The sequence below is a fragment of the Arvicanthis niloticus genome, chromosome 20 (assembly GCF_011762505.2).
Source record: "Arvicanthis niloticus isolate mArvNil1 chromosome 20, mArvNil1.pat.X, whole genome shotgun sequence".
Classification (NCBI taxonomy): Eukaryota; Metazoa; Chordata; class Mammalia; order Rodentia; family Muridae; genus Arvicanthis; species Arvicanthis niloticus.
The window spans coordinates 33,000,296-33,128,463 of record NC_047677.1 but is presented as its reverse complement, the minus strand read 5'-3'; the positions used below and the strand labels follow the sequence as shown (position 1 = coordinate 33,128,463).

The following is a 128,168-nucleotide window of genomic DNA, read 5'->3' as shown; positions in this document are numbered from 1 at the left end:
CCCATTCTCCTCTCCTACACTTGCTACTCTATGTTCATATTGGCCTCATCTGTGATCACCAGAAACTGGAAACAATCCAGATGTCCCTCAACCAAAGAATGGATAAAGAAAATGTGGTTCATTTACACAATGGAAATACTACTCAACTATTAAAAACAAGAACATAAGCTGGCCAGTGGTGGCTCACGCCTTTAATTCCAACACTTGGGAGGCACAGGCAGGTGGATTTCTGAGTTCGAGGCCAGCCTCTGGTCTATAGAGTGAGTTCCAGGAGCTATACAGAGCTATACAGAGAAACCCTATCTCAACAAACAAACAAACAAACAAACAAACAAACAAAAAAATCAAGGACTTGCCTGCAAATGATGGCACTAAAAAAAATATCATCCTGAGTGAGGTGACCCAGACCCCAAAGGACATGCATGGTATGTATTCACTTATAAGTGGGTATTAGCCACAAAGTACAGGATAACCACCCTACAATCCACAGACCCAAAGAAGCTAAGTATCAAGGAGGGGCCAAGGGAGGATGTGTGAATCTCACTCGGACAGGGAAATAAATAGACATTTCTTCTTTTCTTAAGGCAGCCTCTCATTCTGTACCCAGACTGGTCTGGAAATTACTAGTTCAGGCTAGCCTTGAACATGCAGCAATCATTCTCCTGTCTTAGTTCCCTGAGTGCTGGGGTTACAGGTACTTCACCACACATAACTCTACTTTCTTGTTTTATTTCTAGACAGGGTCTCACTATAGAACTCTGCCTGTCCTGGAACTCACTGTGTAGACCAGGCTGGATTCAAACTCACACAGACCCACGTGCCTCTGTCTCTGGAGTGCTTGGCCCTGAAGCTTTACTTCACTAAAGTAGGCACTCATTGCTGTTCCGCTTCTAGGAGGCTTCTGTGAAATAGGGAGTGTGTGGACAGCCTCTCATTCACTTGACTCACGTTGAAAACTATACTGAGCTCTCTCAGTGCCTACCCAGCACACAGGAAGTTTGGGGAAGGGGCTTGAGATAAATTGATCAAATAATCTGAGTTACCATAAAATCGGGTAAACGGTGGGCCCAATACTGTGAGAATTGGAATAGTAAAAGGTGCGGTAACAAAGGTCCGTTTCTGCTCCTCAGCAGGAGGCAGTTCCATCCGTCACTCCTCATTAAGTATGCTGTGGAATGAGTATTTCTCCCCCCAAACAGCCTTAATTTTAGCATTCCTGCCCATGTCTGTTGTCAAATGAGATTTCTGTAACCTTTGATTTGTATCAAGATTTACTTGACTTCAGTCTTCAAAGCATTCAATTTAAAGTTCACCCTATCAGTGGGTGGATTAGCTAGCTGAGTATCTGAAATATCACTGTTGAATGCAATGCCATAATGGTTTGTTATAATGTTATAATCTTATTCTCTCTCTCTCTCTCTCTCTCTCTCTCTCTCTCTCTCTCTCTCTCTCTCTCTCTCCATGGCCAAGATACTTAGCAGGGCCATTGGCTAATGAACCACAGAAGAACTGCCCAAATAACACCATAACACCGGAACTTTAAAAAAGAGTCTCTGGTAAACACGGAATAGAAAATCTGCCACACTCTCTAGTCATGCTGTTTCATGAATTCAGCATGGGAAGCCTTGTAGCATTTAAGGTGCTACTTACAGGCCATGCTTAAGAAGTGTCTGGAGGGTTCCTTCCGGTCTGGGCCAGAGCACTGAGCAGATCTTGGGTGGCAGCTCTGCCCCCAACCTCCAAGAACCCAGAGGAAGCAGGGATTCCAGGCACTTGAACTCAGGCAGTATCTTAGGTAAGCAGACAGCAGGGCCTGCCCTAAACAGGGAGTAACTGGGAACCAAAAGGACCCAGGAAGTCACTCCCGGCCCGGAACACTGGTTCCTTCCAGTCTGGGCCAGAGCACTGAGCAGATCTTGGGTGGCAGCTCTGTCCCCAACCTCCAAGAACCCAGAGGAAGCAGGGATCCCAGGTGCTCTAACTTGGACAGTGTCTTAGAAACTAGTTCCCAGATCTGAGGCCTGGATCAGACCTCTGCCAGGTCTGCTGTTGTGTGGACCCCGGATTCCACCTGAGACATACTGGAAGGTCCACTCAATCCAGAGCCACAGAGGAACAAATGAACTCAGAGCTTCAGACAACATATCCTGAGATATTCTAGAGGAGACACTGCACCCAGAACAGCAGACACCTAGCTGGACTACTACCTTGGAGGCACCATATCCTGAGGCATCCTAGAGGTACCACTGTAATCAGTGCAGCTGGAAAAGATCACAGAGATATCTGGACCCCTAGGAGATCAGACACAAGCTAGATAACTAGAAAGACAGGCTTCAGTCAGAGACAGCAAGTACAGGCAACACTAGAGTTAACCAGATGGCAAAAGGCAAGAGCAACAACGTAAGCAACAGAAACCAAAGTTACATGGCATCATCAGAACCCAGCTCCCCCATCAGAGCAAGCCCTGAACACCCCATCACACCAGAAAAGCAGAAATCAGAATTAAAATCACTTCTCATGATGATGATAGAGGGCTTTAAGAAAGACATAAATAACACTCTCAAAGAACTTAAAGAGAGCACTAGTAGACAGATAGAAACCCTTAAAGAGAAAACACAAAAATCCCTTAAGGAATTGCAAGAAAATGCAACCAAACGGGAAAAGGTATTAAACAGAACCATGCAGGATCTAAAAATGGAAGTAGAAACAATAAAGAAATCACAAAGGGACAATACCCTGGAGACAGAAAACCTAAAAAAAGATCAGGAGTCATAGACACAAGTATCACCAACAGAATACAACAGATGGAAGAGAGAATCTCATGTGCAGAAGATACCATGAAAAACATTGACACAACTGTCAAAGAAAATGCAAAATACAAAAAGCTACTAACTCAAAATATACAAGAAATCCAAGACACAATGAGAAGGCCAAACCTAAGGATAATAGGTATAGATGAGGGGGAAGACTCCCAACTAAAAGGACCAGTAAATATCCTCAACAAAATTATAGAGGAAAACTTCCCTAACCTAAAGAAAGAGATGTCCATAAATATACAAGAAGCTTACAGAACTCCAAATAGTTTAGACCAGAAAAGAAATACTTCCTGCCATATAATAGTCAAAACATCAAATGTACAAAACAAAGAAAAAATACTAAAAGCAGTAAGGGAAAAAGGCAAAGTAACATATAAAGGCAGACCTATAAGAATTACACCAAACTTCTCACCACAGACCATAAAAGCCAGAAGATCCTGGACCGATATCATACAGACCCTAAGAGAACACAAATGCCAGCCCAGACTACTATACCCAGCAAAACTGTCAATCATTATTGATGGAGAAACCAAAATATTCCATGACAAATCCAAATTTACACAGTATCTCAACACAAATCCACCACTTCAAAGAATAATTGGTGGAAAACTCCAACACAAGGAGGGAAACTGCAACCTAGAAAAAGCAAGAAAGTAATCTTTCAAAACCCCCAAAAGAAGATAGTTACACAAACATATCTCCACGGATGTTAGCCCAAAAGCTTGGATTAGGGAAGACTCAACCCACAGACCACATGAAGCTCATGAAGAAGGAAGACCAAGAGGGGATGCCTCAGTTTAAGTAGAACTTAAATTAAGTAGAACGAGAAACAAAAATGCTCAAGGGAGCAAATAGGGAAACAAAACATGGAACCGAAACTGAAGGAGGGGCCATCAGGAGACCATTTCACCTGGGTATTCACCCCATGTACAGCCACCTAATCTAAACACTGTTGTGGATGGCTGGAAGTACATAATGTGAGGAACATGATATAGCTGTCTCCTTAGAGGTCAGCCAAAGACTAACACACTCAGAGGACAATGTTCACAATTAACCACTGATATGATCAGGGGTTTCCCAATGGAGAACTTAGTGAGAGGACTGAAGGAGCAGAAAGGGTTATTGACCCCAGGTGGAAAGCAACAATACCAAACAACCAGAGCCCCCCAGGGTCTAAACCACCAGCCTGGGAACACATAGGGAGGGACCCAAGACTCCAGAGGTATATGTAGGGGAGGATGGCCTTGTCGGACATAGGTGGGAGAGGAGTTTCTTGGTCCCATAAAAAAAAATGAACACACAGTGGGGGGGGGGATGTGAGGGCAGGGAGGGGATAGTGAGGGGGAGTAGGTGCGGTCACTTCCTCATAGAAGCATGAGGAGGGGGATGGGATAGGAGGTTTCTGGGTGGTGGGAGGAAGTAGGCTAAGGGGATAAAATCTGAAACATAAATACTACAACCAATTTTAACAAGCGGGGGGAAAAAAAGTCTTCAGAACCAACATCTTTAAAAAAAATGTCAGCCCCCTGGGGGTGGGAAATTTTTTTTTTCTTGATACTAAAACTTGTTCTGAGAATTGTATATTGCAGAATACATAGCCTTGGTGTATCTACTCATCAAGCATACTGAGCAGACCTGCCCAAACCTCTGATGTCCTGGAATTCCATCTGGATTCAGTGAAGACACAGCATCAGAGGCTTATCAACTTACTCTTCCCCCCACCCCTCTTCTAAAATCTCAATGCCCTTAATCAGCTTGAAGAAGTTAAAGAAGAGTCAGCGCCCCTATTCCCTGAGCTTGGGGACTAATGTGGTTAATAATGGTCTGTCTTTCTAGGGACAAGTAGTGGTTTTGTTGGAACAGGGGGGAATAGGTAGGACTTATTGCATAGCCATAACCTATTGGTAGAAATCTGTATAATTATTATCAAGATGAAGTTATAATTTCTTAAATGGTACAAAATTTACTTTGATCTCAAACTTAAGGTTTTCATTGGTACGAGCCTCTTATTAATATAAAAATGAGATGAATATTGATACGCTCATGGGCATTGTGCCTGTATAACACATTTAGGAATACAATGCCTAGACCCAGCCCTCTTTTAACCTTTTTAACTGATTTGGGACGGTTAACCTATGAGTTAAGGGACTATAGCAAATTCATATTTTTGAGTTTATTGTTAGGGTGTTTTCCATATTTTATTTAGAAATAGCTGAGAGGAGTGAACAGACAACAGTCCAGGTTACCTTACATGGATAGTTGGTTTTCAAAACATCAGAAGTCCATAGAACTGATGCTACAAATATTTATATATTAATGTTCATATTGATTAGAGACCTGTCTGCTCCTGACAGCTTCCTGTCGTGGATTCTAAGAAGAAATTGAGCATCCTTGGAGTTACTCCAGTTGTGTGGTAACAGCCACTAGGCAAGAATTGCCTCTCTCCATCTACAGACAAATTACTGTCCAGAAAAGGACACACATGCAGAATAGTCGACTGATTATATCTGCCTAGACAGAGTAATCAGTCCTTAATAATCCTGCATCACCAAGGTCTGTCAGATGATTCTGGGCCAGAAGGCTGAAGATTTGATGCTCCAACGTTTGGTAGTATAGGGGCTTTTCAGGTGTTCAGAGGTCTCTATAAATTGGCTAAGTTTTAGAAGCTATGCTTTGTGCTTCCCACAATTATAGTTAACTCAGTCATTCTGGATTTCTGACGGGGTTGAAAACTTATAGCTATTTACCGTAAGAGAAAAGATTTGAGTGGATGGTCGGCAGCTGACATTCATCCTAAAGCCAGGTTCAGAACTAAATGTTTTAGTTAGGATAGATGACAGAGGTGCTGGTTAGTCAACAAAATGATGGACTGGGTATTTAGACTATCTTGTACCTCACTGGTACAAATTGGCATAATTATGCTCTAATTGTATTTTGAGAGAAAAGTTTTATTTTAACAGGAAGGGTGATGTGTAGGAGGAGCTAAGGTAGGAGGAGTACTGAGAGGAAGAAAAGGAGTAAGAAGAGGAGAAGAAGAAGGAGAGGAGAAGCTAGGTGATGAAAGAGAGAAAGAGGGGGGAGACATGGAGGCAGATATTCATGTATCTCCACCAGTCAAAGATAGTTGTTATATCTAGGTTGGTCAGTGGGTTACACCTCTGATTGAACAATTCCAAACTTATAACGCTTATGATTAACATTATTTTAAAAAAATGTATAAATGCAAAAAGGAAAAGGAGGCATGGGATAGGGGTTTCCTAAGGGGGGGTGGAATGGGGAAAGGGGATGGCATCTGAAGTGTAAATAAAATATCTAATAAAAAAAAAAAGTGTCTGGAGATACCAGTTTCTGGAAATGATGTAGTTTACTACTGTACTGGCTTGTTTTATGTCGTTAGAGTCATCAGAGAGGAGGGAGCCTCAATCAAGAAAATGCTTCCCTTAGATTGGGCTGTAGGCGAGCCTGTAGAGCTAGATCCTGTAAAGACTGTAGCTCATTTGCTCAATTAGTGATTCCTTTGATAGAGTCCAGCCCATTATGGGTGGGATCATCCCTAGGTTCTGTAGGAAAGCAGGCTGAGCAAGCTTTGAGGAGCAAGCCAGTAAGCAGCATCCCTCCATAGCCTCTGCATCAGCTCCTGTCTCCAGGTCCCTGACTTTGATGGATTTGTGAGTGAATAAACCTTCCCTTCCCCTCCCTGCCAAGTTGCTTTTGGTCATGCCGTCTCATCGCAGCCATAGTAACCCTAACTAAGACAACTGCGGTTATGAAAACATTGCCTGTAGACTCATAAAGATGAGGGGAAGCCCAGGAATCCAGCCTGTCAAGAGAAACAAAGGCTGTCAGTGGCAAGTGCTGCTGCCTTCAAGAAAACAAATTCTAGATAGGCAAGGAAACCTCTTAGAACTGAAACTTACAAGAAATGGGGCTGAAATTTCTATAAAAATAAAATCTTAAATAAATCAAAGATGGCTCAGTTGGTAAACTCCCTACCATGGAAGCATGGGGACCAGAATTTGAATCACGGAAGCCACATAAAAGCTGCCCGTGACTGTCGGCACCTGTAATCCTAGCCTAGTGCTTACCTGTGGAGACAGGAGGATTCCTGGAGCCTGCTTGTCAGCCGGGCTACCTGAATTGGTGAGCTCCCAGTTTTATGAGAAAGCATGTTTTTCAGAAAACTAAGGTGGAGAGTAACAGTGGAGGACCCTTGACATCAACCTCTGGCCACACTCATGCACACACATGTGCACACACATAAACATGTGCACATACACACCACACATAAAACCTGAACAAGGAACATGTCCATCAGAGGCTAGCTAATCTTGGGCTAGGATGTGACTTTCGCCTGTGAGAGAAATTGGATTACTTTCGAGGTCCATTGTTTGCCCGAGGAGCCCCTAAAGACTACAATTAAGGACTTACATTTTCTCCACGGAAAGACGGCTCAATAACCAAGTGGACCAAGATGCTAATATTCTGCTCAGATTTTATGATTATTTTACAATGATCTCAAACAAGAGCCGAGTTAGGAGAGCAAAGCAAGCCTTTGGATGACTGAAGAGAAAAAGTCTTGCTTTCTGGAGATGTTCTTCTGGCTAATGCTCTTTTAGGAAGTTGATCACTCAAGGGGCTGAAAAGAGATGGCTTGCTTCGCAATTAAAAGCATTTGCTGCTCCTGCAGAAGTCCCAAACTCGGTTCCCAGCTTGCACGAGATGACTGAAGCCCTGTGAGCACTGCACACATGCACGCATGCATTTAAGCACACAGTGCACATGCGCGCGCGTGCGCGCATACACACACACACACACACACACACACACACACATCATAAAAAGTAACCTCAGCACTCTCAGGTAGAATATGTTTCCAACTTAACAGGTTTCCAATGGTTAGCTGCTAGGCAGTCACCCCTCCACCAATCCCATGAAACACTGTTAAAATCTCACCCACTGTCTGCCTTCCCATCCATCTGACACGTTTATCATGTCACTTCTGGGTACCAGCGACTTTCGCCTTACCTTCCGATAGTTAACACATGTTTCTCTGCAATGTTTCAAAGACATTGTCAAAGATAGTGAGATTCACTTCCAAGTTGGCCTTTTTGGTACCATATGATCCAGGTCTTAACAGACTTAAGTTGACCAGCTGATAGCCATCGGGTGGAGGATGCTTGACACTTACTGTATGCTCGCTCGCTCACCTATAAGATGTGCTGAGCATGAGAAAGCCCAGGGCTGTCAGTCAGCCTTCTGAACCCTGCCCTCACAGCTCGCTCTCTCTCTCCCAATCTTAACACATATACTGTAATCTTTTATTGCTTTGTGTTTGTGAATTTTCTACAATCCATTCCAAGATTTCACTGAATGTGGCCAGTTGTAGAGCAAGGAGTTGAAAGACAGGCGCCTTTCTCCATAACCCAAGTAACGGTCGTTATAGTAACTGCACATTTACAGTTCCTGCTTGCTCTCTGTCTTATGGGTAGGTAAGACAAAGAATCGGCACTGAGACTGGTAAAGGAAACTCTTGATCTTTGGAAGGAATGACTGTGGAGGGCAACAGAAAGCAACTCTGCCTTCTACAGAGAAGTGGAGGGGGTGGGGAAATGGGACCGAAGGAATCGTTACAGCCATGGCTCGCAGTCCCATGTGTCACTGGGGCTGATTTGTGGGGAATGAAACCATCTGGTTACTCCTAACACTCTAGATTTTGGTGCCTTCCCTTGTAAGCCCTTCATAACTAAAAGCAACACAAGCTCTTTCAGAGGATCCAAGTTCAACTCCCAGCACCCTCATGGTGGCTCACAACCATTTATAACTCCAGTTCCTGGGAATTGGACGCCCTCGGCTGGTATTGCATGCACACAGATAGATGTGTATACACCTTCCCTGGTGCTGAAGTAAAATAGCTTTAAGGGTTTTTTTAAATAATATTTTGTGTGTGTGGTGTGTGTGTGTGTGTACTGCACACATGTGTGTATATGTGTATGTGTGCATATGTGTGCATACACATGTGTGTGGTATACATGTATGTGGGTTTAGGTGTGTGAGCACACACGTGGAAGACTGAGCACAAGACTGGGCTAGGCTGGTGGTGGTGCCTACCTTTATAGTACTCTTGAGGGTGAGGTAACAAGTTGGTAAATCTCAGGCTAGCCCGGGCTACATGAGATTCTGTTTTACTGAATCAAGCATTGTTTAAGGTTTCCAACTCAATAGTTCAGTACTAAGTTGTCAAGATATAGGGTTCTAGAAAGTTCTCTGGAACCTGAAGGGTGGGGTTAGTCACTGTAAAACCCTCCAGTGTCTATACTGAACTGCTAGTGAAAGAATTCAGAGAGACTCATCAAGCAACACTGAACCAATAATCTTCAAACTATTCTGGGAGATGTAAAAGGCCCCCCATCCCCGGAAGAAACCGCTGGAAGTCGGGAGACTAAGGTGGGCGAAGCGTCATGGTGGACAGACACATGCTCCTCACTCACTTCCTCTTCTGATGCAGATCTTATTTTATCTAGTGAAGATCTAAGTAATATTTTATTTGAGAACACAGTTCTGGGGTGGGGATGGGGTAAAAGCACATCATAAAACAATGATTTTATTGCCAGTTGTTGATCATGAAAAGGTTGGGGTTTTTTTTGACACCGAAACTGAACTCCATGATTAATCAATCCAACTAATTTGCAATTCTATGAAGTTAGACACTGGCTTCCATCTCCAGATGCCCAGGCAGCTAGCAGGGGTGCGGTGCTGAATGACTTTCAGAAAATCCATGGCGGAAAACTTAAAGTCGGTCCATTAATGTTGGGAAGGCTTATGATAAATCTGCTCTAACTCCCTATGGCTCCTAAGTGGCTGCTTGGAGCTGGTATCAGTCTAAAGTGGGGTGGGAAATCCCGTCTTTATGGTTTATAGAATGTTAATTCTTGGGCTGCTGCTTTCTGTGTGATGATGGCCCAGCACAGTTGAAGGCTAGCCCAGGACTTCTACTTCTCCCAAAGAAGTGTGGGCTAAGCTTGCTTTCTCATAATAGACTACTTAAGAAAGACTTTGGTATGGGGGTATGAGAATAGCAGAGAGGGAAGGATGGAGGGAGGGGAAGAGAGAAAGAGAGAGAGAGAGAGAGAGAGAGAGAGAGAGAGAGAGAGAGAGAGAGAGAGAGAGAGAGAGGTGTATCTGAGGTCTTTCCTAGGTCCCCACCCTTTGGTCTCTTCAATCAGCTTCTTCCCTTTTACAAACCTTCAGGCCTTTCCTAGAAAGTAATCACTTCAGCAGTCTTGCTGAGGTATCTGATATGGGTACAACTTAATGCTTCAGTCTCATTTGTAAAAAAAAAAAAAAAAAATAAAATAAAAAAAAATGCAGGCACAGGGCTGGTGAGACCACTCAGAAAGCAAAGACACTTGCCACCAAGTCTGATGATCTCATTTTAATCCACTGGACCCACGTGGCAAAAGAAAGGTATTGTAGCAGGATACTAACTTTGCTACATTGTATTCTCAGTGGAGCTCAGTGATTAGGCAGTAGAAGAGGAGATGGAGCTGGGAGAGAAAGGGGAGGGGAGAAAAAGAGGAAGGGGAGGAGGAGAAGGAGGCTATCAGCCATGGAGAACCACTGATGGGTCGAAAGCTGTCCTGGGTAGCAACTTCTAACAGAAGGTTAGATATTGAGTAACAACTCTAATTGTATGAACAACTTGTTGATTGAACATTTCTAAATATATAACTCCTTTAGATAATCATTAAGCTTTAAGAGTCTCATTTCTACCGGGTACTGCGAGGATGGCAGATATTGTTTGGGGTTCATTTTCTAAATTTCACCCTACAAGGTATGACATGTTGGACTACATGAAGAACCTGGATGTTGGTTCTAGAAAATAAGCCAAGCTATAGAAAAAGCTGGCATCACCACCCTCATGGCAGAGTCCGTGGAAAGAGCCATCCATGTCTGACTGGAGGAAACCAGACTGTAGATCCACATGGCCTCAGACAAGCTACTTCTTTACTTTCTCAGCTTCCTAATAGGTAAGACACCAGGAATGGATGCTGATATCTCTCTCTGATCTGGAGAACCCACAGCACCCAGCTTGATGTTCTTGGGGCAGGGCTCAGCAAGTGGGCAGAGCTCTGATAGTCCCCAACACAGCAGAATGACCCAGGTTCATTATTGTACCTTACTTCCATGAGGTGGTGGACAGCCACCCTCGCCTTTACAGAGGACGCCCTTGAGGCATAGGACAGCTGCAACTAGGGCAGGATTTGAACAGCACCAGTGACTTTCCTTCTCCCCAACACACCAACACCCACAGCATATGTGGCAGCAACATAAACTTCCTCAGCAAGCCCTCCGGACACACCTCTAAACTCCTTCTCACAGTAATGTGGCCATCTAAAGCCTGGACTCAAAAATCCAGGCACAGGAAGCTCTGCCCAGTGCTGTCACAGGGAGGATTCGGGTAGAACTGACTTGACCACAAGACTCCTGAAAATATCACCTAGCAATTGTGAACAGGAGGTCTACTCTCTCCAGCAGCATCTGGGAGGATAGACAGGAAGAAGCCAGAACCCTACAGTGTTTAAACCGAACCCTACAGTGTGACATAGCTTTTCATTTACTTTGGATAGAAACCAACAGAAGAAGCCAGAGAGGAAAACTGAATGGCTAATTTACTGAGAACCTGTTGGATCCACTCACAGGATTGAAGGATACCTTTAATGAGCTCAGACCAGGCAACTCCTATTGAAAGTCTTAAATGTCCTTTCCTAGTTTGCAAGAACATACTGTTGAAGGAGAGAACTGGAAAGCTAAGAGCATGCGCTGCCTCTGCAGGGGACATGACCATGAGTTCAGCTTCCGGAAACCACACAGTAGCTCTCAACCACCTGCGACTCCATCCCCCAGGAGATCCCATGGCCTCTTATGGCTTTGAGTGTATTCATTCATGTATGTGCTCAGACACTGTCTTAGGGCTTTACTGCTGTGAACAGATACCATGACCAAGGCAACTCTTAGAAGGACAACATTTAATTGGGGCTGGCTCACAGGTTCAGAGGTTCAGTTCATTATCATCAAGGCAGGAGCATGGCAGCATCCAGGCAGGCATGGTGCAGGAGAAGCTGAGAGTTCTAAATCTTCATCTGAAGGCAGCTAGCAGAATATTGGCTTCCAGGCAGCTAGGGTGAGGGTCTTATAGCCCATGCCCACAGTGACACACCCACTCCAACAAGGCCACGCCCTCTAAAAGTGCCACTCCCTGGGATGAGCATATACAAACCATCATAGACACATTCATATACAGAATTAAAAAAAAATGATGACTGACGGACATAAAATCAATCACAGAATGTAACTGTCCAATCCTAGGGTTCTTACCTATACAGGTCTGCATTCCACAAAGACAATTCATTGGTTTTAATACTTGAGTTTAGACTGATCATTCTCAAGACTTTTTCTTCTTTTGAGGTAAACTTCCTAAGTTAAAAATATGTTTTTATTCAGATAACCAAGCTCTCTATAAGATGTATTCATTCACAAACACCGAAGGGAAACTTGTTCTCTCTCTCTCTCTCTCTCTCTCTCTCTCTCTCTCTCTCTCTCTCTCTCTCTCGTGTGTGTGTGTGTGTGTGTGTGTGTGTGTGTGACATCTGCTCACTAGGAGGCTAGAGCATGATGTCCTGTCTTCTTCTACTGCTCTCTGCCCTACTCCCTTGAGACTGGGTCTCTACTGAGCCGGAAGCTTAGGGTTTGGACCAGTGAGTTCTGAGGATCATCTTGTCTCTGGTCCCAAATGTGTGGACAGGCACACATGGCTGGCTATGTTCAGCAGTTTATGTGAGTTCCAAGGACTGAACTCAGGTCTTCATGCCCACTGAGCCAGCTCCTCAGCCCTGTTTTTCCGGAGCCCTGTTTGTTTTCTGTTCTGTAGATATTTTGATACAAAGACGACTCTTCCACTTTTTAAAGGAATATATTTTGGTATTCTGAAACATGTTTGTGGCCTGGCATAATTACAGATACACTCTGTCTTTTCAAGTGACCTCTCCTTTAGTAGTCTAGGTAAGAGATGACCATGTTTCCCCAAAGCAAATTGCTACCCATTGAAAACATAATTTTCTGCGCGATCTTGCTTAATTGTTAAGCCTGCCAGGATCAGCACCTCCCCCTATACTCACAGAAGAAGAAAAATACTTTCAAACATTTCTGTAACAATTTTCTTTTCCTTAATTCACTCAACTTTAAGGTGTTTTACTTTATCTACACCACTGATTGGTTATCCTCTCTCCTGAGAGAAATGGAAAATTTTCTTTCGGAAAGAAATGTAAAATACTTACAACACCCTTAGAAATAAAATCAGGACTTGAGAGACTCAAGGAAGGGTTGCCCACTTCTCTCCCTCTCTCTCCCTGACTCCAAGAGAATAAATTAAGTCTGAGGGAGGAGAATTAATGCAGGGTGTGTCCTTGTGGCCAGTGACTCACAGGCAGGGGAAAGCCTGGCTTGATAACCTAAAATCAGAGACTTTTTGGGGTACACAGACTGCCTAGAATTTCATGCAAATACTCAACCATTAAGGACTCCAAGGTGCCCGGATGTTGAGTTTCCTAGCATCTAATGATTTTCCCTCTGAAGCTAACTGCCCATCCATCTCTGCAAGATCATCCCAGAAGGAGAACCCCAGGGAACATGCTAGAGACTGTCTTCACGAACCAAGTCCTTTAATTACTACATAGGTTTTACTTAGATTTCCTTCAGTACCTTTGATCATACATAAAAAAGTCTGATAGAATTAATATTTTTGAATCCAGACATTTGATCCACATGTAGTTAAAGGAACACTGCTAATTATGTCAACCTGTTAGAAAAGACTGCAATCTACTTTCAAATGCAATTCTGCCGTTTAAGAAGTCTAAGGTGGGGGCTAGCTAGATGGCTCCGTGGATAAAGGTGCTTGCCACTAAATACCTATATACATATATATATGTATATATATGTATACACACACACATATATACACACACACACACATATATATACATATATACATATATATGTATATATATATATATATATGCTGCATAGATGGTGCAGTGGTTAAGAGCACTTGCTGCTCCTGCAGAATTCTTTTGCATCGATACTGAGAGAGGCTTACCTGTGATTCAGTTCAACGAGGTCCAAGGACCTCTTCTGGCCTCCACGGGCGCACATATTTGCAAGGGTGTGTATATATGCACGTGCGCGTGTACACACACACACACACACACACACACACACACACACACACGAGTCAATGCTTTTTTTTTTTAGCGGGGGGGGGGTGTTCTTCAAGACAGGGTTTATTGGTGTAGCTGTCCTGGAACCCACTCCATAGAGCATTCTGGCCTCGAACTCAGAGATCTGCCTGCCTCTGTCTCCCCGGTACTGAGATCAAAGGGAAGCACCCTCTGTCTGTCTAGAAAGGCTGTTGAAACATAACAGACAGAGAAGACAACTGCCAGACTGTGAATGGTCATTAATATCACCTTAACTGCTACCCACCAACCCACTCTTGAACGTACCAATGAGTTCCGGAAAGTTCTGGCCAGGAGATACAACTCCCTGCAAGAAGCCTCTTTCTTCCTCCTTGCTCCCCGCATCTGCTGCATCTTTAACATGGCTGTCCCTGCTGAGTTGCACAGGCGATTGCGTTTAAATGGCATTGAACACAAACTACACCAAAAGCCCCTATAATTTCATTTTGGACTGAATTAATTAACTTCACAGTAGGTGGCCAAGGTACCTTAAGGGAAGACTTGCCAGCATCACCTACCCACCTTGCAGTATTGATTTTTAATGAACAGTGCTAAGTGAGGGACATTTGCTCCTAAAAGGCAGAGACAAATATTGATAAGGAATGTGTAGTTTTCCACACACAGCTATATCTGAAAGTTGTGTATGGAGCAGTGCAGAGTTAAGAATCCGTGCAATCGGCATTCGTGGCCATGCTTGGTGTTTTAGATGGATTTTAACTTGAGAGATGTGCATTTACCTTTAAAAGGGTGTTCTTTCTCGTCGAAAGATGTCAAAATAAGGAAATTGCTGTTTGTTGTTTACAGCGCAGACTGTGAGGTGTAGATGCAACTGCCGGAGACGTTATCTTTCCGTCATCGCAAGCGCTACAATATGAAATATCTGGGATTTTTTTTTCTATTAAGTTTCTCCAATTATAATGCTATCAAGATCCGATAGCAAAGAGATGAATCGGAAGGACTCTGGAGGACCAGCTCACACAAAGCTGCTGCACCTTTCCTATCACGTGACGCATCCCTCCTCCAGCTTTCTAGTTCAGCAAATAAAGGGAAAACGTCTTAAAAATTCCATGGCAGCTTTTAAGCCAGTATCTCCGGATATTTTTAAGTTGTAAAAGAATGAGAGAAGAGAAGGAAGGAAGGTAGAAAGAGTTAGGAAGAAGGAGTAGGAGAGAGAAGGACAAGTCTGTCCTAACTTTTCTTTTGTTGTGTAGGGTGGGAGTGGCCTAGCATTTAATGAGGAGCAGAGTGGCACAGACAGGACTGCTAAAAATTGGTGGGGGTTGGGCAGAGCTTCACCCACCATGAGGCTCTGGGAGGGAGGCTGGTTTCAGACCTGGTTCAAAGCTGCCCTCTGAGAACTCCACTCCTCCAGAATACCTCCAGGAAAACACACAAAGCCTAAATTCCTCCAGCTGTAACTTGTACAAGAAATCAGAGGATGACCGGTGTATTTAAATCCCTGCTTGTAATAGAGGAATGCAGTAAGAAGGGGGGGGGGGGGCACTTCGGCGCCAGGGATCAGAAGCAGCATCTTCTAACAAAAACAAGAAGAAAAAAAAAAAAAAAACAAAAAACAACAACAAGAAAAAGAGGTTGCATCAACAGTCCATGGGAATTGTTGAAGATGTTGGCGAGGGCTGACAGAGACATTTTCAAGCAATAATATAACGTATGATGTATAGTGTATTGAAATGGCCATTACTGGGGCTGTAGAGATGGCTCAGTGGCTAAGAGCACTGTCTACTCTGCCAGAGGTGTTGAGTTCAATTCCCAGCAACCACATGGTGGCTCACAACCATCTGTAATGGGATCCGATGCCCTCTATATACATAAAATAAGTAAGTATTTTTAAAAAGAGAAAGAAATGGAAATTACCACCAAAACTTCTGAGGCCCTTTCAGTTAGATTAAAACAAAAACAAAACCACGCCCACCTATTCTTTAGGTTTCCAGGGGTGTAGGAGTCTACATAGCTTCTACCTTCACCGAGGGCTGTGTGTTACTGCTCCCGGGTTCCCCATTTTACTGGGGTTTCCTGGGCAAGCAATAGTGTATTTATTACCTGGCAGTTATAGCAGCACTGTGTAGAAATGAAAGACAAAACCAAGACAAAACGGACAAACTATCCCCCTCTGCTATCTAAAAAAAAAAAAAACAAAAACAAAAACAAAAAAAAAAGATGAACGGTTGCTTCTATGAATGCCTTTGTTGGCCATGTTACATGGATGTAGTTCCCACCCGGATCGACACAGCTCAAGAATCTGGAGTCTACTTCCCTAATTATGAAGGTTTATGGTGCCCGTTAGGGCTTGGGAGGCCCTAGACTTTTCAGGACTGGCGTTAACACCCTCTGGGAAGTTTTGCTTGGAAATTCTGATGACATTTTAAAACCGTTCCGCTGTTCTTGTTTACAAAAGGGGTTATTATAAAAAGTGGATTTTTCTTTTTGTCCATTTAAGATATTCATCCTCTTGCTAGTTATCCTCCCATTCAATTTTATAATCCTGTTTGGGTCACTGTGATTAGTTGCTATGGAAATTACCTCCCATGGAAATGGCGCCAATGTGATTACTGAATGAATATGACTTTTAATGGGTAATATCAATAACAGACATCAACCCTTACTCAAAAAAAGAAAGAAAGAAAGAAAGAAAGAAAGAAAGAAAGAAAGAAAGAAAGAAAAAAATCTAATTAAAAAATTGAAAAAGGATTAATTCTGAAAATTACTGTGGTCAACCTTCCTGATAATTTTTGAATCTGCCATCTGCTTTTAAAACAAGCATTAAGTAAAAATTTAAGGCATTAATCAGCTACTTGTCTCCCTGAATTCCAGAGGCCACAATGGAGATTAACATCATACAGCAAGCCAGGCGATGGGGGGCATTTCATATCCACTTCACTCACTAATAATTGTGGGCCTCGCTGATGAGCGGCAAAGTCAACAGGATTTCAGGGCTCATCAAGGAAATGACTTTGAATAGCAGATTACAAATTCCCTTTAAAGACAATGAGGTTAATATTCGAAAATTTATCCCAGGAATTTAAAAGGTCAACCCTATAGACTATCCAACAGAGAGGAGTCAGAGGACCGTTAGATTCGAATTCCAGAAGGCTGAAGGGAAACATTTCCTTGGGTGGATTCTGTAATTTGTGGTTTGAACAAAACCTTTGAAACATTCCATTAAGTATTAAAATTTTCACAATGAGAATACAGCTTGTATTGAACACATTCTATGTTACCAGACTCTCTCCAAAAAAAAAAAAAAAAAAAAAATTAATGCTTTCTTCTGCTTGCTGCCTGTTCACTGCCTGCTACTAAATTAGGAATAAATTAATCCTTCCAAAAAATAGGATAATGTCTAGAAACTGCCTCTTTTGCTCTGTGGGGGAAAATCATTTATATTCTGGAAAGAAGTAAAGGAGAAATCTAATTCTCTATTTAAAGGTGCTTTTCTGTACCTAATAGCTTATTAATGGCTTCTGCAAACTGCTCTGGTCTTTACCTACACAGTTACAGAACATTACACATATAATACCTCTGACCGTAGCCTTACAGCTGGATTTATACAGTACAGGGTTTCTATACTTGTGCTTGGAGCCATGATCTAGGGTCCAGAATGCCTCTGATCAATTTCTGCCTTGGAGCTGGCACTGGCTTCGCGTCAAAACTGGTTTTAGTGTCTGGGTGTCCACCGTCCGCTGAACTATTTTGCCTGGCAGGGAGAAGTTTTCGAGGGGCAGCTACCGGTTTCTGGAGATGATGCATAGGCGGTGATAGTCTGGGATCCGAAGGTGAGGCTCCAGAAACACTGACCTGGGCCCCGTTGCCCTCCCACTGATCCGAGCTGCCCTGTGTCTTTATGCTGAAGGGAAGCTGATCTGTAGGAGGGAGTGGAGCCCGCCTCTTTTTCCTTTTCCCATCGGGGGCCGGTTTGCCTGTTGGGGACAACACTTTCTTCTGGATGACCATTTCATGATTGCCATCAAAGACTGCCGCCCATGGGGGTGCAGTGGATTGGTCATCCCGACCCATGAGGAACTGTCCGTTGGTCTCTCCGATTTTTTTTTGTATTATGTCCATTACACTTTCAAGTTTCACGGGTGAGTCGATGCCTGTAATAATTTCAAGAAGAAATTTCATGGGGGGGGGGGGGAATCTAACAGTCATATGTACTTTATCCAAATAAGTTCTTATTTTCCAAATCAATATTCTACCTATAATGAGCATTAAAAACTTGGGAGGAGGATGCGTAATAAAAACATTGATTTATGCAAGTAAGTTTATCAAAGAGCCCCCCCCACCCCCAAGCAAGGATCTCATGTATCATAGCTATACATTACACATCATATATACAATGTACACAGTACTGGGAAAATGCTTAGAATTCACACTGGCAGACACATCCTATCGCTTCTTGAACTCTGTAGCGTAACTAGCTATCATACAGTAACTTTTTCTAGACTCAAACCCTTATTTTGTTTACTAGGAAGCTCTCTTTATAAAGGGCATGGGAGTCATGAGTCAGCAGGTTTTCCTACAGCCTCTTGAAGTCCCTGCTGTGGGTAAAAGCCAAAGGGAAAGCAAACAGACAAAATCTTCCCAAAACCAATGCCCCAGGGCACGCACGAGTCCCAAACCCTCACACTAACTTCCGTGATTAGGATGCTGGGTAAAATTTCCCTTGGGAAAAGTCAGAAAACTGAGATCAGTGTTTACTGATTTGTGTCTCTGACATTTCAAAGGCACCACTTGGGATCTAAGATTGTAAATATGTATATTTATACACATACATACACACATCCTTGCAAGTGTACTGGCAAACACTGTCCAGCACAACCTGTCCCGATAGTCGCAGCTTCATCTGGGAGGCCACCCCGCAGGAGTGACACCTTTCAAGGTGTGGGAAAGTGAAATGGAAACTCAAGAAAGATTAGTGTTTGAATTAGACTTAACTAATTAAGTTTTTGACTGGAGGTGGGTGCTTCTATTCATTAATATTTCCCTATTGGTCATACAAGCCAACAACAACAAAACCCACTGGATAAAACAGAGAAAACAATAAACATGATTACATCTTAGAGTCTGTATGTTCCTATTCTCTGAATCCTTATTCTTTCAAGCCTGGAGTTTTTTGTTTGATCAGGAGCATCCAAACTATGAAAAATACGCACTCATTAATTTTAATCAATTCATCTATTAAACATGAGCTTCTCAGTCTATAATCATAGTCTTTTTAAATTGATTCAATTTGACTGTGCCCCGAGAACTTTAGCATTTTAATGTCAACAGAATAAGCGGCTGGGGTGTGGACAATGTTGCTTTTCTGTCGCTCTATGGCTCGGAAGAGGCAGGCAAGCCCCACACACTTACTCATATCATGATACACTGAGGTCGCATCCTTTGCCAGGAACAAAGGTGGTTTCCGTGGTGACATAATCTCAATTCTCATAAGTTCTTCACAACAATGCTTCCACTGGCCTAAGAGAGCAAGGAAGGAGAAGGCTACTTTGAAAGATAAATAGGAAGATATGTTTTTCATTTTCTACCAATATCGGTACTTTGTGTGTGTATGCACCTGTGTTGGAAAAGAACAGTTTATCAATAAAGCCTAGCTTTCAAGAAACTTGTATAAAAACCCAGTACAAACCAGTTTCTGAAGCTGATTCTTCATGAGTGACTCATTAAACAACAACAACAACAAAACAAACAAAAAACCAGTTCTGGGTAGATACTGAGATCCCTAGGTCAGTTAGTACAGCATCACACAAAACTATCAACAATCACATTAAATGTCATATTCACTCTGAAAGAAAGTGTGCACGGCTTCTCTTCTCTGCTGTAGATAAAGACATCCACAATTCCAGACACTTGAAAGACAGATCCCCACTGAAATCCAGCTGTCAGACGGAGGAAGAAATATAGAATTCAAGTCTTCAGACATATCTCTAATTTGAGTTAAATTTCTAATTAAGAAATGAGAACTGTTAAACCTTAAGGTTTGGGGACTTACTTCTCCTCTATGGCTAAAAAAGGATTGGTATTGGCTGAGTTGCTTCCCTGTTTACCATGTGTCTACCCAATGACATCACAGAAATTACGTAGGGCTCATGGCCCCGCATCTCACATCACGAGAAAAGTGGGGACGACAGACCAGACGCCTTCTAAGGTTAACACTTCTTTCCTTTTTTTTTTTTTTCAGTAGTCTGTGCATATTCAATCTGTCCAACATGGTAGTTTAAAATTTTTAAGACGTTTTGTGTTTATTACATATTCGTTTTGTTGTCGTGTCACATGGTGACAAATGCCTGCACTTTGAATCCATTACCATAACTAGTTAAGACACATCAAAAGCCTTTCAGGGTATTTTATTATGATGCTGATTACCACACAGCAAACCAACAGGAAATAAACCCTCAGGCCCAGCTGCACAGGTTCCTCCCTAGGGTCTGAATCCAGAAGCTGGAGCTGGCATCTTACTCCTCCCCCTTTTTGATTTTAGATAAATATGTAAAAGCCTTTTTTTTTTTTTTTTTTGGCCTTCTTTGTTGCAGTGGGGAAAACATAGTCTTTAATGAAAAATAACGACTCGTTCTAAATGGGCCAGTACCTTCTCTTTCAGGTTCCAGGACGGACCATGCAGTGAAGAGATAATGATTTCTGCATGGAGGATCTTAAGATAAAGTGGTTCGTGGCTGCACTACAAACAGCATATTAACCAAGCTCAGGTTGGGAACATAAGCCTGTATCGTCCATGTGTTCCTGATGTCAGAGGTGATTTACAACGGAAGCATTCTGCGGTGACTAGGTCTGTTTACACAGAAATACACGATAGCGGATATGCTAACGCAAGGTTAATATCAAGTAGGATATACTGTGTTCACATGACCTGCTCTCTATTAAAGATGTTTCCCATAATGCTGCTACTCTTAGACTGTGTGTGTGTGCATGTAATCACGTGTGCACTCTGGCACTACTGTGGGGGACAGGGGCGCAGCCTGCAGAAGTTGGTTGGTTGTCCTTCCTCCACAGGGCCCCTCAGAATGGAACTGAGGTTTTCAGGCATGTGAGTGTTGCTACCTGCTGTCATCTTACTGACTCCATCACAATGTTTATTGTCTGTGTCCCCTAGCATGATCTATTATGCTAAACTGGTCATGTAACTCCATATTTGTGGTAAATATTTGGGAACAAAAAACTTATAATGATCCAAGTTTGTTTAAACATTCTCTCTTTGCTCTACCACTCCTAGCCACTGACTATAGGACAGGGGTCACACCTCCTTTATAGACTCTCACATACTAAGACAGCAATCCCCTTTGCCCCTAGCCTCCAGACCATGCTATTCTGGCTAAGCATACCTGTGTTTATTAACACTTCCTCATTAACTCTGACGAGCTTACTCTCCTAGTCTTCCCTTCTTAAGTTGCGGTGAAGAACTGAAATCTGACCCAGATATTAAATTATTCTTATATTATTCCATTCTTGATCATCTTCTTCTACTTTGTTCTATACTCCGTACTTCAACCAAGATGAGGAAGGCACGCTTGCCAATAAGAAAAGTAGACTGAGATAGCTTAGTGGCAAGGGGCTCAATGCTAAACCCACACAGGGGAAGAAGAGGGATGACTCCCACAGGCTGTGCTCTGACCTGCACACATGTGCTGTGCCCTACACACACACACACACACACACACACACACACACAAACATACCAGACAGACACACTTACACATATACCCATACACACAGACACAGTTGGGCAGACACACATACACAGACACACACAGATCAGACAGACACACTATATATATACCCATACACACAGACACAGATGGATAGACACACACATATACAGATCAGACAGACACACTACCCATACACACACAGATAGACATACTCACACATATACCCATGCACACAGACACAGACAGACAGATGGACATACATACACAGATACACACACACATACAGATCAGAGAAACACACTTACATATATACCCATATACACAAACACAGACAGATGGACAGACAGACATACACAAGTACACATATAGATCAGACAGACACATATGCACACATACCCATATGCACACACAGATAGATAGACAGATGGACAGACAGACAGACAGACACACACACACACAGACACATAGAGGCACAAACTGATTGTTAATTAAAAAATGACAAGAACTTAAGAAAATTAGAGTACTATATATAATACAATGTTTTGGGTAGAACACTTCCATTTTTGCTTTATTGAAATACAAAATATAAGATGTAAGGGAAGTTGCACTTTAAAGATGCCAGGTTGGCACAACTTGGTTTAAAAAAGTGTTTAGCTTCAAAGTGACACACATGAGAAGTTACCTAGAGAGTGGGCTATCCTCTGGTCCCACTGTTAGCCAGACTACAATGTTCTGGATTAGAACTTTAATTACTCACTTCTGTCATTAGGCCCATACAAAACATATACTGCCAAGAATCACTTCTTAAAATACGTGTCTTTTTGTAAGTCAGACTCTGCGCATCAGGGAGTCTAGGAAAGCAGTCAAAATTCCAACGACAATCAGCACATGAGAGGAGAGTACTGATCAGGCCTAAGCAGTGCCATTTGTAATGCCAGGGGATTTCAAGTGCAAGGATAGCCTGAGCTACATGTGTTCATTACCATCATCATTCCTGCATGCCTACCGAGTCATCACTTGGGAAGCTGAGGCAGGAGCCAGGACGGAGTGAGACCCAGTCTCAGAAAAATGACACAATAGAATGTAGGCTGGTTCTGAAGTCACCCCTGCCTGCACAGTCTGTAGCAACTCAATCTAGAGTGGCTCAGGACAGCCGCAAACCTGGAGAAGAACTTAGACATTCACCACACATCTAAAGCTGGTACTTAGGGAAAACCCCCAAGGCCTCCCTTAGTTCAATGCCGCAAGCCACAGGCTTCTCTGGGGCTCCCTTTCCTCATCTTGGGAGCAGAGTCAAGTAATTTACCTCCTGGGGACCTCATGAGAGGCAAGCAGGGTATAGAGCACCAAGCCATCTTCACACTCGGTGCCTGCCCTTGCCTCCTTCCCAACCTCCACCTTGACATCCACTGTCGTGCACATCAGAGCAGGCCTGAGAACTGCCGGAGAGCAGCAGGTGCCACGTCTTTACAGCGGTCCATAAATCACTCCGTTGCTTGCAAATGACTCTATGGCATGAGCCTGTAGCATTTGGTATATGTGAAATACTGGCTGACTCTAACACAGGAGGCTTAGCCGGATCGGAATCAGCCGCCACCAACAGCTCTACTTTCAAAGTAAAATCACAGATAATGTATAGGTTGGTCACTGTATCACTGAGTCCAAGAATCTACCTGTGAGCAAGGCTTCCAGGAATGGAGAAGGAAACTTGAGATCTTTACGTATTTTATGAGCGGAGCTGGATTGTGTTACTGAGATGGAAACAGATATTCATGGGGCTAAAAACTCATCTCTGCACGAAGCACAAGATGGTATCACAACAGGTCCGCGGTTAGCAGAACGTTACTTAAAATGAGACTCCTCTGAACGTTACAATCTTGAGATGATCATTATCTGGAGAAGGTTTGTGGTAGGCAGCCACGGTTTTCAGGAAATTTAAAAAAGAAAAATCCCCGCTACAAGTTCTTTATTCTAATATTTGGATGGCTGTTGTCCAGCCTTGCAAGTCACATGAACACACTGCTAGAGAACACAAATATCTACTTACTGAGATCAAAGAAATGCTTCCGGAAGGCACCCATCCACTCCTGAAAGTCAGCTAGGCTGTCAGCCGCAAAGACGTGACTCACTGCCCGCCCAGCAGCCGGGTTGAGGACAGAGAAACAGCACATCTTCTTTGAATCCTTTTCCATGGCCTGAATTCTGGTTTCCTAAAAATTAGGATAGAATTGATGGTTTCTAAGAAAATAGCTCTGAAACGATCAAATGTTTCATTGCTTAGCGACCACATCTATGCCAACTGTATAATCTTAACCATTGATGGTTTGAAATTTAAAATATGTCATTTGAAGAATTTTTAGCATTCAAAATCAAATCTATAATGTCTTCAAGAAACAGGTTTTTTTTCTCCACTAAAAGAGTTTTGGGTATACTGTACACATATACATGATATGTTCAAAATTATATGTTCATGGGACATAACTGCTATTAGGATCTTGGCTTCCTGCTTCTTAAATACATCTTAAAACTGTGGTAAAGCAAGCACAGTATGCCATGGCTTTCGTGTGGTTATATACCAACTGCTTTTCCAACAGTCGTAAAATTAAATCAGTCAAGTCTGTTTCTTCTTTATCCCAATAGTCATAGATATTACAGTGTTACTGGATAAAATGGTAAAAATGTTACAGTTTTTTTATTTAAACAAACAGACAGGTTTTCATCAATAACGTTCATTCCATATGTCACATTCACTTGTAGTGTTCACAGGTCAAGCTCTGTGTGATTTAGAGATGTCCCAGTGTTCAAGCTATTCCTTCGAGAATGAGTCTAACATAACACTCTACCCCACAAGCAACGGTCTCAGTCCTGTTGGAAACCTCAACCCCTTTCTGAGTGGTACCAGGGAGGACAACGCCATGACATTCATGGTGTTGGAAGGCGGAGGCCAGTCCCCAAGTCCCATACAGCTAAGTAGCAACAGCAAGGACAGGTGGCTTAGACTGAAGAACGTTGGAGGAATGACGTCTGGGACAGAAGGTTCATTTTCCAACATCCCAAGGCAGCCCTGCCCAGTGGGAACACAATGGGAGCCACCGGGGCCATTTAGACGTTTTCAGAAACATTTTTTAAAAAGTAAAACTTTGATTTTTCCAATTGGGAAATAAAAACTTTTAAAAAGGTAAATTTTAACGGTGTATTTTATTGTATTTGATCTAAAAGTAGTGAAAGTGAAAGGACTCTTCAAAAGGGCACAACTCGACTCTAGCCTGTCTCAATTAGAAACCCAGCAGCTCCCGAAGGCTCCTGTGAATACAGTCCAGTTTAGAGGGAGGCGGTTAACTTTTCTGTGGTGTGTGCAGAACGCACGGGCCTGCAGCTGATTGGGAGTGGGGAGAAAGTGACAGTCCACACTTATACACACCTGCAACAATTGGCTTGTGAGTTTCGGTGAAGTCGTGGGGTCGGAAGGAAAACTTGACCCTGAAGAATGGGTAAATCTTGGAAGCTGAACACTATCTGTACCATATCGGGAATTATTTTCTACAGGACTTAATTCTTCCAGAATCCCATAGGAATATGTCTGCTGCAGAAAGCAGCTATGTATCTTTGAACTTCCAGACTATTACAAAACATAAGAACTGGCAGCCATCTTGGGATGGGTCTGACCGCTGGTCACTGGGAAGTCAGGGAGTGTACACATTCTCTAGACTGCAATGGGACATAAGGTCAACACAATGAGTTTATAGTGACAAGGTCTTTGTACGTTCCTACCTGTAGGTAACAAACTGTGCAAACCATCTCAGTTAAGTAATCATATATATGACATTAAAAAAGTTAAAACACTGCCTGCTAAATGACATCCTTTAAAGCTGCTACCAACCAATCAGCCAACCACTAACCACCAACCAATCAGCCACCAACTAATCAACTACCCAACCAATCAACCAACAACCAATCATAAAACCAACCAATCAACTACCCAACCAATCAACCAACAACCAATCATAAAACCAACCAATCAACTACCCAACCAATCAACCACTAACTAACAACAAATCATACAACCAACCAATCAACTACCCAACCAATCAACCAACAACCAAACACCAATGACCAACCAATCTCTTTTAAAACACTGTTTTATTGTCAATAGCAGAGGGTGATACAGCTCTAGGAAAATCTCTAGGATGCTGCTTTTATCCTAACTAAAGGTTGAATTCAAGTTGGGGAGGGGGGTTAAGGAAATATTCTGAGCCTTTGACTATTTCCACTTAATTTTACTTCAACATAAATTTCCAATTACTCTTGTAGATGGAATTACATACATTCAACTGTAAATGAAGAAAATGGGATGCTTTGCACATAAGTGTTTATGCATTCAACAAAGTATTGTTTCTAGTGAAGAGACTTGACACAGAGAATGAGGAAGCAGACCATTTATATCCCAAGTCAACAATATAGATTAATATTACACCCTTTATTAACTACAGTGCCCATAGGCATTTGTTATAGATTTTAAATATCCCAAGGTAGGGCTTTTGTTTGTTTCAAGAGAGGGTCTCACTATGTAGATCTGGCTGGCCTAAACTCACTATGTCATCCAGCTTGGGTATGAACTCAGAGATCTTCCTGTCTCTGCCTCACAAGTAATGGCATATGTCAGATGCTTTTATTTGTTTGTTTGCTTTTTTTTTTAAACAAGTGAAAATGAAATGCAGAGTTTATATTAAGTTATATTTTATCACCCAGATCATTTAACTAATGGGAGATATTTGTAATTAAACACTGTCTGTCAAAGAAAGAGATTAGCACAAGTGTTGCTTGTCAGGTGTTGAAGTCTACCCAAGCTGATTGTTGCATTGGTGACATTAAACCAGGTTCATCTCCATCTTCCTCCAAAGATGAAATTATGACAAAAGAGCAGGATAAATTTCACAACCTATATCCTAAACTCACAGCAAGATGTCTCTCCTCACAGGACACAAAGCAAACAGTTTGGAAATGACCAAGTCACAGCATTTGTCCCATCTCAAGGACCACTTAGTATCTATCTAACACACAGGAAGTGGCTGCACCAGTTCTGAAGAAAAGAATGAGACAGGGTAAGGTTGGGGGTTTAAGAACCACAGGTGAAGTGCATCACCAGTGCAGAGCCCAGGACCAGCTTCTAACCCAAGCACACCGCTCATAGACACTATAAGAGAGATGCAGATGATAGGACCTGGATTCTCCTGCTTTACCTTTTCTACCATCCAAAGAGTTGGTTTGGTTTGAGAGCACTAAGCATTCGTGGTCCTTCCATTCTCTGAGGATGCTTTCAACTCAGCTCTTCCAGTTTGTGATGGTCCTAGGATTATAGTGACGGGCAGCTTGCTCTGACAGGACTCCCTCAGAATGTCCCTGTGCACTGCTGCAGAGTAGGATGGGAGGGTTCCCTGGGAAGGCCACAAGAGCTCACCTCTTCAGCAAAGACACACTCTGAGGTCACGAAGACGTTTCCTTTTGGCCTCTATCACCTTGAATTAAAATGTGTTCCACCCTCTCCAGACAAGCCTACTGCTGCACCCAGATTATGGTCATCTTTGAGCACCTTTCCTTAAAACAACAACAACAACAACAACAAAAAAAAACCACTCAGGAAAACGCTTGGGTCACCATGGGAGAAAATGATTCTCAAATCTCCTGTCCCACCAGGAATTGAAGATTGCAGATTTCTGTCAAGAACACCATCTGAGGGACTCTGTTAGTCTCTGGGACAACAGAAGCATCAGTAAGAAAAATATAAAGGAGAGGGTTAGATTGAATTCTAACCCTTGAATTCTAAACGTGTAACAATTACAACCTATCTCAAATGGCCACTTTTGAAGGATGTTAGTTGTTTTGGTCACATATACTCAAATACACAGATGCACGCACATACATGCGTGCATGCACACACACATACACACACACACACACAGAGCTCATCCTGTTACCTCCCAGAAGTACCTTAGAGATAACCTAGCAGTAAACACAGGATGCTAAGATGTTGACAGCTTGCAGTTGGCAGTAAAAGACCTTAAGCCAGCACCACAGATGGGTACCGTTAAGAGCCACAGGCTGAGATGTATTTTATACCTCTGTATACAGACATGTGTTTTCAAAATATACTTGTTCTCCATACCAACCTCAGTCACCATTCCAAAAGCTCAGAGATGCAAACAGAGGAATGCAGATTACAGAAAACTCTGTAGGATGAACGACTGCTTCTCTAATAAATAAACTATGTTGGCGGTGTGTTGGGGAGGGGAGGGAGGATGGAAACAGTGACAAAGACCATTCAAAACTCCAACTCTAATAAGGTCCTCGATCTGGAATCAGACCCAAATGGTTACAAAATCCCTTCTTTTGGGAAACAGGAGCACTGTCTACATCATCATCATCTATTAACTATATATGACTACGTGTATATAAAATATATTTTGTCGTTATACAACTGGGAGATACACAAGTAAAATCCGTAGGATTGTATGGGAGAACAGAATGCTCAATTACACTGTTCTGCATTGACTATCTTGAAAATTTAAAAATAAAATAGGTTGTAAAAAGTCTCTTTCTTGCCTCTGAGTTGTCTGTGATACAGGCGACGTTTCCGTCTTTCCTCACAATACGTCATAAAGACAAGTCTCAAGTCCAGTGGGGTCAGAAGGAAAATGGCGGCGCTTAAAACCAATTTCACTGCTGACACGGGTCTGGCGACAGAGCATGCGCACATCTACAGGCCACCGAGGGGGGATGTCTGAACTGTGTGTGTCGCCGTCATCTATCAAGCCAAGCGTCAGGCATGGCCAATATCAGTTTGAAATACTTACCTTCAATTTCTGTCGATAGCGTCCGTCAGATGTAAACGCCCAGAGGAAAGCGCTACTAAATAACAGTTGTTGCAGCTATATTTAATAAGGGACAGCTGTGTAGCTGACAGGCTTTCGATATCAAAATGACTACCATGAATGGGGAAACATGCCATGTGATCTGTGGTTACTGGGCTTTCTAAATGACCTTGATAAATATAATAGTTAAAAGCATGTTCGAGGCAATTCAATAAAACCTATCACACCGAGTAGAGTTATTGATTGGTTCGGCCCAGATCCATTATTGAAATAACTGATGTCTAGTATGTAAATCAAAACGGATTGCTTATCTCGAAGACTCTAGCTTCTTTCCCACCCCACCAGCCACGGATAAAGCTTCAGCTAATAAAGTACTTTCTAGGGTGCACGGAGACTGTTGTTAAGTGCCCGCCATTGAGTGTCTTACCCACAACAAACATTCAGAATGAAGTTTTTTGAAGTTGAAGCAATCACTTTGAAGTAAATCACCCTCTCAAATTTAGATTGAAAGTACATGGGGAAATAGCTTTTAGGTTTTTCTTAATGTGACCATTTCCACAGATGGCTCCCTATGAAAATTAATGAACCGACTTGGTCTTACAGGAAATGCCATTTAGCAGGACAAGAATTACAGTCAGAGCAGACCCCATCTCCCTGCAATCCAAGCGGAGAACTGTATCGGACATGTCATAGCTTAGAGGTTAACAAACTTAGCTGCTCACATGGCCTTTGGGGTGGCAAAACAAAAAACCAAAAACAAAACCCCCCAAACCCACCAACTATTAATTGAACATCAAGAGAAGAGGCCATCAAGAAAATCTACTATGTATTTTAAAGCCAAATAATTAGGCAGATACAAAAATGTATGAGTTTATTACACAGTAACAGAGAATGGGAAGGAGGCAGAGAAATGGCTGGTCTATGGGGCACCACAGTGCAGTTGGGGAACCACAGTGCAGTCCCTGGGCCAGCATGGCACCAGCAAGACACTCACACCTTGCTTGGGGAAGGAAAGCTAATTGGGATAGTCCTGTATTAAAAACTCAAGTCAAAGTAGACATTTTGGGCAACGCAGGGGTAATTTAAAGATGGATTGACTATATGTATGTTGGGACCTCACTGTTACATTTCTCAGCTGTTACCACACAGGCGTGAAAGAGCTGTTTCACAAGTTGTGTTCCTCAGGGAGGTACGTTAGCCTCGTGTTCAAACACATCAGCAAAGAAATGACACCAGGAGAGAGGCAGAGAAACACTGCGGGCCTGTCTAGGAGCTGGCCGCGAGGCCCATTGCTGTGTTTCTTCCGACTTTTCTGCACACCTGACTCACTTTTGGAACTGAGGAAAACGGAATAAGCAATGATGTAACCATAACCATAATGTTTTAGGGAGTGACAATATGCCTGGGACAGTGTGGCAGATCGGAATACCTAGATTGATGATGCTTACTGTGAATGGGAAATTGTGAGGTGCATGGGAGGGCTCAGCAGAGGGAGGGGGAGGGCTCAGCAGAGGGAGGGGGAGGGCTCAGCAGAGGGAGGGGGAGGGCTCAGCAGAGGGGGGGGAGGGCTCAGCAGAGGGAGGGGGAGGGCTTAACTGAGGAAAGGGGAGGGCTGCAAAGGAGAGCGCCTTCAGAGCATCAAGTCCCAGTATGAATGTACTGAAGTGGCCGATGGATGTCTAGTATTTAAATCGCAACACTGTAAAATCCCACTTGGGATGGGTAAAGAGACAGGAAAAGTTTAGTTCTGCCTTCCAAACCTGTTCATCAGCATATCTATCAAGAACTAAAATTAATAATAAAGGAAAAAACCAGCTCAATGATTTTATCTCTTCCTACCTTCTTGGACAAGGGCGAGTCACCCCCTATTCCTGGCTAGTTTGACAAGTTTGACCCACTGGCAATGTCCACTTCTTTGCTTGTCAAACAGAAACCACACACCTGAAATGAGAGAATGCCAGCCCTACCATATTGCTGAGATGAGGTGAGCTGGCCAGTATATCTTTTCTAGAATAAAGCGAATGATTTTGAAAGTGTCACTTCTGGGGCTAGGAGGATGGTTCAGCATTAGGAGAATGCTTAGCACACAGTCACGAGGACAGGAGTCCAGTCATGTTTCACAGCTGTGTGTCCTGTAGATGCCCGGAACTCCAGCCCCAAGGGATCTGGATGATACCTTTTTAGCCACCACATTTGCTAGAGCCTACTGTGTCAGCGACGTGTTTGCATGTTTCGGGGGATTAACCTGATCAAACATGGGTGCACATGTTCAAGTGTGTATGTGTGTGTGTGGGGGGCTACTCATATACTGCTCCTCCCCAACACATACACACTAAAGTTTTAAAGCCTACCATTTGTTTAGGCTACATTTTATCTTAGTTTATGCCACCACATTCTGTGGTACAAAATGAAAGGAAACTTTGGCAGGTTTCCAGTTTTACCACCCAACTATTGAATACAAACCGACCTAGGCAGGTAATCATACCCAGTCCATCTCTAGTGATCTGAATATGACGAACCAATCAGTCACCTACACTTCCCCCTCAGACATGACCTGAACTTAAGAAAACATATTAGTGTCACCAAAGGAAAACAAAGGCAGGCTGGGGCATGATTAGGTAATGGTAGCAAAAAACTTGGGTGCCTAGGGGGTCTTGAAGCAAAGCAATCAATCAATGAAAGTTATCGGTGTTAGGGTCACTGGGGCAATCCCTCTCTATGCAGTAACACTGCCTCAGCAATAGACTTCCTGTAGATGATAATGTTACAGTTATGTACAAAGTATCCTTCCTGTTAGTAGAAACATGCTGTTTGCAACTGATTTTTCCAATGACCCAGAAAGAGAAATAACCAGGAGAGAGAAAGCCATTAACAACAGCAGAAGGCCGGATGGGCAGACTCGGGGGAAGTCCTGTTTGCTCATGGGTGACTGGCCTTGTATTTCACCCTTTTTGTACACTTGAATTTTTCAAAGTAGTAAGAGACTAAAGAGATTTCAACCCGAACAAAACAAAATACAAAGTTGGCAAACGATGAGAAAGTATATGGATTTTTTTCATTAATAAAATTACATACTCCATGAACCTATTTTTCTAAACCAAGATAAATTTGTTATATTTTAATATGGAGGTATTATTTATTTATATGTTTAAAGAATAACTCTAAACTTTTTTAATTAAAACCTTATCATGATGAACTTGAAAAATAAAAACATTAAGTTAAGTGGACTTAAACTATGAGATTAAAAAGTCTTGCTACAGAATTTCCTTTGGGTAAGGACCAAAAAAAAAAAAAAAATTCTAAAAATGAGATGGATAAAAGTATTGCTGGAAAAGATGGCAGAACTAAATTCAAGTCTAGACAGATCAGAAAAAAAACATGGGTCCCATGTTTTCTGGAGTACGAGTTTTACGTAAAATCCCACGTGACTTTACGTCACTCTTCAGAGTAGAAGGGTAGACAGCATACAGCTAAAAGGATGCACTGCTTCCTATCCAATCACGTGGTCTAGATAGACCTCTCCACAGGAAATAGCTAACAAACAACTAGGATTTGGCTCCAGAAACATCACTGAAAGTATTTTGCGAAGGATTTTGTCAGCAGCGGGTGGGATGCAATACACATTACACTTAGCAAGAGAGGCAAAATCAAGACTGTCCTGAAAGAAACTCAGTCTGTCCTGGGCAGACGCACTCACTTCCCTACAGAATTTTACGTGAAAAGTTTGTTAACTAGATGGCGATTCTGCTTTCTTGTGTCAAATCTGGATAAAGACCCTCGGCGGACTCTCGGGTGGGACGATCTAGATGCAGCCTGTGCCCTCGCGTGTTCTAAGTGCAGGGCCAGGCTTTCCTGTGCTAGCAGAGGTTTGGCCAAGGGCCAGTTCATCCCATGAGGAAGGAGATCTTTTAAAGATCTCCTTTGAATATTAACAAGAAAGAACATCTCCAGGGCTGACGATTTATGTTCATACCATCCCTTAAACTCATGAAAAGATATAAGTAGCTTTTTAAAAAGACTTTTACAGCTGTTTTTTTTTTTTTTTTTTTGAATTAATGCATTTGTCTCTGTGAGTGTGTATGTTATGTGCATGCACGTGTTCTCAGAGGCCAGAAGAGGGTATCGGATCCCCTGGAGTTGGAGTTAAATCACTTTAGTCGCATGATGTGGGTGCTGGGAACCGAATTCGGGTCCTCTGCAAGAGCGGGAAACCATCTTAACCAGTGCACCAAGTCTCCAGCTCCCACAAATATGCCATCAAGGTGGGGGGTCATACTCTGGGTTTTAAGACCTGTCTGTTAGCACCCACTTTCATCCATTATTATGTGTTCTTAGGGACTAGATGATGCCTCCTCCCGTCAATAGCAGATGTTAAGGACATACATGAACATAAACTTCGGGAACCACAATGTCCTTGTTAATACAGCGTCTCAAAGGGCTACGGTTCAGTGGCTCAGTGCTCACCCCGGAACTGCATGTCGCTCACCTTGTCAATAGGAACTACCAAAGCCGGCTCCACCTTAGCTTCGATTTCTTCTGGACCGTAAAAACAGCGGAGTTTACCCCCTCTCAGGGCACAGTAGAGCCTTCTCCAGCCAACCAGCCCTTTTCCTGTTTGCTGGACGCAAAAAGTCAAACAACTATCAATTATCAGTTTAAGTCCCTACTACCTGAACTCTAAACCCAGTTCGGTATTTACGTAATCAGTTAAGGTTTTAGAACTTTTAAAAATGGGATGGAATTAGCTATGCGTCGGCTGTACAGTTGAGTCTGAGCACCTCAAACCCAAGAGCGGAGAAGGCGCCTGGAATTCTCAGAAGCATTAAGTAAAATGAAGGTAATTATTACCATACAATTTTACACACAGAAAATCATAAATCAACACAGATTTGGGAAAGGTAGTCTATTAGACTCTAGTGCTTAGAATTCCACGGCAATTCATCAAAAGACTCGGGGAAATTATAAAAATAACTCTCTCCACACTGAAAATAATTTCCCTTCATTTTTTCCCCCCCAGAACGCTAGAAGATGTTGACTACCTGGTAAGAATGCAGATTTTCTTTCCTTCTAATGGAATCTTTTAGGGAAAAAAAAAGTGCTATTGATTCATTGAAGTCCACAATTAATTATTTACTGAATATAAATGACCATGGCTATGAATAAGTCAGGAGGAGGGGGCACAGAGGCAGCCTTGGCCCAGAGGCTCAAACTGGGCCAAACGCTGTCTGCCAGAGGAGCCTTTCTGTGAAAGGCGCTGGACAGCCAGGGTCAGTTTCCATAAGAGAACCGTGGCCAGGGTCCTGTGCTTGTGGGATGAGGAACCAGAGAACTGGAGAGGCAACCCCACAGTCACCCAGACCCTCCCCCAACTCCCGCCATAGCCACGCCCCCTTCACGTCCCACAATATTAAAAAAAAAAAAAAAAAAAAAAAAAAAACCCAAAAACCTAACACTTCCTGGAGCCAATGCCTGCAGTGAGAGGATTGGCACTCCACGGCCGAGGGACATGCAACATGTTCTACCTGTTCGTTGAGGAATCCAGCAAACGCATCTTCAGCCATGCAAGCTGGCTGGGCTGCCAGCCTGCAGCACAGGTTGCCATACAAGGGAAGCCAAAAGGAACACTCTTCTGTTTAAAGAAGAAAGGGTGGAAGTTATAAATATATGTTTAAGGTTGTTACATGTTCCAGAATTTTTTGTTCGTTCGTTCTTTCTTTCTTTGCTTTATTTGTGTGGTTTTTTTTTTTTTTCTTTTGGTTTTTCGAGACTGGGTTTCTTTGTATAGTCCTGGTGTCCTGGAACTCACTCTGTAGACCAGGCTGGCCTCGAACTCAGAAATCCACCTGCCTCCGCCTCCCAAGTGCTGGGATTAAAGGCATGCACCACCGCTGCCCAGCTTGTGAACATATCTTAACATTCATCTTACATACAGATTCATCTACCTGAATGCTAACAGCGTACACAAGCATTCGAGGGAGGTCAGGACGGGTCCAGACCAACACTGTGGTCAGCTGGAAGAGGGGCAGCCTTTAGACTCTTGACTTCAGAAGTAATTATTCAAGGGGATTGTTCAGTGTTTCATATAAAGTAGTCTACTAAAGTGATTTGTGGTCACCAGATTTCCCTCCTTGTTCTAGTTTTCATTAGAATAATTAGTAAGGTGAGACTCTAAGTGGAACATTATTTTACTCGTGTTAAGACACTTGAATACCTTTGCCCTACTCCTTCCCCTTCTGTTGAACAAGTACTCAGGAGCTATGAGGGGCAGCCTTGAGAGTGAGCCAGTGAGAGACTAGGGAAAAAACTGAGGATTGCACTGGGTGATGACATCAAGCAAGATAGGAGGAGGGGAGGGAGGATGGGGAGTGGGGAGAGGAAGAGAGAGTGTGGGGAGAGGAGAGGAGGGAGAGGAAGAGGAGGCAGAAGAGGAGGAGGAAGGAGAGTGGGGAGAAGAGAAAGGGAAGAAGGAGGGAGAGTGGAAAGAGGAGGGGGAGAGGAGAGAGGGGGAGTGGGGAGAGGAAGGAGAGGAGGAAGGAGGGTGGGGAGAGGAGAAGGGAGAGGAAGGAGAGGAGGAGGGAGAGGACTACCAGCATAAGGCGTCAGAGCTTCAGTGAGCCAGCCAAGGGGTGTTCATACCAAGGCAGAGCTTACACAGAAGCTGTATAGCCTAGAAAGATTAGGACGAGCAGGGTGTGCAGGCCTGGAGTGAAGGCATGAAGGGCAGCCTACTGTGAGGAGTCACAACCAAGCAGAGGAAAAGAAAAAAGAGTGGCCATATTGGTTGGGCGGCCCCAGAGGCAACCCCCCCCCCACCAGCCCAACAATGAGAAGACACCATGACATGGTGATTCACCAGTGCACTAAGAAAAAGGAGCAGAAACTAGGGTCCCCCTCCCCCCATCAGAAATGAGCACAATGGGCTGGACCATCTTAGTATTCCAGGGAGCTTAAGAAGTGCTCCAGAGGGGCCTTGAAAGGGCTCAAGCCTCTTGAATGTCTCCCCGCTGCCACCTCTACAACATACGCAACTTCAAAGTGAACAAGGACACTGGCAGGCTGTGGTGCTCCAACCACAGAAGGCGCGTGCATAAGGAGGGAATCGGAAGACAACCCTAACAGTCTGAAACTTGGCAGTGGCCACCTTAACCCCCAATAGGCAGAGAGCAATGGCCGTGGAGATATATTCAAGTCACACAACGGGCCAACGTCCAGCAACCACAAAGGAGGGCCTCCTACCAAATCACCAGAAATTCTCTCTATAAGATGCCAAGTGTGTGGGAGTCAAGAGGGAGACTTAGGAATGGACGTGGGGGCCTGTGTCCTTTCAATGGAGCTGGACCAGGACGGGAGGCATGGCATCTACATTAGAATGGGCCTTGCTTGCTGAGGCAGGAGGTGGGGCTCAACGGTACTTAATAGATGTTAGGTTTCCTAAGGTTTGTGAAGCATGCTGTAAGCAACTTAGAATTGTGTGTGTGTGTGTGTGTGTGTGTGTGTGTGTGTGTGTGTGTGTGTGTGTGTAGGGAAGACCTTGGCAATAAACTTGTAAGTCTTTTGTAAACTGGAGATTATTTTGAAATGTTCTCTCAAAAAACCCCACAAACCCCCAAAACACTCAAAAAACAAACAAAAAACACACCCAGCATGTTGGCATTCCTCTGAGGCAGAAAAGCAGTAAGTATAGATCCCTCCTACCCATATAGAAGGAAAGCACCAGAAAATGTAATCTGTGTAGAGGGCACACAAATTTCCAGTACATGCCCTCACCTCAGGCTGTCCCACGTAGAAAGGATTCTTTGAATGTTCACTGCATCCAGATAGCTAGCTGTTGGCTGTAATTATTATTTACTTAAAGCCTTAGGGATACTAAAAAAAAAAATACTGGTTTGGGGTTAAAAAAAAAAAAAAAAATACAGTTTCTTTGCAGATCTAGTTTGCTTTCTGTTGCTGTGATGAACACCGTGACCAAAAGCAATTCAAGAGAGAAGAGGTTTGGTTCAGCTTACACTTCCAGATAATAGTCCATCATTGAGGGAAACCAGGGGAGGGAACTCAAGGCAGGAACCTGGAGGAATGCTAATTACCAGCTTGTTCTCTGGCTTCTGCTCAGCTAGGCTTCTTATACAGCCCAGACCCACCTGCCTAGGGATGGTACCGCCCACAGTGGGCCAGGCCTTCCTCTATCAGTTAGCAAGCAAGAAAATACTCCACAGACATGCCCACAGGCCAACTGGATGAAGGAAATTCTTTGAAGGGGTGGGTTCTTCCTAGGCCTGTCAGGATGGTATCAGAAACTAACCAGGATACTGCCTGTACACTCAGACATGCAGTAGTATATAAATAACCAAAGCTTAGTTATCAGTCAAGGAGGGAGCCAGCCTAAATAAGAGAGATAAGATAAAACTGAAGAGATTTAACAACTTCCCCCATGCATCAGCCTACTCCAGGCTACCACATCACCATACCTTCTGGGACTAATGGAATGTGTTTTTTATCCAGGGCTTGGTAAAGGTGACCTGGTAGGATCCACGCATCTACACAAAACACACAGTGATTCCAAAGTACAGACACAAAGCAGTAAGTGGGAGTCACCTTTTCTACAACGAGCATTAAACAAAATAAAAACTCCCCACAGCCCAGCATCTGAGTGACACATAAATTTCTTTTATACAGGAATCTCCAAATTTATGAATGGCTAAGCGTTGTAAATATCTGTGAGTTGCTTATTTTTTAAGTTAGAATGTAATTCCCCAAGACGTAGAATCATAAATGATTAGATTCTCAGGCAAGTCCATAAAGTTTGCGCAATCAATAATGTATTTGAACCTAACACACCACATCTAATAATGTGCATCTCATAAAATGAGCTCAGATTTCATGTAAGGAAGGGGGAAAAAATCTTCCTTCCTGCAGCATCCTTGAATGGAGATACTGGATGCAGAATCCCCTCCTACAGCATCCTTGAGAGGGGATGCTGGATGCAGAATCCCCTCCTGCAGCATCCTTGAATGGATATACTGGATGCAGAATCCCCTCCTGCAGCATCCTTGAGAGGGGATGCTGGATGCAGAATCCCCTCCTGCAGCATCCCTGAATGAGGATGTTGGGTCCCTTCCTGCATTACCCTTGAGAAGGGGATGCAGGTGTAGAATCCCTTCCTGTCATATTCTTGAGGGCAAGTATAGCAGCATCCTTGAGAGATGCTGGGTCCTTAGCTGCACAGAGCAGTTGTCATATACTCTGCCTCCACCTGCCGCCTCTCACCTGGGCTTTCCTGCAGCCTCAGACTATTGAGGAATAAAACAGCCACAGTTTGTTCTGTGCTTCTCTTAAGAAGGACGGCCTCTAGGACACACTTAACCTGAGTATCAACCACAACACTTATAAAACACCACCTGTCTTAGGCAGGATTCCTATGTACACAGTCTGTGTATGGCATCGTCCATGCTCCTGGCACCTGCCAGCTCCCTCTCTGGTCACATCCCCAGGGCAGCCTCACTGCCCCAGTCACTCTGTCCGTGTCTCATGGCCATTCTCAATCCTTGTACCCAACACATCTCAAAATACTTAATCATTCCTTCTGAACAAAGAGACACACAAGGACAAGAATGACAGAAAATGGAAGCACCAAGTATATCCCATGAAAATGCCTTTCAAAGTCCCAGGACACTCCCCCCCCCCACACACCCCAAAAAACCCTTCCTAACAGAAACTCTAAGGATTGTTTTCAGAAAAAAAATGGAATCGCAAGTTCAAGATATAGAAATCAAGTTGTCCCTATGAACACTTAAAACATGGGGCAAGGCTAGGTCAAGCTCAAAGCACCCTGTGAAATCTAAAAACAAAAATAATTATATTCTATAGCAAGAATGCACAGATTAGGGAAATGCAGTCTAACCAGTCTAAAGTTTTCATGATGTCTTAGAAAAGGTGAAACCAATCTCTTACTGTTTATTTTAGCAATTACAATTTAAGAGTAATTTCAGCCGGGTGGTGGTGGCGCACGCCTTTAATCCCAGCACTTAGGAGGCAGAGGCAGGTGGATTTCTGAGTTCAAGGCCAGCCTGGTCTACAGAGTGAGTTCCAGGACAGCCAGAGCTACACAGAGAAACCCTGTCTCGAAAAACCACACACACACACAAAAAAAGAGTAATTTCTAAGGTATTACAACATAATGCATAGTTTTACCAACAGAGGAAAATTCAAATGATAAAAGTGATTACCCTCTGTTAGAAGAGAGAGGTCTATTTTGTATATGTATATGTGTGTGTGCACGCACACGTGTGTGTATGCAATATATATGTAAATATAACATATATAAATGTGAATATATATATACATATATTAAACCAACAATAAAAACACTATTTAGAAATTATGTGCACTAAATAACAGGCTTAAATTATACAAAGCAAAACACAACAACCCTGAAAACCAGAACACAAAACTAGATTTGTTCATACTTCCTGCCACAGAAACTATGCAAATCCGCCATTATTTCTAACAAATAGTTCACATGCTAGTGGGCAAGGCTGCTGAGCCTGTTTTGGGGATAAGCATTAAAACCAAGAGCAAAAGAAGTCTGTGGGAGAAACAGACTGGGGGCAGACAATACTGCAGGAGCAGTGTGACATAAGGCAGTGAGGAGGGATTCCGAGGTTATAAAGCTCACACTCAGCCTGAGTCCACGCAGACCTATGAAGATGCTTTCTGGACCAGACTCAAGACACAGGAAAGCAGAGAGAGAAAAAACAATGCAGTGTAGCAGTGCAGCAGGAAGAGCAAATGCTCGCCACTAAAGATGGTTTAACACCTCCATCCCCAACACAGTTCAAACCATGGCATGTTGGGAAGGACAAATGGAGGGCCGAGCCATGAGAGACCGACAGGGAATCGAATGTCACGAAAGTTGGAACATCTACATCCAGAATCCCAAGAGGGCCTGGTATCAGTGAGTAGTAGCTTTACAGCCCACCACCCTCCCTCTGTTCTTAGTAAAATTTCTTATATGCAGTGGAAACTTAAGGGTTCTTCGGAGAGTCAGTTATGTCGGATGGTGTTTTCCTGGGGCAAACACGTGAAGGAGTGTTTTCCTGAAGCAGACACAGGTGAAAGGATGTTCTGCTAAAGCAAGCACGTGAAAGGACATGTGATGAACGATTCTTCGATAACAACACACACACACAGACATATTGGTCTACCTTACATTGTGTTGTTGAGCTCCATTCATTGGAACACCACAGAGAGAAACACACCAAAAAACTTCTGGTGTGTTCTTGACAAGCTTCTTGACAAGTCCTTGGACTTGGGTTGATCGGCAGAGTGATGTCAGGTGATACAGACTCACATAGAATTTTGCTAAGACAGACCCATGTACTGAGGCAAGACCCATGGATGACACACAATGTTTGGAGGGAGTCTAAATAGGACTCAACAGACTATGAGAAGGGACTGCTTATGGGGCTAGCTTTATGACAGTTCTCTGTCTGATGCCTTTGTTGGTCTTTGCTTCATTGAGAGAGGCACAGCAAAGAACTTCTCTGCTGCTGGTTCTAGTCCCTCCCATTGACTCATGGCGATTCAGCTGAGGTCTGGCTATTCCTGCTAGGTCAGGCCACCACTGCTGCTAGCCCAATATTACTAAACTGGACTGCTGGTCGATCCATAAAATGTCTGCCAGTGGATCGAGCTACCACTGCTGACCCGTGAACTGAACTGCTGACTTCCTGTCAAGGGAGATGGGATTTGCTCCAAAGAGCCATTTCTAAACAGGTCCACTCCCCCCCCATATCCTAAGAGCCTTTCTTTTCCACTACCTCTGGTGGGTGGTGCGTTAGAAGGGAGTTTAAAGCATTTAAGGACCATCATTAAAAATAGGGTTTGAGAAATTAAAGACCACACGGAAAAGTCACCAGGAAATCACCCATCCCTTTAGCACTGGGGCCTCCGAGCTTTACAGCAGGAAGCAGGAAGCAGGAAGCAGGAAGCAGGAAGCAGGAAGCAGGAAGCAGGAAGCAGTGGCTATCAGCCTGAACGCATTCCATACATTTCCCCCTGGAAACCACTTTGTGTGTGTAACTCAGTTCCCAAGGCTGAGCTTCTAGCCCCACATTACCTTCCATTCACCTAAGCTTCTTAGACACATTGCCATAGACTTCTTTTAGGGGAGGGGGAGGCGGAAAAAGAGAAACTACTACTATCAGTAGTGATATTATTCAGAAAGAAAGTGATTAAAATTAATATAACCCTACTTCCTTCATACCCTCTGCTTTCTATCAGAAAGGGGTGGTTGCCTTGACCATTAACTTTAAAACCAGACACATCTAACGTTCCAGCTATCGGTGTAGGGAAACGTCGTTTCAGAGCAGCAGATAAGGACACAGAAGACTTCAGTTCTTTCTACTGTAAGTCAGAGAAGCATGCTGGGAAAAAACCAGACTCATCCATGAATACAGTTTTCAAGCCAGTATCTGCTTCCCCCTCCAGGGGAAGGAACATGCTAAGATTAGGAGTTCCCGTCACTACCTGTGCTTACTTAATACACACAATAAATGGTACACAGAGCACTTACCGTCTCCGTGGATGGACAGGTTATGGGTCTTGAAGCAGTCTCCGGCATTTTCCAAGGTCAGGGTGGTATGAGCCAGCAAATGGTACTTTGCACCCCTGAGAAGGAGAGATGAGGCATCTTTAGATACCCTTACGTGTAGTTATCTATGTGGTCAACTATTCAAATGGTCAACAAAATAAAAACAATTCAGCAAGCGTGCGGTGGTGCACGGCTTTGGTGCCCGCCACCAGTGGGCGGACGTGCCCTACTTTCCAAGTTCGAATCCCACCCCGGTCTTCTCCCTGTGTGACTCTCAGTGAGTCTCATGGGAAAAAAATAAATAAATAAACAAAACAAACAACAACTTGATCTTAAAAAAATAGTGCAAATGGCCCAAACTTGACATTTCTCCAAAAAACATTCAAGAGGCCCAAAAAGGTGACCAAGTTCATAGAACATGTCCAGTGTAAATCGACCACAAAGCACCCTCTAATTAAAATCTACTACTAGGAAAAATGGCCACCACTAAAAACAAATCCAGGCTTGGGGTACAGAACATAAGGAATGCTAGCTGGGGTGTGGAGAATCGGGGTGTGGACAATCAGGAGCCTTGGGCAACTGCCGGCCGGAGCCATGAGGCAGCCGCTGTGAACAGTGCAATGAGTCCTCCAAAAACTAAAAAAAAAAAAGGGAAAAATCACAGGGTGATCCAGCAGTTCTGCTTCTGAACACACCCCCACAAGAACATAAAACAAGGATGGAAATAAGTAAGTGTGTGTGTGTGTGTGTGCTGTTTACAGAGGTGTTATTTACAAGACCCATAGAGCTGAAAAACTCAAGTGTCCATCAGGCATGAATGGATAAATCATGATACATATTAACCTATCAATTTACCAATCACTATCTATCTATCCATCCATCCACTGTAAAGAATTATCTAACTTCAAAAGGAAGAGAATTCTGATACATTCTACATACAATATGATGACTTGAAAGGTGTTATGCTAAATAAAAAAATATTCTGCCACAAAAGAACAAATCCCATATGATCTCACCGGTGACAAGCATCTACAAGAGTCCAACCCTTAGGATGTAGGACAACGGTTGTGGAAGGCTGAGTGGGGGAGGGGAGGAGAGGGATCAGTTCTGATCCTGGACTCCAAAGTGAGACCCTATCTCGATGTTTCCCATCCCCAAGTTTATACAAGGATGACAGATTCATGGTCAATACAAGTTATTAACCAATTTAGCAACAATTTCTAGTGGCCATCAAACTTTTTCTATGAAAGAAACAAAGTGGTTGAGAAGTATCATGGCTGAGAAAGTCGGTTGGAGAGGGTGTCCCTGAGGAGTGGCACTTGTGCAGTTACAAAGAGATCTCGGGACTGGCAAGATGGCTCAGTAGGTAAACGACTTGGCTCGCCATCATGGGGACCCGAGTCCAGAAGCCACGTAAATGCCAATCAGCACACATCTGGACTCTCAGCAACGGATGGTAGAGATGGGTGGATCTCTGGAGGTCACTGGCCAGCCACACTAACTAAATGGATGAGCTCCAGGTTGAGAGGCGAAGAGTGACCAAGCGAGACACGCACTGTTGACCTTTGACTTCCACGGGCATGCCTAGCACACACAAACATTCCAGATCCGGCCGAGGAAATGATTTCAAGAAATTCTGGGGGAGACACGGCCTATGCAGGGAGAGCTGGGTAAACAACTCCAAAGCAAAAAATGGAAGCAGACGCGCGGCTGGTACACACGGGCAGCCCGAGACTGAAAGCACGAGCGATCAGCTAACGCTGGGCTCTGTGAGCCCTAGAAGAGGGGTGGGATGGAATTTCTGTGGGAGGGGAAATCGCGGCAAGGTGAGAGGAGGGTAGTGAGACCCAGAGCTACACAGACATCCCTGGGCAAGATCTGATGAAGACCCACCCACCTTGACCAAACTCTTGCCAGGCGTCTCTGAGCCCTCTACGGTGCTGGGCCTCAACCTTGCAGAATGCAGTTTCAGTGTTTGAAGATCTCAAGGTCTGAGGCTGAGAAAACTCACGGCTGCACGAAGAACTCCACATGATTCCAGCCTAGTTCTGAAGACGCGGCCCTGTCTACCAGTCTGTTTGGATGGATTAACTCACTGCTGCTGGTAAGACCAGGTAAGCTGCACCCACACCCACTCAGGTCTCTCTTGTGGCCCTTCAACGTTTCTACTTCCTTTTTCTTCCTAGTCTTCCTTTAAAATACCTCAACATCACTCTGACCGGCTTTAGCTCCCTATGAGAGAGCACACTGTTAGCATCTGTCTTCGCCATGTTCACTCCCGTCTAGCTGTCTGACAAATGCAATCTCCTTCCGGTTATGGACTTAAAGGTCTGGAGTTTTTACCGGCACTATTGGTGAGGGAGGCCGTTGAGCCGTCTCACTGTGGTCCTGTTTGGTGTTCATGTTAACACGGCACTCTTGCCGGAATTCTGGAGGCATTCTGGAGATGAAATGTGTACCCTGGTAGTGAATGGTTAGAAAAACTGCATTTGGGGCTGGGCTCAGTGGTAAAAGGTTTGCCTAGTATGGGCGAGGCCCTAAATTCAATTCCCAGAACAGGACAAAAAGATGATTTTCTGTTCATAAATACCAACTATATTTTCCATGCCAGTAATCTTAACTTTATGAGTCTTCATGGTTTTATTGTTTTCCCGAACAGTAGAATCTTAAACCATCCCGGAGCATGTTAAAGGAACCATGTGTGCACACACAGACACAGACCAACTCTGGGGAAGAGACAGGTCTGAGAGGAATGTTTTTCACTGTGCCAGGTGTTATTTTACAAACTTACCTTCCATTAAATCTTTAATGAGATCTCCATAATAAAACCATGTACACAGTTAGCAAGCACACAGGCATTCTTCCATGGGATCGCTACAGTAAAAAACTCTGCAGAGCAAGCATTCAGGGACACGTACATCTTCTCTAAAGTAAAAGGATGCAACGTCTCTTTTTTAGAAATTAAGTTTTATAAGTTTCTTGTGTATGAGCATTCTGTCTGTGTGTATGTCCAAGTACCATGTGTGTATTTTATGCCCATGAAGATCAGAAGAGGGCATCAGATCTCCTGGAGATGAAATAACAAATAGTGGGTTGCCATGGGAGTGCTAGGCATTGAACCCAGGTCCACTGGAAGGGTAGCCAGTGATCAGAACCACTGGGCCCTTGCTCCACCACACTCTTTTGGTTTTTAATTGTGTAATCCTTACTGACCGGAATAGTTTTCAATACACAGTGCTTCTGGTTAAAGTTTACGAATGCCTCATGCTCCATGTGGGCTACCCTCTGCTAGCACTGCCTGCTCCACGTGGGCTAACCTCGGCTAGCACACACACCCCGTTTCCACAGAGCCTTTTGCAATTAAGCTTTTATTTTTCCCCTAACATCTATGTGCATCCCCACACCCCCGCAAAACTGAGGAAGCGTTGGAGAAAATGGCATTCTACGAGTACAAGGAGCGTCTGAACAGGACACAGAGCTGCCTGTTAACACGACGCCAGCTGTGTGGTAACAAGGTATAATATAGGAAGCACCCTCCCCAGATGCTTATTTGGCTTATAGAACTACATTTTTGAGAACTATTAAGTGTTTCAAATTGATAAAAGCAATATCGTTTTTCCCTTATGAAAGAAAATGAAACAGACTTCCTATCCGAGACTGGATGCAGAATGTGTTATCTTTTGGAAAAAGATTACTGACAGTGAGTTGCCTGCGTATGTCACTGAGGCTACAAAATAAGCAACGAAGGGTGGAGGAGTGCTCTCTTTCAAGGAAAAAAAATTGAAAAAAAAATGTCTAATTATAATAGGTACGTGAGGCTAGGTAAGGCCCAGAAGGAGAATTAAGGTGGAAAGAGGCTATTTCAGACAGGCAAAGAAAAGGAAGCCCCTCATACACAAATGATACTTGTGTGGAGACCTGAGCAGAGAAGAGACAGCTCAGCTAAAGGAAAATTCACAAAAACCACGGGAGCTCAGGCCTGGTGCGTGGCTCAGCTGCCCATGGGGTGTCTGCTTGGATTGTAGTGAGGGAGAAGGGTGGTGATACTGATATCTAAATGGCTAGCATGGGGCAGGACTCTCGGTGATGCTGGATGTCCAATTGGCCAGCAGGGGGCAGACTCGTGGAAACCACGCACAGTACTAACCGGTGAGAGAAAGATACTGGATCTTTCTCTGAGTGACACCTGGAGCAAGCTCAGTGGGTTGGTGGGTTTTGGGTAGAGGCAGCTGCTAAGGTCTGTGAGCCCTACCAGAAGGAAACGGTTCCTGTGGCTGTTGTGTGTGTGACAGACTTAGGGGAGTTGTCTAAAGTGCAAACAGAAATATCAACTAGGGCAGATGCAGGCCTGGGGCAGTGTGGAAGGAGGTGACATATTAACACCTTCTTTCTCAAAGCTGACTCAGTGTGAACATAGCTTGGGAAGAATCACTTACGGATTCCATGTCGGGGGAGTGAGCGGGTGAAAGAGGATTACATATGGACTCAGGTTTGGAGCAATTCCATTTAATTGTCCATTAGTGGGCAGGAAGGTAGGTGTTGAGCCAGAAGACAATGAATATCCAAATTTGAGAGCTTCAGGTACAGAGGTGAAATTAAACGAAAAAGTCAAGCGTGATACTGAACAGGCTTGGCCCATGGGAAATAACAGTTTGGAGGTGTGGCCTTATTAGAGGAAGTGTGTCACTGTGGAGGCGGGGCTTTGAGGTCTCATACATATGAGACCTTCCAGTCTGGCCAGTGGAATCAGACTCCCCTCATGGCTGCCTGCAGAAGACAGTCCCCTTCTGCTGCCTGCAGATCAAGATGGAGAACTCTGGGCTCCTCCAGTACTGTCTGCCTGCATGCTGCAGTGCTTCCTGCCATGATGATAATGAACTGAACCTCTGAACCTGTAAGCCAACACAATTAAATGTTGTCCTTCTAAGAGTTGCCTTGGTCATGGTGTCTGTTAACAACAGTAAAACCCTAAGACAGGTGAGCACCAGGCTCGGTTAAATACTTTGTTATTGTTGTTGTTTTGTTTTTGTTTTTTATCACTTTGACACCTGCAGTCCTGAAGGGGTAAGAGAAAAGTAACTTGTCCTTTCTCTGAGTCAGATAACCACTGACCGTGACAGCTCTTGGCACAACCGGGCATCGCTTTAGTTTCTGTGGTCTTTGACTTTTCCTGTTAAAAAATTAGGCATGATTTTTTTCTTCCTCAAACCCCAAGGTCTCTCCATCCCTCTCTCATGGCCAATCCTTGTGTTTCGGGTGCTATTGACATCTTGATTGTCAGGGACTTCACAAGCTGGCCTTCCATGAAGTCCACCAGCCCACTTGCCTCTGTGTGTCTAGGCCTCATCTGCTTAAGTACTAGATCCCACTGGACCTGTCTTCTCAGTGATTGAGATGGATTCCCTCCCACTTCCTGCTTCCCTGGGTCATCGGCTTCTCTTCTACTTGATTGTCTCCCAAATACGGCAGCCAACTGAAGGACCCCCATAGCTCTCCGAATCAGGAAATGGTTTCCAGGCCTGCTCACCTTTTTCCCCTCTTGCTGTCTTGGATTGCATTACTTGACCTTCCTCCTGTCTCCCGATTCGCAGCCCACAGGAAGTCCTGTTTGATCGGCGAGGCATCCACACTCTGCCACACTTGGTGTTTGGACACACATTGGTGTCCTTCTTCCGGGTAAACCCAGCTGGTCACTGTCCATGAGCTCTTTGACTTGTCTTCTTGAACGTCACATTCTTGGGTTCCCCCCCCCCCCACCTTAATTACTGTTCCTCACATTCACTTGGGGCTGGCTTACAGTTTCAGAGGTTCAGTCCATTATGATCAAGGTAGGAGCATGGCAGCATCCAGGCAGGCATGGTGCAGGAGGAACTGAGAGTTCTATATCTTCATCTGAAGGCTGCTGGTGAAAGACTCACTTCCAGGCAGCTAGGGTGAGGGTTTTAAGCCCATGTTCACAGCAACACACCTACTCCAACAAGGCCACACCTACAGAAACAAGGCCACGCCTCCTAATAGTGCCACTCCCTGGGCCAAGCATATACAAACCATCACATCACCCAAGGCAAGGGCAGGAGACAGACACTGAGGGGAGGGAAGAGAGGTGATGGAGGGTAAAGAATCTTTGCTCTAAAGATCATTGATGGATGTGGTCCATGGCGATAAGACCTTGGGAACAACCGAAAGGTAGAAGGCCGAAGAGCATGGGAAGACTCTGATGCTGTAGACCAGGCCAAGGTCCGAGGAGCTCAAGAGAGCAGACAAGTCGTCTCTGTGTACATTAACTACAGGAGGGAAAATATCCAGGAGAGGGAGGAAGAAAGAAAGCAAAAACAAAACAAACAAAACCCAAAAATAAACGAATATGCCAGGGGTGTATATAGACACACACACTATATATATACGAAATTATAGTATCTTACATATTTCTTATGTACTTTTCTTAAGATATAATATTATGAATATATATACATATATACACACATATATATATATATTTTACATATTTCTGGAGATACACTGTAATTTATTCTTACCAACCACCGCACACACCACTTGAGATCAGTCATTCCAACACAGCTAAGCTTCATGTGCTTGCTGTGCACAGAAAAAAAGCTATGGGACCCTGTGCATCTGTGTTCTTGGAGCACTGGAGAAAAAGCATGTTATTTGTGTGGCCAATTAGGGTAAAAAAAGTATGCGAAGACCGAATTACAGGTTTGAAGGTTTTTCTTCGGCTTTGTGTTAGGTTGCTTCGCCGTCGTTGTGATGAACGGCCGTGACAAAACGCAACTTGGAGAGGAAAGGGTTTACATCATCCTACAGTTTACTGTCAGTCATGAAAGGAAGTCAAAATAGGAACATGGTGGCAGGAACTGAGGGAGGGGCTTTGGAAGAAAGGCTATGTACTGGTAAATCCAAGAGGCTTGCTCGGCCTTTCTTATATACCCTAGCACCACTTTCCCAGGGGATGGCACCACCCACAGTGGGCTGGGCCCTCTCACATTAATCATGCCCCAACAGCTGAAACTGGATCCGACCAACAACCCCTTACCCAGCGCCTCCCCTGCCTCCCAGCTTCTCATCTCTAGATTCTAGTCCTGAAATTGATGTTGCTTTCCTAGTGACCTGGGTGGTGTGGTTACGCGGTGGTAGCTGAAAACCACCTCTGAAAGTCAGTGGTTGGCAGAGAACCATGACTACTTGCTTTCCTTTCGGGTACTCGAGAGGTGGCATCTCCCGGGTTCAGGTGAGCAGAGGGGCAGGGACTTCCGGCTCACCTTTGCAAAGGAGGAGCATGAAGTTGAGAGAATGCAACTGGGGTAGCGAGGAGAGGCCATCTCATTTAACAACGAGCTTAAACTTAAGGGGCTTTTTTCAAGGAAAACAAACAAAGTAGTAACCACTTTTTTACAAGAATCCTGACTGACTAGCGACCTCTGAAGCTCCAGAAACCTCAGGACTTCCTTGCTGCGGGATCCTTTCCAAGGCTAGTTGTACGGGGGAGCTGAGTGATCCCTTAGTTAAGGACATTAACTTCTGCACCCTCAAACCTTTTGATAGTATTGTTTCAAAGCACAGATGCTTCACTTACTGGAGATGTGTTAGGAGACCTGTTTTATACCTTCATTCTAATTTAAGATGTAACATGGGGGATGCTTGGGAGATTCTTTTTTTTTTTTTTTTTTTTGATGGGTATGTGTTTTGCCTGCATGGACATCTGTGCAACATTCTCATGCAGGATCCTCAGAGGCCAGAAGAGGATCTCAGGTGCCCTGGTACAGCGTTCACAGACAGAAGACCAATGCTCTTAACTGCTCAGCTGGCTCTCCACCCAGTAGCCTGTTTGTTGTGCTTTTAAATTTAGTTTGTCTTTTAGTCAACTAAAATATTACAAATGATACTACAGGTTTTGACATAATTTTTTTTTTTAAAGTATGTTTGAACAATTGGAGAACACTGTCCTAGTCACCAAAATGTACAAAAGCAGTTGATTCAGCTGTTAAGGGGTGGGGTGGGGTGGGGGAACTGGCAAGATCTAGCTGGAGAGATTTTGGTAAACCTACATTCCACAGATAAGAGGGGGAAATGAGTCATGTCAGGGAACATACTGAAAAAATCGCCAAAAATGTTCACTGTCTTCTTTAAGCCCAACAATACCTTTATGATGGTATTTGAAGTCGCTCATTTTTAGCCCGTGACTAATTACATGGGCATCTTCCAAACCAACAATGACTTCACTTGAGAAACATTCTGGTCAGGATTAACAACTTGTCTCTAAAACGTTACACTCACTCCTTTACCGAGTTCCCCAATGTTTAATGAGCTACATTTTTTTTTTTTTCTATCAAGTAGACTGATTGCTATAATATTGAGGGTGGGAGAGGAATCAAGGGGTATGAAAAAAAAAAGACTATTTAGCTGGTAGTCAGAAAAAAAATGCATTCTTGTCAAGAAAAAAAAAAAAGCTATATTTGGGGCCAGATACCGTCTCCTAGTTACATACTATTTTAATAGGCACTCATTTTGGTTAAAGCTAAATAAGACCTGCAGTGGAAGTCTCAACATTGAACTTGATCTGTATTTTAAAAAGGAAAAAATGTATCCTCTGACGCTCTCTGAATACCAGTGCTACGCACAAGCCCCTACCAAGTACTGAAGTGAATGTTTAGAGAGGCTATGGGCTGTGTGTGAGCCAACACACTCTACACTCAGACCTGAAAGTGCTGGTCCTCAGAGGACAGGACTGGGTAAAATGTGATTCGCTGTATTATCACACCTTTTGACAGACTTTCATGGCATAAAATAGTCAAAGGCGACAAACAAAATAAAACAACAACAACAACAACTTGGCATTGGAATTCATGGGCAAATAGTGGAGGCCAATTGTAAACAGAAGAATCAAGACTGGGATGCTCCTTCCTGAGAGCAGTAATGGAACAAACAACAAGAGGCTCCCAAGAAAACTACTAGGCTTTGTAGAGAAATGCAGGCCAAACAAAGGGTCTAGCCTCATCTACATCATCATCTATGGGTCTAGCCTCATCCACGTCATCATCTACGAAATTACAAAGGGGGCCTGAATGTGAGACCACATCTACATTGTATGTCCCATGTTAAGGTTCTGCCTGGAGTGCTTCTACAAGAATTCAGAAAGGAGAAGTCTAGGGAGAAGAGTAACGATATCGTTAAGGTGCAGTTATTAAGTGCCTACTGTATACAAAGCCCAAGGATTAGCTTATTGAATTTCGTAATGATGGTCCTATGGGGTCAGATAGCCCTGAATCTCTGTCGTTACTCTCTTTGGGTTGGCGCAGGGCAGGGAGTGTAATTATCTACCTTGGGTCACACAAACAGTAAGTGATGTGTGTGTGTGTGTGTGTGTGTGTGTGTGTGTATATATATATATATATATATATATATATATATATATATATTAAGGTACTCGTCAAACAACAAACTTTCACATGTTTAGAACTCTATTTGTTGTTGTCACTCGCTTTCAGGGTGTCTGAAACCCCCCCAAATGCCCTTGAGAGCAAGGGGCTGTGTCTAAGCACCTCTGCCTTCCAGTAGAGATAAAGGACGACGGGAAATGCAGCAGGCAGGTGCAGCTGGAAGAGACCATGGAGGTTCTGGCCTTTCTTAAACAAGGGGTTGCTTTTAAGAAATGCAACCCCTGTACTAAATGGTTACCTCAGAAGTCTCTTTCCAATCTGACTTATTTTGATCTGAAAGCAGAATGATGTCATCTCTATAAAATAAGAACTGCTTCTACTACTTCAATGCCCTGAATGAGACATCCCCCACCCCACCCTCACCCCCACTCCCAGAGTCTCTAGCATTTGAATGACCTGATCCCAGTTAGGGAGGCTTGGGGAGGTGTGGCCTTTTTGGAGGAAGTGTGTTGGGTCACTTGAGGGTGGGCACACTTTCTATGCTTGCTTCTCTGAGACGTGAGCTCTTAGAGTCCTCCCATCCTGCCCCATGTCTTTGCTCTACCATCATGAACACTGACTCCACGGAACTCAGAGCCAAAATAAACTCTTCCTTCTCTAAGCTGGCCCAGTCACGGTGTATTATCCCCGCAATAGAAAAGTAACCGATACAGATGCCTTATGACAGCGTTAAACCCATTCCAGCAAAACCCAACAGGATTCCAATGGAAAATGAATATTTTAAGTCTTAGGTCTCAAGGAAGAAGAACCAAGAACTCCTGCCTTGGTTTTAACATCTGTGTTGGAGAGAATCTTCTAGGGCTGTGGACCAGAAATTGAGATTCATTTATTCATGGATCAGAAAAATCAATTCAGTGACTCATAGATGCTATTTTGGTAAGTCTGAATGAACCATAATGAAAAATATACCTAACAGTATATTACAAATTATCCAGGGCTAACAGTGCTACCTGTTGGGCACTATGTAGTCAGTCATAGCATATAGCATATTTCTTGGTTCAAGCCTCTATCAAAACTATAAAAAAAAAAAAAAAAAAAGCTGAGTGGTGGTGGTGCACACCTTCAATCCCAGTGCTGGGGAGGTGCAAGCAAGCAGATCTCTGACTTAAAGGCCAGCCTGGTCTACAGAGTGAGTTCCAGGACAGCCAGGGCGACATAGAGAAACACTGCCTTGAAAAACAAAAACAACAAAAAAAAAATCAAATCAAAACAAAACAAAAAAATGGAAGAAAGGAAGGAAAGAAGGGAGGGAGGAAAGAAAGAAGGAAGGAAGGAAAGAAGGAAGGAAGGAAGGAAGGAAGGAAGGAAGGAAGGAAGGAAGGAAGGAAAAGATGGAAAGGCACCAGAACCAAAGTATCTGGCATGGGAAGAGGTCTTAGCTAAATCTTCATGACTGAGGTTCTCAGGACCAACACTTAGACTATTTCATGTCTGTGATTACAGAACCTTCAAGATGTGATGAAGAGAAAGCTCTATTACCCAAGCAAAGAAATTTCAGGAATGTGGCCAAGTACACGCTTTCCCAGTGAAACACGGACATAAAACCGTGGAGAAAAACACCGAGTTTAAAAATCAGGGATCTGGTGAGAAATGCTGGCTCTGGGCTCAGCAGAAACAAACAAACAACCCCCACAATGAATAAGGAGCCCTGACTGAAGCACACAGTGAGCACACCTCCAAGGATCAGCTTGGCGAAAGAATGTGTGGGTCACCCTGAAGGATCCCCGTAATCCAGAAGGGAGAATTAGAACCCTAACATGGGAAAACACCAATGTGTAAAAACTTGAGAGCTCAGATAAAAGCCTGTCACTTCTATGCTCGTAATTAAAACTTAGTCAAGTGTAAGTCATTTTCTATTGTTTTTTTTTTTTTTTTTTTCTCTCTCTCTCTCTCCTCTTCATTGACTGACATGGCAGTTTCGGTCAGAGAATTTATGAAGGATATTGTCTTTCTCTTCAAGAGTGCTGGCTTATCGAGAAACGCAGGGCAACTGAACGGAACACCTGTCCTGCACTTGCCCTTCCCAAGGCTCAGGGATCAGGGTAGAAGACAGGGCAAAAAAGGTCCAGGAACCTGAGGCGGTGGATCACTGCATGGAAACTGTGTGTTCTGGACACAGCAAGGCAACTAACTGCTCATAGGAACTCACAACAGCTGCGACAGCATGCACAGGACTGGTGGAAGCCCAAGCTGGACCACATCCCAGCCTGGTGTGAGGGAGGTTGGACACACAGTCTCACCCCTTGCTGTGGAACTATTGGCTACTGTTGGCTGCTGGCTAAAGAAAGAGACAGAGTTCTTTAAGACTGCAGCCCCTGGTCAATCAACCAGGATCCAAGAATATTTTGGGCAGGACAAATTGGTCTGGAAGGAGTGGGGAACAGAACGTGAAGTTGTGTGGGTAGGAGGTAGGGGATGGACCTGAGGAGAGCTGGGGAAGAGGATGAATTATGAGCAAAACCCCTTGCACCAAACCCTCCGAGAAGTGGTTAAAAAGAAGACACGCAGGGCAAATCTAGGGAGCCATCAGAGTCATGTCTCCAGCGAAACACGGAATTATGGGCAATGGCTGCTAAAAGCATCAAATAAAAGACAGGTAGCAAGCTTGATGATGGATGAGGTTATCAGGCTCGAAACACCTGAGCTCAGAAGTGAGACAGGGAGCCCCTAACGGCACACAGAGAAAACACACGGGACTGAGAACCGGAATCCAACCAGTCCCTCAGATCTATCACGAGGGAACGGGAAATACGGGAACCAGGGAGATGTTTTCAAAGCGGCACAGAGATACAATCAGCTAGATTACAAATGCAGGCATCCTGCAAAACCTGGTTTCCTCAATAAATAAGGCCAAGGAAAAACAGTGGATGGAACTGTAACAGACTACAAGCCTAAAAGGCTCTCTCACATGCGGTACTACCGGCCTGATTTGAAAAGACACACCTCAGAGGTATCATTTCGGGACTGTACAGTCTGAAACGTACAGACTACCAGGTCACATACGCCTTATTTAATTTGTTAAATGTGATAATAATATATTGGTTTGTTAAGAACATTTTTTTTTTGAAAAAAAAAAAAAAAGCATGCCACACATATAGAAATCCACTTAGCAGAGAGTCAGGCAGCAGAGACTTGACAAACATATACAGGCTGCTTTTGAGAAAAACATCTCGTCTTCCTGGTTAGCCGTGGAATCCCAAACGACTCAAAAGCGGTTCACCTGACTCCCATCCTTCAAAGGAAGGGGCCAAGCGCATCTCCGCTGGGTGAACACCACACAACCGAGTTCCCCTCTGTTGCAGGCTGTTTTTCCAGTTAAAGTACCAACGTCTATGGAAAGACAAGACTCTGAAGTTCCACACACACACACTGTATTAGAAAGCTTACGCCACGGAGCTGACAAGCGAGCACGCCTCTGGGTTCTCTTCCTGGAGTGCAGCGCTTATCTTCCGGCCTGCAGCTCTGCTGATGGACGTCTTTAGCTTTTTGGCCAGCTTTCTTGGGGTGTTGGCTATGGAAGACTCCTCTGCACTGCAGCTGTAGACTTCTATCTTTATCTGGAAGTCTGGTCCTGCTTCGTTGCTGAAATCAAGAGCAGTCACAATGGCTCGGAGTCTCATTCAACAGAGAACAAAGCTAAAATCCCTTGTATGTCTTTCCAATATTCAAAATCAGCATTTAAACCATACGTAAGGAGACACCACGTCCAGGTTTATTTACTTTCTAAATGGCCTTAGTGGGTTGCTATAACTTTTTAGAGCTTTTAGCTTCTAAACCAGAGTCTTGGGGAATGCCTTTTTTCTCTTTCTTTCTTTCTTTCTTTCTTTCTTTCTCTCTCTCTCTTTCTTTTTTCTTTTGGTAAAATACTTGGTAAGCAAGCAAGTGTGTGTACATGTACCCAAGTCCATTCCCCATAATTTATTTTTTAAAACAGCCAGGCACAGCAGCATGGGCCTGTAACCTCAGGGCTGGGGAGGTGAAGGCAGGAAGGTCCTTAGTTGTTGTTGGCCAGGAAGCCTAGCCTGATCAGTGAGCTCTAGGCCAGCGAGAGACTATCTTTAAAAACACAGTAGACAGGGCCCAAGGTCGTCCTCTGGCCTCCAGATGCATGTGTACATATATGTATGAACACCCCCCCCCCCCATACACATACAAGAACACTCAACACTCAAAAGAACCTGCGTGTGTGTGTGTGCACACACACACAACACACACACAACACAACACACACAAACAGGCAGGGGCTTTGCTTCAGTTGAGCCAACGTAAGCAGGCAAAGTGCTCTCTCTCTCTCTCTCTCTCTCTCTCTATATATATATATATATATATATATATATATATATGTATATCTATATCTATATCTATATCTATATCTATATATATATAAATACTCTGATAATGCTGCTTCCCCTTTGTGGTCCTTTAATGCCGCCATTTTTAAAAGTGTTTCTATCATATGTGTAATTTCTGGAAATGACTATCTGTCCTGAATGGAATGTAGGAGACCTCAAATTCCCATTTGCCTTCATATCCAGTAAACTCACTGCCTTACCTTCGCCAACCGCGACCAACACTCCACTGGGTTATAGAGAGGGAAAGAACCCCAAAACCAACATAAAGGGGTGTACTTGAAAGTGCAGGCTCCCAGAGGGACGGTTTGTCTTCACAAAGCACTGTGTGCACAAGTAGAGGGGACCGGCTAGGGTTTTACTCAAACCCATTCAGAAATTCTCCCCTTTGCCTAGGGAGATGGTTCTGTAGGCAGGTGCTTGCTTAACAAGCATCAGGACCTTAGCTTGGGTCTCCCAAAGCCATAAATCGGATGTGGTGGCCTGTGTCTGTGAGACCCACAGGCCAGCTTGCCTGGTTATTCCTGTCTTATACTAGGTATAAGGCAAGGGTCTACACCCGAGGTTCTCCTCTGACCGTCACACTGGCTCCATTTCACAAGTGCCCTCGAAGTAACACACACAAACATGTAGACAAGATAGATAGATAGATAGATAGATAGATAGATAGATGATAGATAGATGATAGATAGATAGATAGACAGACAGACAGACAGACAGACAGACAGATACTCTGCGGTTTGGGGAACTCAAAGACTGGCTGTACTCTTTCCTAGTACAGTAAATTACCATCAGCATAGAAAGCCACTGTGTTGTTACTAAAGTGCAAAACACAACACCAAGTGGCAGCACACGCCTTTAATCCTGGCACTCAAGAGGCAGATGCAGAGGCAGGTGGATCTCTGTGAGTCCTAGGCTAGCCTGGTCTACAGTGCCAGAGTTGGCTCTGGTCTTCCAGGACAGCCAGAGCTACAAAGAGAAACCCTGCCTCAAAAAAAAAAAAAAAAAAAAACAAAACCCAACAACCAAAAAAAAAAACCCAACCAACAAACAAAACCCCCAATCCCCCAGCAAACCAAACATCAAAACTACGTGAACAACACACTTAGAACCGAATTCATCTGCAGATGCCACCTGAAGACAGAAGGTGGCCTCAGTCCTGGGGCTTTAAAATTCAAATGGCCAATCTACAGTTTGGATACGTCCAAGGACCAACTTGCAGCTATTTTTATAGTTTCTTACTTGGCAACGTCTAAACATACAATATTCCTGGTAATGAGTAACAAATGTCAATATTTAGAAGAAAACCAGAGATTCATAAATATTGAAGACTTATTAAAAACAAGCCTCGTAACAAAGAACGCATATTTTTTTTTTTTTTTTTTTAACATTTAGAACATTTGTCAGCAGCTATTTTTAGGCCAATTTAAAAATATTTATACCCCCAAAATGCCAATAAATCATATGTTGTCTTCCAAGTCATTTGTATTGTTCTTCCTGTGGGGAGAGGGAGACCCCCCCCCCAAACACACACACAGGAATTTTTGTCTCTGTGGCAAAACATGAACAATGGTGGATTGATGTGAAGACAAGAGACGATTAGTGAGTGGGATCATTTTGGCAGGGGGAGAAAAAGTCATTAGCAACATTGGAAATAAAGATAAAGAGGTAATGCAGGAAACACACACTTCAGCCTAAAGTGTACAAGAATTTGGGATTATTGCCGAGGCGGGATAGAACTGAACTCCGTTGGCTTAAGTGCAACTTGTAAAACAGCCTGTGTTACTGCTAATAGCCCAGGGTAACTCGTTGTTGCGTCCTATACAGTTACTGGGGACACTAGTTGCAGAAGCCACAGAATGCTGTCTGCCGCGGTCCTGTTGGTGTGACGTGAGTCCTCTGAAATCTAAAGTGTCACCGGCCTTGGCCAACGGGGTGCTGCTGATTGCCTGTGGGCAGTTTGGGCAGCTATGACCACTTGATCTAGAAGTGGCATCCCGAGGTCTCCCGAGAAACAAATCCCACAGGGAGGCAGGCCAACATAGACTTTGAGAGGCCAGGGGAAAACTCATGTTGGCTAAAAAAAACCCCATGTCCACGGCTAACCGAGGAAGCTGTTTCCTGCCTCTCTGTAGGATAGCCATAATGAGCCTGCACAGAGCAGGACCAGAAAGGGGCCCTTAAGGAGTTCTACACTGTGTGAGTACACGGGAGAAGCCAGCCATAAGAGAGCGAGCACCCCAAAATTCACCTTAAGAAGCGCTTAAGAGAATGGTTCATAAGTAAGTTTGCTTTACCACTTCATTAGTTTTGTACTGAATTTCCTGTGAAGGAAAAAGAAAAATCAGATTTATGCCCAAATTTGCTGTATGACATCAAGCATCAAATGGAATTCTATCATACTCAGAGGTTGGCTAGTGACAGAAAGATAAATATTTAGCAGAACCATTGAGTCAACTGTTCACTGGCTAGTATTAATTATAAGATTCCTATTTTATTCTGAGTCCAATTGGGGGGGGGGTAACTTTTAAACATTTCTGAAGCTGCTAGCGCTTTGAAAAGAATCCAAGGCCCATCAGGATGTAGGCCATCAGAATTTAAAGGCAGTAATTAGGCTTTCTTCACTGATAAGAAAAAAAAAGAGGCAGAACTTCAGACTTCACTCTCTGAGGATTAAGGATACTTACAATATGGTGACATTTTCAAAACATATATCTGTGATGGTCTGATCCACGATCATCATATCGGTGTCAAACACCTGAGCTCCCATCCGGAATAAGCAAAAGATGGCGAAGCGCTGTGTGCCTAGAGAGACAGCGGTAGGAGCCGTCACTCGCAGGCCAAGAATCATGCCTGTGTGATTCACTCAGCGATCCCTCACTCCCTCACCTCCCTCAAACCCAATCTCAAACCAAGGAGCATCAGAAATAAACATGGGGCCGGGCAGTGATGGTGCACGCCTTTAATCCTAGCACTTGGGAGGCAGAGGCAGAGGCAGAGGCAGGAGGATCTCTGAGTTAGAGCCAGCCTGGTCTACGGAGTAAGTTCCAGGACAGCCAGGGCTACAGAGAGAAACCCTGTCTCAAAGAGCCAAAAAAAAAAAAAAAAAAAAAAAAAAGAAACGTTGGCCCCTTGATGTCCCAAAGAGATCTCCGCAGTCAAATCTGATCACTTAGCAAACTCGATGCCGATTTAGCACCACACATATAAATGATTCCCTGCCATTTGACGTCCAAGTGCTAAGAAAAGGTGACTTTTAAGGGCGGGTGCATTAATAGCGGCAAACGTCTTCCCCCAAACTATAAGCAAGGGAAGAAAGGGCTCGAGAGCCCCAACACCCAAACGGCAGGCATGGATACAAAAACCAGCTGCTAGACTCTCCAATTTGGTGATTTTCTTAAAAATACCAGGTGATTAAAGGGCTAAATCCTCATTACGGAGAAAACGTAGCTCTTTAGGAAAGTTTATTCTCTACAGTAATCGCGAAGATTGACTCAAATCCCACAAGCATTCCTTGGTGAAGTGAATTATACGTCCTAATTGAAAAACAAACACTAAGCTGATTTAGATTCTTCACGTAAAACTAATTATGCCCGAGACCACTCAGCTTTCGGAATATGGACAAAGCCATTGCAGTCGACGAGGCAGATGGAGAGCTGCCGGCCGCCCGGCTTTGGGTCTCCCGGCTTTGGGTCTCCCGGCTTTAGGTCTCCTGGCTAGGGTACATTTGAGGTTAACGTCCGTGATCCAAGTGATACACGGGCTTGTGAAGACTGTGTATTGCCAATGAAATGGTGCAGAAGAAGAGGAAAAAAAAAATCACACCAAGCTAAAAACCTTTCATTGCATCCTCTTAAATGATCTAGCAAAGCAAAGTTCAGACCTCCCGGGTCATAGTAAGAGAGAGAGAGAGAAAAAAAAATTCCATATTTACTGACTCAGCTCATGCCTTTTTGGGGTGTGGCGCAGGGGACCCTACCTTTCTCCCCAAGTTCCCATGGCTGATGTCTCCCCTCATTGGCATGCATATCTTAATCCGAATCAGGGAACTGATACCCAGACCCCCAAATCAGAAGTCAACAGTTCGTTGACAGGATGCTTATTGCCAAGTGGCAACAATATGTCTCAGAACCAAAGAGTTCTGACCTCAGCAATCACAAGTGTGTGTCCTATGCACTCATGGAAACATTTCCAAATCCAAACTAAAGCCATACGTACATTCCTTATTACTGAAGTGATCGGAGTCTTTCCACATTAATGGTATTCGGATATCTATAAAGAAGGCAAAAAAAAAAAAAAAAAAAAAGAAAAAAGAAAAAAAAGAAAGAAACAATTATTTTGATAATTTTTATTTCACTCACGATGTGAACCTCTGAGCTCCATGACAGACTGGGCCCACCAAACACAAAAAGAAATACACACAGCAATTTTCTAACTATTGTTTATAGATGATTTTCAAAAAAAATGTTTTATTTTCATGCAGATGGGTGTTTCGCCTGCATGTATGTCTCTGCACCACTTGCAGGACTGATGCCCATGGAGGCCACAAGAGGGCGCTGTAATCCAATGGCTCTGAGGTACAGGTGGTTGTGAACCACATGGGTGGGTGCTGGGACTGCAACTCAGGTCCTTTGCAAGTTGGTGCACACACTCTGCCACTGAGCCATCTCCCTAGCCCTGGAGGTGGTATTTTTAGAAGTTATTAAGTATATGTGAAATTTGAGAGTATCTGAAGTGAAAATACATTCTTCTAAATATTATTTTACCTTTATATCTATGCCCTTTCCTTGCCACCACCCCCACCACCCCCAGCTTTATGCTGACTTCCTTGTTAGCTGTAACGTTCTGAGCTCATCCAGGCTTGTACCTGGACCAAACACTTGGAACTGAATCAGTTGTCAATGTACACCTTCCAACGCCAACTGCGCTAGGGTTGTTTTCTTTTGGAGGCATCTGACTGTTGCTGGTTCTTTATAAGAATTTTTTTTTCAGTTTTGGTCAAAATTCCCTCTCAAATGTTTTAATATCCAAAATAACTTAGGAACATATAATATTCTCTCTCTCCTCCAACCCCCTCTCTCTGTGTGTGTGTTTGTGTGTGTGTGTATGTGTGTGTGTGTATGTGTGTGTGTGTTGTGTGTGTTGTGTGTGTTGTGTGTGTATAGATCAGAGGCGATTTGTAGAAGTCGTGGGTCCCAGGAGAACTGAGGCCATCAGGGTTGGTAGCAAGCACCTTTATCTGTTGAGCGCCCTCACTGGCCCAGGGAACTAATAACTTTTAATATTTTATCTTCACATGCTATGTTTACTCTCAACATTTGCTCTAACCTTGGCTTTTTGTTTGTTTGAGGGGTAGAGATCAAGCCCAGGGACCGGGAGGAACCGCCCATGGAGCTTTGCCTTCAGCTCCTTCCCTTGCATTTTAATTAAGGTTATTTCTTATATATTTAATGCTGGAGGGCGGGGCGTTGTTGTTTTATTGTAAGTTACATTTTTTCCACTGTAGTCTCTAGCAAGTTATTGCTGGTTTAAAGAAAAACTACCACTTTTTTATTTATTTATCCTAAATCCAGCCGCGTTTTATTGAATGCTTTAATTCCAGTGTCTCAGTCACTTCCCTGAGGTCATATCCATCTGCCATTCATTAGCGTCAAAAGTATCCAATCTGCCTGTTCATTTTCCAATAGCTTTGTTTTGCGGCCATTATGTTAGCTACAATTCCAAACCAGTGCTAATTTATGTGGACATAATAAGACACCACTGTTTTGCCCTTGATTTCAATATAGATGTCTTCATTGTTTTAGAATTATTACCCGGCTGATGGCCTGTCCAAACTCACTTCTTGCTTGACCACTGTGGCCGCCTCCTGCCTCCTTTCATTCGACGCTGGCCAATGGCTCTCACTCGCAGCTGTCCTGGCTGGGGTGGCAAAGCTTCAACTGTTTCCGCTCTCATAGGAGGACACTGACCCAGGCGTCCTTAGCTGCTTCCCCACAGCCTGGGTTCGAGCCTGCTCTTCCCTAATGCCTCCATGGAAGCTGACGGAGTATTTCTCATCTGTGTCCCTGTTGGCTGTGTATTCTTCAGACAGCCAAGGATCCAGCTTCAAATGACAGAAATACCTTCTAGATTCTGGCAAATGGTCAGCTGGGTTTCAGCTTACAGTGGTCCACCTTTGGTTTTTTGTTTGTTTGTTTGTTTGTTTTTCTAATGTCTCTGCTGACATTTTGTGGCAAACAAAGACAGCCCCAACAACACTGTAGCTGACCGGTATGTCAGGTCCCGGGCTACAATTTTGGAAAGAGAAAAACTAGGGACTGGGTCTATGGCTCTTGCTGCATACCCACAGTTTGGATCGCAGAACCCAAATACCTGTTGGGTGGCTGTGGCCGACACCTGTTAATTCCAGCCTCAGGGGGTCCTCAAAGAAAGTTGGCTCTAGAGACTTAGGAGTCACCAGGGACCTGTGGGTTTGATGGACAGGCACCGCCTCAAAATGAGTAACATGGACGTAAGAACTGAGGATGCCACAACCTCGGGACCCCAGCATATGCACATGCACTTACACGTGTCCACTCACATGCAAACATGCATGCACACATATGAAAAGAAAGAGAGAGGGAAAGAAGAAAAAAAGACAGAAAGGAAAAAACCCACAAAAAACGAAACCGCTGAGGTTTGTGGGTAACCAATTTGGCCTAGTCATTGAACTGGGAGGTGAAAACACACATCAGCCACCCCACATCATCTGGTGCAGGAAGAATGGGATGAACCTGTTATTTGTATAGTTAGGAAGTTCCAGTCAGTGGAAACCTCAAAATCCAGTGCTGTCCTGTTTACAGTGCAATCTTAGAAACATTCTGAAACTGGGCTGCAAAAATGTCCAGTCAGCAGAAATCATGCTAATGACACAGGCGTCCCATCTCCTGGGGTTCTCCCTAATTTTGCTTAAAAATGTCTTGAGGGAAAAAAGAGCTGACCTCGGTTTCTGTACAAAGGTATCTGAGATCATGAAATGCTGCCTTTTTAAGTATTGTTTGTTTTAGACCCTCTTCTAAATGCGGTTGCACTAAACAGGCTCTCTCAAAGGGACAACAGACGATATTAGTCACAGAACCCACTGAACAGGTCACCCACCTCATTGGCCTGCAGAGTTACCTTATTAAGTTACCTTATTAAGAGCAAGGGAAGAGGGCACTATTTAAGTGGTGGTGGGAAATCTCTGAAGTTCTACAATATTGAATCTACGCATGTTAAAATGTATTTCAACACGGTAGAGAGGGTTCTGCAAATGTCTTCCGTTCTGCAGCAAAAGGACCCAGGCAAAAGCAGTGGGCCTCAAGTCGGCCACAAGCACAAGAGCAACACCAGGCCACAGGCCACAGGCCACAGGCCACAGGCCACGCAGAGGGCACAAGCAGAAGACTGACCGTGAACGCAAATAACCACAAAACAGGCAAAAGGTTTCTACGCAGTTCACCTAATTTTCTGAAGCGTGTCCCCCCGCCCCCCCCAGGGCAATTTCTTCATTTTTTTCCAGTGAAGTCAAATAAAACGCAGTGCCAGGCTGTGAGGGATGTACAGAGAGAACAATCCCTTGATGGGCAGGCCAGGTGACACATGACCAGGTGACACAACAGCAAGTGCTCTACCTCACTCGGGCCAATGGGTTACACCAGCTATTTCTAGCCTGTTTCCAGGGTGTGGCGAAGAGATATCTGCAAGCCAGCCATGCTAATCGTGTGGCATCTCCATGGCACCTCTTGCGGGGGGGGGGGAGTGCGTGGGTGCGTGGGGGGTGAGGTGGGGGTTGGTGCGGGGAATGCTGCGGTTTTGGAGAAACCGAGACTGACAGCCTAAGCGCCATCTAGTGGCAAGGTGCCCCCTCGCTCTGCTGACAACAAACGCCATTCCAGCCGCAGCAACGATGGGAGGGAATGGAAGGAAATGAAACAATTTCACAACCCAATTAGGTGTCTCAATCAAGGCCTCTGTTGACAAGGGAAAAGGAAAAAAAAAATCTGCCTAAACCACGTGGCTCGTGTAATGGAAGACAGAGCCAGGGAAAGAACTGGGCAGAATGGAAACTTGGCGGGGCTGGGGCAGTTTGCTTTTTACCGGCTGAAAGTGGTCAATCATCTATCCGCTATTCACCGAGCAACCACCAAGAGCCAAGCCCAGTGATGGTGGCTTTGGTATAATGTGATAAACAGAGCAAACACGAGCCAAACCCTCACGGAACGTGCAGCTTGGACAATCTTCACAGACAGAAACGGCGGGGAGAGAGAAGCTTGCGGGTTTACAGCCTAGCTCGGTCACTGAACAGCAAGCAGGTGACTTGAACACACCTCCCACACACCCCAGAGCCTGAACGGAAGACAAACCTGCACAATGTGTGTAGCATATGACACAGTTTTCCCCCGTCCACGAAGTTCCACGCAATTGTAAAACATAATGATCAAACAGAATAAATAGTGGGATGCTTGAAATACAGAATGTGCAAGGCCAGCAATAATAGTCAGTCCGTAAACATATTCAGGGACCCACAGTGACACGCCACAGAATACCTGACAGGGCGATCTTTCCTCTGCAGGGTTCTCGTTCTTTACTTTCAGAACTCGCATCCCTGTCGAGAGAAAAACACATCCCGTTGAAAACAGCTGAACTTTAAAATAAATAGGTAGCTATGATTACTAACGACCAACGTGAAGTATTTGTCTCAAAGGATGTTCAGTCGGAAGCTAGCTAGCTTTCAGGGAGATATAGAGACACCCTCTTTTGAGTGCACATAAACTATTATACTCCCTAATAAAGGGTACTGGCTACACTCTGATGCCCAACTTATCACAAAACTTGTACTTCAAGATCATCAGTTATGCTGGCCTGAAAGAGTCAGGTGTTGCCCAGCCAATCTGTGGGCTGCTACTTCTACGGCTGAAAGATTAACCGCCCCCCCCATCACCTTATGTTTTATTTTTATTTGTAGTTGGCATGACATCTCATTTCTTGTAAGCTCCAAAGAACGAATGCACAATACTTTAAGAAGAGAGAATAGAATTTGGGGAGGGAAACAAAAGACCATTTCCAAGGACATTCTAAGACGGAAGCCAACACCAACCCCCACATTGGGATTTCATACCACACAAAACAAACTGAGACACCATTTAAGCCAGAAGATCACACAGTCAAGGCTAGCCTGTGCTACCCAGGGAGACTCTGTCTCACAAACCATGGCAGGGAAGGTGAGATGGGTCAGTGGGTAAAAGTACTTGCAGTCTCACCTGGGGATCTAAGTTTGATCTCTAGGGCCCACCTGATGCAAAGAAAGAACAGTTTCCTGCACTGTTATTCCATAAAAATATTCTCAAACTATAATCAAAATCTAATTGATCATAAAATTGTGAAGAACTAAGTCTGTTTTTGTTTGTTTGTTTGTTTTTAAATGAGAAAAAAAATCAAACTTCAAATTTCTGGAACTTTGGTTCTTTTCAATTCCAGTACTTTCAAAAATGTTATTTCGAGTAAAAAAAAAAAAATGGGATTTTTTCCAGTTCATCCAAATGCACAATAAAACTGCTGAATACGGTCGTTTTACTATGTTAAAGATATACTTGCTGGAAAACCTGCAACCAGAGGACAGGGCAAAATTATGAAACAGTGTATCGTATCCAAACAAGCCCAGTTCACATTACTGTGTAAGACCTGTAGATGCTAGATTTTTTTTTTCCTGAGCTGAAGACCAAATCCAGAGCCTGTTAGTCTATCACTGAGTGAATTCTCTAACCCTTAAAGGACAAACATAATAAAATTAAGGTTAAGAAATTATCTGTAGGTACAGAATATGGCCAACAGAGGGCGCCAGCCTGCCACTCTCTTACTCCAAGATCTGTATGAAAATGTTCTGCGTAAACACAGATTGGCCTGTTTTATATTGTTCCATATGGGGAATTTTAAACAGCCATTTCTGTGCCAAAATTAGTGCACTGTAACAATAAATAGCATAATGGCAACAGTATTTTACTTTTTTTTTCTTAATGAACTAGTAAGAGGATTCTGAATGGTATTCTCTAATTTGAAAGCAGATTATAAAACCCTCCACCTTTTATGGAAAGAAGTAAAAACTAAATCTCAAACACTCATAGTGTAGAATTTAAAACCACCTTAAAACTATGATAGTAATAGCTTCATGATATCCTAGATTACATCCCACGTGTGATACAGACAGCCCCCCCTCCAGACACCAAACCATCGACAATTTAGGAAATAAATTCAGCAACGTCTTTAAATACGCGTTTCATTATAGAACTACTACAAGGATAGAATTTTTGCTTCCCTGCTAGGCTCTTTCTTATTTTAACTTATAGTCCGTAAGCGATAAAGTGTGTGGATGGGCAGTCATATCCAACTTGCAGTGTTATCTCGGCACTATTAAAAACTCAAAACTATGTCGAATGACACATATAATTAAATCCTATAAATGACTGTAATTAACATTATTATTATTATTTTAACAAAGCCAAATAAAACATTTCGAACTTAAGAGTGGAGACGAGATAGACCGGCTGGGGTCGTGGAGGGGGCTGACGGAGGACAACGCTGATATGCAGGCTCCTGAGTGTGGAGAAAGATGCTGTGTGCTGAGCGAGCGCCCCACCCAGTACCACGCCTCGGTGGCCACAGGGCTTCTGGGACTGCGGCTGAGTGGGCAGGAAGCACGCATGCTTGGAATGGTGGTGCATGCAGCAGACTAGACTCAAGCTTTGGGCTTCACCCATCAGTTACAACTTCCCTTGGTGAGTTGCTGTACACCTGACGGCATCCACGGTGCGAGAAGGGACATATCTAGTTAGTTAGCTCACGCAGCTGCAGAATAAAGTGCCCATCCTAACGCATCTGTGGAATTCTTGAGGATGCCCCACAAACGCGGGCACTGTGTTGTGAGCATTGATGTATTGGCTCCAGGGATGAGCCTAGGTTTAGGGAGAAGACACACTTGCTAATGTGATCAGGGTGTAACTCTCGATTCCTGTGATACATTATCTAAGACTTTTTCTACACATCCCACCAAAGCCTTCATTCATATCCAAGCCTTCATTCATAGCAAGGCCCCCTGTAGCCTTCTCCAGCACCCCAACCAGAAAACAGAGAGAGGCTGCCAAAAATGCCACTAATCTTTGGAAGACACGGAAGCCAGCTCCTGGAGACTTCATCCCACAGAGTTCCTCCACAGGTGACAGTTTGCTAATGTTACGTTAGCCTGGGAGAGAAGAGTGTGTGCATAAAGTTTAGGGAAGGCCACAGCACTAGATCCTGGAGCGTTGAAAAATACTTAGGTTCAATAATGGTTAAGACTATGGAGGAGAGAGGCACCCAGTGGAGACGTTTTGCATGAAAATAAAAAGAAGGCAATTAAACTTAAGAACCCCAAGAAATAACGTCACATCCAGAAAACCAACCAATTAATGTCCCCCAAAAGCATCATTATTAGAGGTATGGCCCACTGCTCTAAACACAGACACAATATTGCGTAAGAAACCAAGGACACCCTTCCAGCAACGGCCCACTTATACCACCATGTCTTGGTCCAGGAAAATGTCACTGAATCATTATGAACAATAGTAAGTTCGAAAAAAGAGACCCTCATATCCATACAAAGCCATTCTGGGATAGAGTATCAGCTGATAAAAAATATTCTGGCAGGCAAGCCACCATAAATGAGAAAATAACAAGACTCGAACGCAATACTCGAGCATGAAGCACGTGCCATTAGACGGGTCTTTACACGTGAGACCAGGGATGCAGACGTGACTGCACGGATCTAAAACACAAACCTTCAGATGGAAAGATGAACCACATGCAGATGCCCAGTGAGAAGAAAGGATGAGGAACGGAGCTGGGAAGACTAACTCGGTTCTGAAATGAACCAAGGCAAACCGGGGATGCAGCTGGCAAGAAGAAAAAGAATCAAATGAACCAGACAGACAGGGGGCCGAGAGATCGTACGGGACAACAGTCACAGAAGGCCGGACAGGGGTCGACATCGGTGTATGTGGCAAGAATTCTGAGAGAAGGAAAAAATAATAACTAGATAAAATTAACCATTTGTTTTCTAAAGTGAAAATTTTCTGAAAGTAAAAGAAACGGGTCTTAGCCGGCTGTGAACCCTGGGAGCCACAGTAATGGCTAGTGTAGGGATACAAACCCACGGGGGCCATAGTGGCATGGGTGTTATGGAGAATGAAGATTAGGGGGGTAACCTACTACTTTCTGCTCCATGTAATGACTGCTCCCCAAGAGGAGAGGCATGCCCAGTAGTACTATAAATCATGTCAAGAACCCATTGTTCAGGGGCTCATGGACGCTAGCTGAGAACCTACTATTTCTAGTTTGCTAGTTGGATACAGTGTCAAACGGCCCCTGAATTCTTACCCCTCTGAGCATACATCAGTGCAGCTCTCAAATCTTATGGGAGGGGTTTCTTTTTCTTGGCAGTGGATATTGGTGATTAATGTAGAAGATCCCAAAGTCCAAGTGTGAAGGGTTCACTCCTACAGAGGTAGGGAACGTGTCTACCGTTGGCAAGGCCACAGGTTCAATCCCGTAGAGTTCTACAGCGGACTTCTAGCTACCGTGAGAAACCGAGACTGTGGAGAAGGCTGGAGGCCAGCTCAAGGAAACTACCAAACTGGTGCAGACCATAGAATATTTAAAAGACGTTAAAGGTCTAGACTCTGAATTCAAAGCATTAGTGACATCGGAATTTTAGAAAAGGTTTATTAAAATAAACTAAAGGGACGTAACCAGACCCACTGTGTGAAACTCTATTTATCAAATTCTATTGTTAAGACAAAACAAAACAACAAACAACAAAAACAACAAAACAACTATGACTGGGCAGTGGTGATGCACCCTTTTAATCCTAGTACATGGGAGGTAGAGGCAAGTGAATCTCTGAGTTCCAAGACAGACAGACAGACAGACAGACAGACAGACAGAGATTCAGGATAGCCAGGGCTATACAGAAAAATCTTGTGTGTGTGTGTGTGTGTGTGTGTATATATATGTGTGTGTGTGTGTGTGTGTGCATGTATGTATGTACATATATGTGTGTGTGCATAACATGCACATATGTGTGTACATATGTGTATGTATGTACATGTATATTTATATGTGTATACGTATATATGTATGATGTATGTATGGATATGTATATGTATATATATGTGTGTGTTTGTATATGTGTATATGTACATATATGTGTATGTATATATGCATGTGTGTGTTATGTATATGTGTATATATATGTATGTGTGTATACATATGTATGTATGTGTGTATATGTTATATATATGTGTGTATGTATGTGTGTATAATGCCCACATAGGGATGTTACCTCATCAGCCCACACACAACGCACCTGCAGTACAAGGACTAAGCACCAAGGTTCCAGCATCTACAATAAGGTAAGGCCACTGACAAACCGGCCACTCTGAATCTAGATGTCTGCTGTATTATACACAACCCTATTCCTGTTTTATGTTTACAGAAACCTTCTCCGACATGCCTGTACCTTACTTGTATGGAATTTCATGGAGGGACACAGTGTCCTTACTCAATGACCAATAGAGTACACAGAGAGACTTTTCCCCTTGTACCAGAACTACAAACAAACAAGGCAGACGGAGGCTACACTAAGGCACACTGAAGTCTGGCCTCTGGATCCATTCACCCAAGGTCCAGGTAAGACTTGGCATTGTCTGTGAATGGGATACAATGTGACACACACATGCTACATCTATCCCACAAGGGCGATGTGGAGTGACAGGGACCTCAGGACCAGAAGAAACTAAGCAGCAAGCCCTGACTGGAACTAGTTGGCAACCCTCTTGGGAGCACCACTCCCTTCTCTGGAATTGGCTCACACAGGAAGGGCCGTGCTGGTCTATTTTCAGTTCCTTTCCATTTACATGTTTATCATCCGTGGTCTGCTCAATTCGATCTCCCTAAGCTGCTGTTCTTCTCAGAACACGCAGAGCATCTGTAAGGGATTAAATTTGTCTGTTTCAAAGCAATTAATTTTTTAAAAGAGTTATCCTCATTTTACATGTATAGGTGCTTTGTGTGTGTGTGTGTGTGTGTGTGTGTGTGTGTGTGTGTGTGTGTGTGTGCAGATGCACCATATGCATGCCAGGAAGCCAAACGAAGACAGTAGAGGGTGCAAGATCCCCCAGTACTGGAGTTCTTGATGGAAACTTGAACCTGAGTCCTCTGCTAGAGCAGCCAGGGCCCCTAACCACTGAGCCGCTGCTCTAGCAGAAGCAGTTAATTTCTCAGAGACACTTTTCTATGGACTCCACTCTCACCTTCTACCTTTCTTCTTAAAATGCCCCCCATCCTTTTCTCCTAACTCACTTTCACTGTCAAGCAAAACCAGCGTCCCACCTTAACCAGCTCAATGAAAGCACCTGTTCCGAGAATTCGCCTTGAGCCCTGACGTCCACACATCCACACAACTGTGACGTCGGCTGGCACTCCCATGTTGCCCCTTAAATGGTTTGGTGTCCTGACTTTATTTATTTTTTTTACTTAACACTTAAATCATGTCATGTCTTCTGTTCAAATACCAAAGTACGCTAAAGCGAAGGTAAATTACAGCACTAACCGTCTTCCGGTTTGACTGGCAATCTCTTCTGACTTCTGCAGCTCCGCCGTGTAGGCCTGGATCCGAGCACTGCACACCATGAGGTTCTTCACTGCATGCAAAACCTGGTCTTTTTTTGTACTGAGCGAGAGCAGCTTCCATATTCCTTCTCGCATGCGGATTTCTAAGTCTATTTTCTCTCGGATGCTGCTGCAGTCCTAGAATAGAGAATCCTCTGTAAAAGGTTGCAAGAGTCTAGAAAGCATTTAAGATAGCGACCGGAAACGTAGTAGACATCGTGTGGTTTTTGCACCATTCTGAGAACGAGACCAACTTTCCCAGAATGAAACAAACAGCCATTTTCAAAAGCCACTTGCAAAATTCTTAAGTTTCTCGAGTTATTGGGAGTTCTTTCTAACTTACTGGCTAAGAGGAAAAGAAACAAAGATGACGAAAGCATAATAGTCCCCATTACCTTAACAGAGCTCCCAAAAATCCACGTTTGTCCAGAACCCTTGAATGGGCACTTAGTTGGATACAGAATCTCCCATGTGTTACTAATTACAATGGGGTCACATTGGAGTAAAATGGGTCTCAAATCTTAATAAGGCCATGAAAAGATACAGACACACAGAGAGTAGGCATGTGAAGACACAGACTCGGAGAGGCCACAAAAAGACAAGACACACAGAGGCCACATAAAGATAGCAGAGATACATACAGAGAGGCCATATATGGATGCAGACACAAAGGGGCTACAAGAAGACACACACACACACAGGATTGGTCACATGAAGACACACACACACACACAGGATTGGTCACATGAAGACACACACACGGAGCGAGAGAGAAAGAGAGTGAAAGAGAAGGAGAGAGAGAGAGAAAGAGAGTGCCCTACAATGACAGATACATGAGGAGGCCATGTGAAGACAGAGATGGAACACAGCAGGTTGATCCCAATAGCCAGAACCTGGAAGGGGCAAGAGGGATGTTCCTGAGAGCCTGCAGATGGGTTGGGGGTGGTACTGTCAATACTTCTGACTTCTGGCCTCCAGAACCAGGGAGGTGGGGAGAGGGGAATGTCCTGATCATTTGTTACACAGCATTAACAAAATATATAATAAGTAGCTGGAGAAATGATGGCTCAGCAATTAAGAGCAGAATACTTGATGCTTGTCCAGTGGACCAGAGTTTGGGCCCCAGCGATTACAACCAGTAGTTCAAAATTGCCTGTAATGTCAGTTCCAGGGGACCCAGCACCCAATTCTTCTCCACATGTGCATATAAACTCCCATCCCCCACTGCTGCCACACACATATAAATAAAAATACTTTTAAGCATACAATAATAACTGCAAGCAGCATATTATACACATGTGCAGATTGTGAGAGCTGGGGGAGGCTCCAATATGCCCGAGGGACACAGAATTCACCAAGGGAAAAGTCTTTCTGAAAGAGCAGACAGCTGACTAGTAGTAGAGAGAACTGGGCTGGTCCTCACAGTGAGAAACAGAAACGTAACTCAGGAGCCAAGGCTGGGCTGCGAGCTCCATGCCTGGAAATTGCCAGAGGCCTCGGCTGCTGGGACAGAGACTCATCTCTGGACGTGTTTATTTCAGAGTCACCAAGAAATGTCTTTGTAGCTTAGTTCAGGTTCTTGGTCTTTTGTTTCATTTTAATGACAGCATGATGGCCTCACTCCAAACACCAGTCTCATTCGTAGCATTAAGTCTACAAACAAGATGCAAAGCCCTCCATTCATTCCCAGCAACTTTGTAAATATTAGAAGACACAAAGGCCCTCTTCTTGAACAAGCACAGAACCCACGTGTGTCTGTCTATTTCTAAGTGACGATCCTGGCTTCAGTGGTAAAACAAAAACAAAAAACCCAAAAAACCAAAACCAAAACAAAACCCTATTACTTTCTCATTGTACCAAAATTCAATTTTAAAATGTGGCTAGGATCTAATAATATATAAATATATATTATTAATATAAATAATATAATATAAATGTCAAGGATTAAAAGGACAATCATTTCAAAAGAAAGAGAAGAAGCCAGTTAGGAGAGTCTGTGACGTTACCTCTGAAAGCAAACAGTTAGATGATTTCACTTAGCTCTCCAAACCTAATCAGCTGAGCTATTCACACAAGAGAACAGATCTGTTTAATTGCCTCCTGTTACCACATCATGGGGTAATCACAGGCTAACCTTGTCATGTAGTATGCACTGACTCAAGATCAGGCACCTTATATCATCGCTGTCCCTTGCTGGTTTCTTTTCTTTGACCATGACTGCCTTCCACCAACTCTGACATCATCTATGGATGACTGGTAAGCCCCAAAGTTGTTTCTCCTTTCATGTCATCAGCAATTAATTATAAGAACCATCTACATGACCCATATGTCTTCAGTAATAAATGGTGGCAGGCTGGTTAGCGCTGGTAAGTGCACACCGGGAGTGACTCGAAGCTGGGATGAGCCGCTTTACCCCACAGCGCAAATATAAATAAATGCCATCTGGTGCCTCGGAATTCAGCTTTGTCTTTTAAACACAGCAACGGGACAGCTGATTGAGCTGGCACAGAGGTTCTGAAAAGCTGGCTACAGCCGAGAACCAACTGAGGCACGGAGAAAGAACCTTATTAAAGTTCCTGACCCATCCAATTAGGTCTTTGCAAGCAGGGAAGAACAATTTTTTTTAAAAGGTCCTCTAACGTGGTGTTTCTCAACTTGTGGGTCGCGACCCCTTTGGTGGTTCACATATCAAATATTTTGTATGTCAGATATTTACATTACGATTCACAACGGTAGCCAAATGACAGTTATGAAGTATCAATAAAATTATTTTACAATTTTGGGGGCGGCATCCCAACGTGAGGCACTGTATTCAAGGGTCGCAGCATTAGGAAGGTTGAGAAGCAATGCTCTAGGGGTTTAAAATAGCCGGTAGACTGCAATTGTGGACAGAGACACCCAAGGGTCTTAAAGTTGTAATATCCTGGAGTCACCAGCAGGGGGCCACAGCCACGCTACACATTAGCCTGGGCTTTAGGATTTCCATCTCTCTGGGAAGAGTATTTTCTTCCATCACCAGAGGAAAAAAGACTTAGGAGATTACAGAGGATTGGGAAACAGTAGGAAAAAGAATCCCAAAGTCTTAAAAAAAAAAAAACAACAACAACCCACCATCCATTAAGGAAACAAGGCATAGGCAGTAGTTATTTCTATAATTCCATCCTTTACTGCAAGAATTAGGGAACTATGGTCTGGTTGGTACCCGGTTTTGTAAATAAAGTTGTCCCGAATCACACCAGCTCGTGAAGAAAGTCATATGGAATCACGGCTAGCTCATACTAGCTCTGGCTGCTTTCCAACCACAATGGCAGTGTCGAGAAACTTAAACGATCAGAAAACATTTACCATGTGGCCTCTTACCCACTTCAGGGTGGATGCTCTCTAGACGAGGGCTCTGCCTCCTTAGTCAACGCTAGTAGAGCACGAGGGAGAGAGCTGAGGCAGGAGGATGAACTGCCTGCTAAGCTTATGTCTGCATTGTCTTTGAATACACTGCGTTAACAGGGTCCACTGCTGCTGCAAGCTTACGTTTCCCACACAACCTGTTGGCACGCATCCACTCCGCCTGAACAAGGAAACCTCTGATCGTAACACTAAGCGGCCTTAGCCAAAGAACCAGTTAAAGAGCAAAAGAGTTAGTCTTTACTTAGGTGTGTACGGTACTGCGGGGGGGTGGGGGGAATCGCTGTGTGTCTTGGGCCATCCGGTGTGAGGAAGGATCACGAAAGGAGGGGGGCGTCCACTGAGCATGCAGTCATGATGACTGGCCTCCAAGAGGACCGAAGAGCGAAAATCATTACTGTTACAGCCCCAGCCCACAGAGCACAGCCAGGCAGTGTTGAGGATGACTACTCCGGATGCATCCAGCCGCAGCCCTGGAGAACGAGTCCCCAGAGCGAGTGGGTTAGCAATTCTCTTTCTCAGGGTTCCATCAGGTTAAACAGAAACCTACGTCACTGTCCTGGTAGGGTAAGTAGTTAAAGTTAAGAGCTCAGATGGAATGGACGGAACAAAGCTAAAAACAGAATAGCTCGACCCTTTAAAAGTAGGAGATAGGGGCTCAATGGGAGTACTTGCCGTTCTTCCAGAGGATGTGAGTTCGAATCCCAGACAGAACCCACAGCACATAGCTCACAAAACAACCATGACTCCTGCTCCAGGGGATTCAACACCCTCTCCTGGCCTTCCAGGCACCCCATACTCATGTATACACACCCATATAAATACATACATAAAAATAAATATTTAAGGTAAATAAGAGTAGAAATGGGAAGTTGGGAAGATGGCCCAGTGGAGACACACTGCAAGCATGGGGATGCAAATTCACCCACAGAAACGCCAGCATGGGCTTGGGAGGTAAAGGCAGATAGATCCTGGGGCGCAGATAGATCCTGGGGCTTACTGGTAGTCAGTCTAGCAAAATGGAAAGCTTCAGGTTCAATAAGAAATACACTGTCTGTCTGCCTGTCTGTCTCTCTCTTTCTCTCTCTCTCTCTCTCTCTCTCTCTCTCTCTCTCTCTCTCTCACACACACACACACACACACACACACACACACACATATATCCAGGCACAGTGGCACATACCTTTAATCTAAGCACAGGGGTGGCAGAGGCAGCCAGATTATCTGTGACTCCTCCTCTAGTTCCTGAGTTCCAGGCCAGCCAGGGCCAGCCATGGCAAGACCTTGTCTCAAAAAAAAAAAAAAAAAAAAAAATGTGGAAAACAATAAAGGAATACTCCAAAGTTGACCTCTGACCTCCCTATGTAGGTGCACAGACAAGCATAACTCTGCACAAGTGTGCATCCGCACACAGAAGAGGCATTAGAGCTGGGTATAGGTCAGCAGTGCAAGGCCTTTCTAAAAGGTGTGCGGTCCTGAAGCTGGCCATCTAGGTTATGGAAGAGAGACATCTGAATGGTTTTAAGAGCTGGAACAGCACAAAGGCAGAGAATGGACCTTACCATTGATTCTGAGAAGTGACCTTTAAAATTGCAAGCAGGGATGGGGGCTTGGTAAAACAAGACAGAAACCATGCATAAGTAATTCCAACCAAAACTACTACTCACCTAACAAGTGTAACTATGACACATTGGTAAAGAGACCAAAGGGTAGGTGAAGAAAATGAAAAGCTGTTTATATACAGTATATGTGCTGTATGTATGTGCAAGATGTGTGCACACAAGTAAAGGGGTGTGTGTGTGTAAGGTGTGTGCACACAAGTAAAGGTGTGTGTGTGTGTGTAAGGTGTGTGCACACAGATACTTGCCATACCATGGTGTATCTATATGGTGGTCAGACAACCACTTTGGGGAGTGTTCTCTCTCCAGCTCAGGTCCCCGAGACCAAGTTCAGGTCATGTTTACCTCTGGTTAATTCACCAGGCCTAATCTCCATTTCTTAAACAAAATCTCACTTACTGAAGAACTGTTTATGTACAGAAAAAAAATATTTTTTAACACTAACTATTGTAGGAAACTGAATTGCAGAGAAACATAATTCGTGTTCTGAGAACACTTTACAAGAATGAACTGTTTCTTCTCAAACTATATTTCCACTTGCACTTTTTTTTTTTTTTTTTTGGTAGGAGCATAAACTTTACCAGGAAGGACGGTTAGTTGCTCGGAGGAATAAGACAAAGGGATGTAATAAAAAATAAAACTAGTCATCTATCAAGTCTGTGTTCCGGCCACATAGAGGCTACCAAGCCTGACACCTTCCAAGACAGGGACTTCAGCCATTCTGCAGCTATGGAAACTAAACTCAGAACCACACGTGGGTCACTGAGAATTGCACCGCAGATTGGGATTTGACCCCAACCTTATTCCAAAACCAATATGCAGTACATGAGAAGTCAAAGACACTCCCCCACCCTCACCCCCCTGCGCTCAGGGGGAGGTTGGAGTCGAGTGCAAACAACTAAACCTCTGGTCTCATCCTGTTGGATCACAGATTTCATATGTGTGTGCATGGGGGTGGGGATCACATATCAAATTAAAACGCAGTGTTTGTTAGTCAAGTATAAAATCCTCCTCCTGACTCAGTATTCCTGTGAAGTTGAAACCTATTTTGTTGCTTATCTTCAAGACCCAAACAAAAGCCAATTCTATATTTTAATTATTTTGGTATCATGTTTAGGAATTACTATTTCATCATATTCACATAAACAAGCCTTAATATATTTGTTATATATACTATCTGAGTTCTGTATGCATCATACACACACACACACACACACACACACACACACACACACATTTTCCTTCGATACACCCAGCTTTGTTATCCTCTTTTCTGTACCATTCTTCAATGTCACTGTCACACACACGAATAATCACTTGGACGGCCACATCAGCATTCACACAATCCCTATGAGAAACTCAACAGATCTTCATTCATTTCGGTAGAAATAGAGGCTGTACTAACAATCAACAAAGGAGGGGGTGTGGTTCAGCTGACCCAGGGCTTGCCTAGAATGCACAAGGCACTGGGTTAGACCCCAGCTCCACTCCATGTAAGTTAGGCTTGGTGGGGCACTCCTCCTATAAAATCCACAGTAGGGAAGTGGATGCAAGAGGAGCTTCAGGAGTTCAAGGCTACCCTTGGGAAAGGCAACTAGGACCCCTAGAATATATAACAAAAAGAGAAGAAATACCTCACAAGAGAGTTGAAAGTTTTGTGTATGTTAGTGGAAAACAGGTCCTGTGACTATTAATACGGTTTTCACAATAACTCGGAGCCTGGTTCAACTTTCCAGAGAATTACACAGTACTTCCTAACAATGCTGTATCTACTAAAGAAAGTCTATGAACCTGCAGCCTTCGTCTTGACCCATAAATTTGGCAAGAGTATATGGTTCGAATTACTATATACTTCAGGAGCCGGTAAGAGGTGAAAATGAAAAGAAAATGAAGATGTAGCTAAAAGGGCATGAGAGTCTTCTTTTAATTAAAATGCTAAAATAATGAACAGGAAGTATATTTTAAACACTTGACTGGGGTTCCCAAGAAATATTCTCGACTACACTAAATGTAAAAGATTTTGAACACATTTTAGATGGCTAAAAAACAAAAGCCAAAAAAAAAAAAAAAAAAAAAAAAACAAAAACCAAACACAGGATTTGTTTGCAACTCGGTATCTTCCTTTTTTCTAGTTATTTGTGCAAGGATCCACGTTTAAACTTACACCTTCCCGGAAAGCTAAGTACATGCCGTTTGAGCGTCCACCCCGCGGCTCCCCACAGTCTGATGCTCGCTCACACGGATATAAGCAGCACCTTGCATTAGACGCCTAGCTGCACGGGCCGCGGAGCAACCCGGGCACCGCCTCCCGGGGCATCACCTCCTCTGCAAGCCTGGGAAGACCGGCAGATGGGAAGGACCCCGACGTCCTCCTCAAGCCCCCGGCCTCGCTCTCCTCCTTGGATGCAACCTACAGGCGTGCAAGCCACGGAGCTCGCCCCAGCTCCCAGTCTCGGTCCAGGCTGCAGCTCGCCAGTCTCCGGCTTCGCTCACCTGCTGCGCGGCGAGGCCCCTCAGCAGCTGCCCCTCCATTTCGGTGCAAGGCTGGGACGATTTGAAAAGCGCGCCCCGGGGCTGCAGCTGCAGACCGCACCAACCGCTCGGCCGTACCAAGTCCCGGCTGCAGGGGAACCCGGCCCACGACGCCGCGCAAGCGCACTAGGAACCGCTTGTCTCTAAATCCGCACAGAGACCCGAGGACTCTGAACAGACCCTCCGCTACAGCGAACCTTAAGCGCGGGCGGAGCCTGAGTCTATGGTGGGCGGGGCCTGAGTAAGAGAGCAGGCCTGGGTGGGTGGGGTCTGTGGTGGGCGGGGCCTGGACTAAGAGAATCCGCCTGGACAGATTCTCTTAGGCTGGACTGTAGCGGAGTGGGTGTGTTTGTGTCGGTTAGTGGGCGGGGCCTCAGCCGGTGGGCGGGGTGGAGCCTTAGAGCAGGCTCTCCATAGAAATCTCTGGCAGGTGGTTTTCTTGTCAGGTTTGAAGTGAGCTTTCTCCTAGCATCCTGCCCGAAGTTCTTTAAAGGGATGGACTGACTGGACCCCACAGACGAATCAGGCTTCACCCAAAGATCATGCTTTTGAAGGCTGCGCGGAGACAGACATGTTTCCCTGGATTTGTTCGCTTCTAAAGTGACAGCCAACAGCACTACCCAAAAGCCTGGTCGTTAGCACTGGCTTTTACTAAGAACAAGGAAGGGGAGATGGCAAAATGCTGAATTCGAGACCTTGAGCATGGCAAGCAACTGGTCCACCACTGAACTATTTAGCTTAGACTTTTAATTAGAGGATGTCCACACCCCTGTAAAGGTCTAAAATTATCCCTTGGCATATCTTGTACCGGAAATGTGTAGGGCTTTGAACATTTTCCTTCTGAGGGACGACTCTACAAAATCAGCTCTCCTACCTCACCTCATTAAAGGCCTGGGGCAACGCTCCTTTTATAAACAGTCTGACCCTGTTGATTTTGGGGACATCCCTTCTTGGGTATGTTGTCCCAATGGTAAACCTATCTTGTTGAGAACTGGACTTTAAATATGGTCATCTTGTCCACAGACCTCCTTGTTAAGGCAGTCGATTGAAAGATGTACTTCTTAAAAAGAAATTGCGTGTGCCAGTGAAATAGCTCAGCGCGTAAAGATACCCACCTAATGCCAAACTTCCTGACCTGAGTCCCAATCCCCAGTATCCAAATGGTGGAAGGTGAGAACCAACTCTCAAATGTAATATCCACATGAGCACCGAGACGTGAGCATACCTTCCCTAACACTGAATACACACACACACACACACACACACACACACACACACAGAAAGAGAGAGAAAGAGAGAGAAAGAGAGAGAGAGATTTGTGTATATTTATGTATATATATATACATATACATACATATATACATACATACAAATTCCTTCCTCTCAAGTGGATAATTGCCTGGTTGAGAGCCTCTGGACTAGGTGATTCTAGAAGCTGATGCCCAGTTAGGAGTGATTTTCCTCTTACTTGAGCAGCCACAATTGTAAAGTATGTGGAACTCAAAGTTACCAACACCCAACTCACCCAAGTGCCTCCAAACATGGTCTGAATTCCATTCTCATGAAGTGCCCTTTTGACCTAGCACACAAGTCTCTTGTGCTGCTGTTTTGTGGTGTAATTATCGACTACTAACGTGAGCTGCAGGAACCAGGTATTACACCTGACTCACAAACGAAAACATACACACATAAACGAAACACACACAGAGAGCTGAAACACACACGGTGTTTACCAGGTAACACATACCACGTTCAGACTCAGATCAAAGCACCTTGAGGGGGAGAACCAAAAAACCCACCAGTTTCAAACTGAATACCAATGTGAAATACTGGTGGGCGAGCATTGCAGGCTTAATTATCCTAGGAAGAAATTTAGAAAAGGCTGTGTTTAGTGTTTACCTATAGACTATAGGTAGTTGCTGTTAAAGATCTTTCTTGTCGTAGAAGAAATGACGTGGGCCTATCTCTTTCTAAGTCATCAGGGGATGTGTCCTGGAAGTGCTTAAGCTAGCTATGGCCTAGCTGGTGATTAAAGTACCTCAGAATAGGATTTCTGTTTCCTTATTTATCCTCAGGTCCCTTTTTTGTTATAGCTAATTTCATCAAACATAGTTCTCTTTGATGTCTATAATGCATATAAAAATAGAACCAGCCATCAAAACACCAGAAGCTTAAAAGAGAGGATAATCACCTGCAAAGGTCCTGAGTTCATCTCCCTGCTTGGCATCCGCTGGGTGTGGTGATACATGCCGATAATCCCAGTACTTCAGAGGTAGGGGCAAGACAACCAAAAGTCACAAGTTATCCTTGGCTACAAAGTGAGTTGAGGCTAGTGTGGGCTACAAGAGACACCATCAAACATAAAATAGGTTAAAGAGTTCCCAAGAAGCAGTTGTAGTCATTTGAGAATGTATTTATCTAGCAAGGTAGTTATTTTACAGCTAGAAGAAAATAGGAAGTACCATTTTTAACTGTTCAGGAGCTAAGTTGAGGCATCCTTGAAATATCCTCAGGCTCACCAAGAATATGTTAGATAGCCACCCACCTGCTCCGGTTTGCTTCAGCTGGAGATTGAGTAATGGGGTCATTATTATAATATCATCATATAATACCATTATCATATGGGCATTGTTTATATTAGCTACAACATATTGATGTTAAGTCATAATTAAATAGAAGGTGATAGAAACAAAACAACTAAATAAGACAATAAGTGTCAAAAAGTCTGTTTTCCTATATTATTCCTTTTAATTTTCACTGGCTTGAAGCTCACAGACATCCCCCTGCCTCTGCCTCTGCCTCTGGAGCATTGGGATTCAAGACATGCCCTACTAAGCCCAGAACCTTGACTTTCTTAAAACATAGTTTATTACAGAATAGACAACTCCTGATATTTTTTATGTCACTGAAGAATCTCAAAAAGAAATTTACTATTTGAAAATTATCTTAGAGGGTTGGTGAGATAGCTTAACAGGTAAAGGGGCTTTCTGCCAAGGCTGGAAACCTGAGACCTGTTCCTGACACCCACATGGGAGAAGACCAGAACTGACCTCCATGGGTTGTCCTCTCCTCACACACATGCTGCTGAATACAAATGTCCACCCTACTCCCAATGAATAAGCAAATAAATAAATAAATAAATAAATAAATAAATAAAGTGTTTTTTAATTTAATAGAAATTACCTTGGGGCTTTCTTTACTTAAGTTCATCTTGTGGATTACGGAATTAGAATGAACTCTATAAAGGAATTGTACTTTGTATTATATACAAAAGAGAAAGGTGAAAGGGGAGGGAGAAATAAAGAAATGGAGGAGAAAGAGAGGAAGAGAGGGGTTGGGGAGAGGAGGGAGAGAGGGAGGGAAGGAGGAAAGGAGAGAGAGAGAGAGAGAGAGAGAGAGAGAGAGAGAGAGAGAGAGAGAGAGAGATTCTTTTAATGAATAAGCCATGCTCTACAAAGAGCTGAAGCAGCATATAATCTTACAAAGGATATAGGATGCTGAGTCTGAGGAACCCAGCCCTAAACACCAGGGAGGCTGCTCAGTTTTCTTACCTGTAAAACAAGAATGCTAATAGCTATCCTGTCTTTTTAAAGTTGATACAGAGAGAGTGAGATAAGGTTTTCTAAAGTGCCCTGTAACCTTCTCATCCCACAAACACAATACTATACACAAACACATTACTAACAGGAAGAACATACCAATACCTGAAGTCAACCATTTTAGACCCAAAGACCTTTAAGAATGGATTGGGAAACACGCGTGCACACACACACACGCACACACACACACACACACACACACACACACACACACTATATATATATATATATATATATATATATATATATATATGTAATAAAATAGAAAGAGGCTGGGGACATTAGCTCAGCGGCAAAGTGCCCACCAAGAACAAGACCCTAGATTCAATCCCTGGTGCTAAAAAATCAATAGAGTCATAAAAACTGTCTGGCAGACATAGAGTGTAACATTAAATCTGTACAGCAAATAAAATATAAATATTGTTCATGGATATTATTAGTCTATAAATTGCAGATGAAGACTGAGAGGGTTGAGATTTTATGGTTGGTAAGTTGGTCGATACTAATCCAATAATGCTAAGGTTCGGAAGGTGGGAATCTGATCAATATCACACACTGCCAGAGAAGATGGAAATGTACCTAATCACTTTGGGTGAGAAGTGGAAATATAAGGTTGAAGATGTATGTGTGTATACACATATGTGTGTCTCTATATAAATCCCACTCCTGGGTATAGGTATATATCTTTTGCTTAAAAAAAATACTTGTAAATCTGTACTGGTAACATTGTGCTTGTGACAGAAAAAAAATTACCAAAATAACCCAAGTGTTCATTTCAGGAATGTGAATAAATTATAGCTAGCACTCTCCTCAGACTGCATCCATCTTTAAAAAGGAACACACCCTAACCGTGTGTTATCTGGGTTGTTTGACTGGATGAAGGAAGCTAATTTCAGAAGACTGCACTGGATCTGACTTTTTGTTGTTGAGTTTCAGTCCCAACAGAATTGAAGCCATATTGGTCATTGAAACCCTCGTGATACAAGTTTACATTGAACACAGAGGAGAATGCTTGTGATGGTGTGTGTCTGAAGTGGTTCTCAGAGGATCCATAGCCTCAGATACATGTGTAGCAGACGATTGCCTTATCTGGCATCATGGGAAGGGGGGTCCTTGGTCCTGTGGAGGCTCCGTGGTCCAGCGTAGGGATGCTATGGCTGGTGAGGCAGGAGTGGGTGGGTGGGTGGGAGAGCACCTTCATAGAGGCAGGGGAGAGGGGATGGGTTTGCAGGCGGTGGGGGGAATCTGGAGGGGGGACAACATCTGAAATGTAAATAAATAAAATAACCAATTTTTTAAAAAGGAAAAAAAAAAGAGGCTCAGATATAGAAGGCTGGGTCCCCACTGTAGCAATGTTCAGAGAAAGGGCTTTTAGAAGGCGATTGGACCGCGAATGCTCTAGCGTCATCCCTGCACCCTTCCATTGGTTAATGTAAAAACTTTAGAGGAGGAGGGGAGGAGGAAAGAAGGGGGAGGGGCTCGTTGGAGGACATGGGTCATGGGCCTGTAACCTCGGTGCCCTTGGTTGCTTTTCTGTTGCTGTGATAAAACCACGACGGAGATGACTTACAGAAGCCATTTAGTAAGGAGAGTCCATAATGATGGGGGTATGTATGCACGGCAGCAGGCGGCTAGAGCCGGAAGCTGAGGGGTAATCGCCTCTTCAGCTGCAAACAGGAAGCAGACAGTGGGAACTATGGACTCAAGCTCACCCCCCAATGACAGATTCCTTCCTCAAGGCCTCATCTCCTAAAGGTTCCGGAACTGTTGAGGTTTGTCTGTTGCTATGTACTGTAAGGTGAAACACTGGCCCCCAAGATCTGGAAATCCTCCTGTACACCAAGTGATGCCATGTGACCTAGCTCCTTAATGTAAGGCTATTGGTTGACTAAAGATGCTGACAGCCTATAGCTGGGAAGAAGAGAGTTGAGGGGGGAGGGGGGCTTCAGTTACTGCACTTGGGGTTTGGGGTCAGAGGTAGGACCAGGAGAGGAGAAGAGTAAGAAGGTGGAGAGAGGAGAAGATGCCATGGGGTAGGCGAGTCATGAAAACATGGCCACGCACAAGGACTGGCCAATTAGAGTAAGAGCAGCCCAGGTGGAACGGCAAGTTATAACTCAGGGTTATGGATAGGGAAGAAGACAGTAATAGCTTAGAGGGTAGGTACCTGCCCAGCCCTAGTGCTTTAAAGGCTTAATAGAAATATAAAAGCTATGTGTCTTTTATCTGGGAACTGAATGATCTAAGGCTAGAAACCCCCAATTAGTGCTAAGTATTTACCATAACACAGAACCTTCCCACACAGCATCATGTACGCTAACAAAAAAAGCAACTCTGGGGAGAAAAAGGTTAATTCAGTTTATAGTTCCTAGTTGTTATAACCATTGCTTTGGTTAGGTCAAGTTAAGAGCTCAGGCAGCCAATCACAACGCAGTCTCTGTGAGTTCATATGTGTGTCAGCCCTGTTCTGTCTAGAAGGCCTTTTTTTTTTTTTTTTTTCTCTGATGTCCTCCATCCCCTCTGGCTCTTACAGTCTTTCTGTCTCCTCTTCTGCAAAGCGTCCTGATTCCCCCAAGGGGAGGGACTTGATAGAGACATTCCTTTTAAGGTTAAATGGTCCAAGGTCTCTCTATGCACATTGCCCACTTGTGGCAGGAGGAAGCCTCTCTGAAGTTGGCTGAGTGATGTAATGATCTCTAAGTATAGCAGAATGTCATTAGGGGGTCACTTTATTGCTAGGTTCCTTTCTCCAAGCTCCCTGGCCTATCCAGTCTCAGTTCCCCTGCCACCTGAACAGTGTCATGGATCCTATTTCATGGGTGGGCCTTAATTCCGATCAGATATGGTTGGTTACTGTGTGAAGTTGATTTCTCTCTTTCTACATTCAGTGGGTTCCAGGGATGAAACCTCAGACTTGCCAGAGAAGAGCCTTTTTCTGCTGAATCTTCTCACCAGGCCCTTAGTTACCATCTTTAAGGTGTTGCTGAGACCCTAAATGAGATTACTGACCAAGGGACACCGGGTAAAACAGTGGTTCCCAACCTTCCTAATGCTGTGACCTTAATACGGTTCTTCACATTGTGGTGAACCCCCAACCATAAAATTATTTTTGTTGCTACTTCTTTTTTTTTTTTCTTGAGACAGGGTTTCTCTGTGTATCTCTGGCTGTCCTGGAACTCACTCTGTAGACCAGGCTGGCCTCCAACTCAGAAATCCGCCTGCCTCTGCCTCCCAAGTGCTGGGATTAAAGGCATGCGCCACCACTGCCCGGCTTGTTGCTACTTCTTAATTGCTATTGTTATGAATCGTAATGTAAATATCTGTGTCTTTCCGATGGTCTTAGGTGACCCCTATAAAAGGGTCATTTGACCCTCAGAGGTGTCTTCAACCCATAGGTGAGAACCACCGTGGTGGAAGCACACTGGGTAAAGTAGAAATCTCAACCACAGGATGCAAGAAGGTAGGATGCCTGAACAGTCAGTAAAGTTAAAATTTTGGTCTGAGTTCTGAAGGCTACATTGGGAAAGAATCGAGTTGATTGTTATCCAGGGTCCTACACATTCAAACCTTAAGCCTGGACTATTGTGACTTTAACCTCAAATGTCTATATGTGGACTGAATATTATTTCTACATTTTATCTATTGTTTCTATTAACGATCACCATGGAAGATGTTGATTGCATAGAATCCCTGCCTCTTTGCTGGTCAAGGCTTCACGGACTCTAGAGGAAGGTTCCCTTCCCTTCTTACATCCCAGTCGTTTCCCATCCTGACTCAGGAAACCTCCACGTGGAATTTGGTGATAACATATGGCTTTTGCAAAAGTGTTTACTTGACCCAGTAAAGATAACAGTTTAGGGGGCTACCAAAACTTGACCTGACATTTGGTCTATGTCTAACACTCTTTTCTAATTCAAAAGCCTGGGCACCATGCTGTAATGCTTGGTGCTGAACAGCTGGCTGTGTGGACCGCAGCTGGCTGTGTGGACCGCAGCTTGGGAATACTGGGGGCGTAGCTGTCCAGAGGCGTTCACAAGAGAATGAGTTGTCCCTGAGTGAGGAAAAAGTTAAGAGTGAAGAAGGTGTTGCTGCTAATGTGACCCACCTTTACACACTCTCTGGAGGAAATCAAGGGGCCTCATAACCAAGTTGTTGTTCTTCGTGGAGCTCACGAGTCAGTGAGATGAGTTAGCAGTTTGCCTCTGAGAAGTGCTCGTCCCTGTAAACTCAACTTCCTGAGTTTACATTCCCTATCCCGGAAGTGACTTTCTACTTTCTCGCGTTAATCTTGGGCTTTTGGGATCACCTTTTCCCATCCAACAAAAGGAAGACAGTGCTGCCTTGTTCCAGACCATAAAAAGACATCTGGAACGAAAAGACAATTAAGGTCATCGGTGTTGATGTTGTTCTGAGCAACGAACCAGAAGCTTAATGCTTATGTTTATAAAAAATGAAACCCCAGATGTGGAACGGAGGCGGAGCCCTGTTGCATTGAAGTGTACGCGATATTTACTCAGTGAGACATAATCAGGAGAGAAGGGATTTATCCATTCAGTAAAGTAACAAGGTGTGGAAGATTTCAATTTCCATGAATATGTTGCAAAGAAATACATCAAAGTGAGCAATTAAAAACTTCATGCATAAAGTATTTTACATCAGTGTACGTTTTGAGGGAGTCGGGTAAAACATTTCAGAAGGAAAAAAAATCATGTAAAACATTGGACAAAGAGAATAAAGTTTTTATTCTTTAAATGAATGATATCACCTCTTTCATTAACTACACTTACTTCAAATAATGTTTATGATTTTAATAAGAATTACTGTCACTATACCAGGGATTGTATCCTTTGTTACTATGTAAGTTTATGGGTTTTTTTGTTTATTTGTTTATTTGCCTTGTTTTTTGTTTTTTGAGACAGAGTTTCTCTGTGTAGCCCTGGCTGTCCTGGAACTCACTCTGTAGACCAGGTTGGCCTCGAACTCAGAAATCCTCCTGCCTCTGCCTCCCAAGTACTGGGATTAAAGGCATGTCCCACCACTGCCTTGCTTAAGTTTATGTTTAATACATGGTTGACACCTAAATGTTCACAAGGATAAAAGGGTTTAAAATATTTTATTAATATTTGCATAGAATTTGGGGGAAACTGCTGATTTCGGTACATCACAGCACCCCACTACAGTCGCATCTATTTATGGGTAGCAGAAGGAACCCTGCTATGAAACCAAACCTAACGCCTCAAATTCTTCTTCTACCCTGCTCCTCACAGCAGTCTCCGAGCAGCTTCTAGTTTCTGGGACATCGGTCCACCTTGTCTGGGTACCATTCTCTTAAACCATATTGCTATTGTGAGCCCAGAAAAGGATAAATTCCTCCCTCGCTCATTTGGTTGTAGAAATACTCTCTTTATAGACATACACTACCATTTTCCCTTCTGGAGTGCATCAGCTATTTTGGGTCCTTGGCTCTCTTATGTAAGATTTTGACCCAACTCCTCAGTGTTAGAAGGAGTGAAATAGATACCAACTGGAAAGCCAATGAAACGGCTCAGGAGGCTAGGGAACTTGCCCCCACACCCAAGGGCCAGAGTGTGACCCCAGGGACCCACGTGATGGAAGCAGAGAGCTGACACCCATAGGGTGTTCTCAGACCTCTGTTGAAGCACACATGTCCTCCCCCTGCTCCCTGCCACACACACATGAGTGTAATAAAAAAAGAAACTCATTGGGATTTATGTTAGCATTGTTCTGAATTTAGAGGGAAATGATATGTCTAGGATAGTGAATATTACCTTTTCACTTCATTTCATTCTATTATTATTACTGTGTATGTATGTGCAGGTGAGTGTGTATCCCAGTGTCCTTGTGAGAAAGACAGGAGAGCCTTTCAGGAGTTGTCTGCCTCCAGCTTGTTTTTGAAGCAAGGTCTCTCTTGTCTCTGCTGTGCTCGGTTCTCCAGGCTAGCTGACCAGAAAGCTGATGGGTAATTCTCGTCTCTGCCTCCTATCTCACTGAGGGAGTGCTGGGAGTACAGCTGTGTCCCAAATCAAACCAACATTTTAAGAAATGGTCTCCAAGGATGGATCTCAGGTCACTGGGTTTCCAGAGCAACATCTTTTCTTGCTGAGGTTTCTTGCTGGCCCCATAGTGGTTGTCTTAGTTAGGGTTTTACTGCTGTGAACAGACACCATGACCAAAGCAACTCTTAGAAGGACAACATTTCATTGGGGCTGGCTTACAGGTTCAGAGGTTCAGTCTATTATCATCAAGATGGGAACATGGCATCATCCAGGCAGGCATGGTGCAGGAGGAGCTGAGAGGTCTACATTTTCATCTGAAGGCTGTTAGCAGAATACTGGCTTTTAGGCAGCTAGGATGAGGGTCTTAAAGCCCATGCCCATAGTGACACACCTACTCCAACAAGGCTACACCTTCTAATAGTGCCACTGGCTGGGCCAAGCATACACAAACAAACCATGACAGTGGTTATTTCGGCCTATGAACTGTACGTAGTGGAGGAAACCTTGAGACAGTGATATCCTTAGTGAATTAGTATTTTGACATGATCAAAGAATGTCAAGGGATTCGAAGACAAATTAGCCCATAAGAAATTGGCAAAGCTGTTATCCATATGAGCCAGGCTCAAAAGGAATGGCAAAGCTCTCCTCTGCAGTCTTAGTGTTTATGAAGGACTGATCAAGGTGTTTGAAGACTAGCAACCGAGGCTTTCCTTGTGGATGTTTACAACCAGAGACTGCTACAGACACTAGCCCCTGCTTCTGTTCCTAATAAACATTCTGAGAGTCCAGTTGCAGACAGAAGCTCTAAAGAACCCCATTTGACCCTGCTTTACTGTACATGTGTCTGAGTGTTCATCTATCCCTCATTACCTGGCTGTCCCTAGACAGGATTCCAGGACCCAAGCTACAAGGACATGGCAATGAATGTATATCTACATATACATATCTACATGTGCATACATAAATACATATATACATACATATGTATATATGTATATATGATTTAATTTTTAATATGTTTTGATAAAATGTTCAGGTTTTCCATAGAAGGCTTAAATATATTTTTATCTGGGTCTAATTTTCTCTTAAAACTATTGAGTTTATATCAGTAGTTGCACTTTGCATGTATAGCAAAATAATTTTTGTTGCTTCTTAAAACTTTCCTAGATAGTTTTTAGGAGAGTGGTGAGAAGGCTCTTGTTAATGCAGCCCAGGCTGGAACTCTCCATCCTCCTGTCTCAAACTCCTGAGTGTTGGAATTTCAGACTTGTACCACCAGACCCAGATTTCACTAATCATTTTGAAATCTCTAGACTTGATGACTAATTTCTGACTTTCTTTTCATTTATATATATTGTGTATTTTATTTTATATATTATGTTATTAAATACATATATTTTATTTTTATTTATATAAATCTCTCCATGAATGTTGTGTGTCTGTCATCCTGGTATCTGCAGTTATTAAGGACATACATTATTCTGATGTCACTTCCACTAGTGTTTACGTACAATGATTGTTCCTTTGTTTTTATTTGTTTGCTTGTTGACTATTGACTGTGTTCTGATATAATTTTACTGGGAGCCACAAGGCTCTGTGTGCAGTGGACAGTTGACTAAAATGCATAGTTTGTGGACAGGAGAGACAATTTAGTGTTAAGTGTGTGTGTGCGGTTCTTGCAGAGAATTAGAGTCCTGTTCCCAGCTCTCATGTTAGGTGGCTCATGGGCTGATTAATCTTGGAATCCTTGATATTCTTTGCTCATGTCAAAATACACACTTAAACACTGTTTCTCTCTCTCTCTCTCTCTCTCTCTCTCTCTCTCTCTCTCTCACACACACACACACACACACACACACACACACACACACACTAGGAAGGACACAGACCCATTTTGGGCAAAACAGAAAAGGAAGCATTTTCCAGAGGGTAGAATCGAGAATTATGAAGAACAGCAGACTACAGTACTACAGTGTCCCCTCTCAGGTCAGCTCAAGGAAAATTCCTCCCTCACTGGGAACAGAAGGCTTCTTCAACATTTACTCTATGAGATTTCATAGTTACAACCCGGATTTCTCCTTTCTAGAAGGGAATAGTGCCTAAGCTGGTGAATAAACACGTCCCCAATGAGTCCTGGACTCACGAGCAGATGATTTTTCTTGCTTAGCTCATAGGTTTTGAGTTCAGAACGCTTCCGAACAGGAGGCGCAAATCCTCCAGATGTAGCTCCAGCATGTCACTCAGGATTCTGAATGTGAGCTTCGGATTCTCTCTGTATGGAACTGGGTTTGCTCCTGTAGTTTGCAAATGCCTCTCCCCCCAGAGGAACTAGAATAGTCTGAGTATTCGTGTCTGTTTTATAATTAGCAACATTTAAAAATGATTCCAGTTTGTTCTGCTTCCTCAGGGGGTTGCCTTTTTGGAGGCAGGTGTTCTGTGAGATTTTAGCTGATGAACCATGGACAGAAGAGGCCGAGAAAACAGCTGTTAGAACAGAGAAAGCTGTGTAGCTATTTGTTGCGGTTTCCTTTGTTGTTGTCTCAATCAATGACAGGCAAGTTTCCAGACTTGAATGGTGTGATATCCCAGGTTTCAGAATGGGAGACCTCCAGAGTCATCTTGAGGTGCACAGATGTGAATACATCCTTTGCTTTGAGCTTGTGGGTCTGAGGGCTTTCAATGCAACAGCATAAGCTGCTTCATCTCAAGGGATGCAAGGTTCGTCTCTGTGATCAAATACCTTGACAAAAAACAACTTACAGGAGAAAGGGCTCATTTTAGCATCCAATTTTGGGCTATAGGAGATTATTAAGGGGAAGTCAAGGCAGTTAGTCACATCACATCCCTGGGGAAGAGCAAAGAGAATCAAACCCATGGATACTTACAGCTCAGCTTGCTTCTACTGAAGACTGAGGAGTGGTGCCCTCCACTTTTAAGCAAAGCCCTCCTACATCAATGAAGTAATCAAGACAGTGCCCACCCAAAACCCCCAGACACGCCCATAGGCTATCCTGATCTAGACAATCCCCAGATTCTCTTCCCATGGGACTCTACATTGTATCAAATTAACAATCGAAACTAACCGTCAGAAGTAACCAATGGAGGAGGGAGGATTTCAGTGTGGTGATAACCCAGCTACCTAAGATCCATTTGATGGGTCATTTCACACCTCTGAGCCCCAGGTAATTAACCTATATTGTAGAACTAAAACTTCTCCATTCTGCTCGTCAGACTTGTTGTGGGTGTCCCGTCTGGGTGAAGGTGTTTGAAAAATGCAAAGCCTGCACAAATTCTTGCCTAGAGTGTCTCTTGAAACACAGAGCTGGTGTACTCTTTGTTGACTGCCAGCCTCAAGAAGAAAATACCAGAGAAGCTACAAAACCTCGCGACTTGAGTGAGATAACTGTGGAATGAAAATCTTGAAAAGCCTCAGCATAGAGTGGAGCTGCCACCATCCAAAACATCTCAATGACCGCCAGTGCCCTCTCTTCTGAAGACGCCTAAAGCTTTTAAATTCCTATTATAAGTCAACTGTTGGAGCAATTAAAATAAAACCAAAGGCGATTTAAGAAAATAATTTGTTTTAAGGTTGAAAAGATTAGCTTTTAACGTTTTGCAACAGCCAAGTTGAACGCTGAGCTGGTTTGCCAACCACAGCTGCTACAATCTTGCTAAACCACATTGTTTTCAAGCTCCACGTGCCTTCTTGAGCCTGTCTACCCCTGAGACCACCTCATTAGAAAGAGCAAAGCAGAGTCTTGAAAGGTGCTTTTCCTGTCACTTTCTGGTAAATATAAAAATGGGAGAACATGCCACAACCTTGGATAAGAATTTGGGAAGCCTGTTAGGAGGCTCTGCATCCGTTACAAAGAACATAAACCCACTACTTCAGCTGTCATCGAGAGGGAACACTGGGCCTTGTGACAGTGTTGGTTTTGGCTTCCCATTTGCTGCTGTATGAATGTCCAAACAGGTCAGGCAGGGCCCCATGGTAATGGTAGGAAGTGCTGTGTTGATAAGTAACAGCAAGGCTAACAGTGGGTGATGAATAATTACACACCAGACCCAGCACAACTCCTCTTATTAAACACATGGAATAGATTGCCCATCTCTGTCCTTTTCTAGTCTGCATTCAGAAGTCTAAAAGATTCAAAGTATGTTTTGAGCTCTATGTCAACTTCAGTTGTGTCCAAATGAGCTGGTAAGTAATTTTCTCTCAAACTTAGAAGCTATATTTATTTTTTTAAAGAATTTAAGACTGTACTTAATTTTTCATATAGCAGTACGGTTTGTATATTAAACACCATAATATAATAATTAGTATCGCTTTAAACAGAAAGAAAAAGAAGAGAAGTTTTCCAGGTTGCAAAATCCCTCCCACCAAAACAAATCTCTCTTTGTTAGTGGGTCCAAGTGACAGATGCAATCAGTAGCTAGTGTGAAGCCTATTGTCCCGATGGTCAATGGAATTAAAAAGAAAGTCAACTTTCAAAATCCCTGCCTCAGAGGGATCCGAGATCTTTTGAATTGCAAAATGGTTCTTGCTACTTCAATACCCAGAGGGCTGGATTCACTCACTCTTCTACCATGGGAAGAGATAGGGTGGGGAGTTTGGAACACACAACTGAGAGTAGGGAAAGCTTAACTTTATCTCCTCTCCTGATGGCCAAGTGAGCGTCAAAGTGATGTTTAACTGCTAAATGAGAACCAGCCTTTCAGCACCTCTCTTCTAATTCCTTCCGACCAATTTACTCCCCCCACTCCCCCCCCCCCCCCCACACACACACACGGTGATTTCGTTTCTCCAAGTCTCTCTTGGTTACATACAGAAAGGTGACCATTTGTTTTTTTTTTTTTTTTTTTTTTTTTTTTTTTTTTTTTTTTTTTTTTTTTTTTGTTGTTGTTGTTGTTGTTGTTGTTTTAATAACATGCTCGAAAAGACAATTTCCAGTCAAAATAAGTAGCCCAAGAGTGAAAGAGCATTTAATATCAACATGGAACTTTTTGTCACTTGTGGCCCGACTTCTGACCTTCGGAACACATGTTTCATTAGATATGGTCTTTTATTGTTTCGTGTCCCAACAATGTCTCAGCATCAGAGTTTCATTTGCTGTTGTGGAAATTGGAAGCACTTCCCCAACCCGCAGCAAGCTGTACAGGAAGTTTCCTAATGGGGAAATTCCATGATAATCATACCCTTGATACACATTTGAAAGTACTGAGTCAAAACATGCTTTTACAAAGTAACCATACCCCCAAATGGTAAATAAATGTTATATAAGAAAAGAAAAAGCAAGAGATTATTTTGGTAAAAGATTTTCTTCCCAAATGTCCAGTATCTTTGTTGAAGTGAGCTTCGCTGGTCTTTGTTTAAGAAGAGTCTTGGTCCAAGGCAATTTTTTGAAAGTTAATTTTTTTTCACATTTAGTGCGTGTGTATGTGGAAGTCAAAAAACAATTTATAAGAGTCAGTTCTTGGGCTGGTGAGATGGCTCAGTGGTTAAGAACACTGACTGTTCTTCTGGAGGTCATGAGTTCAAATCCCAGCAACCACATGGTGGCTCACAACCATCTGCAATGAGATCTGATGCCCTCTTATGGGGTATCTGAAGACAGCAACAATGTACTTACTTATAATAAATAAATTAAAAAAAAATAATATGAAGAAGAGTCAGTTCTTTCTGTCACATGGGCTCAGGAGATTCACGGAGCCTCCTAAGACTTAGAGACAAGCGCCTTAATCTACGCAGCCATCTCTCTGGCCACGAATGCATGTGTAGTTTCACATATTTTTGAAATATTCCGCATGTGTAGTTTCACATATTTTTGAAATATTCCGTGCAGTAACCATTCACTTGATTTCCATTTGAAAGTGTTGAACCAGAGCATGCTTACGCGGTACTCTTAGTACGCTACTGGGACACATTAGTTTGTCCTAAAGATCTTCACAAATATGATGAATTGGTAGCTTTGTTGTCTATTGGAAGTACTGATGTAGTATCTTCAAGTGTCATCGCTGTATCTGGAGAGAACATCTCAGGATGTGTGCTGATGTGGCCCTTTGGATAGCAGCATCACCTAGTGGGCAGGAACTGGTCAGTAGTGGCTTCCCTGACACACATCACCTCCCTAGGAGCATTGCCTTGTGTTCTCTCGGGTATAAGGATAATCTGTGGAGGGCAACTTTACTGTGGTATCTCTTTCCAGCTGTTGTTGGAGGCCACAGTTAAATGAGAAGGAACAAGAGAGAAAGGAAAGATGTTCCTTGTGTAGAATCTGCTGTATTGCATGACTTCTGTCTTGCATACCTGTTGGTTTATATGGCATTCTTTGATCAGCTGGATATCACGGGTCAGAATGTGCACAGGAGATGCTGTCTGTAACTATGGTATGGCACGGCATCTCCTATCACAGAACAATGTATTCACTCATCCACTGACACAATATTTTTTTTTTCCCTTCCTGACGGTGGCAACGATTTTCGGAACCCGAGCGAAGCCTTCACTTTCAAGACAGATCTTGAACAATAGTCGCATCTGTTTCTTTAAAGCCCAGGCAGGCTCAGCACTGTTGAATTCATCTTCAGCTTTGAATAGAAAGGGACATTGTTGGAAGAATAACTAGACAGCCTTTCATGTGCTCAATTGCAAGTCTTTAATTTTTCAGATGTAAAGTATAATAAAAAGCCTTTCAACCCCCAACCCCCCCAACCCCATTCTCTTATAAACTTGGTGAAATCCTACATCTTGAATTAAATGATTCTGAGAGCCTCTATTTCGTCCTGGGGCTACACTGCAGACTTTAAGCTAACAAGATTAATACCAAAAGGTTGTATTGCACTCTGAACAACGTCTGATACCAGGGCAATTTGTTTTTAAAAAATGAGATACCCTGTCTGAATCTGTTGTTATGGTCATGATATTTATGCTTGTAAGAATAAAGTTATTCATTTCAGACGGGTAACAAGATGGCTTTCATGTACCATTAAGATAACTTATGTCAAACACTTGGCAAAACTGTCGAAGCCATTTCGGTATTAATAATTTATTGCAAACGTCTGGCTAGCAAAACCGGCAGACATTAATTAATGATCAATTAAGATAGATTATTTCTCTTGCTTCTCATTTAACTTTCTAACAAGCCAGTTGCTTTTTCCTAAAAGTGGGTCAATAGGAAATGAATCCAAGTTGTTTCGTGCTCCCATTTTCTAATAAGCTGAAACTCTTTAAAGAAATTAGCTAGTCTCTTGCAAGTTGTTAATTCTTATGGATGTTATATATCATGTTTTCATCCTGTAGATTTTACATGCTCATTTTCTCTTTAATTACTGCACACTAACCCGATAGTTCTGAGGGGTAATTTTATTAGTGCTAAGACATTTTTAATATGAATGTATTCTAAAATTAATCACATTTGACTTCGTAGTACAAACATCCCTTTGTTGCTGCTCTGTTGGTTAGAGGAAACTAACTTTTGAAATGTCTAACTGAAAGTATAAAGTGGAGGACGTTGTTATCTTTCATTTCTGAGTCATTTTGACCCTTGGTTTCTTTTCTGTTTGTTTGTTGGGAGCCGACTTGTAGCAGAAAGCGGCTATCAGCTTTGCAGCCATCTTGAGCCATATACCCTGACATGAGACTTGTTTTGCAACAGCCTACAACAGCTGAGCACACTCTGATAATCCCACATATCTTGTTTTGCTGTTTAGTGCCCCCCCCCCCAGCTGCAAGGCGCATGTGGCATCCACGCCTGCAAGGCGCATGGTGCACGTGTTGCCCATGCTATACACGCATGTAAGGCTTACATCATATCCACACCTACAAGGCACGTGACAAAGTGTATAAATACCCCAGACTTCCCTTCAGAGAGAGAGAGAGAGAGAGAGAGAGAGAGAGAGAGAGAGAGAGAGAGAATGAGAGAGACAATGGAGAGACAATAAGAGAGACAATAAAAGAGAGAGTTGACTACACACTCTCTCTTGTCTCCATTCTCTTGTCTTGTCTCTTGTCTTGTCTCTTGTCTTGTCTCTTGCTAGGCCCTGACCAGGGACGGGAGCAGCACAGAGAAGGCCGGGACATTTTGGCCCCCAAGCATGAGGCAGAACGGTCTGCAACACAGTGACTGCCAAGCCAGGCAGTAAGGGCAGCAACGTTTGTTTGTTTTGTTTTCTTTTGTTTTGTTTGACTCGATACTTGGCACACAAAGCTCTCATGAATTTAAGCTAGAATCTGGGGGATTAAGAATCTGATTCTTTGATGTTTTTCCTCAGCAGGGGATACAAGAGAGTCTTGTTATCTGGTATGTTACAGCGGGGGACACATTTGAACAAGACTTGGACCTTTGAACGTTCACCATAGTGCAGGATGCTGCGTCTGTGAGGAAGGATTAAGGAGGAGAAGAAAAAAAAAGACACATTTATGCATTTGTATAATTTACCACCTCATTTAGCAATTGCTAAGTTAGAAGTGAACACTAAAACGGGGGATGGGGGAGGGGAGAAGAAAACCAAAAATAACTGCAGAACAAAGATAAGCAGTGTCATTGTCCTGGAGGATACAGTTCATTTTTGAAAAACTCTACCGTGCAGTTACTTACTTAATGTACAGATTATCACTTAATTTAATTAGATTATCATTTAGTTTAATTGAGGCCAGTTCCTCTTTCTCTTTCGCTACCCAAACCCAATGGTTTCAGCTTGGTAGCCTTACTCATTCATGCTTTAGCTGTTCCTCTTGGCCGTTGTACAAATTCACTGGAAGCAAGCCATCTCTCTGAGGGTCTTCCTCACCCTCTCAGTATGCTCTCCACTGAAAACTGGAATTCAGCCCTAGTGTGGTACTGCATGTTTGTAATGCCAGGCCTCTGGACGTGGAAACTGGAGGACCAGTCACTAAGGTTATCCTTAGCTAGGTAGTGAGTTTGAAGCCAGCCTGGACCACATGAGACCTCATCTCAAATAAGACAGAACCAAAATAATAGAATTGAAATCTCAGGGCAGGCTGGAGAGATTGCTCCATGGTTAAGAGCACTGGGTACTCTTTCAGAGGACGGAGATTCAGTTCCCAGCACCCACATAGCGGCTCACAACCACTTATAACTCCAATACCAAGAGATCCAGCATCCTCTCCCCTGGTTTCCACAGTTACTGAACACATGCAGTATGCAGATATACATTCAGGTACACACACATGCACATCTGTAAGAATTTATGAAATAAAGTCTTTTTTGCTTAGGTAATAATCTTTTTCACAGCCATAGGATATGAAGGAAGAAACAGACAGTTGACAGAGAGCACAGCAGCAGATGCACCCAATGCTGGCTTGGGATCAATGTTTTGCTGACACTGTGCTTGGTGTTCTGTGTGTTTCATCTTACTAATTCCCATAATGCAAAGCAGCTAAACACGCAGAGGCAAACATACTCAACTCACACGGCCACACCGTGAACGTCCTGATTGGAGCTGCAAGCAGATGTCTGGGTCTCTATAGCTAACTGCTCCATGTTTTCAAATGCACTAGAACAGGGTGCAATGGAACAGTCTTCTCTTTGTCAACTACCCTGTCTCGTTGTCAGCAAGCTCTGGTTTCCCCAGAACACTGGCACTTGGAACTCAGTCAAGGTCATTGTCACTTTGTAACAAACACAGCCTTTTAAAAAAATTTTTTTTTAATTTTTTATTTCTGAGAGCTCACCATAACAGCGACTATCATCTGTATTTCCAGTTACATTCTGGTGTAATCTCACAGAACAGGGACATATCCTCTGTAACTCCCCCTCCTCCTGAGCCACCAGGGTCCATTTGTGGTTGCGCAGACACTTTTCCCAACATATCTGGGCATATTTGCCTGGCCTCTACCCAATTCCGAAGCAACTTTCACATCTTTTAAGTTCATAGAGAAACATCCCACTCTTGATACCAATTCCAGGTTTAGTTTGTACGTCTGCTATAACCAAACCTTAGGGAATTTAGAAATCATACAATGTTACCTTTTGGAGCTGGCAGCCTGGAGGTCCGAGCCAGTTGTATGATTTGGAATTTATTGAGGATGTTTCTTATAGGCTGTGCTTTGTCTCTGTTTCTGGATGGTGAGAAATGAAAGCAGCTTTTCTTGGTTTATTTTATAAGGGTGTTAATTCTATCTCTGAGGGTGGCTCTCTCATTGCTTAATCACATATCCAAAGGCTTCACCTTAATGCAATCACCACACTGACCTTTTACCTCTTAGCTGGCAGGTGTCTGTCAACATTCAGATTATAGAGGCTCCATGGGATAAAAGTAATGGATACCAAATATTTCTATATTCTGGTTGTAAAGGCAGTCATAAAACACTTGAAACACACTTTTTTGAAACATTAGATATTATTAACAAATTCATACTTATTCAAATTAGAAAAAGAGACTACTATTTTTTTTCAAGTAAACATCTTGCAATGCCAGAATGTTCTTTTCTTTATTTCATTCCACAGTGATTGCAGAGGTAACGTGACTTCTTAATCTTGGGATTTTTAAGCTAGCCTACACATAACGGCAACAGACAGTTCTCCAATTAGGGTTTGTTTGTTTGTTTTGTTTGTTTGTATCTACAGTCCTCTGGTTTCCACCTCCTGAAAGCTGGCCTTGCAGTAATAGGCTGGCACCAAGTTGGGTTTTTAAATGACAATTTCAAAAACACTTGGAAAATATTTAAAAGGTGAAGTTTAAGTGAAATATTTGCGGACACCAGAGTGGATGGGATAACTTTTGCTCTGTCCTCTTAATTGAAGAAGACAGTGGCTTAGTAGTAGCATTGTAAGTCGATTGATAGACCCAACCAATTAATATGGAAATGAGTGCATTTGTGGTGTGTCTGTATAATTAATTAGTAATTAATAACTTAAATCACTGTTTCCGAAAAAGTTAAGCTGTTAACATAGGGACAGCGCCTAGAGCCTAAACCAATTAGAAAGGCACACGTAAGTGTTTTGTAACGTTATTGAGACAACTATAGTGATTTAAAGAGAATACCTTCATGAATTCTCAGACCTGTCACGTGATTTCAGTACTGTCCACTCACAGCCAATCTTCCTTTATCTGAGTTACTCCCCGCCTCCAGCCCAGCGGTATAAGTCAGGCAGCAACTCCTTACTTCTGAAGTGTTTCAGAAGGCTCTCTGATAGTCAAATGTGTGTGCGTGCGTGCATGCATGTGTGCGTGTGTGTTTTAAAGTGTTTAAACCTCAATCCCGTGACTCTAATCATGCCTTGTTATCATCAGTATCTGATGAAAGAGTTCATAGTTCTCTTGGCAGATTATTTTATACTGAGTCAGAGTCGATATATGGAACATGCGTTTCAGCGGGCTTATGTCTTTCGAGGGCAAGAAAAAAAACGATCATTTGATCTGTGGTTGATAGCTCAGGGGCTATGTTTTTTTGATTATGTCTCCAAACCGCCCATACTCTGAATTTCTTAAAGATTAGTGTTTGGATTACTAATAATCGTCTTCGGTTGGAGTCAGTTTTGACCTTTAGGATATTCAGTGTCTAGAGACATTTTTGGTGGTCACAGAGGGAAAGATGCTTTTGACATCTCGAGAGGAGACCAGATTAGCTGCTGGAGGTACCCCCCACACTCAAGACAACACCCTAAGCCTTAGAGCCTAAGGAAATTCCAAATCCCACCTACCAACCTTGCCACTTTCACCAAGAACTGTGGAGCCCAGTTCCACTAGGGCTCATCCTCACTGAAGGGCCAGTGGACCTGAGGTCAGGAAACTCCAAGGGGTGGTCAATCTGACCTATTGTCCCCTCCCACCTCTCATTTTTTTTCCAGTTTGTCTAAATATTTTGCTATTCTTCAGATTTTTGTAGGTAATAACTGGCTAACATCAATTTTAATCAGTTTACAAACATTTCATTTTTGTTTTTAAGTGTGTGTGTGAGAGAGAGAGAGAAAGAGAGAGAAAGAGAGAGAGAGAGAGAGAGAGAGAGAGAAAGTGAGAGAAAGAGGGAGAGAGGGAAGGAGAGAGAGAGAGAGAGAGAGAGAGAGAGAGAGAGAGAGAGAGAGAGAGAGAGAGAGAAAGCATGCACCATGTCAGGGAAAGATATATACAAGCATTTGTAGGTCTTCTCAAAGATGGCATGGGATGGTGACCTTGGGACCAGAGTCATAGCAGTTGTGAGCTTTTAACTGTGGGTACTGGGAACCGAACTCAGGTACTTTACAAGCACAGTATTGCACTTGTGCCGAGCCATCTCTTCAGCCCCTAATTTTTAATTCTATTTTATCATAGGACTTGAAAATGCAGCACTTGTATAATTACCAGCTTTTTTTTCCCAGAAAATTAGTGTGAAAGACAGTTAAATGTGCCTCTAACATACAGAGCTATAATTAAGTTTGAAAATAACAGCCATCTGTCCTGTCCTTTGGGAGAAAAAAGTAAAACAGCATTATTTAGGAAAAAAATGGAAAGGTTATCTAATTTACAAATTGTTCAAGTCGTTAAAAGTTAATCACTTAAAATACACTAAAGAAATACTTTTCACCCCTGGAATCAGCCTAGTTGGTTTTTTTTGAAAATGTTGAAGTCCCAGTATTCCAGATTTCAGAAAACAGTGTTCACTTCTACACTTTCTTTGTAAAACCATTTAGTTCTCGCATTTATTTTACTTAGTAGGTAGTGGGTGTGTATGCACATGTGTGTGGATGTGCATGTGTGTGTGTGTGTGTGTACTTCTTGTGTGCATGTGTGTGGATGCGCATGGGTGTGTAGATGTGCATATGTATGTTTTTTTGTGTGTGAGAATGTACTTGTGCATGTGTGTGCATGTGTTTGTGTGTGTATGAGTGTGTGTGTGCTTATGTGTGTGGTGTGCAGGTGCATGTGTGTGTTTGTATGTATGTGTACATATGCCACGGCGTGCATGGGGAAATCAGAGGACAACCCATGGGAGTCTGTTCTCTTCTTTTACAGTGTTGGCTCTGGGGAGCAAACGTAGGTCATTAGGCTTGGTGGTAAACACTTTACCCACTAAGCCATCTCCCTCGCCCTTAAAATTATTGTACTTTTTTTTTATCGGTTCCTTTTGAATTTCACATCCTGCACCCCAATCCCAGTCATCTCCCCCGTCTTCATACCTTCCCTTCACCCTGGCAACCCCCACACCAACAGAGAAAAACATCTCACTATGGAAGCTGTAGTGTGTCACAATGTATCCCAATACCCTTTTGTCCACACTTCTTGCTTGCAAATATCCATTGCAATGATTCAAGACCTCTGACTTCTACGACACTATCAGTACTTGGATCTCACTGGGCCTCCTCTTGAATGTCCTGTTGTTCCTCTGTGTCATGGAGATCCTATAGCCTTGGATTTGTAGGACTGGTCCCTTCGTGCACTCCAGCAGTTCAAGGATGGGGTAGGCCAATTCAAAGTCCTGAATCTGAGCCTGAGAGGCATCTGATCTCGTCAGCCCACCAGCTTCTCCCACCCCCACACCATCGCTGTGGTAAGCTCTTCTGCCTGCCCCAGCTAGCCCATCCAATGCTGCAGCCAGCAAGGGGCAGAGCCAGCTCTCCCTAAAATTATTTTAAAAAAAGAAAAGAAATGAGCAATAGAATGTAATGTACTTAGACAATGTGTAGTGGGTAAAAGAGTTTGCTACTCTTCAACTCAAAAATATTTTCAACTCAAAGATTAAAAGCAAGATAAGGTGAAGAACCTTATGAAGTATGAAGCGATTTTATTTTGAAATTACACCAAAGCTCTGACTGTGAGTTAACACTTCAGTTATTCTCTCAGTACATCCATTAATGGCTCCCCTCAGTCTACATCTGTATGTTTTGATCTGCTTCAATGAATGCAAGAAAACCAACCCTTGTTGTGGAAATGAGCTTGTGCCCTAATTTGTAAGAGCTTATTTAAAAAAAAATTAAAAATTTTATAATAAAACATACATTTAAAAATATAGTACTATATACAACTGGCAATAAGGTCCAGAGACTTAGCGCCAAGAAAGTTAAATGATGATTAAATAAGAAGCCAATGATTCAGTCGATGTAGCCCTGCTAATGATCTTTCTCCCTCTAATAACACTCCCCCCCTTGCCCTTTCTTGAATAGCTAAGCTTTCACTGCACAGATGGGAAATATGAGACATCTGCTCTGCTCCCCGCTTCCCTTGCAGCTATGGTCTAGGCACAGGAGTCTATGATGGTCAATGAGACATAAAAAAAAATTGGCTTAAGACCCTTGAAAAGACTTTCCTACTCAACTAAAAGACAGAGGCCTTCAGGAGGACCAGTTTTATTTTGCCTTTGGTTATAACTACATGAGGATATGATGTTATAGGGATTGCACAAGAAATATGGGCCAACAACTGATTTATTCTTCTAAATCAATGTTAGAAAAATCTATCACTGCTCCTTGCTACATGAGGAAAAGAAATGTCCTTTCTTTTTTCCTTTGTGATGTGTGTGTGTGTGTGTGTGTGTGTGTGTGTGTGTATATGTATGTTTCAAGAATCTTTCTTATTTGCCTTCTCTTGTATTCTTCTGAGGCAGAGTCTCTCAGTCAAACTCAGAGCTCACCAGTATGCCTGGCCTTGCTAGCCAGCTGGTTTAAGGATTTCCTGTCTCTGCCTTCTAAGGTTAGAATTATAGGAGAGCATACTCACAAAGCATTTACATAGACTCTGGGGAATCCAAACTCTGATATTCATGTTCTTGTCAGTTCATGCTCTAACCACTGAGCCATCTCCTCAGCCCCAGTACTCACGTTTGATTAAAAAGAAATTATTGTGTGTAGTAGTCATTTATTGTGTGTGGTCAAAAGTGCTCTTATATTGCTGACTAAAGGCATGGCTAATTTCAAAAAAAAAAAAAAAAAATCAAGAGACTTGCTGAATGTTACCCTGTACTTCTTGATGTTGGCTTTATTATTGGACTCTGGGAATAATGGCTCCATGCAAGTTCAAACTAACATCCTGTTTCAGTTACAGATTAAAAAGTATAGCATACAAAAGAATCCCAGAGTAGACCAGAGTTCATCCAGTCACCAGACTTGAGTTCTACACTCTTTTCTGAAAGCATCCTTTGGCAAAGGAGCACAAGACATAATGATCAGATCTCCTGACCACTGCCAGAGCTAGCAATGGTGTCTGTCCTACCCAGAGCACACAGAGTGGGGTAGTTGGCCCATGGAAAATGCAGGCAGCGGCTATACAGACAAAAAGAGTTGATGAGACCCAGATGTTCAGTACAATAATAAAAGCTAATGAGTATGGGCATAGTCACACACAGGACACAGAGCAACAAAGAAAAGGATGGAATTACAGAAGCCTTAGTTCTACTGACCAACTTTTAAAAAAGAAATTGACCATTGAGATCCTCATGTTCTCTGTAATGCAGATGCTGAGGATACAGAAACTAAGGTATACAACATCCCTTATTCTGGTGTAACGAAGGAGACAGAGGAAGGTAAAGGTAATGATTTTACAAAGGAAAAGTAGAAAAGGTAGAGTCCTAGTATGGATTCCATTGCAATAAAGTACTCTGACAAAACAGCTTCATGGAGTGAGTGTTCGTTTAAGCTCACAGTTCCAGGTACAGTCCATCACGGCATAGAAGTCAAGGCAGCACGAGCTAGAGGGAGCTGGCCACGCCACACGTACCATCAGGACACAGAGAAATGGATGGGTGCTTCTCAGCTCTCTTTCTCCATTTTAATTCAGGTTGGGACTGCAGTCCCAGAGAATGACCCCACTAACAGTTAAGGGGAGTCTTCTTACATCATCTAATGTATCAACATGACCAGAGTTCTGTCTTTCAGGACTCTTACTCCTGTCCATCTGACAGCTAACACTAACCATCATAGTGTAAGTTGACGTAAGTCTAGAGTGGCAGAAAGTTGGTACAAACCCTTCCAAGACTAGGAAAGATGATGATTGGGTAGCAGGAAGTTGAGATGGAGATGCATGACAGGCAAAATGGCCCAGACAAGTGACCTTGACGTATTCGGTTAATTCTACACGAATGGCAACCCCATCAATAGCTAGATGTGAGTTTTCTGAATAAACAGCAGGTGGTTTGGGAATTGGGGAAAAGAATTTAATGAACTCCTTTAATGAATTCCTAAACTCTTTTCATATTTATAACATAATCACCCTTATTTATTTATATTATGTATGTGTATGTCTATGTGTATGTAAGTGCATGCATTTATACACATGTAGGTGACCACAGACTCCAAAAGAGGGTGTCAGACTCCTTGGTACTGGAGTTACAGACTTCACCACCATGTGTGTGCTGGGAAGCAAATCCCAGGTCCCAGAAATAGCAGCAAGTGCTCTTAACCACTGAGCCACCTCTCCAGCTCTGAAGTCTGACTACTACCTCACAGAGCCCTAAAAACACAGCATTTCATTGTGATCAGTTGTGTAAGTAAGTGGCACCTGGCCCAGTTTTCTAATTATTGCCGGAAGAGATCATCTGAGTGCAGCCACTTAGAGTAACAGGTCATGGGAATGGTCGTGTTGGGAGAGCACCCTGAAGTGAACAATTCCATCTCTATGGTGATGGCCTACTATTTTCCTGCCGGCCATTCCCCAGGATGGCCTGTTGTTAAAGTTCAACACTGAATTAGCAGTGATTTCTGAGGTTGCTTTGCTTCTCTGAGATACACTTTGGTAACACTCGAATAATTAAAACTAAATCCCAATTTATGTTAGCTTTCTTTTCTTCACATAAGGTTTCTGGGGTTTATTTACTTCCAGTTGCCCAGATACTAACATGTTTGTAGGTTGGTATTATAAATGGAATCTGACTTCCTAAACCCCCGATTGCCCATACATTGTATGTATCAAGCATATAAACAAAGTCATAAAAGGGAGAAAGGAAGGGATCGGAAGCTCCCAAGGGGGATTAAAAGACATCAAAGAAGGTTTCTCCTGGGATGGTTGGTTCCCTTGGTGAAGGAACCACAAGTCAGATTGCAGGTCATCTGGACCTTGACACCTATGCAAGACGTATCACTTTCTCTTTGAATACCGTTTGTTTAATGAATATTGATTTATTCTTCCTCTTGACTTTTTGGCCGTGCTACCAAAGTCCTTTTGCCAAGTAACCTCTTCATTTTTTAAAACATATTATTCTAAAAAAAAAAAAAATCTGTCCTGCTGTTCATATAAACTTGGAACACATCTACCGTGACAGACAGCGCCTTGGCAGGCATGTTTACCCAGAAGCCATCTCGCCAGCTCTTGCTGATGACACCTTGGATTCTATCTTAGAAAACAGCTTCTGCTATAGATATACGGGGTAGGCTTTTCTTTTCTTTTTTTCCAACTTGACACAAAATGGGGTCATCTGGGAAGAAGCACCCTCAGTTGCGAAAACGCCTCCATTAGAATGGCCTATAGGTAAGTCTGTAGGTCATTTTCCTGATTGATGATTGGTGTAGGAGGTCCCAGACCATAGTGGGTATTCTAGCCCTGGGAAGGTGATCCTGGGTTGTACACAAAAACAGATTTAGCTAACTATGGAAAATGAGCAATAAGCATCATTTTTTTTGTTTGTTTTTCCGAGACAGGGTTTCTCTGTGTAGCCCTGGCTATCCTAGGACTCACTCTGTAGACCAGGCTGGCCTTGAACTCAGAAATCCGCCTGCCTCTGCCTCCCAAGTGCTGGGATTAAAAGCATGTGCCACCACTACCCGGCAATAAGCATCATTCTTCCATGGGTTCTGTTTCAGTTCCTGCCTCAAGTTTCCTACCCTGACTTTTTCACAATGGACTATAACCTGTAAGCTGACATAAACCCTTCCTCCTTGTTGCTTTTGTTCATGGCATTTGATCACAGCAATAGAAAATGAAGACAGACTTAGAGAGGATTCTGAAGTCTCTGTCTCGATTTTTTTTTCTGCTACCTTAAAACAGCCTCAACAGCTGTGGGAATTCTTGTGTCTACAAACCTCAGAACTTGAACTTGAGAGAAAAAAGTTAATATTTGTTAGGTAAACGTTGGGAGATACTCCTTCTGACGCTTAGAATTTTTTAGTGTCGTGTATTCCTCATCAGAGACAAGAAATTACACGGAGGAGAGAAACCACTTAGCATGCTTCAGTTTACCCTTCCAGGAACTAGATTGGGAGAAAATAAAATGAACTTTAAAAAATATTTGAAACCGTATAGATTGGAGTCTTCTGCTAAGGGTCTGCTCGTTTCAAAGCTTGACAAGAGGTGTGTAAGAAAACATCAACTCAGAAATAGTAGCTGTGACACACTAATTTGAAAATATTCGTTGAGATGGAAAATGAAAGCAATGGACCACTCTTTATTTGAGTGATTGCAAAACTCATCTGGAGGAACAGTGAGCTTTCTTGGGGATGTGACATAGACGACTGGAAGCATGCACACAGCTCCTTTAAAGTGGGGTTGTTGTGTTTCCTTTTACTATGAAAATTTGAACCCTTTGTAGATGAAGCCAAGCTGTAATTTTGGAAAACACTGTGTTCTTAGTTCCATCGAACTAACTGGATGTTCAGTAACATTGTCAGTACAAGATGAAACTCCAAAGGGCAAGGAAAGAAAACACTGCGGCTTACTGCACCGTGCAAGGGATAGAGCTCCTTGGTTTACCACTCTGTGCGAAAGGGGCCTTCTTTCTGCTCTGCTATTCCATCACAGTGAGGGAATGAAGAGTGGACATTGCACTGAGGTGATGGCTTAATGGATAAAGTACTTGTCTTGTAAGCATGGATTCCCAAGTTCAATCCTCAGAAGCATCTGTAATCCTAGCACTGGGGAGGCAGAGACAGGAGGATCCTTAGGGCACACACGCATAGCATCTGATTAGATTGTCATACATTTGGTATTGCTAGTGCTATCTGCTAGTGCATGTGCATATGGACACACACACACACACACACACACACACACTCAGCATCTGTTCATCAGATACATGGTGTTGCTATCTCCTATTGATGGGCTTGTGCTGCTCAAGGAAGTTAGGGCCTTTGGGAGTCACCATTTATCACATCAATCTCTGGTGGCTTCACTACTCTCCCTGAGGCTCTTTGGAGACTTCCTGAAGCCCTACCATGACACCACTGCTACCCCTTGCAGCACCAAAAGCAGAGATCTCCCTTCCATTCACGGACATCAGTTCAGGGAAACTGCCCATCTATTTTTGGAACAAAACTGCAGCTACCCAAGCAAACACATACCACCTGTCTTGGGGTGTGGCCCACTGTCTTTCTGCTCTGAGAGTCAAGAAAGGAAGATAGTTAAGGGAGAGAAGCACCACAAACAAGCTTTAGTAGCTGTAAGAAAAACCAAATACACCACAGTCCACAGTAGGCAACACACGAGTGCAGATCTAAAGGCACAAAAGTTGTGTTGTGAGAAATATCCTTCCTAGTCTTCCCAGCCCAGTCCCTCCCCAGAGAAAATCAGTTTGTTCTTTCATAAATATTTCAAGTGTGAATAACTGCACATATATCTCCTCTTTCTGTGCCTCCACCTTCCTACATGGTCATTGGATCCTGAGTAATGTCATAATTAGTTTAGCAGTCTCTTATCTGTGAGTATTTAGACTGATAAGACTTTTTGGCAAAGTTGCAAAGGAGATTCATTGGTGAAAGGCTTGTTTTCTCAATTCAAGCAATGGGCGATCCACAGACAGAGCCAAGGCCAGAGAAAGCAGTAGGAGATATACAGACAAAAAATGCTTAATGAAAATATTTACCTTAAAAATTAAGTTGAAACAGATTGCTTAATTTTCTCTTATAAGTAAAAACAGCATTATAAAGCATTTAGATTAGAATTAGGTGAAAATCTTAATAACTATTTAGGTAAGTCGTATAGACTTTGCACTAAACACTTAATCCATAAAGAAAAGCTCCATAATTTATACTTCACCCGATTTTGAAAATTGCTCTATGAAAAATACTTAACAAGATGGAAAGAGAAGCTAGAGAATAAGACAGCACATTTTCTTTTTTTTTTAACTTTAAACAAAATTTTATTGCACAAAGGTTGTCACATAATTGGATACTTCTCTACTTTGTACACAATCATTCCCACCCTCCACAGAAAGGCTGCTTCTGAACTTCCCATGGGGTGACACAGCGCTACAGTCCTGATGCTAACAGAACAGTAGAGATGCCTCAGTGATTTAAGTTGAAAGCAGGACACTGGTATATGGCTCTTGTACCCAGCATCAGGAATGTACAAATGTCTTTATTCAAAAATACAAAATAAATTATCTGTAGGCATGGACAATGACAGCAGTAAACCATTATGTATTGTCAAAGGAAACCAGTAACTGATGGTTCCAGTGATCAGCCAGCCTTCTCTTCAGTCATTTTCTTCAGGTGACTTCTCTGAAGTTATTGGTGAGGAACCTGCCTTGAGCTTCCTGTCACAGTTCATTGATAAGGGCAAAGCACTATTCTAGGTTAGAACATGGCACCTCCCATACCCCCTCCCATTCCACCCATTGCACCCATTCCAGGGTCCTTCTTTTCTTTAGGAATTTCTGTCACTACAGCTTAGGCTGTAGTTAGCAAGGAGGCCACCCCAACAGCATCCAGTAAAGCAGTTCTTACAACCTTTGTTGGATCAATGATTCCCTTTTCCACCATGTTCACAAAATCTCCAAGCATGGCGTCATAACCAACTTCTGAGGAACTTTGCAGAATTTTCTCAACTATTAAAGATCCTTCAACACCTGCATTCTTAGCAATCGTCATTGCAGGAATTTTAAGTGCTCTTTTAATATTTTCTGTACCTATTTTCTGATCTTCATTAGCAGGCTTTAATGAATCCAAGGCTGGGATGCACCCAAGCAGAGCGCAGCCCCCTCCTAGAACAATGCCTTCTTCAACAGCTGCTCTTGTAGCATTGAGAGCATCTGTAACTCAAGACAGCACATTTTCAAATCACATGTTGTGGTGGTTTGAATATGCTTGGCCCAGGAAGTGGTGCTATTAGGAGGTGTGGCCTTGTTGGAGTAGGTGTGGCCTTGGAGGAGGTGTGTCACTGTGGCTTTGAGACGGTCATCCTAGCTGCCTGGAGGCAAGTCTTCTAGCAGCCTTCAGGTGAAAATGTAGAACTCTCAGCTCCTCCTGTACCATGCCTGCCGAGATGCTGCTATGCTCCCACTTTGATGATAATGGACTGAATCTTTGAATCTGTAAGCCAGTCCCAGTTAAATGTTGTCCTTATAAGAGTTGTCTTGGTCATGGTGTCTCTTCACAGCAGTAAAACCCTAACTAAGACACATATCCTATAAAAAAGACTCATATTTGATGTATAGAAAACACTCTTAGAACTCAACAGAAAGGACTGATAGGCTGATCCAGTGGGCAAAGATACTCATCTTCAAGACTAACAACTCTGAGCCACACAGGGCAGAAACAGAGAGAACTGATTCCTCTGACATTTGTATGTGTAGGGACGCCCACACTAAACATTTAAACTCTCAACTATATGACAATAAGTTACCCAACTAAAAAGCAGGCAAGAGATTTGAGTGTTCACTTCACCAAAGAGAACATGGTTTGTAAATTGAGCTCAATGCTAAGAGCTTCGAAATCATTTGGTGGATGGGAATGCTCACCCAAGCTACCACGAGATATCATTTCAAAACTATTAGGTTTAAAATACCAAAAACAAGAGCTTTGCTTCTGCAGCCCCCTCCCCACCTAACTAACTGATGAAATTCAGTGTGGTGGACAACACAGCAGGACTGCTCTAGAGACCTGTACCAGAATCTTTTAAAACTAAACATTTACGGACTATTTGGCCCATGCATCAAAACAGCAGCAGCAGCAGCAGCAGCAGCAGCAGCAGCAACAACAACAACAACAACAACAACAACAGCAAAAGACCTCTGGAAACATCCCAAACGGTGAATGTGTAAATAAAACCAGCACCACCATCCAACAGAACATAGTGCTTATAATAAAAAGAGCAAATGATTTGATTCACACAAGGGCTTGGATGAGTATCAGAAGCATGGTGCCAAGCAAAAGGAATACATTTCAAAAGACTACATGCTATGCACTTCCATTTATAATGACTTTGCCAAACAGGAAGAGACTCTAGTCACAGGGGCATTTTGATGCTTGCCCAAGGGTGTTCATACAGAGGGACAGTATGAGCAAGCCCTGGTGCTGCAGGAATTCTTTGTATCCTGACTGCCTCTCCTAGTATCAAGACGTGTTTTAAGCTGGTAGCTCTGAAATGATACAGTCTCATCATAAGAATGGCATAAATGAGATCACTGAAACTGACCAAAGCATGGGAATAGGTCTGTGCATACCTGGAGACTGAGCTTATGTAGAAAATATTAGGGAAAAGCAATGCAGGAAAGATGGTTGTGTCATTAAATGGCAAAGGGATAGCTTGAGTGTACATATGAAAGAAAAAATCTTCAAGTTGTGCTCTCAGCAAAGCTTTCGGAAAGTATTACATGTAAACATGTTTGAAACCTTAGGGGGAGTGTCTTAGGTTTCTAATTGCTGTGAAGAGACATCATGGCCAAGGCAACTCTTACAAAGGAAGGCATTTAACTGGGTCTTGCCTACAGCTTCAGAGGTTTAGTCCATTGTCAGCACAGTGGGAAGCATGCTGGTTCAGCTTGTGTGAAAGAATCTCTAAGCAGCTTCCCCCCAATATCTTATTTCTTTTTATTCACTTTACATCCCAAGCACAACCCCTCCCCAGATCCATCCTTACAAATCCTTCAAGGTTTTTAAATGTACTATGGGCTTGGGAGGGAGCGGCCTAATGATTCTCCTCAGTTTCAGGGACTTCCTGAAACTGTTTTGAGTTGTTGACTTTCCAGGCTTAAGGAGCTTCCTGCAGAATCAAATGTTTCACATCCCCTTAAAGCATCCTGTCATTTCAACTCGACTTAAACATTCTGTGTCTTAATGAACTTCCCTCTGGGAAGGGAGGTTTTAATCTTAGAGAGCCCCTGAGAATGGCAGGTAAAAAAGAGAGTAAGAAAGACAGTCTCTATCCCCTCTCCTGGAAAAAGAAATCTGGACAGGTATGGCCCTCATGCCTCACTGAACAACGACAGGAGGACTGGAGCCATTACAAGGTCACCTTTAATTACTGGAGGTCATACCTCTATCCCCTCCTTGGCAAGATTAAAATCGCCACAGTCCTTCTATACTTGGAGACAGGAGGAGATGTCAGGGGCAGCCCCGCTTATACACTGAAGGCCTAAAATCAGCCATAAGTCTAAAATCAGCAATAGGCCTGACATTCATGCCTGCTAACACAAAGTCTTGGGTCTCTATGGAAAAACAGTGAAACAGATGGCTATAAACTATTGTAAACAGGCAGCTTTTGTGGAAATCTACCAGCCTGAGTAGTCATAGACCTTGTAAATAGGCAGCCTTGGCGGATAGTACCAAATTAGATAAGGGCAAGTGAATCATAGGCAGAGTCACAGTGACCTGACCCCTGAACCTTCATCCAGCTGATACCCTGTTCTGAAAGATATTTGTACTCCCCCTAAATACCTATGCTCCTGGGTCATCGCCTTCCCCACATCCTGCATTTTTATGTTTATAACCCCTGTGTTAAAAAGTAAAAATTATGATTTGATAATAAAAAAAAAGAAAAAGAAAAAAAGAGAGAGAGAAAAAAAAAGACAGTCTCAGAATACAAGGTCTAAATCTTTAAAACGTATCAGTTTAGCATTATAAACATCTGATCTGGAGAAAGCAGTGCTGGGGATTGAATTCAGAACATTGTACATGCTGAGTGTGGTTTATCAATGAACCATGCCATGAATGCTAAACATTTTCTTATTTAAAAATAGGTTAGGATAGATTCATTCCTATGGATTATATGGGAAAGCACACTGCAATTGGTAGGTTGCACATAGACCCCTTATATTCACTGAAAATTTACTATCAAAGGAACATTAAGTTGAAGGCAGAAGTATTCAACCTGTGGGTCATGACCCCTATGGGGGTTGAAGAACGCTTTCACAGGGGTTGCATATCAGATATCCTACATATCAGATGTGTACATTACTATTTGTAACGGTACCAAAATTACAGTTTGGAAGTAGCAACAAAAATAATATTATGGTTGGGGGGTCACCACAACATGAGGAACTGTCTTATTCAAGGATTGTCCCATTTAGGAAGATTGAAAACCACCGCTCAAAGGGAGTTATACCTTCCTTAACTCATATTATCATTAAGTTGGTATGGACATCAGGACCAAAGGGTTCCTAAGCTATTTTGAAACCATGTTGACTAGGTGTTAAACGTTCGAACAGCAAATGCTGTAGTACCCGATTTTATTTCTGTGATGCCTCTGAGATATACAGAAATAGAATTCTTATCTTGGTTTTTTTTTGTTTTTGTTTTTGGTTTTTTTTTTCCCACCAGGAACATGATCATGGAGAGAAATTTGGTGATTTTCTCTAGAGAACAAAACCAACAATCCCAGTTGGAGATCAATTCCTGGAACTAGGCTTTCGCTGGTCTTCCCAAGACATTACATGACTTTCATGATGGTAGGTGTTCTGTAGAATGCTTTGTTTCAGGAGGTGGAAAGGGATGGGGTGATATTGACGTACTGTTTAGGAATGAGCAGTCTCTTATTTTCTGACCCTTGGTCATTGGTAAGTCTCTGTGTCAATCACTATCTGCTTAGAAATAGTGCAGAGGGGCGCCTTCACCTATGGCATATAGTAAGTCATTAGGAGTCAGTCTAATACTGTGTCTGTTTAGCAGAGGAGTGCTAGGCTCTCCCCTAGAGCCTATGACCTGTCTAGCCACAGGTTCTTGGCCTTGGTAATAGATTTCATCTTGTGGCCTTGAATCAAATCAGAAAGTTCTTGGTTATTCTCATGACATTCATTCCTCCCAAGGCTCAGGGATCATTAAGAAGGAGGAGGGGAAAAAAAAAACCCAAAGAACCAAAACAAGATTGTAAGAGCCGGATGTGTCAGATGACTACAAGGAAACTGACCTATCAGAACTCAGCAGGGCATCGGTGGTATAACAGACAGCCCAGCTCCCCTCCAGGATACAGCAGAGCAGTTACACTGGGGAACTCGTAGCTATTCTAGCAGTATGCACAGTTCTGAACCTGTTCAACTCAGACAAAATTGCAGCATGAAGAGGGAAGGTAGGCACGAGGGGTTTTGTTTGTTTGTTTGTTTGTGTTGTTTGGTTTTGTCTGGTGATAGAGAGCTACTGGGAGAGGGAGGCTGGTTTTCTTTAAGGGTGTGATTTCTTCTAAGTTGATCCTGCTCCAATAGAAGCCCATACAGCCAATAGTATATTGGCAAACAAACTAGTTGTTTTTTTAAATGAGGACAATCACTTGGGTGGGTACGGGAAGTGGGTAGACATGGGGAAGGGAGGGGAATTAGATCAGAATACACTGTATAAAAATTTCAAAGAATTAATGTTAAAAAGAGATGGTGTCTTAGTTCAGGTTTCATTGCTGTGAAGAGATACCCCAACCAAGGTAACTCTTACAAAAAGATAGCATTTACTTGGGGCTGGCTTACAGTTTCAGAGGGTTAGTCCATTATCATCATGGTGGGAGCATGGCAGCATGCAGGCAGACATGGTGCTGGAGGAGCTGAGAGTTCTACATCTTGATCCAAAGGCAACCAGGAAGAGGCTCACTTCTGCAGGCAGCCAGCAGGAGTCTCCCTCCTGTGCAGGGCAGAGCTTAAGCATAGGAGGAGACCTCAAAACCCACCCCCACCCCACCCTCCACTCCCCCCCCCCCAGAGTCACACTTCCTCTAACAAGGTTACACATCCTAACAGTGACACTTGCCATGGGTCAAGCAAGTTCTAACCACCACAGACAGAAAGTAACTGGAATAAAGGTTGAAGAAATCGCAAGATAAGCAAAAGAATGAGACGGTGAATCGTAATCCAGAGGTTTTGATCTTATGGCCCTACAAGTGTTTCTTCTGTTTCTGAGAGGAGCTGGAGTTTGATTACTCAGGAATTTGAGAAAAATCTGGAGATGACGTCTGTGAACCGCTAAGATCATGCTCTGAGCTGGATTCTGAAAACTGACATCTGCTTTCAAAATATTTGAGAACACTTCCCCACACATTCACACATATGACACACATATATGCACACACACATACACACACATTCACACATATACAAACATACATATACACATACACATGCAAATTCACACACATGCATACACATACCACACATACATACACATACAAACATTCACACACATACACACACGAATGAGGAGGGAGAGGGAAGGTGAGGAATGGAAGAAGGGAGAGAGAGAGAAGGAGCAAGTAAATAAAAATCTTTTCGAAAGGCCACAGCAGACCTGAAAAGAAGTTTTCTTTGAAAATAGAATCAGTGCCAGGCAGTGGTGGCGCACACCTTTAACCCCAGCACTCAGGAGGCAGAGGCAGACAGATCTCTGAGTTCAAGGCCAGCCTGGTTCTAGGACAGCCAAGGTTATACAGAGAAACCCTGTCTCAAAACATAAAACAAACAAACAAGAACAAAACCCAAACCAAATGAACAAAAAACAAAGCAAAACCAAACAAAAAAAGAAAGAAAAGAGAAAAGACAGTAGTAGAACCAGATTCATGAAAGAGTTATATTTCTTTCAATTTTATATCAAGTAATGTGCTTTGATTTTGTTTTTTAAGATTAAAAAAATGCATGGTTGCTGCGGCTTATAACTTTAATTTCCAGCAGAGGCAGGTAGATGTCTTTGAGTTAAAACTAGCCTGGTCTACACAGCAGTTCCAGGCTAGCCCTGGATACATAGTGAGTATGCCCAACACACACACACACACACACACACACACACACACACACACACACACACACCTCACAACAACAAGTAAAACATGTTTAAAACTAACAAAGTGTCTAGCAAACAGAGGATTCCGAATGTTAATTTTCCTCTGCAGAGTCAACTGCAGGATATGTCAGATTCTATTGGGAGCAATTCTGAATGCGACAAACAGCTAATATTTGAGAATAAATGTCAGCTGGATGGTCCTGAGAGGGGGTCAGTTCTTGAGAGAAGGATCCTATGTTCCTGAGTGGCTGAGTCATTTGCCCAGTGCCACTCCCTCCAGAGGGTAAACGGGCTTTTTGATCTTACTGGTGCTTAAGGATAGGAGACAGAATGGGAAAAGAATTTCTGTAGTGTTTACCCTACTCAACAAATGCGCATTGAATTTCCACTCTGCGGGAGATGCTGGGAGTGGGACACAGTGGTATCCAGCATTAAGAGACTGATAAAAAATAACCAATGTATGCAATTCTCAACTGTAGTAAGTCCTGTGATTTAAAGGACGAGATCCAGTAAGGTGCCAGGGAATGAATGAATGAATGAATGAATGAGTTTTCACTCTTACGCTACATATTTATTTTGCCGGCATAACAATAAGCACAAAGACCCCTGAACACTTGTCTTTTCTCCTTCCGTGAGAGGAGGTAGGCTTCAGGGCTGTACATGAGCCGAATCCTGGTTTTATCCCAGTAATGCGGTTGTAAAATTGACAAATTTCCTCCGCCTCGGTTTCCAGCTGACCTTCACCATTCAGAAAATCAAACCAAAACAAAGCTTACTCATGGCAGTAGCTTCCCATCCCTGCTGTCTTTGGGCAGGCTCTGGTGTGGGAGATCGTTAGGAACGCTGTCTTAAGATGCGCACAGGCTGACAAGATGGCGCCGTGGTAAAGTACTTGCTATATATAACATGATGAGGTCCTGAATGTTTACCCCCCCACCCCCAGTATTTACATAAAAAGCAGGGTGAGGGTGCTTTCAGAATCTCAGAACCTTGGGGAAGAGAGAGAGGAACCCTGAGGAGCTTGCTAGCCAGCCAAATTAACCAAACAGGGAGCTCCAGGCTCAGTGAGAGAACATATCTTAAAAATTAAGTAGAGAAAGACAACTTAATATCTACCTCTTGCCTCCATATCTACATGCACAGACTAGCACTCATACACACACACACACACACACACATGCACACGCACACGTACATATCGATATAATACTTCTATCATCATCATCATCATCATCATCATTTACAGTCCAGTCATTACCTCCCTTCTGGTCCACCCTCCCACATTTCCTCATCCCATTCCCCTCCCCCCTCCCCCCCAAGAGGATATCGTATATCCTCTTGGATATACGATACTATATATATATATCCTCTTGGATATACGATATACTTCTAACCGGAGTCAGAAAAAAAAAATCTTTCTTTTGAGAAGATCAATAAGCATATGTCAAATTGCATATTAATTTTAAATTTTTCCATGTGTGTGTTCATGCGTGTGCACAATGGTGCCTAGGCAGAGGTCATATCTTCTGCCTTGGGAGTCCCAGTAACTGAATCCAGGTCATAAGGTTTGGCAGCAAATGTACTTATTGGCTGAGCCATCTTGTGAGTCCCACACTAACATAGGAAAAGAAAATTGAAGTTAAAAAAAAAAAGACTCACAAAGAAGATTACTTTTAAAGGCTTTTTACAGTTTTCCAGTGCCTAGCAGAAGCCCAGTCCAATATTGTCATGATTTATTTATTTCTATTATGTAGATAATGAGAGCAAGTCTGGTGACTGTATTGCCTGTGTCACTAGAGCCACCGTGATTAAACTCATCAGGAGATGTTTGTGGGAGATATTTCTGTTTACATTTTATAGATGAGAAAACCAGTCATTCGTGTAGAATAAAAAAAAAAAAAAAGAATTCTCATGAGAATTTCAGTTTTCGATAGGACGTTACTCCACGTTAACAATGCCAGAGAAATGAGCCTTCTCCACTGAACGAAGGGAAAAAAAAAAACCCACATTTTTAGTTTAAATTAGGAGCCATAAAATGTAACGTTTGTGGATGAATTGCAGATGAATTTACCAAAATTGGAGTCATTTAAAAGAAGAGGATGAATTCAAAAGATGATTCTCACAGCTTGGATCTTCAAAACTTGAACGCAGTCCTTTTATCTATTTAAGTGAACGTGAAAATAGAACGTTTAAAATATCCCTTTTGCACCTTTGGGGGAAAAAAAATGAAGACTGCGGGGTGTCAGCTGGTGATCAGCAGCTACTTGGTTTTGTGGGCTCTGCAGCTGACGTGCCTGGAAGATTGGGTTTCGGTGGCTGACTTGAGGCGTCTTGATTCATTGCTGCCCACCTTCACAGATCCCCTCAAAACAGCATATTCCTGTTTTAAAACTTATCTCCCATTCCCACTTGGGTCTGGTCTGATCTCCCAATGGATGGCTATGGATGGAGTTTTGTATTCGATGCTTCCCGGAAAGCAAGGCAGATCCCAGGATCCTGCAGCGCTCTCTACACAAAGCTGAAGAAAACCACCAAGAGACAAATTCTCTTCCTTACCTGTGTGTGTCTTGGCAATTTGATACACCCCGGGTTGCTCTGTGCCCTTTTGTGTGTGAGCCTGCTCTCTAATGGAGAGAGCGTGGCTCAGTCATGGTTTTATGGTTTATTCTGTGTTGCTTTCTTTTTCTCCATTATGGACAGGGCCTCACTGTGTAACTCTGGCTGGACTGGCTAGAGACCTAACTCTCTGGTCAGGCTGATTCTGGCCTCTTGCCTCCTGACGCTGTGTGGACTATTCCGGTACAGTGTGCAAAGATGTGTCTCTGTATATTCAATTGTTAATTCTGTCCCCACAGAGAGCTAAATGCTGGCAGGATCTTGGTATTGCCGTTCTATGGCCCATCACTGGGTTCATGATAATATTCGTTCTCCCTCACCTGCCGAAGGCAATCTAGACTTGTATCTGATCGGCTGTAATCAAGATCTGACCTCCAATAGCTGGGCAGGAAGTGGAAGGCAGATTTTTCAGGCACACACACACACACACACACACACACACACACACAGAGAGAGAGAGAGAGAGAGAGAGAGAGAGAGAGAGAGAGAGAGGCAGAGAGACAGAGAGAGACAGAGACAGAGAGACAGAGAGACAGAGAGAGAGACAGAGAGAGACAGAGACATGGAGAGATGGAGAGACAGACAGAGACACACTGAGAGAAGAATCAGAGGAAGGGGATTCAGCCAGAGGACAGAGATGAATGGATGAGCGGAGATGTAGACCTGACCATGTGGCTGGATGTAGCGCTGGGATTAGTCAGATTAGTCAGGAGATTGCCCAGCAAAATGCCTGAGCTTTAAAATATTAATAAACCTCCGTGTCGTTATTTATATCACTGACAGGCTCGCGATGGCCCTACTGTATGGAGCAATGACTATCTAACGTGCTGTTTGTAACAGCCCTTCATGAGTGTGAGGGTTAACAATTCCGAAAGGTTTCTTTAGGTTCATTTGGTTTTTCTCTGTCTGCTCGATGGTATTTAACTGAAATGAGCTAGTCTGGAAGGCTGAGATCAGATTCACTCACATACTTATATCCTTGGCGGGGATGGCTGACCGAGAGAGACTTGTATCTGCAGGGAATGATAACCCGATACCTTCCCAGGCCTTGCCAGGAAGGCAAACTCAGAGGCGGTCAGGGTCTCACGTGGAAGGTCAAGGCTCCAAGAAGGAAAAGGTCCAGGAAACAAGGAGGATGAGGATGCGTGACCTTCAGTGTTGGGTAGCATCCCTAGTTGGTTTAAGCTGTTATAAACTCAGCATCATTAGAACCTTCCAGAGCAGAGCTTCCGATCTGTCCCAGGTACCTCGGGGGTGCAGGTATTGGAGCTCAATTTGTCTTCAGAGCTCATAAAACACCTGAAAAAAAAAAAATCCATGACTGGAGGACAAATACCTCTCAACTGAAAGAAAAAGAATAAACACTCAACCCCCAAGTGTTTTTATATCTTGCACTTAGAACCGAGGTCTGGCTCCTAAGGTTTTGGAATAAACATCTCAAACATGGATGTTAGTTACATTATGTTCCCACTTTTAGGTGACTGATCTCTCAGAGTTAACACTTGAACAGTGGAAATATATTTCCAGGCAAAATAGAAGAAGGACCTCAACAAACAGGCAGAAGCAGCAGTGTCCAGGAGGGAGGTCAGTCCCTCCCTCCTCCACTGCCCCCCTTCCCTTGTCTGAGGTGGTCCCAGAGACCTCCATGTTACAAGCCTCACACCGGAACTTACACACAACGCCATGTTCAAATTCATGTTTTGACGGTACTCCAAGAACTGAAACGGCAACCACCTCCGGAACCAGCTGCTCACCAGGTCCCACCTGCTTACAGTGAGTGAGAGAGCCCCACTCAGTGATGGGTGACATCACGGATCCTTTGGCAGTGGTAGCTTTCTGGTGACTTTCTACTTCCTCCCCTGCTGAAATCACTCTGGACTGGGGACCCAGGAGCCTACTCTTTAAAAATACTACGTTCAGTACCACCACCCAGTTAGTCTAACATCTACTGGGAGAGGACCTGGGAGGAAGTCTTTGGAGACTGCTATCCATAATAAAAGTCTGTGAACAGGAAGTTAGGAATGAACATCATCTCCTATTTTAATCAGATCTTTAATCGGTTGGACAATATGTTCGTTCGCCTCAGTTTTCGGGATTCCAGAGGTAATCTTTGAGGCTCCCTAGGCAGCAGAAACAATAAACAATTTCATTTTCAGCTGCGCCTTTCTTGGAAGAAAGCAAGAATTTTTGTAGTAGAAAAGCACTTGAAAGAGTCATTTGTCCTCAGATTGTTGAAACATCATGGTTCATTGCCAGTGTTGGAGTCTAAGTATCCAAAACCAAGGGAAGCCCTCCCCCAGAGAACTCACGGACAGGACTCGCTGTAATAACATGAGGCTTATTGATACTGGTGCACTAGGGCTCCCTTGTATGTAGGCAAAAGAGCCCCGAATTAGAATTGGGGGAAGTATTTATGCCATATTCACAGGGCTCATAAAGGCACGTTTACCTCTTAATAACTACAAGGGCTGACTTTAACAGCTGTTCCCAACCTTAGTTTGTGTTCCCATGCCCGGTTGCTAAGTAACACAAATTTGCACCTAACAAAGAAGGTCAGCTTAAGTAGCTTCTATTTACCCAGGTTTTACTGTGCTAAGGGCTAATAAACTCCTATGTTGGGTCTTTCTTCCTGGAATGTCTGTCTGAGTCTTTGGAATGTGCTCTTCCCAGGATGTGTCCCTGGGGGAAGTTAATGTTTGAGTTTAAAACCAAAATCAGAGGTTTTTTTTTTTTTTTTTTTTTTTTAATTAATTTTAAGTTTCTACACCAGGAGATAAGAAAATGATGCCTTTGCTCACCAAAACATCAATGGTGACTTCAGGTGGTAGCAACTGTTTTTAAGTGTTTGAGGGTTAGAGAGCCGGCTCAGCTGTTAAAGGCTGGCCTCACAACAAAAAAGACAAAGGAAGCTCTTGAAAGTTTGCAGCCTCGTTGCCATGTCACTGAATCAGCTCTCAACTGCAATCCTGCATTATCCCAATAACAGCATTATGCTGTTTTCAATAAATATTTTAAAAGTAATGCATAAGGAAATAAGCACCATCATTTTAATCTTGCTTCATATTTGCTTAATAATATTAAATGATTAATTTTGTAATTAGGGAAATGGGATTAATTTGGGAAAATTATCATGTGGTATTCATGGTTGAGGTATCTGATACTTTACTGTGATATTTACTATAGTTTACTAAACATTTTTCAACTGTTTTTTTTTCTGTTTGTTTTATTTTGTTGTTTGTTTGTTTTTTTAAGACAGCTTGCCCAGCATGTGGTCCAAGTGGTTAAAAAAATCACACTGACAAATTATTTTCATGGTATAAAAGTGTGTGGGGGAACAAAATATTCATGCCTATAAGCTTGAGTTCAACTTTAAATACGATGCAAATTCTAGACCCCCAGAATTCCTGTTGTAACAAGTTTTATCTCAAGCTCATGACAGACTTGGAAGAAAAGGCAGGGGTTGGGGGGGTTGTTTATTTTGTTTATTTACTGTTTGTATTAGTTAATTTTTCTCATTGCTGTGGCAAAAAATGACTGCTAAAGGAGCTTCTGGAAGGAAGGACTTAGCTTAGCTCATAATTTGAGGGGATGTCACCGATCATGGACAGAAGACATGGCAGCAAGTCACTACGCATGCGCAGTTGGAAAACTGAGACCGATGAAGGCTTGGGTTCAGCTTGTCTTCATCTTTTCACTGTTTGTATTTAGTCCAGAGATCCAAACCTGTGGGATGGTGTTACTCACGTTCAGGGGCTTGCCTCCTCAGCCACGCCTCCCTGAAAATGCCCTCACTCAGTGGTGGTGAGTCTCTTAGGGGATTTAAAACACAGTCAAGGTAGCGTTGCATTCTAGGATTTCTAGATTCATATGTATTTACTGGAAGCCAACCGTGGTAGGGTACAGTGGGGTACGGTATGCTCCTTTTGCCTGTAGGGTCTGTACATGAAATCATCCATAGGTTATATGTCAATTTTGAGCATGTAGGTAAGATTCTCTGGACTCCAAAGGGAGATACATATGGAAAAAGATACAATCTGGGAGTAGATTTTTCAGAGATTGTTCTTTTCGCCAGGGTAAAGTCCAATGTCATGTAGTGACTACATTGTAATCATAAGCCAGGTGAGATCTGAATGTCAAATTTATTTACATGTCAATAAGTAAAAGCTAATCAAAGTAAAAAATCCAGTTTCATGGACTGGCTTTTCCATGCCCAGTCGATACAGCATCTCTCCTGTATTCTATTTTGTTATCTCAAAGAGATCTAGCTAGAATTAAGGGCCTGGATCATTAGTCCCCACTATTGAACCTTAATTCAGGACAAGAAGTTTATATACTCAGTTTGGGGGTATAGCTTAGGGGGAGCGTACTTGCCTAGCATAGGGAGAGATCTTCAATTTGACACACAGCAATAAAAAAATCATTTGTTTGTGTTGTTTTAAGACAGGTCATATATAGATCATCAATTTGAGTAAACAGGAGACAAAATAAGAAATACATAAATAGAAAAGTAGACAATCAGGTCAATGCATGGATCACTGGGTAACGGCATTGGCCACTAACCCTGACAATTTAAATACAAACCCTGGGGCCCACATGGATTGGCCAGGCAGTGGGAGTTCACACATCTAACCCCAGCACTTGGGAGGCAGAGGCAGGCGGTTGAGTTCAAGGCCAGCCTGGTCTACAGAGTAAGTTCCAAAACAGCCATTGCTACACAGAGAAACCCTGTCTGGAAAAGCAAACAAATAAAGGAAACAGAAACAAACAAACAAACAAACAAACAAACCCAAAAGAAAACAAAACAACCCAAACAAGAGAGAACCAATTCCTGCAAGTTTTCTTTATCCTTCATTCACATGCCTGGCATGTGGACCCACACATGTATGTACATAAAATAAATAAATTCATGTAATAAAACTATTAAAAATGAATTGTTCAGTATCTGAGCATGTGGTTCTCAACCTTCCTAATGCTGCAATTCTTTAATACAGATCTTCATGTGGTGGTGACCTGCTCTGGCCCATGGGGATTCCAAGAGACCCTAGGGAAGGGGGACGAAAGATGAGGCAAGAAACACCAAGGAAAAGCACAGGTCTGAATGTCTGATCCAGTGCTTGCACTTTATTGTTCAGTTGACGTTATAAAGACAAGCTGGGAGGAGGGTCAGGGTCCAGGGCCATCCAGTAATTGTTAAGTTCTCGCAAGCATTCCTAGCCCAAACCACTTTCTCAGGAGCAAGAGGGCAGTAAAGCATCTGTTAGGCTCAAGTTGCTAATTTGCTCTCCCAGGCAGGAAGGCTGGTAAGGTCTTCGTTAGCTCAGGCTACCCACTTAGCTGACATTTGCCCTCAGGAAGAAGGAAGTCTTGTCTTCCAGCAGTGACCCTCAACCATAAAAGTATTTTCATTGCTACTTCCTAACTCTAATTTTGTTCCTGTTATAAATTGTAATGTAAATATCAGATAGTCAGGATATCTGTAGGTGACCCTGTGAGAAGGTTGTTCGATCTTTCCCAGGGGTCATGACCCACAAGTTGAGAACCTTACAGGGTCATGACCTACAGGTTGAGAACCTTTGAAATGGCGGCAAAGGACTTTTGCTGTCTTGTAAGTTTTCCACTCAGAGACTTCAGCCTGCCTTGCTTATGTTATCATGCAACTTAACCGTGTGAGTCACTTCCTCAGAGGACGATCTTCTCCATGGATAAACTGGATCTCCAACACCCAGGAAGTGTGTGAATAAGCTCCTGTTCATCACGAAAGAATGATTTGAATACTGATTAGTATTTCTGAAGAAGAAGGACAAACAAGAGATAAATAGTGGTTGAAGTGACTGAAGCACACCACAGTACGATTGTAAGGGATTACACTGGAGTACTCTCATCTTGACAAGTTAATGAGGAGGAATCTTTGCCTTACTCCATGAAGATGTTTTCAAGATGCATGTGTGTGTACATGTGTGTGTAAACGTGAATGAACATGTGTATTCATGTGTGCATGTGTGTTCATTTGTGCATACATGTGTGTATGTATGCATGTGCACGGGTGTGTACATGTGTTTATGTCTGTGCATGTGTTTTGTGTGCATGTGTACATGTGTTTATGTCTGTGCATGTGTTTTGTGTGCATGTGTACATGTGCGTACATGTATGTGTATATGTGTACGTGCTCGTGTACTTGTGTGTATGTTTGTATATATGTGTGTGCATGTGTGTATATACATGAATTGTGTGTGTGCTTGTTCATACATGTGGATGGGTGTCTGTGGAGGCCAAAAGAGGGTACAGGATACCCTAGAGTCCTGTGGATACCTTAACTCTTGACTCTTGGACTTTAAGTTCTGTATGGAAAAATAAACCCATTTCTGTGATTTAGCCATCCAATCTGAGGGCAATTTTCAATGATAGCCCCAGGAGCTACCATAGGGTGAAATGGAATCTCACTTGCAAGGACTCACCTCTGCCACAGCAATGTGAAACTCAGACAGACAACACTTAAGCCAAGAGGATTGATTCTGTTCCCATAGCAACACGTTTCAAAACAGCAGGTAAAGACTTTTCATGTGCCAGCCTGTATTTAAACATAGTGGCTCCCATTTTGATTTCTCAGTCTGTATTCCTCCTTCCAGACAGCACCTGGCTGAGGATGCTTCACGACTGCGTATATTCTGACCAATGAGAAGGTGGGAAGGGAGGAGATAGCCAATCCTTTTCCTTCAGAGAGGAAACCAGGAAGTTGCCCATAAATCTCCACTTGCATTCCGATGGGATCCAGATATCCACACTCAGCTGAGAGGATGTTAGAAATGTAGCTCTTATTCTGGGGAGCAACGTATCGGATGCAAACAGATAACACTTAACATGGTCAAAGGGGACCGAGATGCTGGAAACAGCGCTCACACAGTGGCGATGTGTGACATAACTTACAGGCTGAGAACCTGTTTTGTCAAGACAATGTTTTCAATGCAAAGCAAAGCAAAGGCGAGATACAGTGTGATTAGAGCAGTTTATAAGACAGTAGTTAGGGGCTGGAGAAAGGGCTCAGAGGTTAAGAGTGCGTATTGCTCTTGCGGAGGACCCAAGTTCAGTTCCCAGCATCTAAAAGGGATTGGTCCATAGCTACCTGTGATACCAGCTCCAGAGAACCCGATGCTATCTTCTGGCCTCTGTGGGCACACACATACATGTAAACACACATATACCCTGGCAAGAACACAATTAAAAAAATAAAATTAACCTTAAAAAAAATTGATGAGCTGTGAAACCCCAACAAAATCCATCTGGTTGTGCAGACCTGAGGATAAAAATATACAGAAAAATGACTAGTCTCAGAAGCCCATGAGTCACCACCAAGTACACGACGTGGGATTCCTGGGAGTAAGGAACGGTAGAGATCACATGTCAAGGAAATCAGAGCAAAAATGTCTCAAAGTTGCTGGGAAAACATTAAGCAACAAATGCGAAGCTCAACAAATCCCCAGCAGACTACATTTAATGATTCCACACTCAATCCATCAATGTTAATCTCTCAAAGAGAAGAGAATTTTAAAAGCAGCAAGACCGACCTAGTGACTCATAAGGAGAACATGGAAAGACATCTAAGGACACACTCAATAAAAGACAGCTTTGTTAAAGAAGCTCTTGTCGGAGAGGCAACCTTCCAGCCCGCGCAGGAGCTGGGCTGCAAGGTCTCTGGAGGACTGTGTGCTGCTACTTGCTTCTGAACACATACATTCCTCTGGCACGCGGTACTGCTGTAATCTGAAGAAAAAAAAAATGGCAGACGCTGGACCCAGAAGACGGGTCCCCCATAGGCTTAGATGCACGAACACTTAGTCCTCACTTGGTGGCGCTGTTTAGGAGCGGTTACGGAACCTTTAAGAGATAATGGCCCTGAGAGAAGAATCTTACCACTGAGGGAGGGCTCAGGGAGTTTATAACCCCGCCCCACCCCTTCCAGTTTGCTCTCACTGCTTCCTCCCTGTGGTTGACAATGTCATCTCTCAGCTTCCTGCTCTGTTGAGTTCAAGAAAACTCACTTCAGATACAGGAGCTTAAAAATGCAAGCATTATTTTGTGAGCATTCAGGGAGGAGGCCAATTCAGGATCTGAACGGTATGACCAAAGGGACATTGCGCCGATGTTTTTAAAGGATAAGAACACAAAGCGCGGGGGGGGGGGGGGGGGGGGAGCTGGAGGGAGCTGCAGTGTTATCCAATTGCATCTTGACAGTATGGGTTAAGCATAGGAAGTACCCTACCCGTTGGAGGCAATCTCCAGGGCACCTGGCTTCAGGATCTTTAATTCGTTCTCCTAGACATTATGTCCAGAGCTCAGAGTGATAAGGGGACAAAAGGGCAGGTCAGCTGCCTGTAGTTAATTAGGGCACAATAGGCAATTGGTTATATGTTTTTACAACTTACACACCTTGATTTAGATAACAGCAATTTCTATACTTTTTACCAGTTAGCAGACAATTAAGAAAACATTTGGAGACGTGGGGTAGGTGTTCCTTCCTGGATGTGGCGACATGAACTTGTTTGACCCCACCAGCAAGATGGAGAATTTGTCCTTGAGATGGCTAGATTCAGACAACAGTTTACAACAGAAGCTGCCCAGCTATAGGGAAGTCCCCAGCTCCTCCAGGGTCTGAGATCTTGAATTCAGTTTCTCCCTATGACTAAATAGAGTCTGAAAAGGAAATGGTAGCACTTAGAATATGTGTTGCTTGTTCCTAACAGCTCCAGCTGCCTGCTGACATACCTCCACTACCATCGTGGACTCTCCTTCCGGAAAAAAGAGACAAAATAAACCCTTTCTTCCATAGGTTGTCTGGGTTATGCCATTTTATCATATCAAAAAGATAATTAATTAGCTTTCTTGTGTTTCTTTAAAGTGTGTTTCAATTTGCTCAGCCAGTTGCTAAGACTGCTTGCTGGTCAGTGTGGCTAGTTTAATATCTATTACTTCATCAGAGTAGCTCACAGTAAGCTGTATGCTGTGGATGACCCAGTCTCACTCTTAAGACTTAATAATTTTGATTTTAGTAATAAATACCTCGAGAATTCAGATTTTTTTTTTTTACCCCATTCTGAAAGTGTGAAGTGAAAACTCTCATCTACTCTTCTATGAGTGCGAAGGATTTTAAAGTTTCCAGCAACCAGATTTTCCCATGTTTGTGTAGTTTGGTCATCCATTCATCTGGTCTTATATGAAACTCAACCTAGTTGTTAACGATTTGTGTTCCATCCCTTTTTCTCTGGACCTTCTGTCTGTATATTCTAACAACCACGACCTTCCCCAGTTCCAACACTACATCTCGTTCATGCGGTAATTGGAGGTTCTCTTTTCTGTTCTGCAGCCTGGGAAGTACCTCCAGACCAAGAGCCGGAGGATGGTAGAGATTCCACCTTCAGCCCCTCCTCCTCTCTAGAGTCACAGCCGTGAACAACCTGCTCAGTTTGTAAAGGGCATTGCGCTGGCTAGACTTAACGTCAACTTGTCACAAGCAACAGTCATCTGGGAAGAAGGAATCTTAACTGAGAGAATGGCTTCATAGGATTGGCCCATAAGAGAGTCTATAGTGCATTTTCTTAATTAGTGATTGATGGTTAAATATTAATTAGGGCTTCTTCCCCATCTTAGATTAGTTATTTCTCAAAAAAAATGACACAAAACCTTTATATTTATAATAAGTCTTAACAGCACTAGAGCCGAGCAGATATCAACCGTCCAAGTTATTTTGTCTACTTCCCTGTCAGTAAATAACCCTGAGATATAATTTGCCATGTTCCCCTTGGGCTGCTCCTACTCCAACTGGCTAGCCCTCCAGATCATGTGCTCAAGACCCACCTATCCCATGGCATCTTCCTCTCTCCTTCCCTCCTCATGGTCTCTACCTCAGACACCAAGCCTGGAACTGAACCTCCACCTACCTCTGATATGCCCAACTACAGACTGGTGGTATTTTTGTTGACCAATCAGGGATAAGTGGAGGGGAGCAAGGTTACATAACATCACTCGATGTTTGTAAGGATCTCCTCATGCCTGGGGGCAACCAGATCTTGGGAGCCAGTATTTGCAATACATAGCAACAGATCAAACCTCCACCAATGGGGGAAGGTCCAGCCCACAGTGGGTGGTTCCACTCTGGAAGGTAGTCCTGGGTGCTATGAAAAAACAAACTGAGCACATGTCTAGGAGAACAAAGTAGTAAGCACCACTCTCCCAAGGCCTCTGCTTCAGTTCTTGTACTGAGTTCCTGTCATGATTTCCCTCACTGATGCAGTATGGCCTGGGAGTTGTAAGCTGAACTAAATCCTTTCCTCCCCACGTTTTGGGTTATGGTGTTTTATAACAGTAAAGGAAACCCCGAGACAAATGATCTCTTACATTTTTTGTCCCATCCAGAGTAGCCCCTATCTGTTCATTGCTGTCTATGACTAAGGAGTCCTTCCATGATACTTCCATAACAGAACAACTCATTTTAAACCGGGGCCCATCTCAGACTGTTTAAACATCACAGGAAGCGGGGGCAGGTGGGGCTCCTGGATGTGAGGTTGCCCTTCCTCTCACACAGCTTTTTCCTGTTGATCAGAGTACCCGCGGGACAGTGGGGGTGGTTCTAGGCTTCCTAAACACACAAACTGCAATAGCATAACTGCTGTGAGCCCTCCCAGTAGAAAAGAGGAAGACAAGAACGTAGAAATCGTAGGTACCCGGGGATCTTGAAGTCTACAGCCCAACATGCTATCAAATTCAGTTCCAGCGCTCCCTGCTAATTATTCTGTACGGCTTTTGGTCAGCTCTCTGGATTCTTAGTTTGACCCCACCTTTGCTCTACTCTCTGGATTTATCTTTCTATCCTTTCTGGTCTACTCTGAGTGGTATTGGCATTGTTCTGTCTTTGGTCCACTCTCTGGACCCTTAGTTCCTTGCTGTCTTGATGCCTTGTCTGAATTCAAAATCCTTCTGTCATGTTGTTGATGTCTTGATCTCTTTCTGCCCAAGGACGATTTCATTTAGTGTAATTCCTTTAAAAAAATATTTTTGGTCTGCGTCTCACTGGCATGTATGAACGAGCAGCTATATTCATCAACGTCTTCTTTGGAAGATCTTCTCAGCCTTGGGCTTCTGAGGTTGGTGAGGTATAGTTTTCAAATTCTTGAAGAACTTTTTCTCTTTTTTCTCTCCCAGAACAATCCCCTGGGGGCATTGCTTTAGACTTTTCTAAACTCTTCACAAAGAAATTGACAGATTCTACCATCTGCTTCGTCTTTAGATTTTTTTTTATTTTTATTTTTTGGCGAGGGCTCTTGATTGATTGATATGTGCCTGAAAGTTATTTCTTAACCTCAACATTGTTTGCCATCTGTAAAACCTTGGACTGAGAACTGCCTTTGGTTTCAAAACTAACACCTGCTGGTTTCAAATTCCTTTCAGTTCTTGCAGCTTCTCTCTGTGCTCCTCTGTTGCAGCAGGAGCGGCAACCAGAAGCCAAGAAACTCTTGGCTTAAATGCGTTTTACATTTCCCATGCTAACTGGGCAACAATATGTTAAGCTTCCCATCACTTGTCTCTGTCTCTGTCTCTCCGTGTCTCCTCCGTGTCTCTGTGTCTTCCCCTCTCTTCTTCTCCCTCTCCCCCCACTTCAGCAGCCACCACCCAGGTCTCAAAGGACACTCACTTTCACCAATAACTTCCTTGATTTCTATTCAGTTTTCCCCACCAGTTTGCTCCCACATGCTCAATGTATGGGTTACTATGTCAGTGCTGTGTAC

The 128,168-nt window shown here is 43.2% G+C and overlaps 1 protein-coding gene across 2 annotated transcripts; it reads right to left on the bottom strand.

The window, feature by feature from the left end:
• Positions 1-7,238: 7,238 nt before the first annotated feature.
• On the bottom strand, positions 7,239-77,516 carry Rtkn2 (rhotekin 2). 2 transcript variants are annotated; one of them, XM_034524510.2, is made up of 12 exons: positions 77,293-77,516; positions 69,720-69,916; positions 63,625-63,683; positions 59,276-59,329; positions 57,745-57,862; positions 54,096-54,290; positions 41,233-41,327; positions 34,184-34,290; positions 33,148-33,279; positions 23,840-24,002; positions 19,478-19,585; positions 7,239-18,219 (listed from the first exon to the last, which is right to left on the bottom strand). In XM_034524510.2, the coding sequence occupies exons 1-12, from the start codon at positions 77,329-77,331 to the stop codon at positions 17,687-17,689; spliced, it is 1,800 nt and encodes a 599-aa protein (XP_034380401.1). In that variant the 5' UTR covers positions 77,332-77,516; the 3' UTR covers positions 7,239-17,686. The 2 variants fall into 2 exon arrangements, with proteins under 2 accessions (XP_034380401.1, XP_076773363.1); XM_076917248.1 differs by lacking the exon at positions 59,276-59,329.
• Positions 77,517-128,168: the final 50,652 nt, after the last annotated feature.

What these genes read in the sequence shown, in the direction of transcription:
- Rtkn2 (XM_034524510.2), bottom strand. Translation starts at nt 77,331, where the DNA reads ATGGAGGGGCAGCTGCTGAGGGGCCTCGCCGCGCAGCAG. An exon ending in GGGGCCTCGCCGCGCAGCAG is followed by an intron (nt 69,917 to 77,292) that starts GTGAGCGAAGCC and finishes TCTCTATTCTAG; the next exon opens with GACTGCAGCAGCATCCGAGA. An exon ending in GAAGCATTTCTTTGATCTCA is followed by an intron (nt 19,586 to 23,839) that starts GTAAGTAGATAT and finishes TTGCTCTCTTAG; the next exon opens with GCCAGTGGAAGCATTGTTGT.